The 144,179-nt window shown below is 43.4% G+C and overlaps 4 protein-coding genes across 8 annotated transcripts; 1 reads left to right on the top strand and 3 right to left on the bottom strand.

Annotated features, from left to right (window-relative positions):
* Positions 1-2,026: 2,026 nt before the first annotated feature.
* On the bottom strand, positions 2,027-11,110 carry SELENOT (selenoprotein T). The gene is made up of 6 exons (XM_072143037.1): positions 10,904-11,110; positions 8,931-9,041; positions 8,510-8,636; positions 7,872-7,959; positions 4,225-4,380; positions 2,027-2,735 (listed from the first exon to the last, which is right to left on the bottom strand). Exons 1-5 carry the CDS (start codon positions 11,050-11,052, stop codon positions 4,253-4,255), a joined length of 603 nt encoding a protein of 200 aa, XP_071999138.1. The 5' UTR covers positions 11,053-11,110; the 3' UTR covers positions 2,027-2,735; positions 4,225-4,252.
* Positions 11,111-19,610: 8,500 nt separating this feature from the next.
* On the bottom strand, positions 19,611-55,851 carry EIF2A (eukaryotic translation initiation factor 2A). Of its 2 annotated transcripts, none has more exons than XM_072143038.1 (14): positions 55,698-55,851; positions 50,216-50,285; positions 48,602-48,676; positions 46,199-46,317; positions 31,051-31,150; positions 30,758-30,840; positions 29,583-29,656; positions 28,276-28,420; positions 26,169-26,285; positions 23,279-23,850; positions 22,379-22,489; positions 21,357-21,473; positions 20,270-20,335; positions 19,611-19,830 (listed from the first exon to the last, which is right to left on the bottom strand). In XM_072143038.1, the coding sequence occupies exons 1-14, from the start codon at positions 55,723-55,725 to the stop codon at positions 19,765-19,767; spliced, it is 1,743 nt and encodes a 580-aa protein (XP_071999139.1). In that variant the 5' UTR covers positions 55,726-55,851; the 3' UTR covers positions 19,611-19,764. The 2 variants fall into 2 exon arrangements, with proteins under 2 accessions (XP_071999139.1, XP_071999140.1); XM_072143039.1 differs by having other exon boundaries at positions 55,815-55,836.
* Positions 55,778-58,929, top strand: SERP1 (stress associated endoplasmic reticulum protein 1). The gene is made up of 3 exons (XM_072143040.1): positions 55,778-56,184; positions 56,264-56,339; positions 58,621-58,929. Exons 1-3 carry the CDS (start codon positions 56,101-56,103, stop codon positions 58,659-58,661), a joined length of 201 nt encoding a protein of 66 aa, XP_071999141.1. The 5' UTR covers positions 55,778-56,100; the 3' UTR covers positions 58,662-58,929.
* A 38,371-nt stretch (positions 58,930-97,300) lies between these two features.
* On the bottom strand, positions 97,301-136,221 carry TSC22D2 (TSC22 domain family member 2). 4 transcript variants are annotated; one of them, XM_072143041.1, is made up of 4 exons: positions 134,085-136,216; positions 121,320-121,388; positions 101,251-101,302; positions 97,301-99,717 (listed from the first exon to the last, which is right to left on the bottom strand). In XM_072143041.1, the coding sequence occupies exons 1-4, from the start codon at positions 135,674-135,676 to the stop codon at positions 99,451-99,453; spliced, it is 1,980 nt and encodes a 659-aa protein (XP_071999142.1). In that variant the 5' UTR covers positions 135,677-136,216; the 3' UTR covers positions 97,301-99,450. The 4 variants fall into 4 exon arrangements, with proteins under 4 accessions (XP_071999142.1, XP_071999143.1, XP_071999144.1 ...); XM_072143042.1 differs by lacking the exon at positions 121,320-121,388 and having other exon boundaries at positions 134,085-136,213; XM_072143043.1 differs by lacking the exons at positions 97,301-99,717; positions 101,251-101,302 and adding an exon at positions 119,447-119,636 and having other exon boundaries at positions 134,085-136,221.
* Positions 136,222-144,179: the final 7,958 nt, after the last annotated feature.

The raw sequence follows: 144,179 nt of genomic DNA on the forward strand, positions 1-144,179 counted from the left end.
TGTAGGGCCACTTTTACTATTGGCTACTGTGGTGGCACAATATATATCTCTACAGGAGAACAGTATTATGTCTGCGATAAGAGGTTGGAGGACATGATGATGAAGTAAGGAACCTGATCAATATGAAAAGGTTGACATGGCAGCCAGGGAGAAGAAATGAAATCCAAGACGTCACCTGTCAGTCACCAGATTTTAAGTAAGTGCTGGTATTACCCATGTGCTCTCAATTTTACAGCATCTCCTCTGTGCTGTGACTGGTATCTTCTGAAAGGGACCTACAGTATATTGAAACAGTCTTAGGCCTCATCCATATGGCCCTTATGAGGGTCACACTATTTGCCTAGACATGGCCTCCATAAACCTCTAGGGTGCCCGGTCACAGCGCGGTGAGCATATCATACATCACCACACCGTGACAGAGTCATTTGTCTGCCTATGGGGATTCGGTCTGGGTGAGCACACGCCCATCTGGATGAGGCCTTATACTACATCAGATTTATCATCCAGTAGCAGGGTGGGGGGCCAACAAAATTCGACAGTTGGGGGCCCCCAAATTCATAGTAAAAAATACTAAGTGTTCTTGTTAAACCCCAACAACCAGGCCCTTTTTCATTTTGTTTTCATTTTTCACTCCCCACCTTCAGAAAATATAGAACTTATTTATTTCTCCATGTAGAGATGTGTCAGGGATTTCCTGTGTAACAAATTGCACTTCATAGCGACAGTATTGAATATTCCATGCCGTGTACTGGGAAGCAGGAAAAAATTCTAAATGCAGTGAAATAGGTAAAAAAAAAAAAAAAGCATTTACGCCATTTTCTTATGGGCTTGAATATTACGGCTTTCTCTGTACGCCACAAATGACAATTCTCCTTTATTCTTTGGGTCGGTACAGTTACGGGAATACCAAATTTGTGTAGGTTTTATGTTTGCATACATTTACAAAAATTAAAACCACCTGTATAAAAAATAAAATATTTTTTTTATCTACTGGTGCTAATAACTTTTAGTCATACTATAGGCTATAGAGCTGTGTGTGGTGTTATTTTGACGTTTTCAATGTTACCATTTTGAGGACTGTACAGCCTTTTGATCACTTTTTAGAGAATTGTTTATATGTTGCAAAATGGCGAAAAACGTGGCGTTTGATATTCTGCCTCATTTTCCGTTATGGGGGTTAATCGCCAGGAATAAACGTTATTATATTTTGAACGATCAGAAATTTGGAGACGCAATACCCAACTTTTATGTCTTTTATGTTTATATCAGTTCTAGGGAAAGGTTGTCAGATTAATCCTACCATACAGTATGGCAGTATATGGGGATTGTACTTGGCACATCCTAATGATGACGTCTCGGGGAGTGATTGAAGCCAGGGACCTGGGTTCAAGTCCCAGGTTCAACATCTGCAAAGAGTTTGTATGTTCTCTCCGAGTTTGCGTGGGTTTTCTCCCACATGCCAAAACATACTGGTAGGTTGATTAGATTGTGATCCCCATTGGGGACAGGGGCTGATTCAGCAAGCTCTGTGCAGCTCTGCGTAATCTGTGTGGGCTATATAAAAGAAAGAATGAAGCCAAGAACATTACATCAAAATTTGGACCAGCATGTAGGGTGCTTTTTCACTTTAATTTTGTGTGTGACTAAAATTGGTTAATAAATGTTATTTCCATAGATTTTTTTGCAATTTTGTTAACAGCACATTCAACTTTGTATTCAATGTGAATATTTAATTCAGATTTAGGATGTGTTATTTGAGTGCCTCCTTTATTTTTTTGAGCAATGTGTATGCGTACTATACATTTTTTTAACATCACATTGCATTGCTAAAAAGTTGCACGATTGACTAAGCAATGTCTCAGCAATGAAGTGACTTGCTAAAAATCTTTATTGTGGGCATCTGGAATTTTACTGAACAGGCTGACACATCTTTTAAATTGTGTATAAGCTACTCTTAGACAGCGAGGGCAAATCCAGTGAGCCCCAGTAATCCCGCTCATTGGATAGAATTAAAGTCCACACAAGGTTTGATGTTTTACTGTAATGGTAGGTTTATTTAATTTAATTTGCATCTTCGGTAAAGAGGACTAGTATAAAGGCTCAGTTTAAAAACTCTACATAAACTCGAATACAACAGAACAGCTCAATCTTGCCTAAACAGTCACTGATATCTTTAATGGCGATAAATCTGTCTATAATTTAGAATAACTTAGTGATCTTCAATATAATCTTATCATACAGAACATTGATAGAACTAAACATTTGCTAACCAGCTACGGATCGGTGGAGTCCTTTTTTGTTAGACATCACTTTTTGTTTAACATCACTTTAAACTATAAAAAAAAAAAAAAAAAAAGATTCTTATAAAAATTAGGTATCAAAGACAAAGGAAATTGAGCAGAAAGAAAAATGAGATAACCTATTCCAACACTGTAAATGATGAATAGAAAACAATGTTTAATGCCAGCATTATGTGATGTATGGAAGAATGAATGAATGAATGAATGAATGGCTTTAAAAGGAAAAAAAAACTGTTTAATCTACATAGAATTTAATTGCACGGTGTCTGTAAAACTCCACAAGATGGCAGCACTCAGAAAAACCTCACATGCAGAACTTCAAAAGGTACAACGAGGTGGCAGGGACATCCAGCCGGCACCAACAGCAGCTGTCTTCAGAGCCGGCCTTCATAAACACCAGCCCCGCTGATACCTTCACACAAGCCCAAGTCATACCTGCAAGAAACAGAAACAAAAAAAGCTTCATTATATTATTCTCCCCATTTCCGACCCCAATAGATATACAGCAACTGACCCCATATATGCAAGAAGCAGGGTAGAGAATACGGATTATGTTAATCTGAAAATTCACCCTCAGCTATGATTGACAAGTTTGTCATTACCAAGGATGCTACTACTAGAACCAGAACCAGAACCCTCCTATTATTCGGCATATTTTCACAAAGAAATCTATTATAATCCATACATGATAAACCAGGGACACTTACTCATGGATCCATACGCCGTGACTGTGGTAATCTTATATTTGTAATCCATGACCACCTTCCTTGTAAAATCAACTTTTTAAATGATGTTTTGGGGGCATTATTAGAGCACCTCAATGCTGTAGGTTCACAGGCTGTTAAATAAAGCAGAACATGTCTCCCCCTACTCTGCTCATTCTATAGTTGTAGCGGAGAGGATCTCCATAAACACCCACCAGATCCCCACCCATCATTAGCATCATTTAAAACCGTTAAAGGGGTATTCCCACTGCAGCATTGTTTGTATTATAAAAAGTTCTACAATTTTCCAATATGCTTTCTGTATCAATTGCACAGTTTTCTAGATCTCTGCTTTCTGTCATTCTCCAGAAAGCTTCTTTGTTTACCATCAAATCTGACCATGGTCACACAGGTGCACTGCTCATTAGTATCATACAGAGTAATCAGAGCTGTGGATTATAATGAGCCGTGCACCTGTGTGACCATGGTCAGATTTCTGTCCACTGGAAGTAAACAAAGCGATCTACAGAAGAACAGCAAGCAGAGATCTAGGAAACTGTGAGGAATTGATACATAGTATATTGGAGAATTGTAGAACTTTTTAGATTACAAACAAAAACATTCACTTGCTGAAATGCAAGAATAAAGGAGGCCATGGATAACAAATATGAGATTACCACAGTCGCAGTGCCTGGATCTGGTTTATCAAGATGGATTTTGATGTACAATTTTGCTCAAAAATGGGGTGCCTAAGACCAAAACCTTATGGTGTGATGGTTAGCTGGTTAAAGGGGGTACTCACGTACAGGGATGTTTATTACCTACAGACCACCACAAGATTACTAGAGAACCCACCAGTTTTCAATAGAATGGGGAACACAAACATTCTCGCCCACTGCAATCATTAGGAAGAGTTTAAAGAGATGTATGTACCTTACTACTTTTTGATGGAAATTTGTTTTTTTGTACAATTTTTTAATTTATAAAGAAAAAAAAAAAATAAGGATCTTCTGTAGAGATCATTTAGCCATATTAGTCCTGAGAGAAAAGGACCCTGTTACAAGTGTCATTAGAAAGGTAGGTAGACCTATAATTCTCTGGATAAGACTACAATATGGAGTGGAAAAGAAACAGCAAAGCATCAAGTAGAAACACAGAAAGTTACCAAACCTATTTTTACAAGTTCCTTCTACTACACCCTTCTGTGCCCGTCCACTTACGATATTAATCTGGTGCTGGAAAATGTGGCTATGAACGATGGTGGTTGGGAATCGCATCCATGTGAACATTTAACTTCATTTCATTATCAATAATTTGGACAATCTGCTGCATTGATGGGAGATGACCAGATTCTAGCTTTGACCATACAGGGACGTCTAAGTGGGGAAAAAACAAATACACATATTAAAAAAAAAACATTACAGGATCTTACTAAACAAATGCTTAGGAGAACAATCTGCTATTAAAATTTCCAAATAAATCCAAGTATTAATATAAAGTGGGAAATTTGTTTCATCTAGGGCTGCACTATTACTACACAGGTAAGGGGCACTGGATTTCGGTGATTGCGGCTGTCACTTAGACACTGGAGGTAACACTGAACATTCATTGCGAGCCCGAGCCACTGCTCTCTAGTCATATTACCCAACACTGAGCTACTGAGCTAAAAAGAACATTGAAAAGAGAGGAAGGAATATTGCAATACAATGTAGAGTGGCCACAGCACTTCCTTCCTCCTGCAGTTTCTGGAGCAGCTTCCTCATGTGACTTTCATTTCTGTCTCCGTCTTAAAGGTTACATTTAGCCTTCCGAATATCCAGACCATAATAGGAAACCTGCATTCTCTTCACTTAGCGACGCTCCCTATTACAAGTGTGAGAGCAATTATAGATGCTCCCGTCATTGTCATCGGTACCACTGGGTTTCTAATGTCCACCTGATCGGCTCCGCACAGCCCAGGACCTGAACCTCTGTACATTATAGTTTAACCCACTCAGACCCAGACCTCGCTGGCTTACTGACTGCTAGTAATTACAGTATGACAGAAGGGACCTGTGCTGTGCAGGTTACACTGATCCTGCATTGTTTTATTTAAAGGGGTATTCCAGGAATCAGCATAATCCATATACAAATGGGTCATTCAAATATAAGCTAATATGTAATTAGATGTTTAAGATTTTGTTCCCCTTAGAAAAATGTTGTGGAGATACACTGTAATGGAGAATTAAGAGGGAGGAGTTAATGAGAACCAAAAGGACTGTGGGACTTGTAGCTGGCAGTGACGGCCATCTTGGTGATAACTCCGCCTAACATTTTGTGAATCAAAATCAAACTATTTAAGCTGCATTTAGTGACTAACAACATTGACTTGTTATATTCATTTATTTATAGCATTATGGGTATTTGTATCAGACGTTCATATTCCCAAAATACCCTTTTAAGTGTCCCCAACAGAAGTATCAGTGTACTACTCCAGTTATGGATCGCTGTGATGTGTGACAACACGGATAAAACTAGAATTGCAAGCTGCCCATCATGCCACGCAGGATCAGTACCCACTCAATCCTGGTCCCAGCAGGTGTGTTTTTTTAAAGTGGTTGTCCGGGACAAACTAAAACAAACAAGGTGTCTGGGCTACATAAAAAGAATTAACTAGTATTGCACCATGATCTCTCCGCGTCGCTGTTCATTTACAGGGGGCCCAGCATGGAGAGCACCGAACAAAGCACCAGTTCATTTTTTAATGCAGTTCGACAACCCCTTTAAACCATCCTGCAGTGTTTTATGTAGGAGTCTGAACTGGCAGTGGTCAGGGACAGGCAGAAATGCAAGTCCTCAGTCTGTCACACATCACAGTCTGATCTAGAGGAATCAGTAAAAACAGCTCCTATACAGACTACAGGTGCAGGACCTTGTAATTTAACATGCCCCATGGTCCAGTAGGTTTAAAAAAAAATTACAATAAACAGGATTTTAAAATAAAGTATTTTCCCAAATCCCTACAATAAAGTTAATGCTTGATATTTAATAAGGTGAGGAATGTGGGATGGTGATGCTACTTTGTGCCATAATACACTGTATACATTTGCTCCCACAGAGATCAGGGAAATGCAAAACACTGCCAAGGTTAGAGAGAAAAACTGATGCATTGATAGACAACGAGAAGTATACACTGCTCAAAAAAATAAAGGGGACACAAACACCACAATATAACTGCAAGCAAAACAAACTTATGTGAAATCAAACTGTCCACTTAGGAAGCAACATTAATTGACAATTTCACGGGCAATTAGCAAGACACACTCAAAGGAGTAGTTCTGCAGGTGGGGATCACAGACCACTTCTCTTCTGGATGATGTTTTGGTGAATTTTGATAGTTAGTGGTGCTTTCTCACTCATAGTAGAATGAGAAGGACTCTACAACCCAAAAAATGACTCAGGTAGTGCAGCTCATCCAGGATGGCACATCAATGCGAGCTGTGGCAAGAAGGTTTGCGGTGTCTGTCAGCATAGTGTTCAGAGACTGGAGGCGCTAGCAGTAGACAGGCCAGTACACCAGGAGACATGGAGGGGGTAACAACCCAGCAGCAGGACCACTACCTCCACCTTTGTGCAAGGGAGAACAGGTGGAGCATTGCAAGAGCCCTGCAAAATGACCTCCAGCAGCCACAAACATGCATATGTCTGCAAACCGATGGTATGAAGGCCAATGTCCACATATGGGGGTTGTGCTCACAACTCAATACTGTGCAGGAGGCTTGTCATTTGCCAGAGAACACCAGGTTTGGCAAATTCACCACTGGCGCCCTGTGCTCTTCACAGATGAAAGCAGGTTCACACTGAGCACATGTGACAGACGTGACAGAGTCTGGAGATGCCAAGGAGAGCGATCATCTGCCTGCAACATCCTTCAGCTTGAGCGTTTTGGCAGAGGGTCAGTAATGGTGTGAGGTGGCATTTCTCTGGACCCCTTGCGAGACCATATGCTGGTGTGGTTGGTCTTAGGTTCCTCCTAATGCAGGACAATGATGTGGCTGGTGTTTTGCAAGACGAAGCAATTGAAGCAATGGACTGAGACACTCATTCCTCAGACCTGATTGGGTACCTCTAGGGCATCATGTCTCACTCCATCCACCAACGTCACAATGCACCACAGACTGTCCAGGAGTTGGCAGATGCTTTAGTCCAGGTCTGGGAGGAGATCCCTCAGGAGACCATATGCAACCTCAACAGGAGCATGCCGAGGTGTTATACAGAGGCCACACACACAATACTGAACCTCATTTTGACTTGTTTTTTGGATCAGCATGTATGTATTTTTACTTTGAGGGCAACTACAAACCCAGTCAGCCATTGATTAATAAATTTGTTTTCCATTATATTCTGGCGATTTTGTTGCTAGCACATTCAACTTTGTACAGAACAAAGTATTCAATGAGAATATTTGATTCATTTTTTTGAGCAGTGTGTGTATGAAATGATGTATTACACACAGTCTTGGTGTCATTTCCAATTATCTACTTAGTTAAAACGGACTCTCCAGCTCCAGTTATTATTTATTCAGGTTTATGGAGTACAAAGTGTTAAAGAGTTAATTATTCATCACTTATTCTGTAAACTGTAACTCATCTGTGCAAAGGTTAACCAGCATTCTTAACCTACAAACTAACTTGTACGTTAATTCTCACAGGGGTCACTACAATCTAACAGCAATGCCCCCGTGTGTGGTCCACTGTATGTCACAGGTCAGCTCAAGCGACAGAACTAAGCAAAGTGAAGCAGACAGCCCTCAGCACACACAAGTAGAGAATAGAAATGGCCTGCATGCAAATCACTGGCTAAACTGCAAGCAAAGGAATACATTTACCATTCAAAGTGACCTCAAAGGCTCCGGTGGACATACACTGGTTCTCAATCATGTTGCTCAGAAAGAAAACCATCATGCAGGCGTAGACCTAGCAGGAAACAACGAGAACAGAATGTTCCATTAGTTAACTAAAGAATAGCAGCAAACGATAAAAGAAGAAAAATCATGTTTTTGTAAAAATCAACATTAATAAAGGAAAAACTACTGTGAAGAACAGGCATTTATGTAAAAGTAAGGATTCCCTGACTATTTAGATCTTGTTTGAGTACAGTTACTGCAGTATGTGCACAGACGCTCCATTCATAGTCTACGGGACTGTGGGGCAGCGGTCTCCTCTTATTCCCAGTGGCAGAGCACATAAAGGACCATCTCTCCGAAACAAATGAGGACAGGTTTATTAACTACTTGTATTGGAAACCACTTCCTGGAGTAAGTGTCTCCTTGCCTCATTCTCTGCAGTGTTTGGTCTCAAAGCAGAGACTTGTTTCTTGGATGCACATAACAAGATGATGTAACTGCAAGCAATAGACTTCTCCAACATGTAAAGGAGCAGAACTACCTCTCTGGGCATGTAAAACATACAAAAATACACAGATTATATAGATCCCATTACTCCACCATGAGATGTGTTCACCAACCTTATTTTCTTGCCCCCACTGCCAAAGACCAGGAGGTTGCATGCCAAAAAATACAAAGGGATCCTTTCCAACGATTATTAGGCCGATTAATACCAACTTGAAGACTGACAGGAACGAAGCGATGTGTCTAAGAAGGAAGAAATAGATTTGTTGAATTACGTTGTTAGAAGATAAAAGGAAGAACTGGTCATGGTTCAGGGATACGAGCCAGAATATAAGTGTGCTTGGTGTAATACACTGCATCTATGTGCCACATTTCCTTTAAGACTCAGGGGCGCCATGGAAAAGTGATATCTGTGATCTTATCTGCTGGCACTTTTCTCTTGCACAATGTTTGATCATTCTCCCTGTATGATGAGGAGCCTTGGGGTTTATTTCATAAGTTACATCATACAGTGTGCAGACAGGACACATTACTTACCTATACAAGGGATGGGGAAGGTAATTTTCTCCTTCGATGCGGATGTCTGGGTACCGCTGGCTTATAACCCGCATGTACTCCTCAAACACCCGCCGGTAACCTCAGGAGATGCTGCAGAGAGAATAAAGGTTCAGTAATGCTACATCTATAAGCAATGCAGTATTAAAGGGATATATCATGGGTGGTCCTTCTCACAGGTAACTCTGCTCAGCCAATCAATGGTTAAGACTAAAGGGTGGGGGGTTACCTGGTCAGCATCAGTGCCAAGGACAAGCCCCAAGAGATATTATGAGACCTAGTACGCCAAATAACTATATTCTATTAATATTCACCATTGAGAGGTCCATCAACCAAATGCACATGAGATGGTCAGCTCCTCCAAGTCATTGGGAAAAGGAGGGCTCCAGCTCAGTGCAACATATACAATCCTTCATCTTATGGATTCAGGGTAAACTACTTGTGCACAAACACTTCAGCACCAGATGGGAACTTTGTGAAAATATCAAGTTTGTTGCATATGTGACAAATGTGGCATCCAAAGAGATGAAGGGTAAATATAGAATTGGTCCCATTTCCGCCAAAAAAACGCTGGTCCTTCAGTGAAAGCCACAGATGATATATCAGCAGCAAGGATGCTGACCAGGGTCACACAAGCAGCAGGCCATTCAGATACACGCTAGCTCCCAGCTAACTGCAGAAGACAAGTACAACCGGCCTATAATGCTTGTATGGATATTACTGCAACCTCTGCATATGGATAATATGTCATTTATGGCAAGTTTATGGGAAAGTACATAAGAGAAGCACAGAAGAGACACAAGGTCACACAGGACAGAGATTTACCTGCTACATGTACCCAGGGCAGGTGGGGTCACTCTGAAGCTAGTACGTTCTGGCTTATATATAGCACTACTGTGTATACTCTGGGCTTGTTTTCCCAAAACACATCAAGAACGCAGAATCTCCTTTGTGTGACCCGGACTTCTGCGAGGCTCAGTACTGGGCTATCGGTGCCATATGTACCTGGATATACTCCTCCGGGGAATCCTGGGAGCAAGCTGCGGATCACAGGTTTCTACATACTGAGCTCTGTACAAAGAATAGACACCCACTGTATTCTGAGAATGGGGATTTATCCCAAATATTTTTTGTGGCAGACCTGGATTATTAAAGTGGCACTGGCCTGTGGTTAGAGCCGGGATATTAGCCAGATATTCCCTTTAAATGAAAACAGAAAACTTGGTTTTCTCCAAGAAATAACACGTCAGGTTGTGGAGGTCCTGTATACACCATCCTTACACATCAGCCATATTCAGGAGAAAGACACAAGCTGTGATGCACGCGGCGACCCTACAAGGGGGCAGACGTATGGGGTCTTTATACCGGTAACACTGCACCCCTTGATAATCCCCTTGGTTTGGGGAGGGGGGGGGGGGCAGTTTCCAACCAATTGACATAACAGAAATATCCAGGAAGAGAATTTTTACTACAATCCACCAGTAACCGTATAATATTTTGGATTAATTAGAAGCAGAGGAATGGCAGAACACAGAGGCGAGATCAGACACTATAGAAGGTCATAGGGACGCTCAGGACCAGCCTATGGTGCGCTGCCCTTGTCCCTATACCAGGCGCGTCTGGAGAAGGTTATAAATTGAACCAAAATATAAGTTTATTGATAGATTAAAACTATAAAATCCAATACTAAAGATTGCAGCATGCTTCTCGTCTAAGGTGTAATATGGACACCCCCTTTAAGATGGCAGCCATGCAGCAGGCTGAGGGCTGATGAGACCTGAGCCCGGGGCTGTGCCGAGGATCGCTAGAGCCATCTTGACATAGCAGCCGCTGAACATGGAGTAAATACCGCAGGTGTCCCTATCACCCAGTGCACACACAGAGCACACGGCGCAGCCATTACTCAGCACTTCCCCTGCAGGGTGAGGCCGGGGCCCGGGCGCTCGGGCACTCACCAGATCTGGAACTTGAGCAGCGGGCCGGCCGTGTACTGCATCCTCAGCTTCTTGCTCGGGAGTCCGTCCCCGTCCCCGGAGGCTGCGCTCAGTACCGCCGCCAGGACGCCGCTCACCAGCAGCAACCACGAAACGCTCCGCACAGCCATTCTGGCCTCCGCGACTGAACCGAGAGCCGGGTACAGCCCTTTGTGACGTAATCACGTAAGGACGTAGAAGCGCATGCGCGGCGGGCGATGTGGTTTGCCATGACTACCGAGGGCATCTTGCCAGTACTACGTCACGTACAACACCAACCAATAGGCATTGTTATGTGGCCGCAGCGCTGCTTCCATACTGGAGTCTGCTGTGTAGTGTGTACAGAGACATAAGGGACACACAGGATGCCATTATGTGTATTTTAGTGTCCACTGCTATTTTCTCGCCATGCCAGGCAAGATGAGCCTCCGGCCTCAAACAGCAGCACCTTCAGCAATATGGGAGGCTCAGTAAGGGGACCCGCTACAAAGTAGTATCTTACAACTAAAATAATGGGGCACATTTATTATACACTGACTCTGAGGGCGTGTTCACACGTTGCATTTTGACCTGCGTTTTCATTGCGTTTGAAACGCATATACAACAGCTGAGGAGAGGTGATTTGCCTAATTACATCACTGTTAACGTTTCCGTTTACAAAACGCATTGTAAACGCAATGTTAACGCATGCGTTAACAAAGCATTAACACATGCGTTTTGTTAACGCATGTGTTAACGTTGCGTTTACCAACGTAAACGGTAATGTAATTAGGCAAATTACCTCACATCAGCTGTTGTATATGCGTTTCAAACGCAACCAAAACGCAACGTGTGAACGCGCCCTGAGTGTGCCATATAATAGTGCCAAGTGCGCCAGCAATAGTATCTCTCCCCTCCCCCCCCCCCCCCCCACTAGACAGGTGCTGGACCCCCTGGGGGCAGCATCAGGGCCGCCACTCGGAAGTTTGGGGTTCCTGACTGGCAAATTTTGTGGGCCCACAACTCCCCACAAAATGATAATTTGGCCCTATGTTCACAGTAAGTTCCCTGCACCTGGAAAGGGAGGAGAGTTTTCTGTGACTTGGGGCCCCCTGAACACAGTCACACTAAACCCCCCTGATGGCGGCCCTGGGCAGCAGCCAGGGCCGCATCTGCCATGAGGCGAGATGAAAATCTCGCTTCAGGCGGCAGAATGCGGGTCCCTGTAAAGGGCGGCGAAATTCGCCGCTCTAAAGTGGGCGATTCGGGCGTCCATTAACGCCCGAATCGCCCACCAGCTAAATAAATCGCGCCTGTCTCTTTAAGACACAGGCACGATTTATATGCGGAGCGACGCAGCGCCTTTCCGGCAGCTGCGTCGCTCCGTTCTAAGCAGTGACACAGGCGCCATGACGTCATGGCGCGGCGCCTGTGTCACTGTGCGGAGCCGCGTCTCACAGGAGAGTCGCGTGAACACCGGAGCCGCGCCGAGGGAGCAGCTGCCTGCAGGTGAGTATGATTTTTATTATTTTTCATGTATTTAATTAATTGTGGCTAATAATTAATACTGCGGGGGGGGGGGGCTATATATATCATATGGGGCCAGAATTATTTTAAACTGGGGGGGGGGGGGGGGATCATGGAATGCTATTTTATTTGGGGCTATAATTATTTCTTTTTTACTGGGGGGGATGCAATATATATTTATATTATTTGGGGCTATACTGTAATTATTTTATACTGGGGGGAATGCTATATATATATATTATTTGGGGCTATACTGTAATTATTTTATACTGGGGGGAATGCTATATATATATATTATTTGGGGCTATGATTGTTTAATACTAGGGGGATGCTATAGATATTATATGGGGCCAGCATTATTTTATACTAGGGGCGGGGGGGTTCTGTATATTTTATTTGGGGATTTGGAGCTATAATTATTTTATACTGGGGGGGATGCTATATATATATTATTTGGGGCTATAATTATTTTATACTGGGGGGGGATGCTATAGATATTATTTGGGGCTATAATTATTTTATACTGGGGGGGATGCTATAGATATTATTTGGGGCTATAATTATTTTATACTGGGGGGGAAGCTATATATATATATATATTATTTGGGGCTATACCGTAATTATTTTATACTGGGGGGATGCTATAGATATTATTTGGGGCTATAATTATTTTATACTGGGGGGATGCTATAGATATTATTTGGGGCTATAATTATTTTATACTGGGGGGGATGCTATATATATATTATTTGGGGCTATAATTATTTTATACTGGGGGGGATGCTATAGATATTATTTGGGGCTATAATTATTTTATACTGGGGGGGATGCTATATATATATTATTTGGGGCTATAATTATTTTATACTGGGAGGGTGCTATATATATATTATTTGGGGCTATAATTATTTTATACTGGGGGGATGCTATATATATATTATTTGGGGCTATAATTATTTTATACTGGGGGGGATGCTATAGATATTATTTGGGGCTATAATTATTTTATACTGGGGGGGATTCAGTATATATTATATGGGGCCAGAATCATTTTATACTGGGGGGTGCTGTATATATTATATATCACTATATCACTAAGCTGGGGGGATGTATATGGGATACAGTATATTACTAAGCTGGGGGGATGTATATGGGATACAGTATATTACTATGCTGGGGGGGGGCTGTATATCGGGTACAGTATATTACTTAGCTGCAGGGGCTGTATATGGGATACAGTATATTATATGTATATAGATTTTATCCCTATATAATGAAGGGATGTGTTCTATGTGGGGTAGCGTGCGGTCAGTTGTGTTGTGAGGGGTATATATTATTTAGGAGCGCAGTGTTGTTTTCCAGGAGACTTTATACTGTAAGTGACTGTGGTATTTTTAGGGACGCCGGGTGGAGATGCTGCACGGAGCTGAAGATATCTGCCCGTGAATTCAGCAGTGATATGTAATGGATTGGAGAACCCGGAATAAAGTTCTACTGATGGAAGAGATTGTCATCTATAAGGTACTAGATTCCACTAATGAGTCCCAGATCCTGTAGTCAGTCACACAGTGTCAGGGAGCTGTCTGTAGGGTTGTTAATTGTTAGTAAAGTTTTCAGCATTTACTTAACAGGGAGCGGGGGGGGGGGGGGGGGCAGCATTTTAATATTCGCCTCAGGCAGCAAATATGCTAGAATCGGCCCTGGCAGCAGCACACGGTTGCACCATAACCTGCGCCTCAACAGGCCCAGTGTCTCTTCACACCTTATGTCAGCACGGGTTTGAAACAATGTAGGCAGGACCCATCTACCGAAACAAACATACCCGCTTTATTAACCCCTTAAGGACACAGCCATTTGCTCAGCCCCATTTTTTGGATTCTGACTTGCGTCTCTTTATATGGTTATAACTTTTGAACACTGTTACTTATCAAAGCGATTCTGAGATTCTTTTTTCCCCACATGTTGTTCTTCATTTTAGTGGTAAATGTTGGCTGATAAGTTTTGCGTTTATTTTCCAAAAAAAGAAAAAATGATGAATTTTTTGAAAAATCTCACTTTTTTGAAATTCAAAATCATTACATTTTCAGGTAGATAGATTTACCACCTAAATAAATTGCTGTATAACATTTCCCATATGTCTACTTTACATTTTCAGAATTTTTGAAATGTTTGGATAATATATTTTGATGTCGCTCGGCTTACAAATCGAATAGCGATTTTCCGTATTTTCAGAATTTACTCTTTTGCGGATAAATACAGTTTTGAATGAAATGTTACATATTTAGTATCAAAACCCCCTATATAATCAACCCATTTTCAAATCTGCACCCCTCAAACTATCAGAAACAGCTTTTACGAAGATTGTTAACCCCTTGAGATCTTCATAGTAATTGAATCAAAATGGAGGTGAAATTTAGAATGGTCAAATTGTTCCGGTTATACGCTCATTTAGCCCTAAAATTTACACATTTCCAAAAAATAAAAATAGAAAACCCACCATACAATTTGTTCTGCAATTTCTCCTGAGTGCAGAGACCCCCCACATGTGGACATTATTTGGTTTATGGGGGCACAGCAAGGCGCAGAAGTGAAGGAGGGACCTGCAGCTGCCAGGATTTTTGTTTCCTCTTTGGTCCCTTTTGTAGGCTATAAATTTTCGCTTTTTCGTTATTGGGGCAATGTGCTGGCATTTTTTTTTTTATGCGGGATGAGATGCTTTTTCCATTGTTACCATTTTGGGGTTGGTATCACCTATTGTTGAAAATTTAGGAACTCGTTTTTGAGGGTATGAGTAGAAAAGCATCAATTCTGTACTGGATTTTTGACTTTTTTTTTTTTCGTGTTCACCGTTTAGCCTAATAATCATGTTATCTTTATTCTATGGGACGATACGATAACGGGGATACCAGAATTGAATATATTTTCTTACATTTTACTAAATTTGTCAAATAAAACCGTAATGTGGGAAAAAATCTATCATTTTTGCATTGCCGTCTTCCAAGTGGCATAACATTTTTACTTTTTTGACTTGGGAGCTGGTTGATGGCTTGTTTTTTGCAGGACATGCTGTACTTTGCAGCAGTATCATTATGGAGTACATATGTTTTTTTGATCACTTTTGATGGCATTTTTTGTAAGATTGAATAGGTAAAAATGTTAATTTTTTGTGGGTTTTCAATAGTTTTTTTTAACGGCATTCATCGTACGGGTTCAATAATGATTTACTTGTATTCTACGGGTTGTTACGGACGCGGTGATACTATATATGTGGGGTTTTTGTTATGATTTAGACTTTTTTGGGGTTATATGTCTCTTTATATGTTATGGGGCTTATGGGCATTTTTATTGATTTATTACTTTATTTTTTATTGAATAACATTTTTTTTAACTTTTTCCACCATGGGGAATGACCAAGCAATCATCTGATTGCTTCTTCATGATAATACTCTGCAATAATCATGTATTGCAGGGTATTATCAGTGTTAGCCTATGCGCTTGCATAGGCTGGCACTATGCCAGTAAGATGACGTCACAGACGCCATCTTACTGGCAGTGCCTGCAGGCAGTGCTGGGGACCAGATCGGACCCCAGCACTTCCATAGCAGCGATCGGCGTCCCCCGAAAACGGTTCAGGGGGGCCGATCGTGGGGGAAAGACCCCCAGAGGCATGTTAGATGCCGCGGTCGTGCTGACCGCGGCATTTAACGGGTTACACACCCACGATCGGAGCCCACTCCGACCGCGGGTGTTACACTGGGGTGCCGGCTATTAGTTACAGCCGGCACCCCGTGTTTCCCGATGCCAGTTTGGCTCTGATCTAGAGCCGAGCCAGCATAAGCGCCGTGGCGGATATATCCGCCACTGAGCCCTAAGTCACTGCGCTCCGTGAAGGGGTTAATAGATCGCCTCAGGTAGCAAAATGTTAAGGTTCACCCCTTAATGCTCGAAACACATTTTGACTGTATCAGGAGTTACTGATTCCTGAACGCAAAGCATGAGGTTCAGTTCAAGTGCAACATGTGAATGTACTCCGCATCTAAATGCAGACAAGGATCACTTGTCGGCTTCTCCTGACCAGCCCTTTTTAGGACAGGACGTTCACATTATGCATCAACCTCCTGATGTATGTGGCGGGCAGCTGCACTAAAATACTATTGTGTGGCAGGCCCTGCCTGGCATAGAACTGACCATTACTGGTGACTGCCAAACAGTCGCAGGCTATAGCAAGTGCGCAGGGGTGGAACGCCCCATGCCCGCCCTCTTGCCGTAAAGGTGAAAATAATTACTGGCTCTCGGAAAGGAATTGCGATTATTTCAGAATACTGGCATACAAGCCCTAATACGGTTCCCCTTTGTCCGTTTATATTTGATGTGGACACGAGGTCAGGGAACGTGGTAGATTTGACAATACTCCTGGTACTCCAGGTGGTCTCCCCCTTTTTGTGGGAGCCTCTGACTTTGCAGGAAAGCTGCCAACTGTATGGAGAAAATAGGCTCCTGGAAGAGATGAGTCACATGAGAAGCATAGTCCCTGGCCAGGAGGTGGTGAAAGGGCTACATTTCCACTAGGTTGTGGGTCGTTTGGATGCTACACTTGGCTTTGGAGAGTACTTTAGGGATAGGGCTGGATTCTCAGAGGAGTCCATATATTCCAAACACAACGTTCACAATCTGACAAATGTCGCATGTCCGTTTAGCTTAGGATGACACCTGTCATCAAGTCTCTGTCACTATTTCTGTCACCACTACCTGATGGAGCAGCTCACAAGGATCCCATCCCAGCCTTTATCCAGTCAATTCATACATTAAGCATGATAAAATAATCTTTTCTTTATTATGTAAATGAGGCTGATCACATGGTCAGAGGCAGTGATGTCACCCCTGTTACCCCTCCCCTCTTCTCCTCCTGCTCATGTCTGTGTGTAATGTATAGTAAAGCATTACTGGTGTCTGTGCTTTATCTGCTGACATGTTCTCTCCTCCTATACACATGTGAGAGACACAGACATCAGCTACACAAGTAACTGACATGTTCTGCTATAACATCGCTGCATCCTGGAGCTGTTGTATCTCTCCTATACACACACAGGATGCAGGGGGAGCAAGCACCAGGAGGCACATGGAGGAGCCATTACACCATTATACCTCACATCATTATACAGTCTGTCAGTCATGTGTATAGGAATATCTCATACACACAGGCTGCAGGGGGGCACCAGGAAGCACATCATTATACGGCCTCACATCTTTATACAGGCTGTCAGTCAAGCACTGGGGGTGTGGCTGTGCCTCCCACTCATGAATAGAGTGGACAGCTTGAATATGCTAATGACTCATTGGACATTTCACAGGTCATTTGCATACAGCTTTAGGACCTCATTGCTTAAGTTTACAGGCATGTAGAGGGACAATGAAGGGGTAGAGGCAATGCTTTCTAATGGCAGTTTATGAAAATATATTTAGGTTAGGGGGTTAATTTGCCTGATGGGTTTTCTTTAACCAAGCTGGGTTCCACCCATGTGCAACATACCTTATGTTACTTGCCATTAGAGGGGTTGGTCACTTTCCAAAAATATCTGCAGTTAAGCATGTCTGGGGGGGTGTATGTACCATCTCTTTCCCTCCTTTCAATCCTGTAGGTATTCTGTGTTCTCCTGCTGGCCCCGCCATAAGCAAAATGTATCTTTCCAATATGTGTGGTGTCACTTCCCAGGGGTCTACACCTCCCCACTCTGATGCCAAGGACTAAGATATGCTCTGTAGAAACAAACCCTTTCACCTCCTGATTATGAAGCGTTACACATACACATTCATGCCCAGTAGGCTCCCTCTAGTGGGGGAGTGAAGGGATTTTGATATACTAATTGATACTATTTTTTGTCACGTTTTTCCAAAATGGAAATGAATGCAATCGGACCTTTGTAGCAAGCATGTATTTTCTTCACATTTTAAAAACTTTTTCATTGGCATAGCTGAGTAAGCGATGTTTTTTCAATGCCACCAGTAAGGGCAACATAAAACTTGTTTATTAAGCTCTTACCAGATTAGTAGCCCCCTCTTGTCCTTTCTAGTGTTCCCTCTTTTATATTAAATTTTAGCCATTTACCTATAACAAATAATTTCCGAAATCATATGCAAATGAGCAAAGAAGAGTCACTTTTCACCTGTGAAGAGTCACTTTTAGGCCTCCTGGAGGAAGGAGTTTAACTGACAAAATGTCTCCCGTATACAGAACATGGAGAAAACACAGATTCTTCAGTCTGTGGACAAATACACATGTCAGTGTTCTGGTCACTATTTTCTAAAAACTACAGTGAGGAGTTTTTTTTTTAACTGACAAATACTGAAAGAAAATACTGATCAGGATACTACTGTGTGAATGGAACTTTGTTCAAGAAAAAACTAAATTCCCCATTTGGAAACCAAATGTGTATTTTCACCTAGGTTTTGGCCACAGAAAACATTCATAAATTGACATTTCCACATGGAAATGTGCCCTTAAAAACAAGTTTAAAAAAATCAATTGGTGCTTTTTGATGTACATCTGTACATTTTGAATTATTATTGAGGACTCTTTACATCATAGTAAACAGTGCTGATGTGAATAAAGCACTAAACACAATGGGGCAGATTTATAAAAAGTGTCCTAAGGTTAGACAGTGCAGTTAAAAGAAATATTCTGGACAAGATTTATAAGTGTCTGGTGCTGGATGATAAATCGGTCCTAGCATAAGACTGTCTAGTTGTACTCTGCACCTCCTATTAGTTGGCTTACTTTATGCCAGAAAGTTAGGACACAATTCTGTCGGGTTAGCAGTATTTCCGGCGCAGGGAGGCCATGGCCTTTTGGCGTGAGGCCATGCCCTTTCGTCGTGTTAGTCGTAGAAGAGCCAGAAAACTGTATAAAACCCTTTATAAATGTGGTGCAAACAGTTTTTTAGTGCAAACTAGGACAGAAATTTGTTATGGACAGATTAATAAATCCCCCCCCAGTATTTTCATAGTAGTACTCCCTCCCTACATCTCCGAAAACCTCTACAAATGTGATTACGGTAAGTATTTTAAGTGTCAGGAGGATGCCAAGATGCAATTCAGCAGGGGTTGCAGAGTAAACGTAAACAGGGCGGGAGCTGGCTAAAAGGGGAAAAGGCATGTGTTTGTGGGATAATAAAACCCATAACAGTATGGTTGGTATGTCTGTATTGTAAATCCAACATAAAATAAAGTTATACACAATGTCCATGAATCATCCGCTTTCATGTACAAAACAAGTTTGTATTAGTAAAGCAATTATTCTTTGTTCTTCCACTGTAAGGGACATGATATATCTAAGGATTTCACACTCCAAGCTCCAAGTCTTCCAATTCCTTCAGAAGAGCATCCTCCTTCTGGATCTTCTCAACCTGGCCAAGAAAGCATAGAATTAGATCATCCGAAAAATATCCAGATTACCACTCATGTACCGTAAGAATATTTTTACACTTGAAAAAAAGTGTGAAAGAATGAAAGGTGTTGTCCCGTTGTCACTAATAGGAGCAGCAGTAGGTGGAACACGCGTCCTGCTGCTCCATTCCATAGTATGGAAGTATTAGAAATTGCAGAGCACAGTGGGGCCTATTCTCATGACCAAGGGATGTGTCCTAGCAGTAGGACCCCGACTGATCAGCTTGTAATCCTTTGGATAGAGTGTAACATGGAATCTTGATATCACAGTTATAATGACATACTCCAGGTTGTAAAGATATTGTTATACATTAAAGTTCTTGTGTGGAGTTTCATCAACTACCACAATGACCATATCGATACTGATAGAAGATGATGCATAAAAGAGAACAGAATTACCTGGTTCTTTTCCAATGACTTGCCCGATGCTTGTAACTCTTTGAGTTGTTCAATAGCTTTCAGTTTCTATGAAATAATAACCATGTTATTGATCCATTAGAGTGCTATCCAGGTATAGATATTCACAATGAGGTCTTCTGGGGGTACTCCGTTTTGTGCATCGAGATGTATATACTACATGTAGTTTGTAGACCATAAGTAATACAAGAAATAATAGTTATATTTAGTTATTAGATGTAAATAATCTTTTTTAAATTTTCGCTACTGACCCCTTAATGAATTTTTTGGTTTGGAGTTTCCTTTTTTTTACCCACCTACTTCCAAAAGCCATAACTTTATTCATCTTTCTATTTGCAAAACTGTATGATGGCATGTCATGCCAATTATTCTTTGGGTCAGTACGATCATGGAAATATCAAATTTATTGATTAGGATTTAATTATACTGTTTTGAACAAAATAATACTTCTGTGTCAGGGTCTGGGAAAGGTGTAATTTTTGTGGGATGAGCTGACATTTTAATTGCTACCATTTTGAGGACTTTACGACCTCTTGATCACTTTTTATTAGAAGTTTGGTGTGTTATGAAATGCCGAAAAAGTGGCTGCTGGGAATAATTGGGATACAGTGATAGATGCCTTGTGGTGATAGTAGATGGGTGGGATTTAAACTTTTAGCTTTTTTTTAGGTCCACTTGATTAAATTAACTCTGCAAATACTACTGTAAACTTACTGGATCAGTATATAACCCCAGCCTCTGCCGAAAGCCAATAAGGTGGTGCCCACGTGCCCCAATTCAGTTTGACCGCAGCACTTAAAGGGGTATTCCCACTAAGAGAAGATTCTTAAACATACCGTATATACTCAAGTAATAACCCGAAACCCCTAATTTTAACACAAAAAAACCTGGGAAAACCTATTGCCTCGAGTATAAGCCTAGGTCACCAGTATTTTTAGCCTGGATATCGCATCTTCATTTTTGCTACATGCAGTAATGTGTCTGCAGCAAATTAAGATGGCACAGACTCGAAAACAGCACTTCTTGAAATTCCAGAAAAACGGTGTAATCAATGCTAGTTGATACTCACCTTTTTCAGGTTCTTAATCTTTTTATCAGTCTCAGGGTCTCCGGTTGTTACAGTGGTAGGGGCAGTGTCCTGGTTACCCTGTAAGACTGCCTCTGATGGCTCCTCTGCTTTGACTTCCTAGAAAAACAAATGCAATCCTCACTTAGACTGTGTACACTATGTTTTTACTTACAATTGGTAGTTTAGATCTAAGGGGGGAAAAATCGTAAAGTTAGCCCCCTTCACACAAGCGCGCTCGGTCTGTGTAAGCAGACCAGTTGGTCAGAACCCAAGGACCAAGCACAGTGCAATGGATGGAGTCCTTGCCTCATAGTGATTTAGGAAGCAAGGACCCCCAATCTGCTGGCAGGACAGCAGTGTTGTCACTTTTATAGAATTAGTATTACGTATTCTAAAACATTGGAGAGAGTGCAAAAATGCAGGCACAGATCTCAACCCCTTCATGACTGCTATATCACCGTTTAAAGGCAATAATTAAAGATACTTCTTCAGATGCGACTCCTTTCTACTGTGCCGCCTCAGAATAACATTGCAGGAACTAGCGTCCGGATGCTGCCGGGACCAGGGTGTGTTATTACAGCCAAGCTCCGGCACTAACACCCCAATCGGAAAAGATCCAACTGCAGAGGTTATTAGATCACCTGCTCCTTTAAGAATAAAAATGTAAAATCACACATATTTTGTGCTTCCACACCTGTTCTAAGCCAGGATAAAAATCTATAACCGTTCTTTTGTAAATACATTTCATCCCGAAAAAAAAAAAATACCCCATACAGTTGGGGATGACTATAAAATATAAATGGTATAGTCTGTAGAAGTCACTGACTAAACAAACGGAAAAATAGCCTCAGCATGTATGTGCAAAACAATACAATATAGTAATCCTTTTGGAGGCTACTCTTATTTTCCCCCATTTACTCTGCCTTAATTTACTAAGCATATACTAAGCACCCATCACCATGAAGGTAGAGACTGTGGTCACACACATCTAGAAGATGTCTCACACACACGCCCTGGAATACCTGCTTAGCGGCTTTCTTCGCTTCTCTCTTCTTTTGGTTCTTTAAAGCTGTTTTGGACATGGGCTTTTCAGAGGACTGGGGCTTTGTGCTCTGTGGAGGTTCCTCTTCATGCTGAAAGAAGCATAAAGTATTAAATAGCCATGGACACAAATGTACATCTCATGTTATAGTGATGTACCCATTAAAGTATAAAAGTAATCGGAGATCATTTCTAATATTGTGTATGGGGAAGGGGGGGGGCTGTAGTGTATAAAGGCGGTCCCCTACTTAAGAACACTCGACTTACATACGACCCCTAGTTACAAACGAACCACTGGATATTGGCAATTTACTGTACTTTAGCCTTTGGCTACTAGAAGCGGCTGTAACAGTTATCACTGGTGTCTGTAATGAAGATTTATTGTTAATCCTGGTTCTTATGACAATCCAACATTTTTAAAATTCAATTGTCACAGAGACCAAAATAGTTCTGGCTGGGATTACAATGATAAAATATACAGTTCCGACTTACATACAAATTCAACTTAAGAACAAACCTACAGAATCTTGTATGTAACCCGGGGACTGCCTGTACTTTCTAATATACTTCGTTAACAAATACATACATAGGCAAATATCCATTTTTTTTAATTGCTTAAACATTTGAGTTTGGATGGGGGCTGTGTTTTTAGGTAATAATTTAGACTAACTGAGTTAAGCTGTAGATGAATGAAAGCAAAGTCAGCTTATTTTGGTGGGAAAGGAAAAACCATGTAACATGGTTTCGGAGTTTCCTGTAATGGCAGATGTAAGATTAGGTTGGTGGAATATGTCTGCTGGATATTGTTTTGTTGGCTCTCACACATTTTGAATGTTTGAATGAGAACTGTGATCTGTTAGTACAGTACTTGGCCTACTTACCAGTTTATAACTAGTCACTGGCTTATTCCTTAAGGCAGGTGGCCTGTACGCTTGAGCCGGTTTGCTTTCCTCAGCTGGGACTTCTCCAGGCACCGGTTGGTAAACGATAGGTTTTGCTGGAAAGACTCCATCTACAAATGGTTGCCAGGACACCTGCCACAGTTCAGTGTTGTCTGGCACATCATATTTATATAATATTGAGCCAGTATAGTGCCAAATTTTATATCCATTTCCAACACGTAGTCGTGGGGAACATGTGGCGGTAATAAAATGTTCCCCATTAGGGCACCAGGAGAAAAAGGTGGCATCGGAAGCTGTGGGTTTTGAAATGAGTTTGTAATTTTTCATATCCCACACTTCCATTTGTCCTCTCAAATTACCAAATCCAGCCAGAACCAAAATATGTCCTTGAGGGCTATAAAAAGCAGCATTCCGGGGGCCGGTACCAAAATCAAATACAGGGTCACATTTAAGGTTAAAAATTGTGGCTTTGGCAGGCATGAAACCATAGACAACACAGAACTCTGTCGCATTTTTGTTCCATACCACATCATAGATGGGGCCATTTTTTGCTAGAAGAAACATAAAACAAAATAATTAAATGAAGTACAAAATAATTGTCATGTTTTATGTAGATCAGTCTGACACAGGAAATGTTTAATAGGGTTCATGCAGTCATTAACATAGGACTATTACAGTCACAGGTGTAAGTGTATAAACCGCTGTTTGCTGCCTAGCAAGATATTATATCTGGCTATAAACTTGTGCTGCATTATGATACTGCCCAAAGACGACTTAAAGGCGACTTAAAGGCAAGGGAACATGTCACTGGGGACCTCATTTTTAGGTTGCAGAAACCATGCAAATATGTCTTTCTGTAAGCATTTGTAGTACAATATAATTGTGTGTTATAACACATGTTTTTTGAAATGCAGCCAAACCAAAGCCAACCCCTGGGACTAAACAGAGGATTTTGTCAGGAAGCCAGGTAAGTTATTACACACAATTATATTGTAATTCAAATGCTTAGCGAAGGTAGAAAGGCAGATTTGCACTGCAGGTGTAAGAGCCTTCTGCAACCTGTCTTTAGTGAAAATGAGATCCCTGGTGACAGTTTCCCTTTAATACTATACACAGAGCTATAGATATGATATGATGTAGTCATAGCTGCAGTTTCTGGCTTAAGTATCTGAGAAATTCAGGAAGGACTCTTTGTTTTTTCTTCTTTTTAGGCAGCATGCATCAACCTATGACTCTTTCCAAAAAAATGTTGTTTCATAACTTCCAACTCTTTGTATGCTTTTTGAGGTGCCAGTCCACCAATTCCGGAACCATTGGAATTTTATCTCTAGCCTCCATTCTTCCAATGTAATTATTTCCAGAACTCTACTTTCTAAAGGACGGAGCTAGGTAGTTGGCTTTAGCCCAGGACCACCCACCTGAAACTATGCTAATTCGGCACTGTATTGTCATAAGGGTGGTCCTGGGCTGAACAACCTATCTTAAAAAAAATGACACTGGTTATTTTAGAATGGTGGAAGCTGGAAGGAAAATTCCAAGTACTCCAGAATCATTGGAACAATACACATTAATACAAATAAATGAGGTTGGTCAAGGAGGTGAAGGGTCCTCAATCTAGACTAAAACAAAACATCATAAGACTTTCAATTACAATTATAGGCCAAATTTAGCGACCGTTATTACTAGTCACTAAATGTGATGCACAAATTCAGCTCTGTGCTGGTACAGGTCACTCTGACCTCGTGTAGATAAAAGTTCATGGATCCTCCTGTATTGCCACACATTGCCGACACGTGGAAGGGGAGGGGGTAGACGAAAAATGGCCAAGACAAGGACCCCTATTTTCTTGGTGACCCCACTGCCAGTCTGAGGTAAAGGCCTTTTTGTCAGATGCCTACAGCAGAGCAAGAGCCTCTACTAATTGCAGAGCGGGAACATTTTTTGGTATGAATATGCAGAGGTAAAATATAGAAAATCCTCTGTGGACTAGGGTAACCATCTCCGCATCTTAAGCGCAGCTTATTGGACCCATGATGTAGAGCAGGTGATGTACCAAGATTGGGGAGGGGGGGGGGGGGAGGAGCGGGGGGGTTCTTCGACCAGAAAAAAGCTGCATTGGAACTGGAATGCTTTTAGGGCCCATTTACACAGTGTGTGTTGGGGGGTTGGGGGCGCAATACAGTTTCACAATTTGTGAACCTATCACATCCCCAATTGAAACGGGGCAGTCAGAACACAGACTCATAGCACTGTGACTGACCGGGCCTCTCAGCTTCCTATGGAGAGCGGAGGAGTGCTCACCCTGCCTCCCTCCGGCCGTGTGTCTGCCCAGGCTGCGGTCCGGGAAAGCACACGTTTGTGTGCATGGGCCCTTATTCTTGGTGAGCTCTGTCTCCAGGTGTATTTTCCTGGATTCATGGAAACTCCCTTTAAACTACATATCTCTAGATGACCTCTCCACATATGTAGGAGAGAGCAGAGGATGCAGCAAAAGAAGATAAAGGGCTGGTGTGATGAGCTTCTGCAACCTGTCTTTAGTGAAAATTAGGTCCCTGGCTTTGTCTAATCCAGTGGAAGTGGCGCATGACACCAAAGAAAATTCATGTACAAAATAAAAATGAAATCGCCTAAAACTTTTAAATCTGTTCTTCCAGACACTTTAACATCGCTTGAACTGAACCGATTTATTACCCAACATAAGATTAATTGAATTGACATGACCTAATTCTAGATCAAAGCTGAAAATTGAAAAACAAACCTTTTTTTGAGGACTTTAAAAGTATTTGAAGAAATAAACTAGGAGCATGCTTCTGTGACATGCTTGTTGCACACGTGACGTTTTTAGCAGGGCGTCAGATTTTATACTTACGTAGTTGTACAACGGCGCTTTCACCATTTACTGCAATGTAATGCAGCGTTTGTTCCCCATAGTACGAGGCTCCGGTTTTGTCCACGTCGGTGCTGGCGGTCACTAGGACGGCGGTGGCTGTTATATAACAGGAAATAACGACAGGTTTTAAGGAGAGGACGGGTGAAAGCAATGGAGCCTGAAATCACCTGGCAGAAAAGAAGTGCAGTTCTTTTACTGTCTATCTCTAACCTAAAACATATTGTACGTCAATTGAAAGCAATGACAAATCATCACAAAAGAGATTGTAATCCACAATATGACTTGTGTACAAGTGGTTCCATAAAGAATACTGCAGATATGCAACGGGCAATGCTATGTACAATATCAGTCTAACAGCATCCATATCTTTAGAGAGACCCTTCCTGTCTCAGTGACTTCACATAATGGGGGCTGCATTGGTTGTCTTTCAGCAATCATGTTACTGCAGCAGGCACCCGATTGCCATCAAAACCAATCCACACCCATCTCTCAAATACCATGATCAATACTTGAAAGGAAAACTATCATCCAAGGGATAATTACTCATAGATCCAGGCATCATGACTGTGGTAATCTTATTATATTTGTTATCAATGGCTTCCTTCCTTCCAAAATCAACTTAATGATTGCTCTCGGGGGGAGGGGGGCCCACAGTGCTGTTACTTCACAGGCTGTTTCCTGGGCAGCAGCAGTGGGAAGGGGATGCTTCTCACAGTGTAACAGCCTGTGAAGATGCAGCATGAAGGTGTTCTGGTAACACCACCCAGAGCACTTATCGCTCATTAGCATATTTTTTTAAAGTGTATTTTAGAGGGAAGGGGGCCATGGATAACAAAGAGAAGTAACACAAATCACTGTGCCTAAATAAACATCCCCGTTTAAAATACTTGAATTTCATGGTAGCTGTCATAGTACTGGAGTTATTTTGAATTACATAAATTGCCAGTGGGTGGCAGCTGGCACACACCATAAATGCAGCTACCTCGGGTGCACCGCTTACAACATTCAGTATTCTAGACTCTTCTGACCAATGCAGAGGTCATTGTGCATGGAGGGAAGATGGTAAACTCTGATCATTGTTGTGTTCCAATGTTATCTGATGGGTATTCCCCATCATTCAACAAAGAGATAATGAAAATAACCTTAGAAAACAAACAATAAAATAAATAATAAGACTCTAACCAGTGATGGGCAACCTTTTGAGCTTGGTGTGTCAAAATTCGCCAAAAAACCGAGCATAACTCGGGTGGTGTGTCACCTTGACAAAAAAAACATCATTTTGTGATATTTATAGTTTAAATAACAAATATGTATACTATTTAACTTCTAGGGTACTTTAACCGTAGGTTGTTTGATTGATCCTACCATGTACTGCCATACTACATTATGGCAGTATATGGGGATTTTCCCAATCATCTATTACTATGTGCAAATCGCACATTGTAATAGATCGGTTACAATCAGACAGGTGTGGAAATGCTTAGTAACCTGTGAACTTTCTGTCATGCATCTCCCTCATGCCCTCTTGGCATGGAGAAGGTGTGAGGAGCAAAAGATTCGCAATGTCTGGGCTTGTACATCACAAAACTGACACACAAGCCCTGATGACTGTCTTCTATCATACAGTGCACTGACCTTACTATATGATGAGAGTTGTTGTCCTCCCTTGCCCCTGCTGTGGAAATGGTCAGTGTAGAGGTGGCAGCTGCTGGGACATCACACAAGGCAGCAGCGATGTGACCTCTGACTGTGATGCCATCTTCCCCCCACCACAACTATCAGGAGCTGCAGAGGAGCCTCCTGGGTGTATGGCCGGGTCACCTCTCCTGCTGTGCCCCATGCTGATACCTGTGCTGACGGGAGACACTAGGCAAAGCTCACACATGGGGAGGGGCCGCCCCGGGGGAGGAGGAGGAGGGAGGAGTGCCGGAAGCTCAGTGCAATCTCTCAGCCTGCACCTGGTCATGTAGGTTGAAACTTAACTCTCAGGCAGCCGTGTGTCAGTGAAAATGGCTACGTGTGTCAGCACTGACACGCTTGTCATAGGTTAGCCATCACTGCTCTAAACATTGTCCCGATGAATTACCTTTAGAATTCCACAGCATGGTCACTCTATCCGCTTTGAAGAAACTTTTATTAGCAATGGCAGATTGAGGGCCAGTAAAATTAGGGTACTGGTACAATCTTACAAAAGATGGGGCGCCTTTACTTCCAGGAACATATACCGATACCTAAAATAAAAAAAATTAAAATTGACATTACATGTCAATTGATTCTAGCAAATGACATTTATTCTGAATAAAAGTTAACTGCTTTAGGAAAAAAATTTTGTTCGTTATGGCTTTGAAAAAAAAAAAAAAAACGTGGAGAAAAAAAACCAGAATATACACAATCAAACAAAGGTCATACAGTATCAGAAGCCAAAGTACACATCTGAAATACTCTGGATGTACCAAGATCCCAGTATGGCAGGTGTAGTCTAGTATAGGACCAAGATAGGAATAAACTTCCTTTGTTGCTGGACCTATACACTGACTGGGGCCCCTTCCACTGCCCGCTGTGCCCCTCTATACCCCCTCAACGCCCACATTGTGTGGAGGTGGCGTATTTGTTTCGCAAATTCTTCCCCACTGTTCTATTAATGACTTGCTCCATCCAATAGTGACCTATTAACAGAATAAGGAATCAAAATTTTTATAAAGATGTTTTCCCACAAAGACAAGTTAACTTGCTGATCAGTGGGGATCTCAGTGCCGAGACCCCGCAGATCGCGAAAACGAGGCTTCCGACCGACCTCTCGTCGCTCCATGAGAGTAATGGAGCAGATGGGCGTGCATGGCCGTTCTGCTCCATTAATCTCTATGGAGCTGAAGAAGATCACCAAGCGTGGCACTTGGCAATTTCCGTCAGCTCCATAGATATTAATTAGACCCCCACCCTGGATCCACGGGATAGGGCCGAACTTGTCATCGTGGGAAAACCCCTATAAGGTCTAGTAGATCCCCTTGACCCCTTGAAGCCTGCACCCACTACGAATTTCAATTCGTCTTTCAATGTGCTGCTCTGCCTACTTTCTTTGTTTGTCTGCTTTGCAGGTGTACAGACCCCCAAAGGACATGCAGGCTTTGCTATAAAAAATACATCTGGGAAAAGGAATCTGCCAATGTCTTTTTGGGGATAGGAGAAGGAACACTATGCCAGGTCTGTGCTGCACTTATGAGAAGCAATGACTGCAGTTGTGAGGCTTTTCCTCCAGGATTAATCTTACTGGTTCGACTTTTATCCTAAGTCATATCACATGGTTTCTGGAAAGTCTGACATTTCCATCTCGTGAAACTTATTTCCATTTTCTTTCTTCTAAATTAGCAAATACAGGTGTACAGAATATGATACCTTACAGGGATGTTCTCCAGGTGACAATGCAAAATCACTGACTTTCTGCAAGTGCAATTTATTTGCAATGATATCTGGCAAAAAAAAAAAAGCAAGTTTTTAGAATCAACCCTCAATATAAAATAAAACAGAGGTTATCCCGATGCCAGTTCGGCTCAGATCTTGCCAAGTCACTGCACTCAGCGTCCGATATATCATACTCAGAGCGCTAGGAGGTTAAAAGCAGCAGTAAAGATACAGCTACTGCTCTATTTTTTCCATTATGAATAAAGGAATGTTTAATGAACTTAACCTTAGATACAAATAAAAGGGGTATTCCCACAAAGACAAGTTTCTTATATGTACTCAGGATAACAAAATAACACATCCTCTAATTCACTATTATTAACAAAAATACAGCATTTCACAGATCCAAGTCCAACCTGTCTCTATCAGTCCGATGGGGTCGGACACCATCTTGGATTTCTGTATGAGATTATGCAGATTAGATTTCTATATCTCTCTATGCTGTTTGTCTGTACCCTTTCTCCCTGCATGGAGCTCAGGGACACTCAATCACTTTCTGCCAGGAGATCGTGAGGAGAGAGAGGCTGCAAACTAAAAGGAGATATGTGCCTCCCCCTTCAGCCAGATAACTTATCCGTGAGATGTAGCAGGGATCACAGTGTAAGGGTGCATTCACAAGCATAGCACTGCCGTGCGGGCATGCCGGAGTGAGCAGCGGCGCATTGGCCGCACAAAACGGAGAAGATGCCATTGCCGTCTATGGGGACGATATGCGGCATCTCTCTTTCTATACGACAGTGTGTTAGTACAATGTCAAAAGCCAGATGAAAGTGTATATACACCTACACCTTGATAATCTAACCACATTGTCACCCCACAGAACTAGAGAGGTCATAATGTGACTGATTAGAGAGTCCCCGCCCACACCCTGGGATTTTGCACTGAGCAGCTTAGGGAGTGATAGGTGCTAAAACAGCGATAAAACTGAGTAACATTGTAAAGTAAGGGGTTAAAATTATCTTCATTGTGTTGACATCACTAGGGGATTGATATGTGAGAATTTTCTTTTGTGGGAAAACCCCTTTAAGTAATTTTTGGAAAGGGGCGAGTCTACATTATACAAGGCAGACATCTCACACTGCAAGCGTAATACATGAGCGCCATCATACCAAAATTGTTGTTTTCAAAGAATTGCACTTCATTATTAACATTCCTAGCACAAATCTTCTCATCTCCAGACCAGCGAGGAGACCTGGAGTGGATAGAAGCAATACATCAGTCACTAGCTACCATTCCCTTTCCAGGGAGAAAATGTTAAAAAGCTATTTGATTGGTTGCCTTGGGCTACACAATTTATTACATCATTTGTACTAAATTTGGTAAAGATCTTAAAAAAAAATAAATTTGTGAACCTAAAGTAAAAAAGGTTTTGGTTGATAAATGTTTGGCATCAAATATTTACCAATTTTCCATCTTCTTCTGGATGAACGACTTCACACACTTTCCTGTTTTCAAGTCATATAACTGGAGGTTGGGCACTCCTGCCGTGCCATCTTTTCCACCTGAGAAGAGACAAGGCATAAGTAAACATAGAAAGAAATGCATATTTATGTAAAATATCAAATATAGCCATACATTATTGATGGTCCCACACAGGTGGTTTTATAAACTACACATATATTAACAATGACGACTCAGTTCATCATAATACTGTAGTTCTCTAGGTGGAATGGTGTGGACTGATCAGGTTGATATTTAATGTGGAAAAGATGAAGGAGATGGTTATAGACTTTAGAAGATTGAGAAGTAAAGATCTGGTGCCAGTAACGATAAATAGCAAGGACAAGTAAAAGAATATAAATACGGGTCTATGTGGACAGGCACTAATACTGGCATCATAATATAGAAATGCAGATTACAAAAAGATGCTAGCAGTCTGTAGTTTTTAACCCCGCGGCCGTCTGCTCCGCTCATCCCTGAGAGCAATGGGGGTGTAACGGAGGTACGTCAGACCCCTGTTCTTGTGATTTGTGGCAGTCTCATCACTGAGACCCTCACCGATGATCGAGTTAAGCCCTATCCTCTGAGAGCATGTGTGATGAAAAATTATTTAATTTTGCAATATACTTTGGGTCAATTCTGCACGGTGTTCTAGATCTCTGCTTACTGCATTTCTAAAGGAAGCTTCATCGTTTACTTCCTGTAGATAAACACCAGTCCATGGTCATTTTATGGCCGTGGACTGGCTCCTTAACATCACACAGCTTTGACAACACTGTGGGGGACATTTACTTAACCCCTTAAGGACGGAGGGTTTTTCGGCTAATTTCTCGCTCTCCAACTTCAAAAATCCATAACTTTTTCATTTTTACGTGTACAGACCTGTGTGAGGGCTTATTTTGTGCGTAACAAATTTTACTTTCCCGTAATGTTATTTATTTTAACATGCCGTGTACTGCGAAGCTGAAAAAAAATTCCAAATGTGGAAAAATTGAAAAAAAAACGCACGTGCGTCACGTTCTTGTGGGCTCAGTTTTTACGACTTTCACTCTTCGCTCCAAATAACACGCCTACTTTATTCTTTGGTTCGGTGCGATCGCGGTGATACCAAATTTATATAGGTTTTATTGTGTTTTAATACATTTTCAAAAATTAAACGAATGTGTACAAAAAAGAAAAAAAATTTTTTGCCATCTTCTCACGCTAATAACTTTTTCATACTTTGGCGCACGGAAATGTGTGAGGGGTCATTTTTTGCGAAATGAGGCGACGTTTTCATTGCTACCATGTCTGTGAGACATTTTGATCATTTTTTATTTCATTTTTTATGTTATGTAAAAAGGTGTAAAAGTCGCATTTCGGACATTTGGGCGCCATTTCCCGCCTCGGAGGTCACCGCCGGCCGTAACCGTTTTTATATTTTGATAGATCGGGCATTTTGGGACGCGGCGATACCTAATATGTCTGTGATTTTTACTGTTTGTTATGTTTTATATCCGTTCTAGGGAAAGGGGGGTGATTTGAACTTTTAATATTTTATTAATTTTTTTTATTTTTTAAACTTTTTTTTTTCTTTTTTTTTTCACTATTTTTTAGACCATCTAGGGTACATTAACCCTAGATGATCAGATCGCTCCTACCATATACTGCAATACTACAGTATTGCAATATATGGCATTTTTGCAGGTCATACATTACAATGAGCCACTGGCTCATTGTAACGAACCTGCATAAACCATGTAGCCTCGTGTCAAAAGAAGACCCGAGGCTACCATGGTAACCGATCGCCGCCCCCAGATGACGTTCGGGGGCGTGGCGATCGAAAAAAAGATGGCGGCGCCCGCGCGCCGCCGTCTTTTAAACGCCGCCCGCGACTTTGCAGGCGGCGTTTAGAGGGTTAATAGCCGCGATCGGTGCAAGCACCGACCGCGGTTATTAGCGGTGGGGGTTTTGTGCAAAATGCAAAAACCCCCACCTCTGTATGAAGAGGACTCAGCCCGTGAGCCCTCTTCATACATCCCTTATACCTCTGCGCCGTAGAGCTACGGCGCAGAGCGTTAAGGGGTTAAAGTGTCGGTGTCTGCATTGGCTTTGTTACCGACCTGCTCTCGGAAAGAAGACACACATTTAATATTGTAGAGCTGTGCAGAGACGTTTCTGACGCCGAGACCATTTTCTGTCCCCGAGACCATTTTCTGTCCCTGGGACCAAAATTTGTCCCGAGCACCAGAAATGTGTCCACCAGTCCCTGCTAGACCAGTTTTCTTTTGGTCTACTTTCCGCCAGTTTACAGCGCCCAAAATGGCTGTGACACATATTAATTCTGTCTGAGTTTCCACTCCGCCAAAGCCACGCCCCTTTTCGGAGAAGAGTCGGAGCAGGCGGAAAAAGGCATTTTTTCTGTCCCCGACAGCTAATAAATAGGTCTGAGAGCAGAACATGTGGTGAGAGCGCCACAAAACTGGCGGAAACACCATAGTAAATGTCCCCCTGTGTGTTATAATGAGCCGTGCACCTGTGTGACATCACATGACCATGGACTGCTGTTTATCTACAGGAAGTAAATAATGAAGCTTCCTGTTGCATGACAGCAAGCAGAGATCTAGGAAATGTACAATTGATACAAAAAGTGTATTGTGAAACATTTAAAGGGGTTTTCCCAAGAAGATAAGTCAGGCCCTATCCACAGGATAGGGCCTAACTTGCTGATCAGTGGGGGTCTCGGTGCTGCAATTTCCGGGCAGCTCCATAGAGATTAACGGAGCAGAACGGTCATGTGTGGCCTTCTGCTCCATTACTCCTATGGAGCAACGAGGGGTCGGTCAGACCCCTCGTTCTCTCGATCAGTGAGGTCTCAGCACTGATCAGTAAGTTAGACCCTATTCTGTGGATATGGCATAACTTGTCTTCGTGGGAAAATCCCTTTAACACCTTAGCGCTCCGCGCCGTAGCTGTACTGCGCAGCTTCCGACGATTAGCGCTCAGCGCAGTACAGCTACGGCGCGAGCGCATAGGATTTTAGAATTGTCACCACGTCTCGCGACGTGGTGACATCGGGACGAGAATTGGGTGACAGAGGCAGGAGGAGTTCCTGTCTCCGTCACCCGACCAATCAAATCGGTCCCGCCCGCCGATCGCCGTGATTGGCCAGTCAAACCTGACTGGCCAATTACAGCGATTTTGGGCTGAAAAACGTGGTTTTAGCCCCTTCCTCTTCCTCCAGCGGCACCATTTTGGTTTGGTATCGCTGGAGAGAGGAAAGAGCGTTACTGTGTGCACCAAAATACACTTTTACACTATAAATAGTGTTCTGATCCTTATCTGATCCCTATTGTTCCCTACAAATTCCCATCCTATCTGTTTTTTCCTGTGTCCTGTGTGTTCCCTGTGTGATCGCCTTGTGTGATCCCACGTGTCTTCCGTTTTTCCCTGTCTGTCCCTTCTGAACCCAAACGCACTTTTCAGTGCGCTGTGTTAGCGTTGTTCTGCACTGGACGCACTTTTCAGTGCGCCGTGTGAATAGCGCTGCACAGAATCTTTAGCAGTCTTAGCGGTAGTTAGTTTGTCTTAGGGCAAGCTAGGTGCATTTGTAGCGCCTTTTTGCGCGGTGCACATAGGTTTTTTTTCGGTGCCTGGTAATATTTTTTTCCAGAGCGCCGTAGGTGTACCCGTACGTAGCTACTTTTTGTGTGTGCCATCTGTGCGGCTTGTCCGTGTGGTTTGGTGTGCATTCTCTTTTTTTTTGTGTGCTATCTGTGCGGCTTGTCCGTGTAGTTTAGTGCGCATTATTTTTTTTGTGTGCTATCTGTGCGGCTTGTCCGTGTAGTTTAGTGCGCATTATTTTTTGTGTGCCATCTGTGCGGCTGGTCCGTGTGGTTTGGTGTGCATTCTCTTTTTTTTTGTGTGTGCTATCTGTGCGGCTTGTCCGTGTAGTTTAGTGCGCATTATTTTTTGTGTGTGCTATCTGTGCGGCTTGTCCGTGTAGTTTAGTGCGCATTATTTTTTTTGTGTGCTATCTGTGCGGCTTGTCCGTGTAGTTTAGTGCACATTATTTTTTTTGTGTGCTATCTGTGCGGCTTGTCCGTGTAGTTTAGTGCGCATTATTTTTTGTGTGCCATCTGTGCGGCTTGTCCGTGTGGTTTGGTGTGCATTCTCTTTTTTTTTTTGTGTGCTATCTGTGCGGCTTGTCCGTGTAGTTTAGTGCACATTATTTTTTTTGTGTGCTATCTGTGCGGCTTGTCCGTGTAGTTTAGTGCGCATTATTTTTTGTGTGCCATCTGTGCGGCTTGTCCGTGTGGTTTGGTGTGCATTCTCTTTTTTTTTTTGTGTGCTATCTGTGCGGCTTGTCCGTGTAGTTTAGTGCACATTATTTTTTGTGTGTGCCATCTGTGCGGCTTGTCCGTGTAGTTTGGTGTGCATTATATTTTTTTTTTTTTGTGTGCCTGCTAGACGGTTTATCCGTGTAGTTTGGTGCACATTATCTAATTTTTCTTGTTCTCTATTTTTTTTTGTGTGCAATGTCTCAGAAGACGTACACCGTGTTGGAGGCATATAACATGCTTGCCTCTGACACCGAGTCAGCTAGTGGGGATGATGGTCCCTTTTACCTATCATCATCCTCCTGCTCATCTTCCAGTGACCTGGAAGGACCCCCAAGAAGGCGCCGTAGGGTTCCAGGGACTTCTGCAATTGAAGTGCCTGGGACTTCTGCAGGAGAAGTGCCTGGGACTTCTGCAGGAGAAGTGCCTGGGACTTCTGCAGGAGAAGTGCCTGGGACTTCTGCAGGAGAAGTGCCTGGGACTTCTGCAGGAGAAGTGCCTGGGACTTCTGCAGGAGAAGTGCCTGGGACTTCTGCAGGAGAAGTGCCTGGGACTTCTGCAGGAGAAGCGTCTGGGGCTTCCACTGACCCCACATGGGTAGCCCCAGATAATTATACCCCTCAGGTCCCTGACTTTACGGGCCATCCTGGAATTAACTTTGACACGACAGGGCTCAGAGCTGTGGACTTTTTTAAGTTTTTTTTTGATGAGGCGCTGCTGAATATTATTATATTTCAGACAAATCTCTACGCTGCACAACATATTGCCCAAAACCCCACGTCCTTTTATGCACAACCCTACAGGTGGACCCCTGTCACTGCAGCAGAGATGCACAAGTATTGGGGCATAATACTCCTTATGGGGATAGTAAAGAAGCCTTCAATCAGGGACTACTGGAGCACAGACATACTGTACCACACCCCCATGTTCCGCATGGCAATGAGCAGGATGCGCTTTGAAGCCATCCATAAGTTTTTGCACTACACTGACAACACACAGTGCCCACCCAGAGGTGACCCCAGTTATGATCGGTTATTTAAGGTCAGGCCCATATTAGATCATTTTAGTGCCAAGTTTGCCCAGGCATATACTCCCGCCAAACATGTGAGCATAGACGAGTCCCTGGTACAATTCAAAGGGAGACTTCAATTCCGCCAGTACCTGCCCAATAAGAGGGCAAGATATGGTGTGAAAATGTATAAGCTGTGCGAAAGTTCATCAGGGTACACATACAAGTTCAGGGTATATGAAGGGAAGGACTCCACTATAGTGCCCCCAGAATGCCCCCCCTTCCTGGGTGTTACAGGGAAGATAGTGTGGGATTTAGTGCACCCACTGCTGGACCAGGGCTACCACATCTACCTGGACAATTTCTACACCAGCACCACCCTGTTCAAGTGCCTCACTTCCAGAAATACTGCGGCATGCGGCACTGTACGCAGAAATCAGAGAGGTCTCCCTAAGTCGCTGCTTGGGCAAAAACTTAAAAGGCACGAAAGCAGGGCACTATGCAGCGACTCTGTGCTGTGTGTTAAGTACAAGGACAAGAGAGAGGTCCTTGTATTAACCACAATACATGAGCACACCACCACCCCTGTCCCAGTACGAGGTGCCAGTGCAGAAGCCCCCAAGCCAGACTGTATTTTAGATTATAATAAATACATGGGAGGGGTGGACTTGTCTGACCAGGTGCTTCAGCCGTACAATGCCATGCGGAAGTCGAGGGTGTGGTACAAGAAGCTGGCCGTGCACATCATGCAGATGGCATTGTATAATGCTTATGTGCTGCATCGATATGCCGGCCAGAGGGGAACTTTCCTGGAATTTCAAGAGGTGGTAATAAAGTACTTTCTTTTTGGAGACCAGGAAGGGGAGAGTGCTAGCACATCTGGAAGTGAGGCCACATCACGTATTGTACCAGGGCAGCACTTTCCAGGAGTAGTTCCCCAATCAGCCAGCAAGGGAAGGTCACAAAAGAGGTGCAGGGTGTGCTCCAAAAATGGCATTAGGAAGGACACCATTCATCACTGTGAGACATGCCCAGAAAAACCAGGGTTATGTATGAAAGATTGCTTCCGAATTTATCATACATCCCTGGATTTTTAGAGTACCCTGTTGTTACCCTGACGCACAGCTTATACATCATGCCGCATGCCGCATCTTCCCTTCTAAGCCCTGCCATGTGCCCAGCCTGTAGATTACTGTCCCGTATGCTTTACCCGGGAAAACATGCATCATGATTTTTAGGGTGTTTGTCTCCCGTGGCAGCAGCTGGGCACAAAATGACATAATGGATATTTTTTACTATGCACTATCCATTATGCACTTTTTCAGGGGTCCACCTGTGGGGTTAAAATGCTAACTATACCCCTAGATTAATTCATGGAGGGGTGTAGTTTCCAAAATAGGGTCAGTTCTTAGGGGTTTCTACTGTACTGGCCCCTATTGGCATCTACAAATCTTTCATGATGCCAAAAAGAAAAAAAAAAGTACAATGTCTGTGCTCCAACAAGTTATTCCCTTTTGAGCCCTGTCGTGTCTCCATCCTACAGATTATTGCCTCCTATGGGGTATTGCCCTAACCGGGGTAACCCGCAGAATGATTTTTGGGGTGTTTGTCTAAAGTGGCATGAGTTGGGCAAAATACTTTTGTCACTTCAATGGCATATTTGATAAATTGCAATACAATTGTTTCTCTGCACTACTCACTTTGTATTACATTTGAGCCAGCACCTTAGTGGTTAAAATGCTCATACAAACCTACATACATTCTTTGAGGGGTGCCCTTTCCAAAATGGGTTCACTACTTGGGGGTTTCTATTGTACTGGTACCTCGGGGGTACCCCCCATTACCAATCTAGTGAAAACGAAGCTTGAAAACCTAAATTGTGCTTCTTTATTCCTGACCCCTGCCGTGTGCCCAGCCTGTAAATTATTGGCACATGTGTGGTATTGCTGTACTCGGGACAACCCGCAGAATGATTTTTGGGGTGTTTGTCTAAAGTGGCATGGGTTGGGCACAGTACATGAGGCACTAAAATGACATTTTTGAGATAAAAACACAATTTTTACTCTGCACCATTTACTTTGCACTCAATTTTGGCCAGCGTGTTGGGGGTTAAAATGCTCATACAAGCCTACATACATTCTTTGAGGGGTGCCCTTTCCAAAATAGGTTCACTACTTGGGGGTTTCTATTGTACTGGTACCTCGGGGGTACCCCCCCATTACCAATCTAGTGAAAACGAAGCTTGAAAACCTAAATTGTGCTTCTTTATTCCTGACCCCTGCCGTGTGCCCAGCCTGTAAATTATTGGCACATGTGTGGTATTGCTGTACTCGGGACAACCCGCAGAATGATTTTTGGGGTGTTTGTCTAAAGTGGCATGGGTTGGGCACAGTACATGAGGCACTAAAATGACATTTTTGAGATAAAAACACAATTTTTACTCTGCACCATTTACTTTGCACTCAATTTTGGCCAGCGTGTTGGGGGTTAAAATGCTCATACAAGCCTACATACATTCTTTGAGGGGTGCCCTTTCCAAAATAGGTTCACTACTTGGGGGTTTCTATTGTACTGGTACCTCGGGGGTACCCCCCATTACCAATCTAGTGAAAACGAAGCTTGAAAACCTAAATTGTGCTTCTTTATTCCTGACCCCTGCCGTGTGCCCAGTCTGTAAATTATTGGCACATGTGTGGTATTGCTGTACTCGGGACAACCCACAGAATGATTTTTGGGGTGTTTGTCTAAAGTGGCATGGGTTGGGCACAATATATGACGCACTAAAATGACATTTTTGAGATAAAAACGCAATTTTTACTCTGCACCATTTACTTTGCATTTAATTTTGACCAGCGTGTCGGGGGTTAAAATGCTCACCACAACCACCGATAAATTCTTTGAGGGGTCTAGTTTCCGTAATGGTATCATTTATTGGGGGTTACTATTGCACTGGCACCTCACGGGCCCTGCCAACATGACATGGCACTCCAAATCCAAACATGTGAAAACGGAGCTGGAAAATCAAAATTTCACTCCTTCCGTTTTCATCCCTTCTGTGTGCCCAGTCTGTAAATTATTGGCACATGTGTGGTATTGCTGTACTCAGGACAACCCGCAGAATGATTTTTGGGGTGTTTGTCTAAAGTGGCATGGGTTGGGCACAGTATATGAGGCACTAAAATGACATTTTTGAGATAAAAACGCAATTTTTACTCTGCACCATTTACTTTGCATTTAATTTTGACCAGCGTGTCGGGGGTTAAAATGCTCACCACAACCACCGATAAATTCTTTGAGGGGTCTAGTTTCCGTAATGGTATCATTTATTGGGGGTTTCTATTGCACTGGCACCTCACGGGCCCTGCCAACATGACATGGCACTCCAAATCCAAACATGTGAAAACGGAGCTGGAAAATCAAAATTTCATTCCTTCCGTTCTCATCCCTTTTGTGTGCCCAGTCTGTAAATTATTGGCACATGTGTGGTATTGCTGTACTCAGGACAACCCGCAGAATGATTTTTGCGGTGTTTGTCTAAAGTGGCACGGGTTGGGCACAGTATATGAGGCACTAAAATGACATTTTTGAGATAAAAACGCAATTTTTACTCTGCACCATTTACTTTGCATTTAATTTTGACCAGCGTGTCGGGGGTTAAAATGCTCAGCACAACCACCGATAAATTCTTTGAGGGGTCTAGTTTCCGTAATGGTATCATTTATTGGGGTTTCTATTGCACTGGCACCTCACGGGCCCTGCCAACATGACATGGCACTCCAAATCCAAACATGTGAAAACGGAGCTGGAAAATCAAAATTTCACTCCTTCCGTTTTCATCCCTTCTGTGTGCCCAGTCTGTAAATTATTGGCACATGTGTGGTATTGCTGTACTCAGGACAACCCGCAGAATGATTTTTGGGGTGTTTGTCTAAAGTGGCATGGGTTGGGCACAGTATATGAGGCACTAAAATGACATTTTTGAGATAAAAACGCAATTTTTACTCTGCACCATTTACTTTGCATTTAATTTTGACCAGCGTGTCGGGGGTTAAAATGCTCACCACAACCACCGATAAATTCTTTGAGGGGTCTAGTTTCCGTAATGGTATCATTTATTGGGGTTTCTATTGCACTGGCACCTCACGGGCCCTGCCAACATGACATGGCACTCCAAATCCAAACATGTGAAAACGGAGCTGGAAAATCAAAATTTCACTCCTTCCGTTTTCATCCCTTCTGTGTGCCCAGTCTGTAAATTATTGGCACATGTGTGGTATTGCTGTACTCAGGACAACCCGCAGAATGATTTTTGGGGTGTTTGTCTAAAGTGGCATGGGTTGGGCACAGTATATGAGGCACTAAAATGACATTTTTGAGATAAAAACGCAATTTTTACTCTGCACCATTTACTTTGCATTTAATTTTGACCAGCGTGTCGGGGGTTAAAATGCTCAGCACAACCACCAATAAATTCTTTGAGGGGTCTAGTTTCCGTAATGGTATCATTTATTGGGGTTTCTATTGCACTGGCACCTCACGGGCCCTGCCAACATGACATGGCACTCCAAATCCAAACATGTGAAAACGGAGCTGGAAAATCAAAATTTCACTCCTTCCGTTTTCATCCCTTCTGTGTGCCCAGTCTGTGAATTATTGGCACATGTGTGGTATTGCTGTACTCGGGACAACCTGCAGAATGATTTTTGGGGTGTTTGTCTAAAGTGGCATGGGTTGGGCACAGTATATGAGGCACTAAAATGAAATTTTTGAGATAAAAACGCAATTTTTACTCTGCACCATTTACTTTGCATTTAATTTTGACCAGCGTGTCGGGGGTTAAAATGCTCACCACAACCACCGATATATTCTTTGAGGGGTCTAGTTTCCGTAATGGTATCATTTATTGGGGGTTTCTATTGCACTGGCACCTCACGGGCCCTGCCAACATGACATGGCACTCCAAATCCAAACATGTGAAAACGGAGCTGGAAAATCAAAATTTCACTCCTTCCGTTCTCATCCCTTCTGTGCGCCCAGTCTGTAAATTATTGGCACATGTGTGGTATTGCTGTACTCGGGACAACCCGCAGAATGATTTTTGGGGTGTTTGTCTAAAGTGGCATGGGTTGGGCACAGTATATGAGGCACTAAAATGACATTTTTGAGATAAAAACACAATTTTTACTCTGCACCATTTACTTTGCATTCAATTTTGACCAGCGTGTCGGGGGTTAAAATGCTCACCACAACCACCGATAAATTCTTTGAGGGGTCTAGTTTCCGAAATGGTGACATTTTGGGGGGTTTTCTATTGTACTTTTACTTCAGGGGCTCTTCAATTACACTGTGGCACCACAAAATATTTGCAGCCAAATTGGCCTTCCAAATTCCCGGTATCGCTAACTCTGTTCTGGACATCGATGTGCGGGGAAACAGCTGCTGACATCCACATGTCTGGTATTGCCGTACTCGGAAGAAGCAGGGCAAGAAATTAGGAATATATATTTACCTCAAATTCCTTCTGAATGTATCCGTTTTAGGGCTAAATTGGAAAGATTGAAATCAAAAATTGAAATTTCAAAATTTCCACTCCATTTTCATATGCTTCCGGAAAAATAATTAAAGGGTTAACAGACTTCTTAAATGCTGATTTGAATAGGTTGAGATGTTAGGTTCATAAAATGGTGTTACTTGTGGGGGTATATAGTACATAAGCCTTTATAGAGCACTTCCAAACTGAATTGATCACCAAAAAGTTCGCATTTTTCAAATTTCAAGAAAATCTGAGAAGTTGCTACTAAAACTTCAAACCTTCTCACATCCATAAAAATAATGGAAACGTAAAACAAATTATGGATATAAAAAGAAGACCAATGGCAAAAGGTTTCTATCAAAAAAAATTTGTGGTATCACTTTTTGTCTAAAAATTATAACATTTGAAACTTTGAAAATAGTCATTTTTTTCAAATTTTTCCTAAATTTTTGAATTTTTACCCCCCAAAAAAGGAACGGATCACTGAAATGACACTACTAACATAAACTACAATGTCTCACGAGAAAACAATCTCAAAATCACAGAGATATCTTAAAGCGTTGAAAAGTTATTACCACAGGAAGAGACACTGGTCAAATTTCCAAAAAAAGTTGCGAGCCTTAACCTGCAAACAGGCTGCGTCCTTAAGGGGTTAAATACTTAAACAATATCCATTATTTGCTGGAATGTGTTTTAAGTGGACAACCCGTTTAACATATTGAAATGGTGACTTATTCCAAACCATAGGGATAAATGAATGTATACTACAGGGAATGCCTCCCACCATGCTGTCATGGGCATCACATCCAGGCCATTTCACAGGTTATAGAGGTTTATAATCCAGGTTTATAGATCTTCATTCAGTTATGAGGCCTTGTTCACACATGGCATACCACATACACAGTAATAATACTGTATTTTTCCCCATTGGTCCAGGTAATCACAGGAGTTGCCTTCTTAGAACGACAGCTTTTCCTGCAGCTTAATTTATGATCGGAAACATCTTCTAAATTTCTTAACTGTTCCTACTGGAGAATAGTTACAAAGAGCATGCCTCACTTTGGAGGGCTTGTCCTGTATAACATGCACTGACCGCCCTGTAACTGAACAGGAACCGTGTAACGTTTCATTTCACCCGTGGAACTGCTGAACAGTCCCTTACAAATAGCACGCGATCACTGGTGAAGGAGGAGGTCAGGACTGAATCCTAACCCATTCCTTATATTTACACAAGTCTTACAACAAACAGATAATACTTCCAAGTTCCGCTATGCAATGTTTTACAGACTCACTACCAATCTAACTTGTTATACCTGTTTTTATTTTATGAACAAAGTCAATAAGAAACCCTACAAAAAATCTTGGTACCTGACTAATCCTGAAAAAGTCAAGTAGATGTACCATATAGGAATTAACAGTAAACTGATCAAACAAGACTCAGCTAATCCATTACTGAAAAAAATAGCGCAAGGAACGCTATGGCTGCCCTCTTGGGTATGCATGCAAAATTTAAACAAACAGAAAAAGAGGATACGGCATGCCAAATATAATAGTAAAAAGTAATTTTTATTAATTGCAAAATTAATAAATACACAGCGCCGCGATCTTCGTGCGGGGGGCGTGTCTGTGTAGTCATGCGAGGCGAAACTTGGGCTCCGCCCCTCTGACGTCACGGGCCCGTCCCCGCCGATGACGTGGGGCCGATAGGCGGACCATGCGCCATACACACAGGTGAACGTGGACCCTTAATTTGAATCTGGCGGCTGATTGGCCCCCAGCTACATATAATCCTGGAGCGTGTGCATTAACACCACCCCTTGAAAAAGACCAGGCGGGTTGAAACGCGCGTTGGGGGCTAGAGGCACGCCAGGTAGTATGTCCAATCATTACAGGTCATGCAATGCTTAACTTTGTAACCATTTACTAAGGCACGATGCTGCATCATGGAATTTAATTACAGGCCGATATAGGCAATATGCTGTCAATGGTATACATGTTGCATTGCAGTTCATCATTGTTTACACTGGTTGTTTACACTTTTTGTTAATATACTATTGTATGGACAGTATATTTGGTTGTGCCTCATATTTTACGTCTCTTCTGAGATGCTATTTTATGCGACATTTTAATGAATTTTGCAATTAATAAAAATTACTTTTTACTATTATATTTGGCATGTCGTATCCTCTTTTTTTCTGTTTGTTTAAATTTTGTAATCCTGAAAAAGACACGACTGTCCCAAAAACAAGCAATAAAAAAAATACAATAAAATGCAAAAAGTTAAAGAGTATTTCCCAAGTGAAAATCTCCTGTTAGGAGAGATGTATGTGACATAGGCCTCAGTCAGAAGAACTTTGGTGCTCCTGTAATGCAGTTTATGCTTGGTGGTTAGCCACCTCAGCTGTTACATAATCTAATTTTCTAATTAAAGGAAATTGGGACCTGAGGGTGCGGTCACACGTCGCGTTTACTGCATGCGTTTAAAAACGCATTGCTACAACTGAAGGGAGATTTGCCTTATTAAACAGCTGTTAACACCCGCGCTTACAAAATGCATGCGTTAACCGAGATGTTAACGCATGTGTTAACACTTGCGTTTTGTAAACGCAAGCGTTAACAGCTGTTTAATTAGGCAAATCTCCCTTCAGCTGTAGCAATGCGTTCTTAAACGCATGCGGTAAATGTGACGTGTGACCGCACCCTAACTGTTCTTAGGACATTTATATCATCCTGCTAACGTCCTGGACTCGGCCCAAGTGAAAGTCTAAATAGCCTGGTGCCGCAATGGCAAAACGTCACACGTTTAAAAGCCTCATGCAGGATTTAGCTTGAGCCATTTACCACTGACCAACGGAGAAGGGGCTGGCGACCAATTTTCCACTATTGGGTGAAAGTGTGGTACAATCTTAGGGACAGAGGATGAGCTCATTCTGGGAATAAGCCATACAGAATAAAATCTCTACACTGCTAGATGTGAAAAGGCCAGTTACAAAGGCCAAAAGAGGACATTTTTGTGTCCAGAGAGAGTGGCTTATTGCTTTAGAGAAAGATGTACAGGCTGTAGTGGTAGCCGTGCAGGCGTAAGCAGACGATCTGGAAATCCAACTGCATCATAATGAATGAATATTTTGAAAAGCAAACATAGCAGAAATTGGTGGTCACCAATAATCTTGAGAAGTGGCAGATATTTATGGCCAGGAGCAACCAAAACCATCAAAACATCTGACACACACCTAGAGCTGCCAGTTCGTCAAAGCCATTCGATGCTGCTTACATTTTTGCACTACAAGGATTGAGATAGGACCCTGCAGCAGGCGTGCGAGCAACAGGATATTACCATCCACGGGGAAACAGTTGCATTCTTTCAAGGTTTTTCTACAGTGGTGCAAAATTCTATTATCTACCCAGCCAAACCGAGTGCCGTGGCTAATGGCATGACACAATACTTCGATACTCCATGTGCTGCTATCGGGTGACTGTATGCTTGTTGCCCATAATGTCTGAAGGAGAGGGCAGTTGTCATACACATGTTCTGGACCTACGAGTATACAACTTACATCTGCTTAGGGAAATGAAAATGCGGTAGTTGAATAGTGTGAGAGGGTTGAGAATGTTGGAGAACTATGAGCAGATGGTCCTGGCGAAGATGTCAAAAAGTGTATTGCTAGACATTGGTTCCATGGGTAGCCACCAAGGATGGGTGTTGTGGTAAAGCAGTCAACCGTATGATCTGGTTGGAGCAAAAGCGCCTTTAGGAAGAGAAGGGGTGTTGAGAAATTTGGTAATTCCCAGAAAGGACTAAGTGGATTAACTAATCAGGATTGTTGTTAGAGTAAACTGCAGATTGGGGATGAAAGATTGGAGTTTCGGGTGGGTAGATGGTTGGTTGGTTGGTTGGTTGGTTGGGGGGGGGTTGCAGAGCAGTGAGGGCGTTCAATTGTTTATGTGCATTCTTGATGTGAGTGTTTTGAGACTGATATATCCTGTTTGGCTCTGCTTTACTTGATGGATGGGTGTTTTCCATAAAGATGTTGTTCTGCATAATACACATTGCAACTAATATGATCCCCAGGCTCTGACCGCAGGATGTGACATTTAGAAATATATACAGAAATATATAGACATGGAAATTGTATATTTGTCACTGGTTGTTCATTGCTGATAGCATATACAAGCAACAAAGAGGAGACTGCTGAGAGACGCTGGAACCTTCTCCCCATGTGCGATGGTAATGCTGACATTTACTTACTGATATACGTTTGCCATGTTGCCAGGATCGTGTTCTTTGGAGAGATTTCAAGGCCAACCACTTTTGGCAGATCAAAGGTGTGCAGCAACTTGCAATCAGTCGTGCTCACTACATTTGTCCTAAAAACACAAGGGTTATTTTTAAAGGCAATGGTGATTTAAGGAATTAATGATTAAACTATACAGCAGTTCTAGCAGCAATGGATAAGAACAGCACTGATCTGCGGACTTTATGCATATACATTACTATGCTGACAGTAGTGAATCAGATCTAGGGGCACTATAATCAGTTATAGCGTTTACATATTATGACATATAGTTAAAAGGAAATCTACCATCAAATTCACACATGAGAAACCAGGGACACTTACTCCAGGCACCTTGAAGGCCTCTGCGTGGTGCTACCGGAGCCACTCCATGCTGCAGCTTCACCCCAACTTCCCCCTACAAGTGTGTGAAATTACAGCAGAAGGAAGGAGATACCATGGGAGAAAAGGGAAATGGAAACATTCTCTTGTACAGTGTAACAGTCTGTGAAGCTACAGCACAGAGGGGTTCTGGTAATGCCCCCCAGAGTTCTTCTGTCCCAAAAGCATAATTCTAAAAGGAAGGAGGCCATAGGTAACAAATCTAAAAAGATTTCCGCAGTCACGGTGCCTGGATCTATGAGTAAGTATCCATTGTTTTTCATGATGGATTTTGATAGTAGCGTTGCTTTAATAAGACCTTGGCGTGTAAAAAATAAGTTCACACCTGTGTCCGGCAGGTTCCATTTCACTTTACATTGATAACAGCGTATAAAACAGCACAGTACCCCGAGACTTTTTTCCACTTTAAAGGAAGCTACATTAAAGTCTATGGAGAATGAAAAGTGAATGGAAAACCTGCTGTTCACCTTCCACTTTATGTGTCCATTACACCATCCTCAAAAAAGTGAAAGAGCTCCAACACATTTGTTAACTGGGCCCAAGTCTAGCCCTTGTAATGATGGGACATGGGGAGGAGTATCATAGTATATAAGGCTGGAAAAAGACACAAGAGCATCAAGTCCAACCTTTAAGTATTAAACAAATGCGGTTTCCCCATAACCCCTGACCCCATCCAGGCCTCTCTTGAACATGTACATAGAGTCCGCTATAACAACCTCCTGCGGCAGAGAGTTGCATAGTCTCACTGCTCGTACAGTAAAGAACCTTTGTCTATGTTGATGGTAGAACTGCCTCTCCTCTAGGCGTAGAGGATGCCCCCTTGTCCTGGTCACAGGCCTAGGTATAAAAAGATCTTTGGAGAGATCCTTGTACTATCCGTTCAGGTATTTGTACATTGTAATGAGGTCTCCCCTCAGCCATCTAGTTTCTAAACTGAATGACCCCAAATTTTGTAATCTGTCATTGTATTCCAGTGCCCGCATTCCCCTAATAATCTTGGTTGCTCTCCTTTGCACCCGTTCCAGTTCTACTATGTCCTTTTTATACACTGGTGCCCAAAACTGTACACAATATTCCATGTGTGGTCTGACCAGGGATTTGTACAAGGGCAAAACTATGTCTTTATCATGAGAATCTATTGCTCTCTTGATGCATCCCATAATTTTAGCAGCAGCAGCCGCCTGGCTCTGGTCAATAAAATTAAGTTAACCATCCACCAATAACCCCCCCCCCTCACCCAAACAAGCAGCAAGTTAGGCCTGTGGATAGGGAATAACTTGTTTTGTGGGAAAACCCCATTAAACCTCATAAGCCCATTCCTCCAGCTTCCACAAGATGGGAGGGGCCAGCCAATCAAGACACGCCCCTTCCAATGACAGGTAATTACCTCCGATGTAAGGGTAACAATTTTAGCTAAAAGAAGGGTGTCAGGAATTCCTCACAAAAGCGGATGGGCTGTTGCTGAACGAAAGTGCGGTATTCCAAAAAAATGGAGAAATTTGAGAAATTGTGGAGTGAGTGGTTGGATACACCGGGACTGGCATCACAAGCATTGCTGAGAGGAGGATTAGCATGGGGGGTACGAATGTCAGGGTATGAATGATTCTGTGGGTCTGGTAATGTGCGGAAGGGCTGGGGCATGGCCTAAGTTATTCTAAGTGATAGGAGTGGGCAGACAAGGCTCATAGCAGAAGGTGAAGCTGTCAGGGGCTGGAACCGGGGGGCGGGAAGGATGGGGGTGGGAGGGGCTGTTTTATCCCCCCAACTGGGGCACTGTTGGTGTTGTATTGTTTTCTATAAAATGTAAAAATCAATAAAGATCAATCTGATTGAAAAAAAAAAGGATGTCAGTTAATATGGCTCTATGGAAACCTGTCACTAGATGTATTTGTGAAAATGTGGCGACAGGTTCCCTTTAGGATACAAATAATAATCAAAACCATAAATTACTGGCCCAAGTCTGTAATAACACTTACACTTCTCCATTGCACCATACAAACAGCTTCCCATCCTTGCTAAAAGTGCTTACTTTGCAATTTTTGCTGCAGTCCCTAGAGTAAAAGGAAATAAAAAACCAAGGTACATTATAAATTATCACTCAGAGTATTTATTAATGCAACCAAGTGAAGACAAACAATGTAGACTTTATAATAAATTTCAAGTATAGACAACAGAGGCTGGAAATGTTCTCTCCAAAACAGAGCAGATACGCCACCATACCAAAAGTCAAGTATAGGGGACTTATCGAATGTGTATGGTTTAAGACTGTCTAGTCTAACTTAAAGGGATTTTACTATAAGTTTGGTAAAGGCCTAACATCCAGTACCATCACAGATCAGCAGCTGGTGAATATAGAATGGAATATGAAGCATACAGGTTTTGTATAGTGGTAAGAATCCGGAAAAAGAATCTGAGCTGCAGTGCCTCGGTTCAGCCACCTCACTGGTGACCGGTTCTCTTTAAATGAAAGCTAAACTGCAGTGACGCAGTTCAGCCACTACACATAGAATGGAGCTGTCCGCTTCATGTTGCATTCTCGGCTAATCAGCTGCTGATGGGTGGTGATGTGTGGTGATGTTGGGTGATGGACCCCTACCAAACTGAAATTCAAGATTTTGGCTCAGAAAGCCGCTGTAATACTTTCTGCCTATTGGCTTCATTTTCAAAAATGTTATGCCCCCACTTTTAGTGCACTGGAAACATTTTTGGGCGCACTTCTTAGCCCAAAAAGAAACAAAGCTCAAACAGCAAAGTGTTAACTGAGTTTTATAAAAAATGAAGATGATCATGTGGATATACTAATCCCTTCATGGAAAGACTTTACTAGTTTTATCACAGTGGCAGACACATCTTGATGAATTTGGTGCATCTTTGACTTTCTAGTCTGAACAGCCCTAACTTTTGGGTTAGCTTGTGAAAAATTTATCAAAACATTGACAGAATAAAGCAGACTTGGGGTCCTTTCACACAAAAGCGTGTGCGCCGGCCCGGACTTAGGCACACATCAGTGCGCTGGAGGGAAAGAGGGATGAGCGCTGCTAAACCTTCCTCTCTCCATGGAGCAGTGAAGTGCAGCCACAGTAACAAAGCAAAATATAGGACACGTCACAGGGACCGGGCGCCTTAGACGTCAATGGGGACCTATATTCGGCCGCAAATGCTGCGGACGCATACCGGTCCCCATACATTATTGTGAATGAGACTCATACTGCTTATCCTCTGAAACCACCCTCTCCCCCCCTCATTAAAAACATAACATACTGGCGTGTGCCCCCTCTGGCAGGATAAGCTCTTCTTTTACAAAAAAAAAGGCTTTTAAAACTTTGCAAACGAGGCTAACACCTTTTTTTTCTTAAAAACCAGGGAATAAGACGATAAAAAAAAGAACATATCCTGCAAGAATGGGCACACACCTGCATGTCAGTTTGCTTGGTTTACAATCCTTCATCCTGGTGGTAAATGTCCTTTAAGGTTTTTGAATTCTGATGGATTTATCCCATCAGAGATCACTTGTTGTGTATTAATTAGGAATAACAAACACCACTGAAATTACATCTTTACAAAAGCATGAAAACATAAGAAGTGTTTACCGTTGAAATACATCAAAATTTGCAATCTTTGGGGGACCCTGAATCATATGAAGTCCATCAGATCCTCTGACTAAAAAGAAAATGGAAGACATTAAAATATTAAGCCGTCAAGTAAAAGGTTAGATAAAAGCTAAAAGACAATGCAGCTTTAGGGCTCATTCAGACGGGCACAACCGCTGCGTATCCACAAAAAAAATACAGCTGTATGATGTGCAAATTCAGTCCGTATTGCATCCGCATTTTTTTTTTAAACCTCCGTATGTCATCCACTTTTTTCTCCCGATCCACAAAAAAAAAAAAACAAAAAAAAAAAACAGGGTTCCTAATCTACTTTTTGCCCTGCTAGGTTGGTTGCAACATTTGAGAAGAAGAACGGACCACATATGGATATCATCATGTGCACATCTGTGAAAAAATCGGATGTATGAACAGACCCATTGGAATACATGGGCCAGTATGCCATTCGTTAAAAAAAAAAAAAAAAGGGGGGGGGGGGATAGCACACAGACATCAAAAATTAGAATTTGCAATTCAGGAGGAGGAAAGAAAGTTCAGAGGCATAAGAGTACATAAATGAACACCTTCTGCAGACCAAAGGCAGGAGACTGGGCATTAGGGAAAACAAAGCAGTCCAGGGTGCACGTCCAATATATGCAGACAGAGAAGGCAAAACAAAAGAGGGAAATGCGGCACTCACCGGAATGATGAAAAAATGCTTTCTTTATTATTATTGTAGAAGTGCAAAGCGGTAATTCGGTTTGCGCAAGTCCACCATAACAGCCCCACCCAGGAGGTTGCTCCTAATACCTCCAGGGACAGGAAGTCGAGAGTTTAAATTCCCCTCCCTAGCAACCCCTCACCAGTGCCTACCAAATAACAAAAGGAAAGGTTGGCAATTTTCTATCCCATCACCATATAAGAAGAAATTGAGGAAGGAATAATAGGGGGTGTCATGGAGGACTTGCGTAAACCTAATTACCGATGAGACCAATTCTCATTTTCTGTTGCATCACCCATGACAGCCCCACCTGGAGCTTAGCCAGATTATTACTTAGGGGGGACCTTGTGCCCCCATGATGTTGAAGGGAGGCAACAAATGTCCTATTGTCTGACATTATCCGGATGTGTTAATTCCCAATGCTATCCATAGACTAACACTGCTTTCAACTCTTTGAAATTTCATTTGTCCCTGGTATTCCAATCCCATTGTCACTGCTGGATTGCTCCCTGTAGGATTGCTCCCCAACCTCAGAGGCTGAAATCTGTGCGTATAACTACTACTACTGGATTGGGATCCCAAAATACCCCTGAGATTTTCTTTCTGTACCCACCAGGACAGATCTAATTTTACTCTGGAAGGGATGGATATTTTTACATTTGAATGTAAATGGTTCTTGTCCCAAATGGACAGGATCCAAACCTGAAGAGACCTGGTAGGATTCTGACACTATCTTACGCTCTGGATGCAAGTAGACCCTAGTAGACTCACTGCTGAACGAATGGTACAGATCATCTTCCTGTAAATGGATTTTATCTGAAGACAGGATCTATTGTCACTGGATTTTATAGGTTCAAGATGGAATCTGTAAACTTGCGGAAACCGAATTACCGGCAAGTCAAATTCTAATTTTTGATGCCTGCGTGCTATCTCTCCCCCCCCCCCTCCTTTTTTTTTAATGAATGACATACCGGCCCATGTATTCCAATGGGTCTGCTCATACATTTGTTTTTTTCACAGATGTGCACATGATGATATCCATATGTGGTCCGTTCTTCTTCTCAAATGTTGCAATCAACCTAGCATGGAAAAAGTAGATTAGGAACCCTGTTTATGTTGGTCCATAAAGGGTTTTTCACAAACTATTTTGTAGCCTGATCTTAACTACAAAACCCATAGATTTTGAGTGATTTTCTCCCAACTGGCTACAGACTTCCCGTGTCTGCCCCCCACCTTGGCATCACTTTTGGTTGTCCTTACGTTTTTGGCCGAAAAGGAGGCCTCTTCCTCAACCTCCCCTGGAAGCGTTCCATCTGCCCGACTTACCCCTGGACCTAGGCATTTCCTTATCTCTGAAAGGGCATTTAAAGGATTTATTTTCAGGGAACCCTTTCTTTTTATCCGAAGCTTTCTCGAAGACAGAGTCTAGGTCAGGGGCAAACAGTCATTTTCCTTGCAAAGGATTTATTTAAAATCTCCACCCCACTGCTTCAACCAAAGGGCACTGGGCGCCGAGTTTGTGAGTAGCGCGCGTAGATTCTTTGGTGGAGAATCTAATGCCGTCAGCATCATCATCTGCTAGGAAGGCTGTAGCAGATTTGGAAAGGGGAACGGATTGAAGTGTCATTTCTCTAGAAATGTTTTCTTTTATGTGTGTCTCCAGTTCCCCCAGCTAATAATTAAGTGTCCGGGCTACTGAAGTGGCCGTTACATTAGATTTAAAATTTATCATGGAGGACTCCCATGATTTTTTCAGAAGTGCATCCATTTACTATCTATAGGATCAGTTAACTGTGCTGATCCATGAAAGGGAGAGGAGTTTTTTTCTAACAACCTTGGTTACTGATCCTTATTTATCTATTAGTAACCGGATACGGAACTGATAAACGTTTCTCAGGGTCTTTTCACTACTCTAGAACTATACCTTTAAGTATCTCATTTAACGCTTTTCTTTTTGGGTCTTGGCCCCACAAAGAATTCCTCCTCGATTGCGTTGGGTTCAAACACTTCTATATTTCTCTTACTGCTTTTAATAGTTTTTGTAACTCTTCAGACAAACATATCTAGTACAGGTACGGTCATCAAAAGTGTCATACGAGGTCTCATCATCCCACAACTCTTTAGTATTACTATAGGAAATTTCAGAATCCGAACATACAACACATGATTTTCACTTTTTTTCCCCATGTGATTCAGAGTAAAGAGATAACGACTGCTATACTGATTTTTGTACTGCTGAATCATGGATTTTAAGTCTTTCAGTAAGGCAGGTTTTTCTCCCTGGACTACTTCTGCCGTGCATGATAGACACAATCATTTCGTATATAGGTGTCCGGTAATTTAGGATTTCACACAATTCAGCGTTTAGACTTTTTTTTTTACAACTTTTGAAAGACTTCCCTCCTTTTCCTTTTTCTCCTTCACCTTTTCTCTCTCTTTCTCTTTGGGAAGTATTTCCTAAAGTAGGAAGAGCTATACCCTACTAGACTGTATTCCACCGGACTTCTACCGGTCTCCTGACTGCGCATCTCTTTTTGACTGTTTGCGTGGATGGGGATGTGATAATTGCGCATCCTTGAGATCGATCGTACACATGAAAGATCCCATTCCTATCAGGGGAGTTGCTGTCTTTACAGATTCCAACTTAAACCTATAAAATCCAGTGACAATAGATCCTGGATGTTGGTCCATAAAGGGTTTTTTCACAAACTATTTTGTAGTCTGATCTTATTTTCTAAAGTTGGAAGAGCTATACCGTACTAGACCATATATTCACGTTTATAGCCAAATGAAAGTACTCATTGACCAGGACCTGGATTTCCTCAACCTCATCTGCCATTGTAGCTCAAAGCCCCGGAGCTACTTGGATGAATTGGCAGGGGAACCTGCCACATAACCCCTCTGCCACCCTATGTCCCTCTGCATTGGCCCCTGAGGACCGCTAGGAGGGGACCGTATCCGGACGGTTGCCAAGACCCGGAGATAGCGGGAGCCAGTGAGTGTACCACCCTCCCCACATCTGGAGGAGAGGATTACTTTCTCAACCTATCCCCTGTAGGGACAGGAAGCACAGGTGAGGGGTTGCTAGGGAAGGGAATTTAAACTCTCTCGACTTCCTGTTCCTACTGGTAATACAAGCAAACCTTCTTTTTCCCCGAAACCTCACAGATGGGGCTGTCATGGGGGACGCAGCGGAAAACACCCGTCTGAATGAGCCGTAATATGTAAGCCCTGCAGACGTCACAATGAAAAGCATTAGAGAGCAGCAGGTTGGGTGAGACACATTCTGCTTATTGAAACAGCCTGCACATCTTTTTAAAAGATGGCCATGGCTCTTATTAACCTCAGAGTAAGTAGAGGTCACAGTGCTCTAAACCACAGCCTTATGATAATTGCACATTTCTAATTAACAACAGAATAAGAGCCATTATTTGGCCAAATATTACTGTCCCTATAACATCTGACCATGGTATAATGATCCAAATTAGCAGAATCACAATAACAAGTCCAGGCATGAGAACCAATATGCTGATCCAAAACCAAGAGGACATGGTAGCTGCCAGTCCTGGCCTGACTGTAGGTAATAAGACATCTAAGGGTGAAGACACACGTGGCGTTTTTAGGCCGTTTTTAATAGAGTGTTTTTCAGATTGGAAAAAACGCATGCGTTTTTTACGATCTGAAACCACACTAACTAAAAACGGCCCAAAAACGCCACGTGTGTCTTCACCCTAACAGTATGGGAGCTAAAAATCTCAGCTGATCCTAGATCGAACAAATCCTCTGGATGCAATGCAGCCACATTGCGACCTCCTGAATATGCCCCGAGTGATAACACTGCTCAATTACGGATCAGTAGTGGATAGAGGGAGAATGGGCCACCCACAGTCTGCTGTTTTCTTTTACACAAGGCTTCTTCTTCCCGAAACTATGTAAACTCATAGTATGTCTCATCACACACAGATGACATGCACGGATGTGATCACATGACATTGTCAGTTTGTATATATTGCACTCTGTGTTGGTTCTCTTTTGAAGGCGAGCCATTTATTCCCATCCACAGCATAGGGGACAAGCATCCGATCACTGGGACTCCCTGGAACCATAACAACAAGGACTAGTCTTATCAAGCACACAGACTAGAGCCCCTCTTTCCCTGTTTGTATGTGTGTAGTGTTTGGATGACTTGGTCACCATCTGTGAAAAATAGAAGTTTATTTTGTGAAAATGGAAATAAAAACATGTTACATATGAAGTTCCTCATATGAATAAAGTGCTGGACCTACACAGCATTTACATGGATCCTCTGGGCCGCTATCCTAGAAGCCTCAGGGAAGCAAATGGAGCGCAGGACCAGAGATTTCTTTATATATGACACATCAGTAACATTCATGCCCCCCTTCTCATCAGCCCTGAGGGTCACAGTATGCTCTGCAGACAGGCACTGTAGACAAGATGTACCTCCCATTAATGGGTAACCGGTGTCCTACTGCTGGGGCCCCAGGTACTCAGAGCAGTAGTGCACACTCCTAAAGAAGGGGGCACCAGTGCAATAATAAATGGGGGTGTAATGACACACTCCCTGCAGAGGGCAGGAAGCCGCAGTATAATGTGAATGGAGGCGAATGTCCAGCTATGAGCTGCCGCTGTGCAGTACATGTGACAAGGGCTGGAGAGACTACACTGCTATCCTAAGCCCGCAGCAGCCAGCGCCACACACTACACCGGCAGAGAGAAGCGACTACTCCACGTAACGAGACAAACCTGCCAGCAGCGGCGTGGGAGGCGCCATCTTGAGCCGGAAAGAGACAGATGACGTAACGAGAGCGTGGGAGGAGCCTCCGCGTGATACACGTAACCCTTACTAGCCGAATCACACACCTCAGCAGAGCGGAACAAGACGTCTGACGGAGTGCACAGTATCCTACCGCCGCCGCTTAATACAAACACACGTGTAACCTCCGCGGACTATTTAACAAGATATGATGACGTGTGCGCAGTAGTACGAAGACGTAGTTCCGTTGTGGGCGGGGCCGGAGGAATTGCCTACGCTGGCAGCTCGGCGCCTCGGTATTACACAGCTCACACACCCAGCAGTGCAGGGGCCGGTGACCGCTCTTCTTGTGGCCGTTATCCCTCCGCTCACACGTCAGCAGCTGCTGCAGCCATGGTGGCCAAACAGAGGATCAGGATGGCGAATGAGAAACACAGCAAGAACATCACACAGAGAGGCAACGTGGCCAAGACCTCGGTACGTGTGCGGGCAGGACGCGGGCAGAGCCGCACAGTGTGTACACGGGCACATAGTAACTGTCTCTTCTTCTCCACAGAGGAACGCGACGGATGAGAAGTCCTCGGTAGGTCCCTGGTTATTGGCGCTCTTCATATTCGTGGTGTGCGGCTCCGGTGAGTAGCCCTGTCCTGCTGTCATTGGAGGTGCTGGGGAACTACTACTCCCAGCGTGCCTTTCTGTGGAGAACTACTACTCCCAGCCTGCTCCCTCATAGTGCTACTCATTTTAGAGATCAACTACCTCATCATGCTTCCCTTACTCCCTGTAAGCTACTTGCTTTTTTTTATAGGACTACTACCCCCAGCATGCTTCCCTTATTCCCTCTAAGCTGCTTCTTGCAGAGGACTACTACCCTCAGCATGCTTCCCTGGAACTACCACTCCCTGTTAGGTTCTTGTAGAGGACTACTACTCCCAGTCTGTAGCTCCTACTAGTCAGTCATCAGTGGGTTCGAAATGACTACTCCCAGTGTGGACCTGCTGGGAGTCGTAGTTATACACCAGACTGGTTGCCAGTATGACTGTAGTACACGTCTGGTAGAGTCCATCTGACTCAGATCCACACCTGAGGCTTTGGTGTACTGCCCATCACGCTGTCAGTAATCTGTGCAGTTTGGGGGAGTGATCGGACCCTTCCTTTACCAGAAAGCTGTGTCCAGTATTTGGGGCGATGCCTTTCAATGTTTGTTGCCATATGGTGCCACCCAACAATATAGCAGTGTAGTCTTGTCTTTAAGACTGAGGTGACTTGTTGAATGACATCACTAGACAGGTTTGCCTGGTAACGCTATGGACACCAGTTCGATCCTTCGCTTAGTTTGTGCAACCCAGCGATAAGTGGATGGCGACATCTGACTAATGATGGAGACAGTCAGCAAGTTGTGATATCAGGCTGTAGGAGATTCCAGTTGATAACACTGATCCCTTCAATCTGCTGCTCCGTTCCCAAATCGCCACACACAAACCCATAGAGGTGACCCAAACCCAGTAACAGGTGACAACTAGACAATCCCAGAATCCCTGATGTCACAGTTGTGATGTGTAGACAGCGCGTGTGACATGTCGGCACATCCTTCCTCTGCAGCGGAGGTTGCTGCTCTGCCTCGGGGAGCAGTCTAGCATTCCTGTGCTACTCTCTAATCTGCCCTGTGATTTAATACCGTATTGTTTACTGAGATTAAATAAAAGCGCAGCAGTCATATATTGTATGTCTGGGAGGAAGGGATTAGCTACTTAGCTGAAGGAGGTGACTGATCTCTGTACAGGTTGTGCTCAGGTGATGGGGAGACTTGCCAGAAGTAGTGATGTGGCTGCCATGTGTCACACAGCAGTATATACATTCAGCGTAGCTATATGGAAGAATAGTAGTCATGTAGTACATAATACATGAGCATGTTTAGTCCTCTGTATAACCACTGGCTTCTCTTACCTGGTATGTTCTGATGTGCCATATGGGCATGCGGCTCCTCCAGTATGGCATATCTACAAATTACAGGTGTACTGATCCAGGTACCGTTTGGTGAATAATTGACATTCATATTTCGGGCTTTAAGGGGTTGTCCAGAGGTTGTTCTTTTTTCCTTAAAAAATACCGTGCCACACGTCCATGGTTTGTGCTGCTCTATACAGCTCAGTTACAATACCAGCACAAGCCATGGTCAGGTGTGGTGTAGCATTTGGAAGAAAGCAGTCATGTTTTCCAAACCTCAGACAACCCCTTGTAGTGCATACACCTGTAGTGCAAATATCTGAATGTTCTCTCCTAGAAAAGTAGATGACCGCTCACCTTATGCTGAAGTGGCCAACGTATTGCAGAAAGTTGATGGATTGTTTCCATGTCCAGGGATAACAGGACATGTTGCTAGGACCAAGTAGGCAGCAAATCACTGCAGTCTATAGTAACTTCTCAGCTCTCCACCTAGCTTACAGCACAGATTTTCTCCAAATAGCTTTGACCCTTTTAAAATGTATTGTTACCAGGATATGCTCCAACTATTGTAAGAGACACTGAAGAGGGTGGGAAGGGTAGTGACTACCACCTGGGGAGACCACAATATAATGGACCTGTGTACAAAATATGTTCAGATTTTCTATATTTCTTGAGATGCAGATGCTTTATGTGTAGGGGGGAGGGGTGAGAATTGGTAAATAATAGCTACTAAACAATGCAGTTCCTTGGATATCTGGCTTGATGATGTGTTTTCTGATTTTCACCTGCTACCATATGGTAACTGATTCGACTAGTGTACCATTATCATATAGCCATATTGCTAACTCTTAGAAGTGTCTACCATATGGTGTCTAAAGCTGGCACTCAATTTCAGAATTAATTACATAGTTATTAAAGAAAATCCTGTAAATACAATGTATAATAAACAATTTTTTTCCTTTCCAGCAATTTTCCAGATCATCCAGAGCATTAGGTTGGGCATGTAAAACGTTGTCTGCAGATGTTACAATTCTCCTGTGAAGTACACCATGGACTCTGATTTATTATTTTTCTGTTAATTGGGACAAACTAAGAAAAAAAAAACGGATTTCACAAAACTGCCTGTTCCAGAATGACGTAAACGATGATCATCCGAATCATTCCAAACGGTTCCACCAAAGTCATTCCAAGTTTTCTATCCATGCCACAGTGCCTTCAGAGAGCACCATATGCATAAGAGCAATAAAAGCAGATCTGCGGTTGTGGAGCTACTTATTCAGTGACGCGTCAATCTGTGTGGAACTAATTTGTATGCAATGTAGATACCTGTAGTCTGAATAGGTTTTGTGTTGGAATCTATTTGTTTGTTAAATATTCTACCTTTTTAATGTATAAAATTGGTTAATTCTTCTTAATTTAAGAATCAAAAGCTGGAAAACCGAGTAATTTTGAATATTCTCTATATGCTGCAAGAAAAATGTGTGTGCGCTCACTCTTCTTCAGCCGCTCGCTTTGCGCATAGAGGCTTCTTAGTTCTCTTGAAAGTCTTTTATTCTCTTGCCAAAAAGCACCTGCAATGTGCCACTCCCCAGTTCAGCCCACTAGAGGGTGATCAGGAGAAAAGCTGCGCCGTGGACGACTATGGTTGCATGGGATGGGAAAGAGTGGGTGCAGATTGGAGACCCCCTAATCATAGAGCTGTCTGTTCAAGCCATTTTGGCCTTTATGAAATACTGTGGACAACTTGTCAAATTTTTTTTTTTCTATTCTTGTCTGACCTGTTTTTGCATGCACAAGAACCCACTCTCTGTTTTACCGGTGGTTAAATATCTACACAACCATAGGTATTGTAACAAAATGTGACCTACCCTAAAAGCAGTGTACATTTGGTGCGTTTTGTAAGTAAAAAGAAAATAAAACCTTACAAAAACTGTTCAAGGAGTTTTCACTGCATATTGAGGATTGGATGGAAAAGTGAAATATCACACAATGTACCAGCACTACTTTGTGCTGAGTCTTTTATGTATATAATTAGGACAATGCAAAAAATTATAATGTATAATATCTTTTTTCAATTTTTTCACGCACCAGTCCCTGTGTACTTGGGCTGGTTTTAGGGTTTGTGCCAAGACTAGGAGGTTTTGGAAGCTTTATCTGACCTTCTGGAGCCCTTTCCACCAAGCCCTGGTGCCTTGTCCTGTATACAGAAGTATTTTGCCAAGACCCGGATGTTCTCTAAAAGTAGGCAGGCCAAGGATGATGCCCTTGCTGGAAGCAGGAGAACTTTTAGCTGGTGACAGGTTCCAATAGCCTAATCTATGCTGATTAAAAAAAAAATGCATTTGTCAGCATTGTGGATCATTTTAGTAGTTATAAAAGTTTAATTCACATTCCCTGGCTCTCTGCCAGCAGCATTTGGTAAGTCCCAGGGGTGGGGCAGCTGCAGCCTGTGTCTCCTCCACACCATCCTCCTCTCCTGTGTGCTCAATACACATGACAGGGAGTAGTGAGGGAGATGCAGAAGTGTGGAAGAGAGGAGACTATCCCTTCCCTGTGACTCGTCTTTTGCTGCTGGAGCCAGATAATGCATAAGCTTCTGAAATTATTAATAATATCATAGGTTATTGGAACTTGTCCCCAGCTAAAAATGACATTCCTGCTGACATGTTCCCTTTAAATGCCACGGTGCCGCTGACCATGGCATTTAACAGGTTAACACCCACGATCGGGACCTACTCCGACTGTGGTTGTTATGTGGGGATGTCAGCTGGAGGTTACAGCTAACACCCTGTGTTTTTAGGTCACGGTTTAGCTCCAGTAAGGAACTGAACTGGCATCTTCGTGGTGTGCTAATACTGCATGGAGCACTGTAACTCAGTATCTAAGTTACAGGATTTCAGCAGTAATAGTCATGGGGGCACATATATCATATATCAGTTTTTTGGCTGCCACTTTTTCGAAGTGTCCTGTAGTTGGCCTACTTAATCATTGCAGTGTATCTTATGTTTTTTCCTTTTGTGGTACATGTGATGATTTGCCTGGTTTGTCTCACTTTTGCCGCCTTGTTTCGGTGTGCAACTTTTTAGTCCCACAGAGTTGCTACAAAAGTAAGTCTGGGTCTAGCATGATCTGTTATGTGACTTATAAGGCGCTAGAATGGGACATTCTCAGAGCCCAAAAGTTAAACAAACATCTGGGCCACAAAGAGAAATCCGGCCACTGCATTAAATCCTGGAGGCAGCTAACTTTGGTGCACTGCTTGGTTCTGTATAATGAATCCATAGGGTGTGAGGGGGGCTTATGTAAAATGACCATTAGGGGGCTGTTTGGGATGATAAAACTAAGGAATTTTTTAGGGAACAGGACATGTTTGTTTTAATTTTCTAAACTTTAAATGCCGCCACACGGGTTTACTGCAAAGGGGCCAACTGCAACCTGGAGCCGACCCGGATAGGAGTGATACATGTCCCCTATGGAGCAGGAAGAGGTTAAGTGGCAGGTTCTCTTTCAAATCCCATGCAATGTAATGGGAAGAAAATTTTAGAAAACATTTGCACCATTTTCTTGTGGGCCCCGTCTTTATGGCTTCCACTGTTCACTTCATATGACACCTCCTCTTTATTCTTTTGGGTTTGTTTGTTCATTGTGATAAAATATATTTTTTTTACTTTAAAAAACATTGCCATAACCTGATACCAGTAACATAAATCCCATACTTTGGTGTGCAGCGCTGTGTAACGTGGGGCGACCTGTCGTTACTACCATTTCAGGGACTGTATGACCTTTTGACCACTTTTTATTTAAAATTTGTATGTTTTGCCAAATGGCAAGTAAAGGGACGCCACATCTTTTAGCCCTCTTTCACCCCAGCAAAAGTTGGTAGGTATGAAAGTAACTGTGACTGTAACTCTGGAATACATGCCTAAAATCCAACTATTTCATGAACAGTCACAGTCAGTAAGAGGCTCCTTTAGCCCTGCACAATAATAACACTTTGTAGTTACATACAGTAGTAGGTAAGTATCTGTAATATGGGACTGCAGGAGAATGCTATAGACAGAGGATAGGTAGAGGGATGATAGAAGATAAGTATGAAAGAAGATATAGATTTATAGATAAATAAAAATTTTAAAAAGTTTTTGACAAAATGGTGTCTACATTTCTAACACGGGTACTTATTGAACTGCCCTCGTATAGACAGGAGATAAATGATAAGCATCTTCACACGGAGCAATGCATCCTCTTCCCACAAAAGTCCACATGCAGAGGGTCTATTTTGGACAGGGGGCCCATGGCAACTGGCCAGTTTGCATCCCTATAATGTTGGCCCTGTGCCCATCTTAATAATAATAATAATAATTCTTTATTTATATAGCGCACACAGATTACGCAGCGCTGCACAAGCACGTCAAATTGGTCCCTGTCCCCATGGGGCTCACAATCTAAACAACCTAACAGTTATCAGCTTTATCTCCTGATGTCCGGAATATTAGATATGGAAATGTGATGGGTCTTGGTTGTATTGAATCTGTCCAACTTATTCATACATTTTTCATAAGAATAACAATCCCACTATCTAAATTTTCAGATTTTACTGGTTAAGGCTGGGGACACAAGTTTACATGGCAACAGTGATGGCGAGGACCTGACTTAAACAAAATAGATTCTATCACTATATACATATATATGTGCGTCTATACATAGATATATACTTGGCCCTGGATGTAACCATAGCAACCATTACAACATATGCAGTTATAAGATGCATCAAAGGCTACATGCCCACGAAGTTGCGCATTTTACGACTCATTGTTTGCTGCCCATGTGACATCGACTTCCGCATTGATGACTGCAATAATGTCTGTCCAAGCTACAAACGTGGATAGGAACAGAACCTCCGGTTAGGACAGTAAGCTTAGACGTCGAATCCGGGTGTAAGCCAATACAAATGTCTTTGTCTGTTTCATATGCATTGAATCGTTTGGCTCTAAGAATGAAATTAAAAACAGAAATTGGGGCAAATTTACTTACCCGGTCCATTCGCGTTCCAGCGGCGGCTTCTCCGCTCTGGATTCGGGTCCGGCCGGGATTTAATAAGGTAGTTCTTCCGCCGTCCACCAGGTGGCGCTGCTGCGCTGAAAGTAAACTCATCGCGCCGGAATGCACCGAGCTGGACCAGGTGAAGGTAAGCGGTCCTTATGCGACACATTTTCGGTTTTTAAATGCGGCGGTTTTTCCGAATACGTCGGGTTTTCGTTCGGCCACGCCCCCCGATTTCCGTCGCGCGCATGCCAGCGCCGATGCGCCACAATCCGATCGCGTGCGCCAAAATCCCGGGGCAATTTAAGTACACGCGGCGCAAAACGGAAATATTCGGGTAACACGTCGGGAAAACGCGAATCGGGCCCTTAATAAATGACCCCCAATGTCTGTCTTTCCCCTTACCCATATGCATTCAGGTGAGCTGAGTGTCTGTGACGTTCTCCGGAACCCGAGGGGTGCGCAAGGCCAATTAATTACTGTTTTCACAGACACTCCCTGAGCACACAGGTTCTGGGGGGCGCAGGGAGTGAGTGGAAGTTGTCCACACAACCTTTGGCACAACACCAGCTGCACTTCATCCCGCCTCATAGCAGATGTGGCCCTGAGCGCTGGTTATATGCTTGAAGCAGAAGGCTGGCTGGCTATACACTGAGGGCAAGGGCTGACAAGCTATATGCTAGGGGGCTGGCTGTCTATATACTATAGAGCTGGCATCATGCTGTGATTTTTTTTAGGCATGGAGTGCAGAGATGTTAGCCAAAAGCTACAGTCACCCAGGTGGCAATTTCTACAGAGATAAGTCATGAACTAGAGAAGTTGCATGACGTACTCTGCCGGATGGAGAACGATTGCCAACAATGAGGAGACTACAGGAAAAAGATCGGGATGGACGAGACCAAGGCAGACATAGAAAGAAACACCGCCAGCCTAAAGTAAGTGATGCCTGTGCCCGAGTGCAGCCCAGATGTGCAGTATATTTAATGTTGGTTTATATTTATGTGTGTAGTAAATTAATTTTTGGTCTATATTTATAAGTGCAGGATATTACGGAGGACATTTGCTAACCAAAATCTCCATTTCCTTTAGTCCGTGAGGCAGCACACATATAGGATTCTTCCCCTAGATACAACTCAGAAGAGAACAGGTTAACAAGCAGTAGTAGACAATTTAACAATTAGTGTCTTGACTCACTCCACCTATATAAGGCAGGAGCAAACACACAACCCTTGTATGGTATATTATAGCAATACCGTTTCATCATGTAAGGGCGGGAAAGTTGTGCTGCCTCACGGACTAAAGGAAATGGAAATTTCAGTAAGAAAATTTCTTCCTTCCTTTTCGTTCGTTCGGCCGCACACATATGGGACTTAGCAAGCCGTACTTATGGGGAGGGATCTTAGTCGCCTGTTGCAGAACCACCTTGTTGAAGGCTGAAGCCTTTGGAGGCAAAGATGTCCATCCTGCAGAGATTTATTGATGAGGATGGAGAGAACCACATGGCTGCTCTGTAGAACTGATAGACGTGACAGAGCTCAGTTAGAGATGCTGATGTAGAGTTGGCTCCCAGCTGGTCTGGAGCTTCATGACCGGGGAGACTCAACAGCATCTCATGGAGTCCATGATCCATGTGGACAATTTGCCCCCTTTTTAAAGTTCTTTGAAATTGTATTGTTTGAAAGAGTTGTTCTGAAGACTGTAGAAATTGTAGGATGAAGGTTGGGCAAGTAAGTAACTTGATGCTTTCTGGCAGAATATTAAGGTAGTTAATCCTTGAAGGACAGTGCTTGGAGTTCTGCAGTCCTCCTGGACTATATCTCGGCCATCAAGCATGAACAAATTAGGATGGCTTGAGGATTCTCCTGGCCTTAGAGCTTTAGTGCAGGCAGAAGATGTATCCTCCTTGAGTAGGTGCCCTGGACCTCCACTCCGCGTCAGTCAGGATGTGTCATGTGACGTCACATAAAGGATTCCTGCTGCACACTGGTTAAGTAGAATGTCACAGGAAAGAGCTTTCCTCCAAAACAGCGGCTAGGACTGATATTCCTATATTATTGCACCATCCTGCTATATTCAGACCACATTCCTATACCCTTGTGCCAACTGAGTCTGATGAAGGTCCATTGTCTGACCAAACGTCACAACGTTTGAAAGTTTGTGTAATAAAAAAATCACAATTTGCAACAAAACAGTGTGACTGTAGTATACACATTTTCTATGTGAAGTCACATGACTTCATGCAGGAAGAAGATAGGATGGCCCCCTATCCGGACACACAGGTGGATTTGCCAGGTGAGGCTGGGACTTAGAGGGACTCGACCATGCCTCCTGAGCTGAGGGCCCTCTTAGCAATGCGGCTGTGGCGGCTATGGTCAGTAGGGACAAGACTGTCTGGGTACATGGCGTGCATAATTTATGATTCGGCTGTGGGTCCTGGGCGGGCCCGTTAGCATCACTGCTACGGTAGTAGCCCCACTGAAATCCAGAAGATCAAAGATGTCAATGGCTGAAGATTCTCCTCTGCTTAGGGCAAGGTTTTGCATTGTCTTGAAAGTTGGGAACTTCAGGAACCTCTTTACAATAAATTACTTATGTAAGCAGCAGCACATTGTGATTGCTGCTGATAAGATAGAAGTATTAGAATAATAACATAAAAAAAGATAAGATAGAAGTATTAGAGCGCTAGTCAGATAGCTCCCGATGAATAGAGGACAATATTGTGAGTGCTCCATGACTTATGAACCTAGTAGAAAGAGGTATCCCTCTGGTTAGTGTGTGAGGATGAAGAATCTGGCATTTCATTACTATGAATCCTTGGGGCTGGTTCCTTCACTTCAGATATGGGCTTTGCAAATTGAACCACATCTATGGTAACAGGCATTTGGCCAGTGCTCTTGTCACTCACTAACTTTTGTTAGCTGAAGTCAGGGGAAATATTTCCAAAAATACATTATAGTCTTTTATTATTCTTCTTCAATGTGTCTGGAATAAGTTGAAGATTCAGAAGTTCCATGGAAATAACCAGTCCTCCAGGTGTCTGAACCTTTAATGACGTGACTGGCAATGCAGTGCGCTGGAGTCTGATCCATTCTCCCGATGGGGAGGCAGGATGGTGATATGAAGTTCTGATAGGACAGTTGATGCTGATATACAACTAGCAGATTGCTGGTCAGGATCTGTCTGGTGGGAAGGTTACAGAAGTGTATACTCAATGGGGCACATTTACTTACCCGGTCCTGTCGCGATCCCCGATCCAGACTGTCCGACGAAGATGAAGTCCGGCGCGATTCACCAAGATCGTGCCCGAGATACTGCATGTGTCGCTTCCCCACTGAGGTCCGCTGGAGTTCACCTTCTTCTTCCCAGTGTATGTAAGTGCATTGTCTTGCGACACAGTTTAAATGTTAAATCCCATGCTCAGTCCAAAGCCGTCGGATCGCCCGACGCCCCTCCCCCCGATTCCTGTTGCATGAAAGCCGGCGCCAATGCGCCAAAATCTGATCGCGTGCGCCACAATCCCCTTTTAAATACCACTCAAAATGGTAATCGTCGGAATATCCAACATTTGTACGGTCCGCGCACCCTTAGTAAATGAGCCCCAATGTATTGTTGAGGAGACCATGCGTCTGATAAAGACTTTGGCCAATCTGAAGAGAAGTACCTCCGTCTTCTTATTGTTGATATTACACCAGTCCACATGCACTAATTCCCCCAGTTTTGAGTTAAGTGGCGTTTTACCCACTCATGAAATGTGTTGCCCGTGTCTGAACCGACCCAGTGTACTAAGTCGATGTGAGTGAACGACAAACTTCCTGTTCCTCCTGGATTTTTTAGTTTATTTCTTGAAAATGACAGGGCCTGCAGCCAGGATCTTGCCTACCTGTGGTATTAATACTTTACACTGGAAAAAAAATTTTTTGAAAATTCTAATAATCCTTTTGCTGAGCGTCCTTATTCCAGAGCTTTGTCCATACAAGAATTTTTGCCACAACCAAAGCAACCAGAGGAATCCTTAATGACGGTAATAGAAGCATCAAATAGGTATTGTGACAGATTACATGGCCAGTAGTGCCAAAGACTGTAGGATCTCATCCCTTGTTCACTGGACCCCTAATGCCGTAATCAGGTCTCGTCCATCCACGCTGAAAATATATAGACAAGACTGGGTGAGTAGGGAAGACGTCATCATCAGTGACAGGAAAGTAGAAACATCCTTTCCCTGTAGTTTCCCTTCTGTATCTTCAGTGGATTCCACTGGTGGTTACATTCTCCTTCCTCAGTAGGAATATCTGGTCTGGGTCATGAGATATAATCCTCTTATAAGTGAGTAGAGGATGTCTGTGGAGATCTAGAAGAAAAGGAGACATCTCCTGTGAGATGATCCATGATAGGAAGGCTTCGGTCTGGGATCTGTGTGGATCTCTGGATCTGTATTCTGGGGTAAACACACAGATAGAATAGATATTAGACTCATTCTCAATAGGAAATGGGTTCAGACATAACCTCTCCTCTGCCTAGTTTTCCTCCTCTTTCCACTTCTCATTGGGGTTTGTGACATCCGCTCAGGAGAGGACGTCTAGTGAAAACACAAAGGACACATTAGTATGAGGTAAAGAAGTGTACAGACAAGGCATATGCAGCCACCATCACTGTATGAGGAGTTCTGCTGCCTGGATATGAGAGGATCGTTTTCCAATGCCATTTATCTAGAGCAGACTATGGAGAACATCAGTCTTCTCTGTATCATTATTGCATTATTTCATTATGTATAAAGATCATAGGTACCTGCACATTTCACCTGATAGACAGCATGGGTGCAGTGCATAACACACAGGCCATGCTCATTACTTACCAGGGGCTGAGTGCACGCTCATTACTTACCAGAGGCTGAGTACATGCTCATTACTTACCAGAGGCTGAGTGCACACTCATTACATACCAGAGAGAAATGGTCAGTAAATTCACGGATTATACACATGAAATACCGATAAAATAATTCTCAGTCAAGCAGAGCTCACAGACTCTGCATATAAACCCTGGGGACTAGAAATACATATATACAGCAGCAATGAAGATCTATGCATTCAACAAGGTAGACAATACACCTGAGCATTCAGCAGGGATAGATATGAGACCTGAGGATTCAGCTGACATTGTCTTGCAGAGTGCAGAGGTTATCTGGCAGCTGAGACTTGCTGTGAGGTTGCATGATATTATGACTGCAAAGGGTGAATGCAAATTTAAAATGCACCAATACATAGCAATGGCTGACACATGTGCACAAGAAACACCAGAATGTCCAAGACAGGAGCGCAGGATGGGGCCAACCAGGGGCTCACAATCATCTATATCTCAGGAGCTGCAATGTAGCGCTCTCTGTACTCCAAGTGATAGCAGAGTCAGGTGATATCAGGGTATGACATGCAGAAATCTCTGTACAGCAGGACAAAAACTGTTAAAAAGAAGTATAACATATCACAGGTGTATTATGGGTCTCCAGTATGCGAGACCAGCGGCCTGGTATACAGTCTGGAATGTACTCACTGCTAGGATGTGCTGCCTCCATCCAGATGAACAAATAGTTAATACCAGTAGCAGCGCTGCAGGAGCGATCTCATGTGCCAGGTACATGGTGGCCGATACACACCACAGCATCAGCTATTACCCCTGTAAGCAGAGTCGAACTGACCCACCGGGGTGCCAGGGAAAGCACCGGTGGGCCCCAACACCTGCAGGCTCTGCCTCCTCATCGTGTCGACTCCACTCCCTCGCCGTGCCATCTCTACCCCCTTTTTTCTATTCGGGACTTCAACTGTGCCAGATGGAATCTATAGCAATGATGATGCAGAGAGCTAGGAGCTCTCCACATCATCATTGTGCCTCTCTACTGCTATGTACAACAAGTCGTCAGGCGCAATATGATGATGTCATCTCCTACCGGCCTGTTGTACACAGTATCAAAGAAGACGGGGAGCTGCTGTTGAACATGGAAAGGTGAGGTATGTGGTGTTTGTTTTTTTTAACTATGTTACAAAGAGGAGAGGGGACCACACTAAGAGTGGGGGGATTAGGGGGTCCACAAAAAGATGGGGAGATAAGAGGGGGCCACGTGCAAAAGAAGGAAATGAGAGGGGGTCTCAAAAAAGGGTGGGAAATAAAAGGGTTTACAAAAAAGGCTTTTTACAGCCTCACTGAAACCCATTGGTCAATTAAAACTTCACTTTTATTTCTTATTTATAAAAAATCTCAATAGTTAGCCTACTAGAAGGGTAATTTTGTGAGGACAATTCCCTGTAATTATTAAAAGTTATGCAGTACCAACGTGGCAATTATCTTGTGTGAAATTATGATATTTATCGTGTTTTGGCGACTTGAGGGGGAAGGCACACTAAGGTATAGGTATTATAAGGATTTGTCCCCAATAATACCACTAGATGTCAGTCTTGTACACTGTACCACTTGACTCAATAAACCTGAGGTTGCAACATTGTTGTATTCATTAATAGGATCGTTTCGAATAGTTAATTTGTGTCCTATTGACAGTTATTGCCACTGTCATCGAACTGAATATATATTACTCAATGTTTGCTTTCTCTGGAATAAAACTATGTCTCAATTCCTAGACTTCTACCTTCCCAGTCATCATTCATTCACTCATTTTTAAATTTGACCACACACATGCCACTTTGCCTGCTGGCTAAAAACTAAATTCACACTAACGCCCCCCCGACATGTTTCGCCACATGCGTGGCGTCCTCAGGGGTACCGGGGCTAGAGTGCACTCCCAGCAGCAGGCTCCTGCGACTCCTCCTGTTGCTTATGTCCCCCAGCCATGTTTTTTGGCAGCGAACTCTGGATCAGCTTTTTGATGCCAAACAAATTTGATGGCAACCCCAATTTTTGCAGGAGTTTTGTTGTCCAATGCTCATTGTACATCAAACTGACGTCCCACCAGTCCACAAGTTGGCATGTGTTTTTTCTTTGCTCACTGGAGAGGCGCTGGACTGGGCTACTCCTCTATGGGATAGTGGTGACCCTGACATGGTTACCCATACCAAGTTCCTGGCTAAAATCCAGTCCAGGTTTTAACCACCTCAAGTTCGGCTACCTCGCCTGTCCCGCCTGTCTCTTCCGCAGCTTCCCAGAGCTGCTCCAGCGGTGCTTCAGCCTCCGCAGCTTCCCAGAGCTGCACCAGTGGCGCCCAAGTCTCCGCAGCTTCCCAGAGCTGCTCCAGCTGCGCCCAAGCACCCGCAGCTTTCCAGAGCTGCTCCAGCGGCGCCCAAGCCTCCGCAGCTTCCCAGAGCTGCTCCAGCGGCGCCCAAGCCTCCACAGCTTCCCAGAGCTGCTCCAGCGGTGCCCAAGCCTCGGCAGCTTCCCAGGGCTGCTCCAGCGGCGCCCAAGCCTCCACATCTTCCCAGGGCTGCTCCAGCAGCGCCCAAGCCTCCACAGCTTCCCAGGACTGCTCCAGCGGCCCCCAAGCCTCCGCAGCTTCCCGCAGCTGCTCCAGCAGCGCCCAAGCCTCCGCAACTTCCCGGAGCTGCTCGAGTGGCTCTGCAGCTTCCCGCAGCTGCTCCGGTGGCTCCGCAGCTTCACGCAGCTGCTCTAGTGGCTCCGCAGCTTCCCAGAGCTGCTCCGGAGACTCTGCAGCTTCCCAGAGCTGCTCCAAAGACTCTGCAGCTTCCCAGAGCTGCTCCAAAGACTCTGCAGCTTCCCAGTGCTGCTCCAGAGACTCTGCAGCTTCCCAGAGCTGTACCTGTGACTCCGCAGCTCCCCTTAGGCCGCTCCAGAGTCTCCACCGGCCTCCCCTGAGGCCGCTCCAGAGTCTCCACAGGCCTCCCCTGAGGCCGCTCCAGAGTCTCCACCGGCCTCCCCTGAGGCCGCTCCAGAGTCTCCACCGGCCTTCCCTGAGGCTGATCCAGAGTCTCCACCGGCCTCCCCTGAGGCCGCTCCAGAATCTCCACAGGCCTCCCCTGAGGCCACTCCGGAGTCTCCACCGGCCTCCCCTGAGGCCGACTATGGTGCGCCTTGAGCCGACCCAGCCTGCGGCTTCCCAAGTCTTCAGCGGGCTGAAGAAGAAGAGAAGAGGGGCCCTAAGGGGGTTACTGTTACTGTCACGGTTACCGAGGATCACAGTACCGAGGATCGCAGGTGCACCCGTGCCTGCTGCCGCGATCCCCGCTCCCCCTGCCCTCACTTACCTCTCCTGGCTCCGGTCTGTACTCTGGCTCCCGGCGTGTAGGACGCACGCTTCTTCCCTGCAGTCGCGCGCTCCCGCCACTAGGGGGCGCACGCGGAATTGTCCCAGCCTTAAAGGGCCAGCATCCTCCTTATTGGCTCTGGCATTCCTGGCTCGGCTATATAGCCTGGCGACGCCCAGCATCCCCTACCAGATCTTCAGGTCATTCTGCTGGAGTGAAAGCCTTCCTGAGTGTTTCCAGACGCCTCCGTGTTCCTGTGGTGTTCCCGTGTTCCTGTAGTGTTCCGGTGTTCCTGTGGTGTTCTCGTGTTCCTGTGGTGTTCCCGTGTTCCTGTGGCGGTCCTGCAATCCTGTGGCGGTACTGTAATCCTGTGGTGGTCCGGTTTTCCTGTGGCGGTCCGGAATCCTAGTGGTCTTCCGAGGTCCTGCCAGCCGTCCTTCCGAGGTCCAGCCAGCCGTCCTTCCGAGGTCCAGCCAGCCGTCCTTCTGAGGTCCAGCCAGCCGTCCTTCTGAGGTCCTGCCATCCCGAGGTCCTGCATTTCCGAGGTCCTGTAATCCCGTGGTCTTGCCTTCCCGTAGTCCTGCCTTCCCCGTTTCCCCCGACTTGGCTGCCACCGCGCGCCTAGTCGCATCTGTGGAGCGACCTGGTGGCTCCCCGCCGCAGCAAGACCATCCCACTTTGCGGCGGGCTCTGGCGAAGACCAGGAGTCCACTTAGACTCCGCTCCCGGGTTGCGACTGGCATCTTTATCCCCCGCGGTGGTCCAGGGTGTCCACAAGACTTTAGTCCTAAGGGACTATTCCCCGAGATTGTGACAAGTGCAATCATATTATGAGTAACAAAAGCTTTTATTGACAGTTAGAATGAACTAATGCAGCAAGTCAGTATTTGCAGTGTTGACCCTTCTTCTTCAGGACCTCTGCAATTCCCCCTGGCAGCTCTCAATCAACTTCTGGGCCAAATCCTGACTGATAGCCGTCCATTCTTGCACAATCAATGCTTTCATTTTGTCACAATTTGTTGGTTTTTGTTTGTCCACCCGTCTCTTGATGATTGACCACAAGTTCTCAATGGGATTAAAATCTCTATGTTTTGTTCCCTGAGCCATTAAGTTATCACTAGAGATGAGCGAGCACTAAAATGCTCGGGTGCTCGTTATTCGATACAAGCTTTTCCCGATGCTCGGGTGCTCGTATCGAATAACGAACCCCATTAAAGTCAATGGGAGACCCGAGCATTTTTTTAGTAAAAGAGAACATTAAAAGAACAGTGCATAATAAAATATCCCAGATGTTTACTGATGTTTTACTTGTAAGAAAAAATTGAAATAACACTATTCTTCACTTTCCAGGTGTTCGCGCGTGTCTCCCGCTAGGTTCGGAGATGTTCAGAACATCTGGAATGTGAAGAATAGTGTTCTTTCAATGTGTTCTGCACTTAAATGGTCCTGTATTCACAGTTTTTAATGTTTTAATTCTATTCTTCACTTTGCAGATGTTAGCGCGTGTCTTCCGATAATGTCGGAGATGTGCGCGCACATCAGCAATGTGAAGAATTTTTTGTTTTTTAAATGTGTTCTGCACTTAAATGTTTGTGTTTTCACTGTTTTTAATGTTTTAATTCTATTCTTCACATTGCAGGTGTGCGCGCGTGTCTCCCGATAGGTTCGGAGATACGCGATCAGAGCTGCAAAGTGAAGAATAGTGTTATTTAAATGTGTTCTGCCCTTAAATGTTCGTGTTTTCACTGTTTTTAATGTTTTAATTCTATTCTTCACATTGCAGGTGTGCGCGCGTATCTCCCGATAGGTTCGGAGATACGCGCGCACAGCTGCAAAGTGAAGAATAGAATTAAAACATTAAAAACAGTGAAAACACAAACATTTAAGTGCAGGACACATTGAAAGAACGCTATTCTTCACATTCCAGATGTTCCGAACATCTCCTAACTTAGCGGGAGACACGCGCGAACACCTGGAAAGTGAAGAATAGTGTTATTTCAATGTGTTGTTACAAGCAAAACATCAGTAAACATCTGGGTTATTTTATTATGTAATAAAAATACTGTTCTTCACTTAATTTAATGCTCGATCTCGAGCCGGCGAGATACTCGTCCGAGTAACGAGCCGGTCCGAGTATGCTAATACTCGACCGAGCAGTATACTCGGACCTTTGCTTTATGGCAAGGTGCTCCATCATGCTGGAAAAGGCATTGATCACCAAACTACTCTTGGACGGTTGGAAGAAGTTGCTCTTGGAGGACATTCTGGTACCATTCTTTATACATGGATGAGTTTTTTGGCAAGACTGAGAGAGCTGATTCCCTTGGCTGAGAATCAACCCCACACATGAATGGTTGCAGGAGGCTTTACAGTTGGCATGAGACAAGACTGGTGGTATCGCTCACCTTGTCTTCTCCCAACAAGCTGTTTCCAGACGTTCCAAACAATCGGAAAGGGGATTCATCAGAGAAAATGACTTTACCCCAGTCCTCAGCAGTCCACTCCCTGTACCTTTTGCAGAATATCAGTCTGTCCCTGATGTTTTTTCTGGAGAGAAGTGGCTTCTTTGCTGCCCTCCTTGACACCAGGCCTTGGTCCAAGAGTCTCCGCAGTCTCACACCTGCCTGCTGCCTCCTCCCTCACACCTGCCTGCTGCCATTCCTGAGCAAGCTCTGCACTGCTGGTAGCCCGAAGCTGAAACACTTTTAAGAGACGGTCCTGGCACTTGCTGGGCCTTTTTGGGGGCGCCCTGGAGCCTTTTTGGCAACAATGGAACCTCTCTCCTTGAATTCCTTGATGATGCGATAGAGGTCCAATCTTTCTAGCTGCGATACTCTTCCCTGTTAGGCCAGTTTTGTGCAGTGCAATGATGACTGCACATTAGAGATGAGCGAGCACTAAAATGCTCGGGTACTCGTTATTCGAGACAAACTTTTCCCGATGACCAAGGGGACCAAGGCTCTGCACAGGGAAGCTTGGCCAAACACCTGGGAACCTCAGAAAAGGATGGAAACACCACGGAAATGGACAGGAAACAGCAGGGGCAGCATGCATGGATGCCTCTGAGGCTGCTTAATCGCACCATTATGCCAAAATTATGGGCAACAGCATGGCCATGACAGAGTGACCGAATGAGGCTAGATAGCATCTAAAACATCAAATAATTGACCCTGACACTATAGGGGACGGCATGCAGGGGCAGCGGCAGCGGCAGCAGCGGCAGGCTAGAGAGTGTCATGGCAACATACCCTAAATGGACTCAGGCTTCAAACCAATGGGTGGCAGAGAGGAACCAAAGGAGGTGAGCAAGAAGCGCTCAAATAATATCGGTACATGATAAAAGTTTGCCAGTATATTTTGTGGATTACACAGCAGGGTGGCGACAAAGTTAACATGGAAGCCATGAAAACAATCCAAAATTCTGCCTGACACAGCTCGTTTGATAAGGGGACCATGTATGGAGGCAGTGAACTAGTAGTAGATTAAAGGTGCTGCAGTTAAAACTATGTTAGTTGGATCTTGGCATGGAGCTGGCGCTCCGCTGCCAGGCGAGCTTTCGCCAATCCAAGCCCCTGTCTCTAGGCTACTCCCCAAACAGCACTTCTAAGAACCTTTTGTATAAGATCAAGTGTAGTAGCGTTCTTATAAGTTTGGGATATGGCGGGTGAGGGGAATGTAAACATCTGCGCAAGAAGCGCTGAAATAATATCCGTAAATGAAAAAAGTTTTCCAGTATATTTTGTGGCTTACACAGCACGGTGGCGACAAAGTTAACAAGTTTGATGTGGAATGCCCTGTAATAGCTCTTGGGCGGTGTGCCTTTTATCACCTAGGCTCAGCAGTTTGAGCACCGCCTGCTGTCGCTTAGCGACGGCACTGCTGCTGTGCCTAGAGCTACCGACTGATGGCGCCATGCCCACGGATGGTCGTTCGGAGGAGGAGGTGGAGGAGGGGTGGGAGGAGGAGGAGGCATAGTAGGCCTGAAACACCTGGACCGAGGTAGGCCCCGCAATCCTCGGCGTCGGCAGTATATGACCAGCCCCAGGGTCAGACTCGGTCCCAGCCTGCACCAAGTTAAGTGTAGTAGCGTTCTTATAAGTTTGGAATATGGCGGGTGAGGGGAATGTAAACAGATGCGCAAGAAGCGCTGAAATAATATCCGTAAATGGTAAAAGTTTGCCAGTATATTTTGAGGATTACACAGCAGGGTGGCGACAAAGTTAACAAGTTTGTTGTGGAAGCCATGAAAACAACCCAAAATTCTGCCTGACACAGCACGTTTGATAAGGCGGCCATGTATGGAGGCAGTGAACTAGTAGTAGATTAAAGGTGCTGCAGTTAAAACTATGTTAGTTGGTTCTTGGCATGGAGCTGGCGCTCCGCTGCCAGGCGAGCTTTCGCCAATCCAAGCCCCTGTCTCTAGGCTACTCCCCAAACAGCACTTCTAAGAACCTTTTGTATAAGATCAAGTGTAGTAGCGTTCTTATAAGTTTAGGATATGGCGGGTGAGGGGAATGTAAACAGATGCGCAAGAAGCGCTGAAATAATATCCGTAAATGGTAAAAGTTTGCCAGTGTATTTTGTGGATAACACAGCAGGGTGGCGACAAAGTTAACAACTTTGATGTGGAATCCATGAAAACAACCCAAATTTCGGCCTGACACACCTCGTTTGATAAAGGGACGATGTATGGAGGCAGCTATATGGACGACTTTTGGATGTAGCAATGGAGACAACGTGTGGAGGCTGCTATGGAGACAATTCAATTTGGATAGTGCCTGTATGTGGCAGTCCAAAAAAGTTTTCAAACCAGAGGAGCAGGTAGGTGGCCCTCAAGAAAAATTGAATAGATTGAGTGCCTGTATGTGGCAGTCCAAAAAAGTTTTCAAACCAGAGGAGCAGGTAGGTGGCCCTCCAGAAAAATGGAATAGATTGAGTGCCTGTATGTGGCAGTCCAAAAAAGTTTTCAAACCAGAGGAGCAGGTAGGTGGCCCTCCAGAAAAATTTAATAGATTGAGTGCCTGTATGTGGCAGTCCAAAAAAGTTTTCAAACCAGAGGAGCAGGTAGGTGGCCCTCCAGAAAAATGGAATAGATTGAGTGCCTGTATGTGGCAGTCCAAAAAAGTTTTCAAACCAGAGGAGCAGGTAGGTGGCCCTCCAGAAAAATGGAATAGATTGAGTGCCTGTATGTGGCAGTCCAAAAAAGTTTTCAAACCAGAGGAGCAGGTAGGTGGCCCTCCAGAAAAATTTAATAGATTGAGTGCCTGTATGTGGCAGTCCAAAAAAGTTTTCAAACCAGAGGAGCAGGTAGGTGGCCCTCCAGAAAAATTGAATAGATTGAGTGCCTGTATGTGGCACTCCCAAAAATTGTTTAAAACAGAGGACCGGGTCGGTGGCCCTCCATAAAAATTAAATGCATAAAGTACTATAGCTAGAGCCAGTGGGCCCTGTCAAAAAATAGCCAGTTTCCTCTGCTTTACTGTACAAAGAGGAGGAGAAGGAGGAAAATGAGGAGGAGGAGGAGTGGATAAATTATTCAGGTTGAGCTTCCTTCACCTGGTGGAGATTGGAAATTAGGAGAAATCCAGGCTTTATTCATCTTGATAAGCGTCAGCCTGTCAGCGCTGTCAGTCGACAGGCGTGTACGCTTATCGGTGATGATGCCACCAGCTGCACTGAAAACCCGCTCGGACAAGACACTAGCGGCAGGGCAGGCAAGAACCTCCAAGGCGTACAGCGCCAGTTCGTGCCACATATCCAGCTTTGAAACCCAGTAGTTGTAGGGAGCTGTGTGATCATTTAGGACGATGGTATGGTCAGCTACGTACTCCCTCACCATCTTTCTGTAAAGATCAGCCCTACTCTGCCGAGACTGGGGACAGGTGACAGTGTCTTGCTGGGGTGACATAAAGCTGGCAAAAGCCTTGTAAAGCGTACCCTTGCCAGTGCTGGACAAGCTGCCTGCTCGCCTACTCTCCCTCGCTACTTGTCCCGCAGAACTACGCACTCTGCCGCTAGCGCTGTCAGAAGGGAAATACTGTTTCAGCTTGTGCACCAGGGCCTGCTGGTATTCATGCATTCTCACACTCCTTTCCTCTCCAGGGATGAGAGTGGAAAGATTTTGCTTGTACCGTGGGTCCAGGAGAGTGAACACCCAGTAATCGGTGCTGGAATAAATTCTTTGAACGCGAGGGTCACGGGATAGGCAGCCTAGCATGAAATCTGCCATATGCGCCAGAGTACCAATGTGTAAGAATTCACTCCCCTCACTGGCCTGACTGTCCATTTCCTCCTCCTCCAACTCCTCCAACTCCTCTTCTTCTGCCCATACACGCTCAACAGTGAAGGACTCAACAATGGTCCCCTCTTGTGTCTCGCCAACATTCTCCTCCTCTTCCTCCTCATCCTCCTCCACCTCCACCTCCTCCGATATGCGCTGAGAAACAGACCTAAGGGTGCTTTGGCTATCAACAAGGGAATCTTCTTCCCCCGTCTCTTGTGAGGAGCGCAAAGCTTCCGACTTCATGCTGACCAGAGAGTTTTTCAACAGGCCAAGCAGCGGGATGGTGAGGCTGATGATGGCGGCATCGCCACTGACCATCTGTGTTGACTCCTCAAAGTTACTCAGCACCTGACAGATATCAGACATCCACGTCCACTCCTCATTGTAGACTTGAGGAAGCTGACTGACCTGACTACCAGTTCTGGTGGAAGTTGACATCTGGCAGTCTACAATCGCTCGGCGCTGCTGGTAAACTCTGGATAACATGGTCAGTGTTGAATTCCACCTCGTGGGCACGTCGCACAACAGTCGGTGAGCGGGCAGTTGGAGGCGGCGCTGCGCTGCCCTGAGAGTGGCAGCATCTGTGCTGGACTTCCTGAAATGCGCACAGATGCGGCGCACCTTCGTGAGCAAATCAGACAGATTGGGGTATGTCTTGAGGAAACGCTGAACTATCAGATTTAACACATGGGCCAGGCATAGCACATGTGTCAGTCTGCCGAGTTGCAGAGCCGCCACCAGGTTACGGCCGTTGTCACACACAACCATGCCTGGCTTCAGGTTCAGCGGTGCCAGCCACAGATCAGTCTGCGCCGTGATGCCCTGTAATAGTTCTTGGGCGGTGTGCCTTTTATCGCCTAGGCTCAGCAGTTTGAGCACCGCCTGCTGTCGCTTAGCGACGGCACTGCTGCTCTGCCTAGAGCTACCGACTGATGGCGCCATGCCCAAGGATGGTCGTTCGGAGGAGGAGGTGGAGGAGGGGTGGGAGGAGGAGGAGGCATAGTAGGCCTGAAACACCTGGACCGAGGTAGGCCCCGCAATCCTCGGCGTCGGCAGTATATGACCAGCCGCAGGGTCAGACTCGGTCCCAGCCTCCACCAAGTTAACCCAATGTGCCGTCAGCGATATATAGTGGCCCTGCCCGGCAGCACTCGTCCACGTGTCCGTGGTCAGGTGGACCTTGTCAGAAACGGCGTTGGTCAGGGCACGGATTATGTTGTATGACACGTGCTGGTGCAGGGCTGGGACGGCACATAGGGAAAAGTAGTGGCGGCTGGGGACCGAATACCGAGGGGCGGCCGCCGCCATGAGGCTGCGAAAGGCCTCGGTCTCTACTAGCCTATAGGGCAGCATCTCCAGGCTTAGCAATCTGGAGATGTGCACATTAAGGGCTTGGGCGTGCGGGTGGGTTGCACTATATTTGCGTTTCCGCTCCAGCGTCTGGGGTATGGAGAGCTGAACGCTGGTGGATGCTGTGGAGGATCGTGGAGGCGACGATGGGGTTTTTGTGGCAGGGTCCTGGGCAGGGGGCTGACTATCAGCTGACACAGGGGAAGGAGCAGTGGTGTGCACGGCCGGAGGTGAACGCGCTTGTTGCCACTGAGTGGGGTGTTTAGCATTCATATGCCTGCGCATACTGGTGGTAGTTAAGCTATTAGTGGTGGAACCCCTGCTGATCCTGGTTTGGCAAATGTGGCACACCACAGTCCGTCGGTCATCCGGTGTTTCCTTAAAGAACCTCCAGACTTCTGAAAATCTAGCCCTCGCCGCAGGAGCCCTCGCCACGGGAGCTTCACTAGTTGACACATTTGGCGCTGATGCACCAGCTCTGGCCCTGCCTCTCCGTCTGGCCCCACCACTGCCTCTTCCAACCTGTTCTGGTCGAGGACTGTCCTCCGTCTCAGAAGCACTGTGTTCACCCGGCCTCTCAACCCAGCTTGGGTCTGTCACCTCATCATCCTCCGATCCCTCAGTCTGCTCCCCCCTCGGACTTCCTGCCCTGACAACAACTTCCCCACTGTCTGACAACCGTGTCTCCTCATCGTCGGACACCTCTTTACACACTTCTTCCAGTACGTCAACAAGGTCATCATCACCCACAGACTGCGACTGGTGGAAAACCTGGGCATCGGAAAATTGCTCATCAGCAACCGGACAAGTGGTTTGTGACTGTGGGAAGGGTCCAGAAAAAAGTTCCTCAGAGTATGCCGGTTCAAATGGCAAATTTTGCTGGGAGGGGGCAGACTGGGGGGGAGGAGGCTGAGGTGCAGGAGCTAGAGGAGTGCCGATTTCGGTGACATGGGTGGACTGCGTGGAAGACTGACTGGTGGACAAATTGCTCGAAGCATTGTCGGCAATCCACGACATCACCTGTTCGCACTGTTCTGGCCTCAACAGTGCTCTACCACGAGTCCCAGTAACTTCAGACATGAACCTAGGGAGTGTAGCTCTGCGGCGTTCCCCTGCTCCCTCATAAGCAGGTGGTGTCTCACCCCGCCCAGGACCACGGCCTCTGACCCCTGCAGTAGTTGGACGCCCACGTCCCCGCCCTCGTCCTCTACCCCTAGCCCTCGGGTTAAACATTTTGAAAATGAGAGTTATAACTTTAATTTTTTTTTTAACTTTTTTTTGTGTTTTTTTTTTTTGTGTGTTTTTTAGTTTTTAAAACCAAACGATGCTATCCTATTGCTATGGCTATTTTCTAGCCAAGTATTAAAGCACACTACTATGCCAGATGAGATGACGCTGAGTTATGAAAAAAATAAACGTAAAATAAAAAAGGAAATGGCAGACTGTGCCTAATTGAAATCCAACCCCGGGCCCTAATAAATTTTCCCACTTCGGTCTTTGCGATGGATATGTGCGTCACTAAGCGCAAAACACAGTGGTCGCAAGTCTCACTCCAAATTGCTCACAATTTGCTAGTAGATGCACTGCAGCAACTACAGCCACCAGCAGATCAACCAGAAATCAAATATATATAACGCTACTGTAGGCGTAAGTAAGCCGTTTGGATTCTCCTATGGCTATTTTCTAGCCAAGTATTAAAGCACACTACTATGCCAGATGAGATGACGCTGAGTTATGAAAAAAATAAACGTAAAATAAAAAAGGAAATGGCAGACTGTGCCTAATTGAAATCCAACCCCGGGCCCTAATAAATTTTCCCACTTCGGTCTTTGCGATGGATATGTGCGTCACTAAGCGCAAAACACAGTGGTCGCAAGTCTCACTCCAAATTGCTCACAATTTGCTAGTAGATGCACTGCAGCAACTACAGCCACCAGCAGATCAACCAGAAATCAAATATATATTATTATACTGTAGGCGTAAGTAAGCCGTTTGGATTCTCCTATGGCTATTTTCTAGCCAAGTATTAAAGCACACTACTATGCAAGATGAGATGACGCTGAGTTATTAAAAAAATAAACGTAAAATAAAAAGAAACTGGCAGACTGTGCCTAATTGAAATCAAACCCCTAATAAATTTTCCCACTTTGGTGTTTGAGGTGGATATGTGTGTCACTAAGAGCTAAACACAACGGTAGCAAGTCCCCCTGCTAATTCCTCACAATATGGTACTAGCTGCACTACTAGTGCCAGCAAGCCCAGCCACAAGCAAATAAAAAAAAATTGTATAACGTTATTGTAGCCCTAAGAAGGGTTGTTGGGTTGTTGTAGAATCACTCCTGCCTAACACTATTCTAATAGAACACCCTAACGCTTTCCCTGACCAGCAGCAGCTCTCTCCCTAGCGGCATCCAGAGAATGATCCGAGCAGCGCGGGCAGCGGCTAGTCTATCCCAGGGTCACCTGATCTGGCCAGCCAACCATTGCTATCGACGTGTAAGGGTACCACGTCATGCTGGGTGGAGTGCAGAGTCTCCTGGCTTGTGATTGGCTCTGTTTCTGGCCGCCAAAAAGCAAAACGGCGGGAGCTGCCATTTTCTCGAGCGGGCGAAATACTCGTCCGAGCAACGAGCAGTTACGAGTACGCTAATGCTCGATCGAGCATCAAGCTCGGACGAGTATGTTCGCTCATCTCTACTGCACATGTTTCTTTAGAGATAACCATGGTTAATGGAAGAGAAACAATGATGCCAAGCACCAGCCTCCTTTTAAAGTGTCCAGTGGTGTGATTCTTACTTAATCATGACAGATTGATCTCCAGCCCTGTCCTCAGCAACACCCACACCTGTGTTACTGGAGCAATCACTGAAACGATGTTAGCTTCTCCTTTTCAGTCAGGCCTGCAATGAAGTTGAAATGTGTTTTGGGGAAAAAAGTTCATTTTCTAGGCAAATAATGACTTTGCAATTAATTGCTGTTAAGCTGATCACTCTTTATAACATTCTGGAGTATATGCGAATTGCCATTATAAAACCTGATGCATTTGTATCATTCTCAAAACTTATTGCCATGACTGTATAGAGGTCTTCAGGTTATCTTATTTATTGGATGTTTTAATGTTATTTTACTTCTCTATTGGTTACCAAGTAGAGAGTCTTGGTGAAAGTATTAGAATCCCAGAAAAGAACAATCTCCTATTTCTATTATACATAACGAAACTTTTAAGTAGTTCTAGAAATCATTATAGTTTTACAAAACTTTTAGCAAACCCCAGCTGTGACAGGAAACACCTCTGTGTAACATGTTAGAAGAGCCTGAGGTCATTCAGGTAACTGATTTCTAAGGGTGGGTTCACATTGGCGCCAATAATGCACATCTGTTGCGTGTTGCCTCCATCTTCTCTCTATGATGCTCCCATTTTTTCTCCGCGTCCACAGAAAAAACTGAAGGTTTAACATTGTTTTGCAAACCCATAGGCCCACATTTATAAGAGCTAGTAGAGTCTGTACTATGTGCAGTTTGCCTGTGTAGTGTGCAGGGGGCACCTGATGTGTGGTGCACGTTCTTCATGAATCTGGTGCCCTCTGCACTGCTCGGGCAATATGCACCTTTTTTTTTTTTTTTGTGCACTTTGTTCATGCAGCAGAATTGTGGAGCAGACAGAATTGTGGCACACGTCAGTAATAAATGTGCCGCATACTCTGACTAAGCACTGACACGACCCTTCAGGTGCACATTTTTAGCACAAAACTGGGCAGACACTTTCTAACCACATGTGCAAGCATAGAAACAGCCATAGAAAGCAATGGCTCAGTGAGGCATCCGTGAATATCACTGAACCACAGATGTGAAAAACAACTCCAATGTGAACGAGCCCTAAAAGTTCTGCATTTCATAGAAAACCTGTGACAACAGCGCCCTGCTGTGGATATGAGTAGAACAAACAAAATGTTCCCAAACATTACCAGTAGTCACCACCTGGTGGCAGTGCTGCGTGCTTGAGGGAATGGAGAATACATTATCACTACAGCTGTAAGAAGGTCTGTAAAACTTATGTGACAGATTTGTCTAAATGTTTCCCACAAACTACATAGAATAATTTGTTATTAGAGCTTTTAGAACTAGTAGATTAAATTAATGATTCTACATTCCCATCATTGATATATTATTGTCCGCACAGACCATATCTTCAGCAAAATGTAAAAGGCCACATAGATGAAATAAACCCCAAACCACAAGGTACCTGCTATTTTTGTCCAATATACAATGCCTCAAGCAACTGGTTATTATGTAGTGAAACATTAAGGCAATGGCTACTTGTATAGTGGAATAACTTGCCATTTCATGACACTTATGATAACTTCACATGTTATGTATTCCCTGTGGATTGGACAATCAGTAATACGGTATCAGTCTAGTGTATAGGATTGATCCCATATATACACCGCTGTCCTAATGTATACAGGACCCCACTAGAAGTGAATAGTGGGGGCTGCACCTGAACATAGAGCCAACCCAGCCAACCAAGTATATAGATGTCTATTCTCATGTCTGCGGTCCACCTCAGGCTATGTTCTCACCTGTAACATCTCTGTGGTTTCCTGTGCCAGTTTATAACATAAGGGGGAATAGTGAATGGTAAAAAAAAACTTTTTGACAAATAACAAAAATAAGTGAAACGCTCCTTTGGCTACAAAGTTGTCCCCAACTTTCTTGCTATGTTTTAGACACAAAGCAAAGGGGACAGTTAGGTCAGGACTTTAATATAATCATCCCCTTCCCCCAACACTATAATGTTGGGAATCTATAGGACAAGTCCTTGCTCTGATAATCCCAGGGAATGTCTAAACTGCAGAACAGCAAGGTATTGAACACAATGGCCACAATCCCCTCTTGTACCTATTCATTTACACTGAGTAAACAAAGAGTCCTGGTAAGTGTCCTGTAAACATTAGCTACTTCCCCCATTAGGCTCATCCTGCACGTACACAGCCTGCACCTAGACAGAGCTGTCTAATGCTCACACATTACCCATATACATAACATATAGGCCATTAGCTCTGCTGTAAAACTTTTACTATAACTGATACTGTCAGCACTTACCTGTATAGGCAACACATAATGTCCAGTATCTCCTCCGTAAAACTGCTATAAATAAGAAGAAAAGTAAATAGTCTTCCAAAACTATAAAAAAAAAACAAGAAATGAGACAAGGTCTTTCAGTAAATGAGAAAACACAATCCTTAAAGGTGATTTCCAGCTTTTCGATATTGATGATATTTTCATAGGATGGATCATCAATATCAGATTTGTGGGGTTCATATAGCTAGCACCCCACAAATCGAAGGTTCATAGGAGCAGATAAGCAGAACAGACAGCTCTGCTATGTAGTGGCTGAACTGCAACTTAGCTCTCATTGCAATGAAAAGAAGCTGAGGTGCAATTACCAGATCTGACCACTACACAGAGTGTGGTTATGGACTTATCCAATTCTACATTTCTGTTTTCAGCTTCCAACTTTCACAAATCCATAACTTTTTATTTTTCTGTGTATAGAGCTGTACGTGGACTTATTGTATGCGGAACAAATTGTACTTCCTAGTATTTTATACACAATGGGGGTCATTTACTAAGGGCCCGATTTGCGTTTTCCCGACGTGTTACCCGAATATTTCCGATTTGCGCAATTTTCCCTGAATTGCCCCGGGATTTTGGCGTACGCGATCGGATTGTGGCGCATCGGCGCTGGCATGCGCGCAACGGAAATCGGGGGGCGTGGCTGAGCAAAAACCCGACGGATTCGGAAAAACCGCCGCATTTAAAAGAATAAAAGTGTCTCTTCGGACGCGCTTACCTTCACTTGGTCCGGCCCGGTGAACTCCAGCGCTTTCAGATGCTTTTCAGCGCAGCAGTGCCACCTGGTGGACGGCGGAGGAACTACCTTGATGAATCCCGTCCGGACCCGAATCCAGCGCAGAGAACGCGCCGCTGGATCGCGAACGGACCGGGTAAGTAAATCTGCCCCAATGCTGTGCAGTGAGAAGCAGAAAAACAGTTCCAATGCAGTGAAATTAACAAAAAAAAAAACCATTTGCGCCATTGTCTTGTAGGCTTTGCTTTGAAGGCTTTCACTCTACGCCCAAAATGACTCCATTCCTTCATACTTTGGGTCAGTGCGATCACAAAGATACCAAATTTAAACAGGTTTTAGAAGGATTTAATAGATTTTAAAAAATGTATACATTTTGTATGGAAGATAAGTCTTCATTTCTCCCTATTCTGTCGGCAATGACTTTTTCATGCTTCACTGTACAGACATGAGTAAGGTGTCTTTTTTGTAGGATAAACTGGTGTTTTAATTTCTACAATTTTTCGTAAAAAATTATATTTGTTGTGAAATGGTAAAAAAAAAGTGGTGCTTTGGACATTTGGCCATTATTTTCCATTACGGGGTTCACCTTCGGGAATAACCGTGTGGTCTTCTTTATTCCATAGCAAGGGACAATAGCAACTTTCGGCTCAAGTAGAGCGCTCTTCAAACCCTGGGCTTGGGCTTGAAAAAGTCTCTACTTGAGCCAAAACATTGCTTGCTATAGAATACAGAAGACCACATCTTGGTTTACCACTACAATTAGAGTCCTGCACATTCTCTTACACTTATTATTGGAGGACTTGAGGGCTGGTCCTGTGACGCCTGCACCAACTTTACATAACCTTATAACCCAGCGTCAGCACGGGTTTATAAGAGATCAGTCCTGTCAGACTAATCTGATTGGCTTCTACAAGGATCTACTGGATCTGGGGGACGCTTTTCAAAGGCATTTGACTCCGTGCCACATAAAAGATGGGTATATAAAATGAGACTGCGGGGAATAGGGGAGAATCTGTGTATTTGGGTAAGTAATTGGCTTAGTGATAGAAAACAGAGGGTCGTTATTAATGGCACATTCTCAGATTGGGTTGATGTTATCAGTGTAGAGCCACAGGGGTCAGTATTGGGGCCACTTCTTTTTAATATTTTTATTAATGACCTTGTAGTGGGTTTACACAGCCAAGTTTCAATATTTGCAGATGATACTAAGCTGTGTAAAGTAATAAATACTGAGGTTGATAGTTTAGCATTACAGAGGGATTTGTGGAAGCTTCAGGAGTGGGCAGAGAAATGGGTGATGACATTTAATGAAGATAAATGTAAAGTTATGCACTTGGGCCATGGAAACAAAAAGTATAATTATGTTCTAAACAGTCAATTACTTAGTAAAACTGGAGCTGAAAAGGACTTGGGGGTATTGGTGGATGGTAAATTTAATTTTAGTGACCAGAGCCAGGCGGCTGTTGCTAAAGCAAATAAAATTATGGGATGTATCAAGAGAGGAATAGATTCTCATGATAAAGGGGGGACTAGAATACAATGACAGATTACAAAATTTGGGATTATTCAGTTTAGAAAAAAGATGAGGGGAGACCTCATTACAATGTACAAATACCTGAACGGACAGTACAAGGATCTCTCCAAAGATCTTTTTATACCTCGGCCTGTGACCAGGACAAGGGGGCATCCTCTACGCCTAGAGGAGAGGCGATTCTACCATCATCATAGACAAAGGTTCTTTACTGTAAGAGCAGTGAGACTATGGAACTCTCTGCCGCCGGAGGTTGTTATGGCGGACTCTATGTACATGTTCAAGAGAGGCCTGGATGACTTTCTGGAGAGAAAAAATATCATGAGGTAGGGGGAAAAACATCTATTCAATTCTTAGAGGTTGGACTTGATGGACTTTTTCCGGCCTTATAAACTATGATACTATGATTTTCTTGAGTGCGCTGCTTGGACTTTCCTATCGCGTTTTTATACAGTATTTTGATAGATTGGATATTTAGGAACGCCGCAATACCTAGTTTACTAAGTTTATGTCTGCTTTCTAGGGAAAGCAAGGCAAATTGAATTTTTTTTTACTATATTTCTAGACACCCTGGTCTGATCACTTATATAGTACACATTAAAACTACTGCATTACAGTGTATTGTAGAATTACTGGATCGTAATAGATCCTGCTAACAGGCACGGGACCTTTGCTGAGGGTCCTTGCTGTCATAGCAACTGGTGTCCTCCGGTTACATCACTTAAAGAGGACCCGTCACCCATTAAAAAAGGCACTAGGAGCTGCTTACTAGAGCAAGCAGCTCCTAGCGCTACCCCATTTTTAGCAGTGATAAAGCTACAAGACACTGCAGCGTAGTACAATAGGAACACCATACTGCGCTCAAAACGCTCTGGGGTATTCATAATGGGGGCAGGACTAAGAGGGGGTGACTGACGGGCTTCGTACCTATGGAGTGGGAGGGGCGGTCCGGGGAAGAAGCAGTGCCTCAGACCGCCCCCTCATAAATGAGCCGGACGGCTTTGAGCGCTGTGCCATTTTTATGGGTGACAGGTCCTCTTTAACTCATTTCACTTTGTCCCCAAAAACAAGTTAAAAAAAATTATAACGACCTAAAGGTTTAAATCATGTCCTTTCCCTAGGACTGATATAAAAATAAAAAATAAGAAATTAGGGCCTAAATGTCCGAACCTCCACTTTTTCCCCATTTCACTAAGGTCATACAGTCCCCAAATTGGTAGCAATGAAACTGTCAGCTCGTACCTGCAAAAAAATACCATACCTAGCTCTATACACTGTAGTGAAGAAGTTATTGGTGTCTGAAAATGACAAAATGAAAAAATCAGTTATGTACAGAAGGTTTTAATTTTTTTTAAATCTATTCAAACATATTAATACCTATAGCAATTTAGTATCCGAGTGAATGTGGTCGTACCAACCCGAAGGAATAAAGGGATAGCGTCATTTGGAAAGAAAAGTCCCAGTAAATGGCATGAAATATTTCATACTGTCACTTGTAAGTACAATTGGTTATGCAAAAAAACTGTTCTCCCAACTCTGGTACCAACACTTATCATGGGAATGGTGGACAATTGGCTCCATGCCCGCAGTTTGGTTAAGTGGTGAGCGTGCCACTCTCCGCTCATCTCTATGGGAGTGCCGAGTGTATAGTCTCATCTATTTTCTTCACTCTCCATTCAGCCGCCTGGCTATGGGAATGGGGTCATTAGACCTCGGTTCCAGATATAATTGTCCTATCTCAGGGCCGGTTCTAGACAAAAAGGGGCCCTGGGCAAAACTAAAAGTGGGGCCCCAAAATAAAACTATTTTATGACCAGTCACAGTCAGGAAGTGGCTCCTTTAGTATGGTAAAACAAACTGTAATATGGGAGAACTTTATAGGAGATAGATAGATGATAGGGAGATTTATGGGCAGCATGGTGGCTCCGTGATTAGCACTACAGCCTTGCTGCGCTGGTCAACATCTGCAAAGATTTTGTATGTTCTCTCTGTGTCTGCGTGGGTTTCCTCCGGGTCCTCCGGTTTCCTCCCACACTCCAAAAAATTACTGGTAGGTTGATTAGACTGTGAGGCCTATTGGGGAAAGGGACCAATATTTTCTGAAAGCAGACACTTGCCCGATTTTTAAAATTGCATCAAAGAGTTTATAGACATAGGCGTCTTCATGCAATTTTGATTCAAACTGAAACATTTTATAAAAAATACTTAAAATTTGACTTTGATGGCAAAAAATGTGCTCCAAACAGAAAATGTTTACCTTCACATCTCCTAAATGTAATACATGGACATGACTAGATATCTGCTTTTCAGCTAGACATTTTTAGACAGTCACAACCTGCAAAATATATTAATAAAACAGAATAAAAAGTAAAGGCATAAAACCTATAGAATTTTGAAAGCAGACAACCAGGCGATGCATTTGGCAATTAACATTTAAAATTTCCTCTAAAATATGTACAAATCCAGATACTTATATAAAGAAAATCTACTTTCCTAAAACAGTAAGATGTGAGGAGAGCATACATACCCCACACCAATGTACAGTATTCACTAAAATATGCAGCAAAGGGAACTGCAGAAAATTCACACAGATGTATCATTGTCTGTTCCTTACACAATGGTAACCCAAATAAATAACTACACATCCATAAACCTCTCTAATGAGATAATAAAAGTCACGTTTAGATGTCGCCATTGTATTAGCTGCACAATAACAGAACCCTCCGCGCTTCATAAGAATGAGAGTGAGAACATCCTAACATAGGTGTAAATAATGGAGGATGATGGGAAATAAAAACTTTATTCCAGGACATGTGTGTGTTTTTGGTGTTACATATAACTTTATGGACATGTTCTGGTCACGGTGTAGTCACATTAGGCGAAGAGGATTGAATGTTCATCGTATCAGTCAATTTTCCCAACACTAAAAGACTATCACAAAATAAAAGGCGAATAAGAGAGAAAGGGCCACATTTATCACTTTTGTGCGCCTAAGTGTAGTAGTGTAGTGTTTTCCAGAATTATCACAAGCTACAACCATCTGTGATAAGTTAATTTCCTGCCTCTTGTTAATTACTTTACTTTAACACAGTTTAGGCACAATTTTTGCGCAGTTTAGGCGCATTGTTAGATTCAGGCACTTACATGTGATCCTGCTACAAGCTCCTCACTGCTTCTCCCACAGCCCAGAATGAAGATAACCCTCACAGCAGCACCCAGGTGTGTGACACCCTGCACCCAGTGACCTCCTCAGCAGGGGCTTCTCCTGGGGGGATCCCCCAGTGCTGGTCTCCTGCTGCACCCCTGTAATTCTGCACAGTGTCTGAGGGGGATACTGTGCAGAATTACACGGGGGACACTTGTCTGTGATATCTGCAACATTCTGCAAAGTTCTGAGGTCTTGCTTTGAGCTCAGGAGTCTGCAGAATGTTTTGTAAATAGAAGGTGATGAACTGTAAATAGAGTCTGCAGCTCCTGTCTGCAGAGTATCTCATGTCTGTATTATATGTTCTAGTGTCTGCAGTGTCTGGCTGAGCTCTGTTGCTAGAAATGAGCTGTTCTGCAAAGGGGCTCAGTGCTTTCTTCTCAGATAAAGCCACCTTCGGGTTGGAGTGTTTTTGCGGCCGTTTTTGCGCCTAAATGAAAAGTTGCAAGTGATGAATATCATTAGGCGCTGGATTGCTAGGATAAATGAGGGAAAGCTGGTTATTTTTGCTGCGCAGCTAGTTTGCCGTTTAATCGCAAAAATGGCGCAAAAATGGTGCGCCTGAATGAAAAGGCGCAAAAACAACAGAAAAAAACGAAAACAATTGATACATGTGGCCCAAAGTGTGTTCTTAGATAGTTCTGCATAGAGAAGGGTTAAAAACATGAATATTAGTTGATATTATCCTTTCTCATAATGTAGTAACATATAAAGTGAATATTTCCATTATCTGTGAGGTGCAGCAGCTCCTGTGTGCAGCAAATGTTCCCTGCAGCCTGATGGCTAAGAATCTGGATTGGGGGGGGGGAGGGTTAATTTCAGGGGGCTGTATCTCTGGCTCTGTGACACATAGAACCTCACTTCTTTTTTCCTACGAAAGAAGAGAGTCTCTTCTTTTATATGAATCTAAATTTGTGTTTCTAAGTTTTAGGAAAACGGAGATATTAACTGTTAAACTGCCGTTGGGAGTGACTTTTATATAGAAAAATGCCACCTTATATTCTCACTTTAAACCTGAATATCTCTGGATCCATAGCACTTAGAAACAAAATTCAAGATTCATTTGAAAGAAGAGATTCTCCCCTTTCAGGGGCCCTGGGCAATTGCCACCTTTGCCTACCCATAGCGCCGGCCCTGTCCTATCTTTCCCCATGTGCTCGGCCTGTACGCAATGCATTTCTATGGGGAGTGGAGGGGTCCCAGCGGGCATACGTTTCTGTAAATTCAGGGTAGGCTGGCCTTTTTTTTTTTTACATAATTGATTTTTCACTAAACCCATTTTGAATTATGGACACATAAAGATTTGTTTTCTCTTCGTGGCTTCAGTGATTTTTCATATAACTTACTGACTTAGGCTACATTCACACTACAGTATGGGGGACGTATATATACGGCCGACGTATATGCGGCCGATATACGTCCCCCATACACTTCTATGGGCTCGCGGCCCTATACGGGAGCGGTACGGTGCAGCACACGTGCGGCACCGTACTGCTCCGTAGCCCGGGGAAAGATAGGACGTGTCCTATCTTTCCCCGTATTACGGCGCCGTGCACCATTACTTCCTATGGAGAGGGGCGGGGGTGAGCTGCGCTCACCTCCTCCTCCTCTCCCCGCGCTGCCGTGTGCCCGCCGTGCTACGGTGCGGCGGGCTCACGGCAGTGTGAATTTGCCCTTATTCTTTTCAATGGGCTTTTTCACACTTCTTCACACATTGAGGCACATTTACTTACCCGTCCCGTCGTGATCCCCGAGGTGCTTTGTCCGATGAGGATTCGGAAATGCCGCGATTCACTAAGATTGTGCGACCAATTTCCTTTATGTGTCGCTTCCCCGCTGAGGTCGGCCGGAGTTCTCCATCTTCTTCCCGGGGGATGTAAGTGCATGGCTTGTGACACAATTTTGAATGTTAAATCCTGCGCTTAGTCCGAATCAGTCGGGTTGTCGGATGGCCACGTCCCCGATTTGTCTCGAATGAAAGTCGACGCGATTGTGTCAAGATCCGATCGCATGTGCCAAAAACCCCAGTTAAATGCGCCACAAAACGGAAAAAGTTGGGGAACTCGACGAAAATGCGGTAAATGTGCCCCGATGTGTCTATAGCCCAAAATGGGTTCAGTGAAAAATCACTGATGATAATAAAAAACAGCAATGTGAAACCACTCTAAGTGATCCCCAACGGCCTGCAATCTCTAGCTGGGAAGTCATATGTTCGAATCAACAAAGAAAGGAAAAAATACAGCTCACCGTGACTCTTTGGTTGCGCACGTGCTGGAGATCCACACCTGTGTTGGTGCTACACATAATACATAAAACATACGTGTTTTCCTTGAAGTCATTTGTTGTCAATTGTAAAGTCAGAACAGCCAGCAACAGATCCTGATGATCCGTGTTTCCATGTGCATTCAGCACATTCCTCAGAAAGCCATTATTACCCTTCTTTCCAGGCGTGGGAGGGCATGGCGTTTATCCATTTTTCACTATTCACATGATATAAACATAAGGATCCGGTGATTTCTATTATTCCACTACGTTTCCTTCTTGGGGTTCCCATTTCGATATTGAGCAGTATATGTAGGCAGAGTTAGAACTTGTTTACTTTCTTGGACAATGTTCAATGAAGGGTCATATTTGCATGACAGGCAATACTTTAGCATCAATACTAATTGAAAGGAGTTCCAACTTGGTGTAGATATGGTAGGAATGTGAAACTAGTCCTTACTGTACACATAATCTGTGCCCTGCCATTTATCTATGCAATACTTATGTAAACGTGAAACGGGCACAGATTCTTAAAGTTCAACTTTTTTAAACACAAATAACAGTAACGCAATTTATAGGGCAGCACGATGGCTCAGTCCTTAGCATTAAAGCCTTGCAGTGCTGGGGTCCTGGGTTCATGTCCCAAGATCAACATCTGCAAAGAGTTTGTCTGTTCTCTCTGTGTTTGCGTGGGTTTCCTCCGTGTCCTCCGGTTTCCTCCCACACTCCAAAGCATGCTGGTAGGTGGATTAGATTGTGAGCCCCATGGGGACAGGGACTGATCTGGCAAGCTCTGTGTGCACTACATAAATAAAGAAATTATTATATGTAATTTTGTGTAACAGTCCAGTTTAAAAAAAAATCTAAATGTATAGACATCGGTCAGGGGTTGATGTTTATATGGTTTCATCTTTCATTTAGTTCCAACTTACTCTTTATCTGATGAAGTTCTTGTGATGTTGCTGTGGAGGGAGAAAATCTGCATATAGTACCATAGGCTGCGTTTTAAATGCAATTCAAGTGCATCGGGAAGGACCAATGGCGTACACGTTTCCACTGAGGGGCGTGAAAGGGGCGCTGTGGGGGGCGGGGCGTTCTTGTCCCATGCCTGTGAACAAGCTTCAGGAACAGGCTGTAGCGCAATTCTATGCTAGGTCCTGCAGGTTTTTTAGGAGGGGCGGAGGAACATGATACGCAGGAGAACGATGAATGTGCATTAATGTGTTTTCCATGGTTTACATGTTCATTCCTGATCACATGCGTGTAAGTGGATACATGTTTTCTATCAGGCCAAGTCACTCAACATTTCAAAACGTATTTAAAATATAACGTGTGAATACAACCTTATAGGACCGTGAACGAGAATATAAGTTTACAGAGACAAAAGCAGACTAAATGGACATGTGTCAGGGTGATGCCACACGTGGCGTTTTTGGTCTGTTTAAAAACGCATTTGTTTTTTTACCATTTTCCAATGCGTTTGGCTGCTTTGAACCTGTTTATCTTTAAAGATAAATGCATTGAAAACGGTAAAAAACAGGATGCGTTTTTAAATGGACTGAAAATGCATGCTTAAAAACGTACCAAAAACGCCACGTGTGGCATCACCCTCAGCAGAATTTGGCCTATACCAATCCATTGATAATAGGTAATTGGGATACCTCACCTGCTCCCCCTTTCTGCAAAAGAGAATAATTATTTATTTTTTATGCCCCTTCTGTGCTGAACACTTACACCCCTTTTCTAACCCTTACATTTTTTTGTGTAAACTTGAGCCTGAAAAGTCACCTGACCTTACTTTGTACATTTTTGAATTCCAGATAGTGAAGTACAGGACATGTTAAATTCTGTCACTGAATTTACAATAACTTGTGATTTCTCAATCATTTCCTATATGCATTGGATGTGTGCTGATGCATAACAAACAGGATGTGGTACTAAGAGATCCTGTTCTGTCCAGTCATCATGTGGACTGTCATATGATCTCCATGGCACGGCTGCTGCGCAGTCCTTTTGTGTTTCAGACCAAAGGACCCAAATCCGTTTCCTAATATAGGACAATATTGGTTTCTTCTAGAGAAGTAGTATTATACAGAATGCTAGAAACACAACCGTCTAATCACTACTGTGTTATCTAGTACCATACATATGAAAATATATACATTTATGTTTTCATAAATCAACAGTGCAGGTAATAATAGCAAACTTTACAATTTATTACACTTGTGTCCATTTTTTGTTCTCCTTTCTTCTCCTGCAGTGAGCAGTGTTTATGAAATCCCTTTCACAGCACATAGATAAGGGAGGGAGGCTTTAGATGTCCACTTTCCATACCTAGAGAATAGTTTACTTGATGATTCAGTTCTGTATATAGATAAAGCTTCACTGCTGAACATATACAGTACATATAAAAACAGTTCTTGAATAGTGTATATTAGAAACTGTTATCTGCACTTTTGGTTTATGCGCCATGGCTGAAATGTTTAGTTATGCTTTTAAGTATAACTTAACTTTTGAATTAAATTAAAAAAAAAAAAAAAAAAAAATCAATAGTGTATGGGATAATGGAAAACTGTAACATAGGAAAGAAACATGTTTCTTTATACTATTTTCTCCTTCCCCCTCCCAGCAGTGAAGCTGACAGCTGTTCTAAAGTCCATACACAGTAGATAGATCAGAATAGGAGGAAGCCTAAAAGGGTTTGCCCATGAAAGAAAGTTCTCACATTTTAATCCCCTAGTGATGTTTACACAGTAAAGATAATTTTTAACTCCCTTATTTACAATTTTACTCAGTTTTATTGCTATTTTAGCTCATATCACTCAGTGATCATTGTAAGATACCAGGGTGTGGGTGGGAACTCTCTAAGCAGACACTTCATGATTCCTGTGTGCAATGAGATGCTGTGTGCTGACAATGTGCTTAGATCATCAGGGTACAAGGTACAAAGAAAACTGCAGTGTGCAGACAGGAGAAGCTATTCATGAGAAGAATCAAACCATAGTCATGTTTACAGTCGTATCCAGGGGCAATCAAAATTGTATACACCAGGACTAATAGAGACAGGTTGGACTTATATCTGTTTAATGCTATATTTTTGTTCATGACAGTTAATGAGAGAATGTGTTATTTTGTTATCCTGAGTATATTTAAAAATCTTGTCTTCATGGGAATACCCCTTTAACGTAACAATTCAGGTCAGTAAAAACAAGCTATGAATTCCTAAAAAGCAATTTGTAATTACCAAGTAAGAGTAGATATTAAAGGAAATCTACCATCAAAATCAAGCATGTTAAAACTACTTACACATATAACCAGGTGATGTGACTGTTGTAATCTTCTTATATTTGTTATGCATGGCTTCCTTCTAAAATCAACTTTTAAAATTATGCCAATGAGTCTGAAGGGCTTCTGAGCTGTTACCAGATCCCCTCCATGCTGTTACGTATCCCCCAACTCCCTCTGCCTGCTATAATTTCACAAAATGGAAAATGGCAAGTGCTCCAGCACAGTGTAACATCCATTGAAGCTACAGCACGTAGGGGCTCTGGTATACTTTTTATGAATAACTATGGATTGAGATTGTATTTCTTTCCTCCTTTATACTAATAAATATCTCATGGTGTTAATTGCCGCAAAATGCCATGGCCAATGGCTTCTTCAGCCTTTCAGAAACTTTAGCTAAAACGCTGTCAGTCCTGTACAATGGGAATTAAAGCTTAAAGGAAATCTACCATTTGATTTAATGATGAACCAAACATACATTGAGACTGCTGTAGTTTCACTGATGCAGAAACAGATCTTGGTTAATCCCTGTGCGGAGTGGTTATGCTGAAAAAACAATTATGACATTCAGGACCTTGGGAAAGCTGGGTTGCATGCTTCTTGCAGTATATAAACACATTACACCAGCTGTCTGCAGAGTTTAGACAGGACTAATCAAACCTGAGCTGGATCACTCATACTAACCAGCTGGGGGATGGTGCAGCGATTGATTACTTCTACCTTGTAGCCAAAGTCATTGATTACACCCTTCCCCTGAAAAGTGCAAAAAGAGAAGCGCTGAGCCAGCCATAGGAGAGACAGAGACTAATTATCCTGAATAAACCAGTCAGCTCAGGGATTAAACATATGATCCTGCATCAGTGTAGCTACAGCATTCTCAAGGTATGCTTGCTTCATAATGCATGGTAAGTTTCAAATGGTAGGTTTCCTTTAAAGCCAACTGCTCACAATATGTATTAATGGAGGAAATTTGGCTGTGTAATACAGTAGCGAGTACAGCGTTAGACTCCATTCACATGTTGTAATGATATGTTAGGAAGGCTGCCAGCGGTGGCTCAGTTGTTAGCACTACAGCCTTGTAGTGCTGGGGTCCTGGGTTCATGTCCCAGGGTCAACATATGCAAAGAGTTTGCATGTTCTCTGTGTTTGCGTGGGTTTCCTCCGGGTCCTCTGGTTTCCTCCCACACTCCAAAACATACGATTTGTCAAGCTCTGTGCAGCGCTGCGTAATCTGTGTGTGCTATAGAAAGAATTATTATCATCATCTTCTGACTAATGCTTATACAGTCAGACATATTCAGTCCCTCACCCCTGGAAGGGGGAACAAACATCGCCAGCAATTTGCTGCTGCCGATATGCCCATTGTCTCCATATATGCAGTGTTACATCAGCAATAAAGACCCTCCATGCCACAAACGTGGGCTGGCATAGGAGCGGTGCTGAGTTTTCAGGCTCAGGCAGTCAGCTCATTCACAGGGCCACAGTGTGAGGCCATAGAAATGAATTTGTGAAAAAGATCTGCCAAACTTGTAAAGAGCCTAGTGAAGATAGAATCTGGCTTTAATTTTGCTGCCTACCTCAAATTATGGCGATTCCGTCATCCCTTTAGCAACGTGTGAGATATAAAGGGGGGGGGGGGGGGAATGAGAACTAAATAACTGTGCATGTGAACACAACCATAAATGGGGCTTCCCAAGATTGACAATTAATTGACCATTTTTAGGATAGTAAAAGGAGGAGAAGTAAACAGTGCAGGGCATGACCACTCCATAGAGTAAAGCAGTGGTCCCCAACCTTTTTATATCCTGGGAGTGGCTGCACCCAAAATTCTTTTTTCCAGGGACCGGGTCAGGTGACTCCCTTATTATGGTCCCTGGAGAAAACAAATCTAAGCCCAACCCATGTAATATGCCATTTCCAGCAGACCCCAGTCTCAAGTGCCCCCTTTCCTGCAGCCCCTCCGGAAAGACAACAGAAAAGCAGCAATATCTATACAGCAAGGTGGCTACAAAAGAGGGGACACACTAACATACCCCCTTTTCTATAGCACCCACCTATAAGTGTCCCCTTGTCTTTTCCTTTGTGGCATGAGAGGAAACTAATATACATAATGTACATGCGCTTGTATAAGCAAAAAAAAAAACTGGGTAAAGTTAGAGACTGCGTATAAACCAATGAAACCTCCCCTCACTAATTAAATGCCAGCTCCCCATTAATATATCCACAGCAGAGGCACCCCCCCTTCTTTCCATGTAATGACCTATTCTAAGGCTGCAGAGTAATGAGCCAACTCTCGGTCTTGCTGATGTAAATCAGTCTGCCATCCGTGTTTTTTTTTTTTTTTTTACCCCGATCCTCATGACCTACAGTCTACGACCGATCCAGGAAAAACGTCTCAGACCTCACCATTTACCATTTTAGTGGATCCGTCACACTATCCATTACATTGGTGGGCGCTGACCAATTAGAAAATATTGCATTCAGAGCAGCTGCGTACCATCAATCTGCCCCAAGGGACAATGACTTGTCAATCCTGTAAAGCACACACATGCTGAAAAGAATGGATCTAGTGATGGTAAAATAATAATCAGATGCTTGGAACATATTCTAGAGTCACATGTTTCAACAAAACTGCAATTTAATCATTTCATAAAAGGGTGTTAAAATAGATATCTTTACAATCGGACAGATGTGTCTGACTAGAAACAAACAGATGTGCTCGCAGATTCATGAAATGTACATTTGTATTTCCTTTTAAATACTCCTTATACACTGCACGCAATCTGCATGTAGAATTTATTAAATACATTAAAATCTGCAATGTAACAAAACTTGTCTTCTGCATACGAAATTTATAACACCATTTTAAAAGAACAAAAGATGGCTCACTTTCATATATATAGATTTTTTTTTTTGTAGTTTTCAGTTTGACAACTAGTGTACGTCTTACACTAGCTCCATCTCCACCAACAGCTGTTTGCTCTGTTTATTGGACGCAGTTCACAGATTACATATACAATAAGAGTGCTGGACAAAAAAAAAAAAAAACAAAAACATGAGGTACGGAAGTGGTTCAGAGATAATAGGTCATGCAGATCATGCTAAACAGCAAAAAAGGAAAAATAAATGTGAATGATAGAACACTGAATAAAAATACAGAGAATGTGCATAACAAAATAAAAAAAATATTACACAGCTTTGCTTCTTTGGTTACAAAGTAGGTTGAACAATTTCACAGTTTTTTTCTGTTTTTTTTTTGTTAATCCCACCCTTAAAAAAATTATAATTCACATAAATTTTCTAAAAAGCATAGGAATCATGGCAATTTGTATTTTTTTTTTTATTCCTCCCACATTCGGAAAGAAGAGAAATGAACAAAGTTTTTTTTTTTTTCTTCATCAAAATAGCTAAATCTATCATTTATTTTAGTATCACAACTGTCGCTCTCCTGTACAGGTGCAATAGGTTCTCCATACTTACTCTTTACAAAAATTTACATTCAGACTGGATCTTTTCTATATCGGAAAATAAATACCAAAAAAAAAAAAAAAAAGAAAAGAAAGAAAAAAAATAACGTAAAGACTGCGGTTAGTGTTAGATATACATATATATATGCCTGGATACGTATGCTCAGTTTTATTGCCCTATTGTATGCAATCCTGTTATCTCTACTATATGATAGATTTACATATTTATTCTCTATAAAAGGAAAAAAAAAATAAAATAAAGAGAGTGTCTGTGACATTGTTCATACATATTAAGAAAATAGCAGCCCTGTAATAAATAAAAACACAAAAAAACACATTTAAATTTAACTAAACAGAGGCAAACAAAAGTGTTACTTAATAATAAGTACGGTGGCTCTCGCTAGGAATACAATGATTAGTTTTGCTTACATAGAACTGACAAAACATGGCTCAGAGTATATTCTTAAAATAATTAAACAAAAAAAAAATAAAATAAAATAAACGCCCCCTGGGAGAGCCACCAAACGCTCCATTAGTAAGACCCATTGCTGGATATCAGACCTTAACATCTCCGGCAGCAGTTTATGTTACAGAAAAGCATCATGGGACGTGGCAAAATGGCTAAAGGTGGCAGAACTATTTATATAGTTGCTGTTAATCGATACCGAATGTGGGAGCAGTAAATGATGCACCGCCCCTTTAAGCCGACAAGCTGCTCTATATAGGACATATTATATCTGTAACACATGCAGAGCAGTCTAGGATATAATTCTCTGGTTACCAAGTAAATAAACGCTGCGGGAAGCAGATGGAGAGAAGCCCGGATTACACAGCCCCCGAATGACTTACCATACAGAATGGCTACCGCTAAGGAGTATGATGTCATCTGATGGACAGGGATGACATCATCTTTCATGCATTTCCATACACCTACTAAAAGCTGTAGCTTCATTTATAAGACGACATGCATTTTCCATGTTTTCCACAACATAAAGTGCTGCTCTTGACCCCTAACAGAGAGGCTTGTGACACATACAAGGTACATCTAGAATTATATTCCTTACAATCCAATTGTGTTAAAAACCTGATACGCAAAGCAATAGGTATCACCCGTCTCACAGCCAGAGATCAGGGAGTACGATTGTCTAATACTGAAAAGGCCAAACACACAAATGAAGCATGGCTACTTGCTCTTTTTTTGTTTCATTTTTAAAGTGGAAAGAACAGCAGTGGCACACAAGGACAGATTGTTTTCAGATTTCTGGACGAGGCGAGAAAGCAGGTTTTCTTCTTTTGTACACTTTTACGCCGAAGAAACATTCGGTTGCTGCGGGGGGTGTGGGGTCTGTGGAGCGGTGTGAGGAGCTGTAGTCACTGGAGGAGGCTGCTGACACGTGCCATGACCCACTGGGGTCGTAATTTGGGACAGCTGATCGCTGTTAGAAAGGGATTTTAACAGTGCATTTTCACGTTCAAGTGTAGAGTTTTTCTCTATTAATTCCTTTATTTGTTCCTTTAGGACTTCCACCTCTTCCCGTACTGCGTACATCAAATGGCTTTTCACCAGGTCCTAAAGAACACAAAATACTATTAGAGACACAGAGAAACGTTATCTATATGGGCAACAACAAAGCAGGTCAAAGAAGCTCTCATTAAAAGAATAAGAAAAAAACATCCAGCCACTTGTCACCCTGGCACCAAGACCTTATGTTTTATAATAGACAACTCAACTATTAGGATTCTAGATTACAATCACATCCCCAAAACAGCAGACTTAGGTCTTTTTTAATTGCAAAATTTATGCCATTCTAAGCAGTTTCCTCACGCTATAAACAACCAACCAACAGGAGGCAAAAGAAGAAACCAGAAATCTACCATCAAAATCCATCATGATAAACCACGGGCACTTACTCATAGACCCAGGTACAGCGACTGTGGTTATCTTCCTATATTTGACGCCTTCTTTCTAAAAACAACTTAAAACCATCCTAATGGGAGCGAAGCTGCAGCTTCACAGGCTGTTACACTGACTCCCTTCCCCCCCCTTCAGGTTCATTAGTATAGTGATAAAAGTTGATTTTAGAATGAAGGAGGCCATGGATAATAAATATAAGAAGATGACCACAGTCACAGTGTCTGGTTCTATGAGCAAGTGCCTCTGGTTTATACCTTCTTGATTTTGATGGTAGATATCCTTTAGTTGTATTGTAGGAAACATTTTCCTACAGAAATTGCACCACCTTGTGCACGTGCCTTGTGGGGTCTTGCAACTCCGGCCTATTGAATTGCATAAAGCCCAGCAAGAATACAATAGATAGCCTATAGATGAGTATAAGGCGTCAGCCCCCATAGACTGCAGAGTTGGGAGATAAAGGCAATAATAATAGTAATTATAATAATGCAAACCTTATCTACAATTCACCGAATATAAATATAACATTAAAGGGAGAAAAATTATGCCCTCACTACTGCAGAATACGACTTCTAAACACACAATAGGACACTAAGCAGCAGATGGGAATGGAAATGTTATAAATGAACCTTCCATTTGTTTTCAGAATTATTTCTGCAGTTTGGCCCATCCAGATCCATTCCTTTATTTTATTTACATAGAAACTTGTAAGCCCCTTGCAAAGAGACCACCAATTGCCAGTGATTGGCATGTCCCTGATACAGCTGAGAACAGGCGGGCGCTGCGGGAACTGGCGCTGGTCTGGAAAGGACGGGTAACTTTGTGTCCCAACAAGCTGCAGTAAAGCAGAACTGTGCTCCACACAACCCCATGGATCAAGAGCTCAAGAATGGAAAACGGCTTCCATCTGCCAGTATTGTGATTGCCAGGTTGGAAAATTTTAGTTCTGGTAAGAAGACATGGGATGACTGGGTGTCATTTGCCTCTTAAAAGTATTTATTGGGAGAGCACATTGTTATCAGGTAGACTCTTGATACCAACCATCCCACAGATATATCTAAAGCCATTACACACCCGAGATAATGATCAATCATACTGAACCCCTAGACAGATCGGGGAGATACATTAGTGGGTTTGGCAATCCCGAGTTAAGTTAAATGAGGACTTTGTGCCGTCCATGAATGGACTTACCATTGCCTGCTCAATCTTGTTGTCGATGGCTACAACATTCGCACTCGTTGTGCTGAGGAGACAAAAAGAAGAAAACAATAGAATTACAATGTGCTGCATAGTAACAATGCAAACTTATAGTATTGAATTCCATACCAACATAAAAACGAACAACTGAAAAATGATTTAAAAAACAAAATGATAAATAGGTTTTCACAATGACCAGTGTGAGGATAGCGGCAAATCATTCTTCCAAATTGTCACGAAAGAGTACTGAAAACATCCAATTATTTGCCTTTAGTGGGAGCTCATACAAGAAAAAGCTTAAAAATGTAGTTAAAAAAATAAAAGTTGTCCACGCAGCTAAATAGGATGGGCGTAATCTATAGCAACACCCCTGGAGCACATCCACCAGGCTCCTGGAAGGTGCTCACTTTGTGTATATTATTATTAGCGCCATTTCTATTCTCAGGTGGTGTAACCTGCTGTAACAGCCTCCGCTTCTGGTGACACAGATTCTTACCCTACATATATCACCATCCCAGGGAGCACAGGGCAGAGGTATATCCAGTTTTTCAACCTCCTGTCCTACTTCTGTGCAGAATTACTCAGCAGTGACATTTCATAACGTTATATAACCCTACAGCCATCACCACATCATAAAAATGGTTACACATAGATTCTAGAGGAGTCAGGGCTCATGCTGGAGAACAGGGATGGAATTGGATCCTAAGAGGGGCTCTACCAAATCTGAATTCCTAACATGGGATACAATTCCATCCTTGGCTGGAGGCATGATACAGCCATTCGTGCTGGCCGGTGATTGCCGCCATCTAGGCAGACTTTTCATTGATATGTTGACATTTTCCTGTTTTAAGGTTTTTTTTCCACCAGTTTCCGTTGGTCAGCAATGACTTTTTATAGTTGGGTCATGTGAATGCAGTCAGTTGTGATAACATTTCACTGCATTTTAAGTACAGAGCGGTAAATAAAATTATGGAGATGCGATCATCCAGACACTGGATGTTCTGTTACTTGTTATGTAACAGCCCCGGACCTCAAGAGACACCATGACGCAGGCCTGTATACACCGTGTATAGTTACCATTAAGATAACCAATCACAACCAGGAAGAAGTAGCCAGAGAAATCTCAACAAGACCCACAGGGGTTCCCTCCTTCTTACACCTTACATTACCAATTCAAATTTGTCACCATGCCCCCCACTCTCCCCGCCCTGGACTTCACCCCTCCCCCTCAGACCGCCTACCTGGCCTAGACTTCACCCCTCTCCCAACAGACCGCCTGCCTGGCCTAGACTCCGCCCCTCCCCCCCAGAGACAGCTTGCCTGGCCTAGACTCCACCCCCTCATCTAGATTCCAGCCCCCAAGTGTCTGTCTGGCCTAGAAACACCCCCTCACCCCAATGGCATCTTCCCCATGTGAGCATCACGGAAAATTCCACTGCTATGTGTTCTACCTTGTATATATGAAACGCAGTTGTACAAAGATGGAAAGGTGAAATAGATCTATAGGACCTGGTTACTCATTAACCAGAGAATACTACAACATTCAGCAAGTCTAATATCTTCTCCATCAGGGCACCAGATTATTATTATTATTTGTGATCTTCTAAGATTAGAATCTCTGCTGGGTTCTTACAATATTCTTTCTAACCACAGCCACATTCATTGTATGGCACCCTGAGGCCAGTGGCATGCGATGAGAGCTTCTATCACTGTAGTGATGTCCAGTTTCTGGCGTGCAAATGTCTCACCCGCTGATTTGTGCAAAAATTGTGCAACTTTTCCTCAAAAAGTCTGTCACTTTCCATCCTGATTTTTCTTACACTGTATATACTGTGCAGATGTCAATGTATACGGCAATTTTATACAAAAGGCAAGATGTGAACTTAGCCGGTCTAACAATCTGACGCAAGAAGCCTCCTACTGCCAATAGTTTATGAGGATCTGAGAGAAGCGAACGCATATCACTGAAGAAAGGTAGAAGCAGTGCTATTTTATCATGGTAGATACAATAGTCATAAAGTTGGCATAGGGGTCTCTATATCTCGTGTGTGCCAGGAGGACCAGCGGTCAGACCCTCACCAACCAGAACACAACATATACTCTGCACAGCTGGGGGTCCTACAGGTACAATCCTCTGTGGGCTCACATCTCAACCTATGCCCAGAGTCCACCACAAGGCATCAACATATGTAAAGCTTATCAGCGGGGAATCTATACTATCTAACCAAGACTGAGTCACAGTGTACCAAACCCTCAGCTGTGTAAACAAGACTTGGACAGGGTTTGTTTATAGTCATTTAAGAATTAAAAAAAAAAAAAGAAGGTCTTGGGGTCTATTTGTATGTGTGCACATCAGAGGTATATACTGGAGGGGGGTGGGGGGATTTCATGATGAGGTTTCCCTCACCCCACTGATCAACATTCTCTGGTCCTGACCAACAATCTGCTAAAATCCTCCACATGGGCTCCTAACAGTTTCACACCCAGATGTGCACAACTTTACAAAGTGCCCTATATTTTCTTTACTCGCCAATCTACGCTTTAAAAGACAAAAAGTTCTGCACAGGAGCCAACGTTCTTCTACTTGCATTCAGAGGTGTTAAAACCTGTAATTACTATTGCTCCCCAAGGTCAATAATACCGACCATAACCAAAGGGTTAACCTGAGGAGTCCACATTAGTATGCGCTCCCCCTCATAACAAAAGGAAAGAATGACAACAGGCCTGGGAGACAATAGATAAGAGACATACTGGACATACTGCAGCCTCCTGTGAAACTACTCATCCCCATATTACAAGGTTCCCCTTTTACACTTTCTAGATCTAATAGAAGGGTTAGAGAGATTTTACTTTCCTTTGCATGTATCCGCTGCAGTGTTATTACTGTGCACTCCACATCTGCCCATTGTACTAGTAACACCCAGAGTTATCCAGCCCCTGCTATATTAGGCGTAAAGGGCATTTTTCTGGATTATTATTAGATATATAACACTACACACACATATATACACATACAACACGCACATACACACCTATAACAAGTTGGAAACAATTGGTAAACTCACCAATAGCTGCGCACACGAGAGTGTGGGAAGGCAGAGCCCATGTATGAACGTCTACAAGCCATTTTGTCTTCCACATTTAATGCTTCAAATAAAATAAATCAGGAAGCCACCAGAGCAATGTGACGCTTGGTAACCCTCTCCTCGGCACGTACAGAGCAGCGAGGACTTGTGTAAGAAACCCGTGTGTCACCAGGACTGAGGCTTTATCAGGACTGGGTGTGGAGTTACCTGCCATCCCTCCCCACACATGATCCCTACACATGCAGGGGAGGGGAGAGGAGAGTTTACGAACCCTGCACAGGCAGCAGGAGGGGTCTGGTCATCCTAATTTCATAAGGGTAATTTGATCAAACAACACAGCAGACACGGGTTAAGCCGCTGAAAAAGCAACACAAACATTTTAAAAAAAAATCTGATTTCCAATTTGATACGTTTCTAGTGTTTTGTATCATTAATGGCTGTGATGTCAGCCACATGGCAGCATGACTGGCATGGGAGGATGGTGGGCACAATAACCTATGCTACATGCACACACCAATCTGCATGGGCAGGAATAGCTCTCTGTCGCGCAGGGCTGTGCAAGCCAAGGTTTTACGTATGAGCCCAGAATGTAAATGAAGACGTGCGCCAGACAGACATACAGCTAGCACACACCCATATTTATATATATAAAAAAAATCTACCATCAAAATCCATCGTGATAAATCAGGGACACTTACTCATAGATCCAGGTACAGTGATTGTGGATATCTTCTAACATTTGTTATCTATGGCTTCCTTCTAAAATCAACTTAAAATTATGCTAAATGAGTCTGAAGTCTCAGGAGGGCGTTACCAGAGCCCATCTGTGCTGCAGCTTCACAGGCTATTACAGTGAGAAGGAGTACTTACCCCTCCAACTGTATACAGAAACTGCCTATGCTGCAGTTAGAGGGAATAACTGAGAAATCAAACAGACAGTGTAACAGCCTGTGAAGCTACAGCACAGAAGGGCTCTGGTAACCCCCCCCCCCCCTCACCACCACCACAACCCCGAGCCCTCCAGTAGCCTTTCAGGCTCATTGGCATAACAAAAAAATATAAAAGATTACCACAGTCACAGTGCCGGGATCAAGCAACGCTAGCAACAGGGGGCAGGACTCGCTCCCATTGCATGCGCTATTCCACATAAGCCCTGTAAAAAAACACCCAAAAATTTGCACAACACAGAGTGCTTATAACTGACCAAATGCATTTCAAGTCAAAAAGCATATGGAATGGGGCTCAATCCTGCCCTCGGGTGTTCACATTGCATTTCTAAACGTAATATAAGCGCCCTGTGCGGGATGATGGTACATTTCCATCAATGTTTGTTGCCATAAAACAGACAGTATCTTTACAAGATCCGTCCATTTGTTCCCCAAAAGATACTGAGGGAGACTTGAGCTAAGTACATTTAAGGTTCCCCAATTCTCTGTAAGGGAACATGAAACACGCACACAATGATGGTGGAAATATAACTTGTACAAGGATGCCATTACCCAGGGTCACACAGGGCAGATATGACACAAGCTGCACACCTTACACTGCTGCGGGTGCCACACTCCGCTCATCACCATTGTATTACAAATCACGTGATCCACAGAAGCCGAGTAGCAGGCTTGTAGTCCTGATCAGAGCATCAGAGTGCAGTCTCTCCAAAATCAGATGGGATTTCAAAAGGAATGTGAAATCTATAGGAAGGAAAACTTCTTCCTGCTGGATCCAGGTCTTAGCTTAAACAAACAAACAGCCGAGATTCTCTTTTCAGGTTGACCACAGACATTTAAGCCCTTCCAGGCCCCCTGCCCCCATCCATACACATCCATACTTGGCCACACTTGAGAACAAAGGGATTGTGCAGGTTGAGATTCAGCAGACCTGACCCTCCTGTGCCCAGATCTCTCATTTCAGGAGGAAAGTATTGAGTTTATTTTTTCACATAACATATATGTGACAGGGGCAAAGGAGGGACGGGGGCAGGGAGCGGGGTGCTCCCCGCCCCTCCTTTGCCCCTGTCACATATATGTTATGTGAAAAAAAACTCAATATTTGCCTCCTGAAATGAGAGATCTGGGCACAGGAGGGTCAGGTTTGTGGCAGCGAGATTTTAGGTATATGGAGGCCACGATCCAAGATTTGCATTAGGGCCCATTGATTCTTGTTACACCACTGGTTAGAAAGATATAAGGCTACAAACCACTACTCACCTGTGCAGAAAAAAAAAATCCTCCAGACAATTGACCTGAGAGGAGTCACAGGGACTGAGAAGAGTCATGCCGACCTCTCCCATCCTGAGTAATTGCCCTCCAGCAGCTGGTGATGTACCTACCCCACAGCCAGGAGAGATACAATCAGCATGGTTACTCTTTGCCACATGGCTTTTACATATCAATACGGTTCAAAGAAATTTTTCAGAGTATAGAAGGACATCACTGTGAACCGATAACTCTTCTGATTAATAGATTGATGGTGCTTTGTAAGCCCGAGGGTGCTCCTTGAACAATGTAACAGCCTGTGAAGCTACAGCATAGAGCCGCGGTGGCGAACCTACGGCACGGGTGCTAGAGGTGGCACTTAGACCATCACCCCAGGACAGAGTTCACCAAATAGGACCAAATCCACCAAGTCCCAGGCAACTTAAGAGATGCTGCTCTCAGCGCTATTTTAAAGCAACATTTCATTGACTGTTAGGAACTGCGGGAAAAGTTAGAATGTTTTGACAGAACTGCAATATATTTGGAGGTCCTCCTGCTGGACCCACCATTCTTCCTCTACAGAGAGACCCTGGAGAGAAGCTACAACATGAGTCTGAATTTGCCCTCCTTCTTTCAACTGTATTAGGTGCCTCAGGGGGGGCGATACAATTGAAAGATGTAGATTAACAGCTAGCAGTAAGTTACTGCTTAAAATGCCATGTTGGCACTTCCCGGTAAATAAGTGGATTTTGGTTGTTGTTTGGGCACTCTGCCTCTAAAAGGTTCCCCATCACTGGCATTGAGGGTTCTGGTAACAACCCCCCCAGAGCCCTTCCGGCACATTTGCATAATTTTCAAAGTTGATTTTAGAAGGAAGCCGGCCTAACCATAGTAGAGGAAATATTGGAGAGGGTTGGAAGCCAGTGATGGGAAAGATTACCAGCCTCCCTCAGGTAGGGTATGAAATGTACTCTCTTATGTGAAATCTCACTCATTTACCAAAATAAAAAAAAAATCTCCGTCAAAGTCTTGATGAGCAGAGAAGAGTAATATTTGTCCGAGATAAGTCAGGTTTAGAGGCTGCAGGTAGGTCCAAAACGACCTTCAGGACACGGGCCTTTTGTTGTTGTCCCTGCTCAATTTCTTTTATTATTTGTCCCTGCTGTTTTTTTTTTATTATTTATACAACTTAGGCGTATGAGGGCTTGTCTTTTGTGGCAAGATTTGTATTTTCCCATGGGTTAATTTTTGTGGTAAAAATATCAATGATTCAAACAGCGGTTTAGCCACTTGTTTTTTTAATGAAAACTTTTTTAGCACTTCTGCCTTGCAGCGCTGGGGTACTGGCTTTGAATCCCACCCAGGTCAACATTTGCAAAGTGTTTGTATGTTATCTCTGTGTTTGTGTGGGTTTCCCTCCGGTTTCCTCCCACACTCCAAAACATACTGTTAGGTTGTTTAGATTTTGAGCCCTATGGGGACAGGGAGAAATTTGACTTGCTTTGTGCAGCGCTGCAGAATATGTGTGCACTACATAAAGAATTATTACTACAGAGTTCACGAAACAGTATATAAACATGAAGTTATTCTCTAGTTTCAATTAAGGAGACACCAAACATGTACAGGTTCTTTGTTAGAATGGTCAGTGTAAGCTGTAAGTACCGAGCACCAGCTCAGGTATCGCGGTTTTAACACTTTTTAAACTTTAGAGCAGAAGGGGCTTCGGCGCTGCGCGTGACCGTGTGCGCTCAACATCTCCGCTATTTCCTATGTAGGCGCGCACACGATCATGCGCACGCAGCGCCGAAGTGCCTTCTGCTCTAAAGTTTATAAAGTGTTAAAACCGCAATACCACAATGGTTTATAACAATGGTTTATAACACTAACGAAAGGAAGTACCGGCACCAGCTCACCCCGAGCTGGTGCTCGGTACTTACAGCTTACCCCTGCCATTCTAAATGGTAGGTTTCCTTTAAAAAGTAAAACCTCTTTTTGGAGAGTGATCACGGGCTGAGTCCTCTCAATATAAGGTGGGTGTTTGCTGCTTAATGCATTAAACACCCACCAGGGTAACACCTGTGATCAGTGCTAGCATTAGAAAGCCAGCAGTGCGTGGGTGCTGCCATATCGGCTTAGATAGTCACTCCCTGTGACATCAGCGAGAGGCGATCTGTTGACAGCAAATTTGCCCTTTGTAAAAAATTTGGTAAATCCTCATATACTGCCATACTGAGGTATGGCAGTATTTGGTAGAATCAGACAACCTAGGGATAAAGTACCCTAGGGGGTCTGAAAAATAGTAAAAAAAAAAAAAAAAAAATTTAAAAACCCTAAAACCCTTCAAATCTCCCCCCTTTTGCTAGAACTGAATAAATATAAACCCTAAAAAATTGATTATACAGCATCCCAAAATGTCTGATCTTTCAAAATATAATAACGGTTATTCCTGGCGTTTAACCCCATAAAGGAAAATAGCGCCCAAAGCTGAAAATGCTACTTTGCGATTTTGAAAAATATATATTAAAAAAATTCAATAAAAAGTGATCCAAAGGTCGAACAATTCTCCAAATGGCAGCATTGGGAAAAAAAAAAAAACAAACATCAAAAAGTCGCAATAAATGACACCACACAAGCTCCATACACTGAAGCATAAAAAAGTTAATGCCAAAAGATGGCATAATGAATTTTTTTTTTTGGACAGAAGGTTTTAATTTTTGTAAATGTATGAAGACATTATAAAACCTATACAAATTTGGTATCCCCATGATTGCACCGAACCAAAGAATAAGAGAGACATGTCCTTTGGGGTGCACAGTAAAAGCCGTAAAATCCAAGCCGCAAGAAAATGGCTCAAATGCAGTTTTTCACCAATTTCACTACATTTAGAAATTTTTTCCAGCTTCCCAGTACATGGAATAGAATATTGTAATCATCGGACCGCTTGCTAGCCCCGCCCCGCCCCCTCATGAATACGTCGGACAGCTTTCCGGTAATACTATGACTAACACTGCGGCGTTTGATTAAGCACTAGGATATGCTTACCTTAGTAAGCAGCTCCTAGTGCCGTTAAATTGGGTGGCAGGTCCTCTTTAAGGAAAATGAAATGCTGCCTATGTATCACCATGGTCTGAGAGCTATAACATTTTTATTCCACAATCATGAGAGGGTTATACGACCTTGTTTATTGCGGGAAAAGTTAATGGTTAGATTTTATATTACACTTTTTTGGTAGGTGGGAAGCATTAAATTGTCATTTTAAAACGGTCATAATGCCGGTATGGCGTAGGGCATAAACTAATACTTGTTTAGCCAAGGTAGTTATGCACATGATTTTTTTTCTTTTCTTATTCTATATTTTTAACCCTCTATGTACTTCCAGGAACAAGGAAATTTATTGTTTTTTTTTTTTTTTTACTAGTAGACCAACACTAGGGATACCTTATTGTATGATGGATCAAGGTATCAGTACTTTATTGAACCCCTGGGGAAGAAATCTGTCAGTGTTTGCCTATTAGACCCCACACTGACAGGGTCATCCCCATCACAGGACGAAAAGGCTCGTTCTCATGCAGTAAAGACCCACTAAGGAGGAGTTCTCTTTATATATGAAACTGCAACATGTAAGGCCACATGCACATTGATGTATGCCTGAGACCATTTTTTTAAAAATTGTTTAAAAAATGGTAAAGAGGCAAAGATGTACACGAAAGTGGCAGACGGGAGATTCCTAACCCAAAGCAAGGATGCTTTTCCTTTAATAGGGCAAATACTGGATTTTAATCCCTTTAAAATGAACAACGCACAGCTCTACAATAACCCTTTACCCCCAATGTAAATCTGGAGCGGAGATAGATGTACTGAATAGGCAGCTCTCCTCTCCCTATCCATTTCTGAGAAATACTTTTCTGACTAAAGGCACTTGCACAGATTTTCATTTGCAGGCTGGATCTAATCTTTTGTCCCCTATTATCAGCCATTGCAGGGTGGGGATCATCTGGCTACGCAAGTAGACGATTGTATCACCATTACTTTATCTCACCAAGTAATAGATAGTTTTTCCTGTATGAGTATGTACTTAGGGGGAGCTGTCAATCTTAGTGTGTGGGTGGAGGAAGTAGGTCTCAAAGACACTCAATGGTTCTAGCATCAATAATTAGCTTTTGCTATATCACTGCCTCTTATTTATTACAGTTTTGCTCAAATGTTTACATACCCCTGCAGAATATGAACACAAACTATCCCCCCCCCCCGCACTCCTGGTAAGTGGTTGGGTGAAGCCATTTATTGTCAAACTACTGTGTTTTCTCATGAGTGGAAAAAAAGATTCTGTGATCATTCATAGTCACTGAAAAAAGGCCAAGAAAGCCAACATTCTGCAGGGGGTATACGTAAACCTTTAACCGACATCTACCACCAGGATGAAGGATTGTAAACCAAACACACTGAGAACCTGTTGTGTTCCCTTCTGGCAGGATGTGTTCTTCTTTTAGCTTCTTATGTCTTTTATTTCATTTTTTTAAAAGACCTTTTAAATTATGCAAATGTTCCCGAGGGGCTCCAGGATCCATAGGTGTTAACCCCTTCACGCTCCGTGACGGATATATCCGCCATGGAGCTGTGAAGGTTGTATGAAGAAGGCTCACGGGCTGAGCCTTCTTCATACAGAGATGGGCTTTGCTGCATATCGCAGCAAAGACCAATCGCTATCACCCGCGGTCGGTGTTTGCACCGATCGTGGGTGTTAACCTTTTCTTTGCCGCCGGCGGCACTTTAAATTTGGCGGCGCATGGGCGCCACCATCTTACCTCCGATCGCTGCTCCCCCGAACGTCATCGGGGGGCGGCGATCGGTTGCCATGGTAGCCTCGGGTCTTCGTTTGACCCGAGGATACATGGCTTCTGCATATCCATTACAATGAGCCTGTGGCTCATTGTAATGTATAGTGAGCAGAAATGCCATATACTGCGATACGGTAGTATTGCAGTATATGGCAGGAGCGATCAGACCATCTAGGGTTAATGTACACTAGATGGTCTAAGAAATAGTGGGGAAAAAAAAGAAAAAAAAAGTTTAAAAAATGTAAAAAAAATAATAAAATATTTAAAGTTCAAATCACTTTCCCTAGAACTGATATAAAATATAATAAATAGTAAAAATCACAGACACATTAGGTATCGCCGCGTCCCAAAATGCCCGATCAAAATATAAAAACGGTTATTGACGGTGGTGACCTCGGGAACGGCAAATGGCGCCCAAATGTCCAAAACGTGACTTTTACACCTTTTTAGATGACATAAAAAATGTAATAAAAAAATTATCAAAATGTCGCACAGTCCTCAAAATGGTAGCAATGAAAACGTCGGCTCATTTAGCAAAAAATTACACCTCACACAGCTCCATGCGCCAAAGTATGAAAAAGTTATTCGCGTCAGAAGATGGCAAATTTTTTTTTCCTTTTTTGTACACATTCGTTTAATTTTTAAAAATGTATTAAAACGCAATAAAACCTATATAAATTTGGTATCACCGCGATCGCACCGAACCAAAGAATAAAGTAGAGGTGTTATTTGGAGCGCAGAGTGAAAGTCGTAAAAACTGAGCCCACAAGAACATGACGCACATGCAGTTTTTTTCAATTTTTCCACATTTGGAATTTTTTTGCGGCTTCCCACTACATGGCATGGAATAATAAATAACATCATGGGAAAGTAAAATTTGTTACGCACAAAATAAGCCCTCACACAGCTCTATACACGGAAAAATGAAAAAGTTATGGATTTTTTAAGATGGAGAGCGAGAAATTAGCGAAAATACCCTGCGTCCTTAAAGGGTTAATGGAACATGAAGCCCCTCAGGCTCATATGCATAAATGTTTTAGTCTGGTTTTTCTTAAAACCTATATAAAATTGGTATCGCCATGATTGTAGCAAGTCAAAGAACATCATTTGAAGGGAAAGTCATAAAAATTGAGCCCACAAGAAAGTGATGCAAAAGCTTTTTTCTTTTTGCCTATTTCACCACACTTGGAATTTATTTCCAGCTTCCCAGTACACGCCATGGAATAAAAAATAACATCACTGAGAAGTAAAATTTGTTACGGAGAAAATAGGCCCTCACACAGCTCTGTACAAAAATGAAAAAGTTAGATTTTTAACGGGGGTAAGCAAAAAAATTAAACAAAAAAACCCTGCTGTGATGTGAAGGGGTTAAATGCCAAACGGCAAAGGTACAATATGGCAGGTAGAAAACAAGCTCTTATACAGCTTTGCACCAACAAAAAGGTATGGATTTTTGAGGGTGGGAAGCAAAAAATGGAAACTGAATAATGAAAAAAAGCAGCAGCGTTAAGGGGTTAAAGCAAAGTTCATATCCGTTAGGTCTTCCATTATTTCCTTATGTTATTAAGATCCAAAAGCAAAAGTAGCTGAAACACAGAACAGTTCGAGTCTTTCCATTATACCCGACAATAACTGATGCGAATAACTGAAGACATAACAGATGTGGACTGGGCCTTTAAGGGCTCTTCTCAACTTGTTTCAGTAAGAGTGGAGAGGAAGCAGAGCAGACAGGTGTAGGACTACCCTAATGCAGTCATGTAATCCAGGTCCAGATATTTAACACTTTGCCATGGATACAGACTGCCAATATCCTGTAGAACCAGGATAACCCCCCCCCCCCCCCAGAGTCCTAAACAAGTCATCACCTACCACAAGTAATAGGGCTGGGGTCCGTTCAGATAATTACTAATTTAGTGACAATATAGCTACAGAGGATCTAAACGAGAGCTTCGTTTTCTCAAGGCTTCTATTCTAATCTGAGATTGAGGCAATATTTACAAGTGTGTGTCACAAGATGGAGAACAATTGTCTGAGTCACTTCTTTCTCTACACAATGGTTCTGACCTAGAAAACCTCACTCCACTTACCCTCGACATGTACATTTTTGTTGACTCATCCAATCACATCGCCATCCACGAGTTTACACAGTTTAGCAAGATAGATGACCTCATCAAGCCAGTCGCCTGGTCCGAGTCCAGACTAGTTCTCAGGTTATAAAAGGATCACAAACTAATGGAAATATATGTACCGCATTTTTGGATTATAAGGCGCACCATCAATAAATGCCTGCTAAAACGTCAAAGCTCATATATAAGGCGCACCTGATTATAAGGATGAATGACCAGCAGGTGGCAGACCTGTGCACAGTTCTAGGCAGCTGTTGTCTAAGTATGGTTCATATATAAGGCGCACTGGACTATAAAGCGCACTTCGATTTCTGGGAAAATCAAAGTATTTTTTGTGCGCCTTATAGTCCGAAAAATACGGTAATATGCAATGGTGATACCAACTCTTTGCATTCTTTCATAGGAACTTTCCCATTTTTTTTTTTTTTTTAGACAAAAATATATGTCGAACAGTACCGTATTTTTTGCCCTATAGGGCGCACCGGACTATAAGGCGCATTAGTCCGATGCGCCTTATATATGTAATAATTACATATATAAGGCGCATCGGACTATAAGGCGCGGGGTCCGGGGGCGTGGCGGGGGCTTGGCGGAGGCGTGGCGGAGAGCCGACATGACGTGACGCGGCGACGGGACGCAGCGACGGGACGCGACGCCGAGACGCGACGGGGAACGCGGGGAAGGTGAGCGGGGAGGTGGAGGAGGGCAGCGGATCATACTTACATAGGTCCCCGCTCCAGGTCCCGCTGGAGATCTGCTGTCTCCGGTAGCGGGGACCTATGTAAGTATGGTCCGCTGCCCTGTGCCCAGCGCCATACATAGGGCGCACCGGACTATAAGGCGCACTTTGGATTTCCACGGAAATCCAATGCTTTTAAGTGCGCCTTATAGTCCGGAAAATACGGTAAACTACGTCTTTCCATCCTGCCTTCTCCCGCTCAAGTATTGCATCCATCCCTGGCCTCTGCTGAGTGTACTCTTTAGGAGGTTCTGATGATGTAACTGTCTTTATAAGGATAGGGAAATCACCAGGCATAACATCCTTAAGATCAGCAGCCTAGTCCTTCGTCCATTTACCAAACAGCCAAGCACATAAAAAGTAGGGTTTCTGGGGAAACCGATTACACTATTTTTTTCTTGGTAAAATTTTATTTTTAAGTCTCTGATATATTGTACACCCAAAACTGTAGGCACACGTCCTTTTATTCTGCAAACAGCAGGTGTTGGCAGAGATGCATTTTCAGTACCGTCTGATATTATATAGTTAAAAAATCCCATGTAATATTTTAAGACCTCATCTATAACCCTTATGTTTGTACATAAGAGATCTTATCCGAAGGTTAACAAGCACAAACAGCATCTAATGTTATTTTGGAAGCGATTTTTACAAGTTCTCAGAAAATGAAATAAGAGAAAACTACAGAACCTTACAGAGATTCATTATTATTATTGATATACAATATCATTCTAAAACCATTTGTACCATGCAGCTTTTGAGATATCCTATAGTAAGACAGGACTTTTTATACGAAGAATTATAGATCCGACAGGAATTTTCTGCCAGAGAATAATCTGTCAAAACTCCAATTCATTTCAATGGGAGGTCACTGCTTTTTCTTCAGCGAGTAGATTCTCCGACTTGCTACACAAAGAATTTAATCTCATAGATTGTAAGCTCTTGGGAGCAGGGTCCTCACTTATCGTTTTGTTGCTCGGTTAGGTCTTTTATTTACATACCTACCCCATTAACTGTAAAGTTCTGTGGAACATGAGGACCTCTCTATATAAACATTTGTTATCCCTACAACTGAAGGAAACATGAAAATCAGATGTGTAAAACGGATTGAGAATTGAAAAAAGCGTGTCATTCTGCATTGCACGTGCTCTGTGCTGCAGTCTGGTATAGACAAATTGGAGATCCAGCACTCGTATACTTCCAGTTAAAAGTCCATTTTCTTTATTATAAATCCAATAAAAATAGAAAAATGTGTAGTACAAAAAGAAGTAGTAGTAGTAAGCTTGTCATGGACCATCTGGTCCATCTGTGTTTTTTATCCTGTATGTAAGCTTACTACTACTACTTCTTTTTGTACTACACATTTTTCTATTTTTAATGGAGTTGTAATACAGGCAGTCCCCGGGTTACATACAAGATAGGGTCTGTAGGTTTGTTCTTAAGTTGAATTTGTATGCAAGTCGGAACTGTATATTTTATCATTGTAATCCCAGCCAGAACTTTTTTGGTCTCTGTGACAATTGGATTTTAAAAATGTTGGGTTGTCATAAGAATCAGGATTAACAATGAAGCTTCATTACAGACACCTGTGATAACTGTTATAGCTGTTTATTGTAGCCTAGGACTAAAGCACAATAAATTACCAATATCCAGAGGCCCATTTGTAACTAGGGGTTGTATGTAAGTCGAGTGTTCTTAAGTAGGGGACCGCCTGTAAAGAAAATGGACTTTTAACTTGAAGTATACGAGTGCTGGATCTCCAGTTTACCTGAACCGACACAGGATTCCTGCATCATGCATCCTGGGCACCGTTCACACTGAACGTAGTAGAGTTTATCCTTAATGGATGGGTGAGCCCAGTATAGCTGCGGTCTGGTGCCAGAAATCACTCTGCTACCATTGGAGACTATTGGTGGTGATGCTGAACTGCCTCCTTGTTGTTCAGCTGGCAGTATAGGACTTGTGTCTGCCAAGTGTAACTGAACCTTTGAAGAAATTTTTCTTTCACAAATAAATAGGGAAGGGGATATGAGTAAACGTTGTAATGTTACTTCATTTAGTAAAGCAGCTTCTCATGTTGTTTTCCTGCTCTCTCCTGTAGTGAGCAGTGGATCCGAATGCCTTCAGAGGTCCCTCCACTTCAGACAGATAAGTATGGAAAGAGTTAATCATTAGCTTCTAAACAAATGTTTCCCTTTATGATTTAGCTCTGTGAGGAGATTACACTATCCAGGGACTGTCTGTAAGGAGTTAAGTTATTAGACACTTTATCAGGTCCCTTTATCTCTCCACTGTCAGATACAGAACAGAAAGTGGATTTACACAAACTGCTTAAATAAAGAAGAAGGGCAAAGGATAGGGAAGGACCCAGCAACAGATAACTATAATAAATTATATTACAAAGTTTACTTTTATTATCTGCACTATTGAGTTATGCTATTTTGCTCAAAGTTTAATAATGCTTCAAATAATCTTAGTCAGAACAAAACAAACGTGAAATATTCTGTACCTTTTACCTTTATGACAATGCACCCTTATAATCTACAGGTTTACTGAAATACTTCGCAACAAATATTTACAGTGACAACTGTAAAAGGATAATTAAAAGTAATAATAATAGTAATTAAACATATAAAGTTTGATTACATCTTAACGAGATCTTGGTGATTGCATACCAATTAATAATAGATTTACAAAGTCTTATTATCAGCACAATCTATTCTAAATCTAATAAAATATGCAGATAAATAATTTTTTTTGTAAAAGCAGTTGCCTTTCTGCCTTGTGTCCACTAGATGGCAATATCAGACACAAAACCCTAAGTATAGTCAGTTATAAAACCTGGAAGAGGGGGGGATAGAGAAGGTGCACTGCACATTGCAAATTTGGCAGCAGTTCTCTCTGAAAGTAAATCCTCCTAGGCAGCAGATGGCGCTAAAAGCCACCTCTGTGGATACAATCATTACAGATTCCTGTGACACAGCGGGCCTCCCAGGAAAGAAAGCTTAATGCATTACCCCACTCCAAGGTTTATGGGACATGGCTGCTGTAAATAGTCTCATCATAAATTATGTTTAATCACTACCTTCTGGTTTTACTTGGCATTAGTAGATTGTATAAAATGTGCCATACAGGAAATTCCACTGGAGTGAATTGGGCGCAGATGGATCACATACTGCCCAATCACGAGTTGGTGCAATAGATTTCGGCCAGATACGCTGAGTATTTCCCATAGTATAAAATCTGTAGTGTGAACATGCCCTTACAATAAGTGTGAAAGGAAGCGCACAAGCTTCCAGCTCTCACCCAGGTCTAACACTGAGCTCAACAATTACATTGGACAGAATGGATTATCTACTCCATTCCTAAAAGACAAGCAGCAGCAGCCGTGTACTGGGGAGGAGACATGCTCCTAACCCTGGGTTTAGAAAACAAAAAGCAAACTAAAAAAGTACCCTTGAGGATATCATTTTCTTTACATGTCATTTTGGAAGCCAAAACCTCTTTTTTCCCTTTATAGGCACTTATGTGACGCTTTTTACATTGGCATAAACCCTCAATGTACGGAGCACAATTCGCAGAAATCTAAGGGAGGATGATCTCTGCTTTTGGTTGTTTTGCAGAGGGGAATTTTGCATGGTTTCCCCTGTGTGGACTTAGGACCTTCATAAATGCATTGTATGTAGTGAATGCAGTGTATGTGTGTAGCGACCTCTGATCCAGCAACAATTGGCATAGCTTATGCCAGAAAATTGTGCCAAAATTATTTTTGGCGTACTGACTTTTTGGCACTCAGCCGAACCCCTTTTGCCATACTAGTTGTAAAAGTCCCTAACAAAAAAAACCAAAAAAAAAAAAAAAACCCTAACACAGTCTAAAGTCCTTTAAAAATATGGCACAGACAGATTTTTGGCACACATTAGGTTGTAAACATCGTTCCCAACAAGGCAACTGTATTAAAGGAAATCTACCATCAAGATCCATCATAATAAACCAGGGACAATTACTCATAGATCCAGACACTGACTGTGGTAATCTTCGTATATTTGTTACCCATGGTCTCCTGAAGGGCTTCAAGGGGTGCTGCCAGAGCCCCACCATAGTGCAGGTTCACAAGCTGTTACACTGTCTTTCCATCCATCTCAACCCTGAGAACTCCACCACCCCTCCCTCTGCCTCCATTTCAGCACACAGTGGCAGAGGGAGGGTGCTCCAGCACAGTCTAACAGCTTGTGAAGCTACAGCACCGAGGAACTCTGGTAAGATGCCCCCAGAGACCTTCAGTCTCATAAGCACAATTTTAAAAGTTGAAATGCAAGCCCATGAAAAGTTGAAATACAATGCTTTTTTTCCTTCTTAGAGAGTGATATAAAGGCAGCTGTAAATACAGGAAATTGGTAGGTCCTTTATATTGGTAACCCTCCCCACAGCATCAAAACAAATGGACTCTACAGACCTGTACATGATGCACTCAATGTTACCATTCTTTTTTAGCATGAGGATGGTATAAAATAAAATAAAAATTTAACTGCATGAACCCGAGTGCTTCTTCTTTAGATGTGAGTGTATACGGCTTTAATGAACAAGACATCCATGTTTCAGACTGGATCATGATCAAGTGTTCTGTATAGGGGACACACCTCAGTTGGGATACGATTGGGTTTTCTCACACTGTAATATTTGTTATACACCCGCTAAATAAATAGGGCCTGAATTGTTAATTCCTGTTGATGAACTGGTTTTTCTTTCACCAAACTCTAGGGATAAGTCACATAGCAACCTTAACGGCGAGGCTCAAAATACCACTTCCCAGAGGATAGTATCAAACAAATAGCCAATGTGTCTCGCTGCCAGCATTCAGCACCGTAACACTTTACATGGTTCATGTCAATAGATTTGTAAACCGCTTATGATCTGGATTCTACATTAAAAATGAAATCATGCAGCACAAAAAACAAACCGTATACAAAAACTGCAAATGCAACAAATCAAAGCAAACACACAGATGACACAATGCAGGATACAAGCGAGCACCGGGATTACAAGCCCACCACAGATTAGTAGGATGCAAATCACATAGAGTGTATTCACATATCACACAACTAGGGGGTGTTCAGGGCCTAGAAGTATAGCTGCCCCCCAATATCCCCTTCCCCCACAACTTGTTATATCCGGTGTTCAGTAGTGGTCTCAGTGCCCCCTTCTCAATAAGGGAAAGAAAACTTACCTTTTCCATTTTTTTTCTGTTTGGGACTTAGTAAAAGTTGCTAAATCAGCCGGAGTTCACACTGTTAATCCCACTTATTTCTCTTTATACGGTATTCCCTGCTCCCTTTTCTGCTCTAATCCAGTTCCAAGGTCCTCCAAAGCAAAATAGAAATACTGTAGATCTAAAAAGACTAAAGAAAAAAAGTTGTACACAATTAGATGGTATATCTCCCTCCACATGTAACCAAGGACTTGGAAACCGAGGTTTCTTCAGCAAAAAAAGATGCTTGGGGGGGGGGGGGGGGAGGTGTAAGGGGTACAAAAGATTGATCCTCCAGAGGAGAGATGGTCATGAATAGGTGTAGCAGATAATGAATGATGGTAACAGATGCATTGTCCAATCTGTGTATAATGTAACATTATAGAAATACCCTGTGCTGTACAAGTATATCTCCTAGACATGACAGGGGACACATATCTCCTATGCTATGGAACCGCACAAACAAATTCTACATCAGTGCAATCTACTGGTCATTACCAGGGATGAAGGTCTTGGTTATTGAGTTACAGATCTACTGAACGGAACTAGGAAAGGCCAGAAGTATTAGAGGGCCAATGGAGGTCAAGGTGGGAACACAAGTCCAAGCATGAGTAGCCTACAGGAGCAGGCCATTTGGCTGTCCATGTCTAGCACCTATAGTAATATATGAACACTCTGTGGCACGCTGGAACAAGCTCTACACATAGTACAGAGGCCATGAATAGTACTGCAGCCCTCTCCTACTTATGTGCCTCACATGTCCCCTTAGACCCCACTGATCAGTGACCTACCACAAAGAATAGTCAACAATATTAAAGCAAATCTACCATCAAAATCCATCCTGACTTACTCATAGATCCAGGCACAGAGACTCTGGTAATTTGCTTATATTTGTCATCCATGGCCTCCTTCCTTCTAACATCAGCTTTTAGAACTGTTGCAATGAGCCTGAAGGGCCCTGGGGGTGTTAGCAGACCACATACATGCTGCAGCTTCACAGGCTGTTACACTGTCTCACAATCCCCGCTGCTCCCTCAGAATTTCCCGCCTCTTCTGCCTGATGTAACCCCACAGTGGCAAAGGAATTTTCAGCACAAGGTGGGAGGAGTGATGTGCTCCTGCAGTACAACAACCTATGAGGTTACAGCATGAGGAGGCTCCACTAACACACCCACAGAGCCCTTCAGGCTAATTAGCAAAATTTTAAGTGTCGATTTTAGAAGGAAAGAGGCAATGAATAACAAATATAAGAAGATTACTAAAGTCACGGTGCTTGGATCTATGAGTAAGTGTTCCTGGTTTATCCTGCTTGTTTAGGTTAGATTTCCTTTAAATTTTGACCATCTTTTACTATAACATATACCTAATTTTAGGTATCAAGGCAGGCTTAAGGGGTCAGAGAAAAAGGAGATCACAACGGTGGGAAGAAAGGAAAAATAAATCCCTATTTTGAACCATTGTTGGACAGCATGGTTTACAAAAAAAAAAAAAAAACCAACAAGGTTCATTTGCTTATACTGAGGACCTGAGTCTAGAGAGGGGATGGAAACCTGGGACTAAGCATATGCCACGATTCTTACAGATGACACAACTTAGAGGGCGGAAGGGAGATAAATAATAACTGGAAGACAAGAACTGGATTCGAGCAATGAAGGGAGCAGGTAAAACCTATAGAATAGAACAATTATTTTACAGACATTGGATTACATTGCGCAGACACCAGAATCACTCCACCATTTTCAGATCACCGTTCCCATGGGTTAATTCAGGAATGAAGCTTTATGGCTTTAAGCTGTGCATGCAGACTGCTGCAGAGGCCTTACAGTGCTCATACCTATCACCCAGTCTCTTTGACCCACGGAACTTCACTTGAAACGCTTCATAGAAAGCAGAGGAAGGATTCCTGCGAGACCCAAGAATCAAATGAAAACAAGTTGAAAACTTTTGCACTATAGGAGATGAAGAAAGATTACTGCACAGCATTGTAACATCAAATGCCCATAGAGAGACGACACAGAGCCACCAACCCCCATTACAGCAGCTTCTCATACTGCCCTGTGCCCACACTGCTTTATAGTATCCACTGTCTGGTAGTCTGCCATTCCCTCTACTCTATTGGATCAAAGCACAAGATTAAAAAAAAGGAGGGGACAGTATTTGAAGGTAAATCTTTGAATAGTTCATGGATTTCAATGGGAGGTCAGAGTTCCTGTAAGAAGCAACATGTTCTTTTTCTGTGTAATATCTTCCAATATACACATGATCGTCCAGCATAACAGGTTGGAGGCGGCTTGTAGACCTAAATCCCCTGGACAGGGAAGGGCAGAGCAATATGGGACCTGCTCCATCATTTGGGGAGTCACTACAAAGGTGCCCAAAAGAAGGCGAAGAAGAACACAGTCAGGTGGAAGGGGCCTTAGTTTTGTTACACTGTGTGCAGTTCTTTTCAGACTGTTAAAATAAAGTTAGTTAGTTTTTTTTAAATAAAATACACTTATGCCAAAGACTTCACTGGTATTTTTGTAACCAAAACCCAGACTGAAAATAGTAAATTGAAGTGCTAATTGTGTCAGTGAGAAAGCTGCGGCATCACTTTCCTGTAAGTGCTTATGGCTTTGCACTTTGCTAGTTCCTCTTCCTCTTTTGCAGTGGTGAATTGTATTTTGTACAGTCACTAAATGCTCACAAAAGGTTTGCTCTGAACACCATTAACAAGTCATACAAGTCGCATGCTTATTAGGTCCAAAATCTGAAAAAAGCCCCTGCTTTCAAAATTAACCACCAGGGCTGGATTTGAGGGAAGACTAAACTGGCAATGGCCATTGGGCTCTACTCCTTGCCCATATAATACATTAGTTATAATAAGTAAAGAGCTTCCATACATATGATTTAACCTCAATCTTCCTGTGTGCATTACAGTCAGAGGTTATGTGAATAAGGACACCTAATGCCCTTCTCCTCCTGGGTTACATTCAACATTAAAAGAAATCCACCTTCAAAATCCATCATGATAAACCAGAGACACTTACTCATTGATGCAGGCACCGTGACTGTGGTAATCTTATATTTGTTATCCATGGCATATAAACATGCATTTTTAGGACTATGCTAATGAGCCAGTGGGGCTCTGGAGGGGTGTTTTCAGAGCCCCTCAGTGATGCCTTTTGACCAGTTCTTGCAATGAGCAGAGCAGATCTCATTGTCATACATGTGCTGCTCCGGTAACACTGCAGCATTGAGGGGAGTTTCAGTAACACCCACCAAAATCTCTCAAAATCATTAACATAAATTTTAAAAGTGGATTTTAGAAGGAAAGAGGACATGGAAAACCAATATAAGAAGACCACCACAATCATTGTGTCTGGATCTATGAGAAAGTGTCCCTGGATTTTGATGGTCGATTTCCTATAAAGGAAAACTTTCATAGAATATTAGACTAATAGAATATAGACCAAAACTATTCACCTCCGCTCCTCTTGATGTCGATTCCCAGCACTCGTCTACCCTAAGCTTGACACGTTGGGATCACCTAGAAGGGAAACTTCTAATTAGCAGGCCACAGCATGGGGACGAGATGTCTGGCGCTTCGTGCTGCTAATTAGAAGTTTTTTTTTTTTAGGCGATTCCGATGTGTCAATTAAAAAAGACCAGCGGCGAGATCAAGATTAAGAGGAGACTAGTGGAGTATTTTTTGTCTATTTTGCCTGAAAGCGAATGCTTATTTTTTCAATTAAAAGTAAAATTAATAGAAAATTGTTAAAACCAAGCAACAACTTCCCAGTGCAAGAGAAGAATGTGAGTCCACCTACATATACCCAGAAACAACTATTTTAGAGAAAGCACAACAAGCTGTCAGGAACCAGTTTAGGGAACCAAAATCTGCCCATACCAACAAATATTGACTGCTCAGACTAATGCCATAATACATGGTCCACAAGAGAGCACGTGGGAGTACAGGCACACAACACAAAGGATCCATACACAGACTTGACATTGCTAAACTGGTTGTACAAGTTATCCCCTACCAATAGAAATCACACCCATCACGAGAATGGACCACTCGGCGATACAAATGGATGAAGCAGAAAGTTGAGTATGCGTCCTAGAACTCCATTCAAGTAGGAGAGTGTAGGACATAGTACAGCACGGTCCTGGTCTCCTGCACTCCCATACAGTCTACAAGATCTTCCGGAGATAGTCAGGCACCTGCACAGTAATCCGTTCTCCAGGTTGATGAGAGTGTTCTCTTGCACAATGTGGGTCCCAGCAGTCAGACCTGTGGATAATGGATAACTTGCAAAGTTGGTATAACCCCATTAAATCCTGAGGGGGCTGAGCTTCAGTAGGCACAGCAAGCAGCTAAATAGTATATGGACCATTTTAAGCCGGTTGCTCATGAGCGAGTTCGGTCAGAGAAGCTTCCTTGTGTGCTTACCAGATTTCCTGAACTAAACCTACAATCTCTAAGCGGACCTGCCAAGTTCAGTTCAGCACTTCTTGGTCCGGTCCAGGAATTCCTGAAAGCGCAGGGAGCGAGTCATTAACCAAAAATAAAGTAAAAACACAAAATCACTACCAATAGGAGAGCAAGAAATAAAGCCTCAGAAAGGTGCGCGGTCTATGTCTCACAAACTGCAATTAAGAAAAGAGATTGAGGTTCTCAAACGACATTCTTTGGCAATTTTGTAAGCTGCAGGATTGACAGTTTCCACATCTCTATTGAGAACAGGCAATGTATAACTTGTGTGTATATGGTGCAGGGCAGTACAACACGCCCATTACCTGTACCAGGAGCAATCGTGGTGGGTTTACCAGTCCACCACGATTATGATGTGCACTGCGCAGGCTCTTATAAGATCAGCTAATAGTGCCTGCAGGTAGCCGGCTCCTGTCACACAAGGACCTCTCAGATCTCCTTGGCAGTAAATTACAGTGAGATAACCTTCACATTTCTCTTTCAGTGCTTGACACACATGATTTTTATCTATACTTGTAAACTATGGTCTCATTTTTTCCTTTACAATATTTAGTGGGAAAACCATTTCTGCAGCCAGGAATAGGAAAGAGGACAAAAAACTGAAAAACAAAACGACTTGCAAGCGTGTGCCAGTAATTCACTGCCTATGAGCGTCCACAGCCAGTGACCTGGGATTTGTAAAGGAGTTGTACAGAAGTAGAAAAACCTGGCAGCTTTCTTCCAAAATCTCGCTATTCACAACCTGCCTCGTATACATTAATGGAGTTGTAATATACACCTTTCGAAAGGAGTGGTGCAATCTAAGGCGGAGGGGAGGAAGATGTTACTTACTAGGTAATGGCCATGTAGTGGTTATATGCAGCATGCAATAATCTTTAAAATGAACCCACCAGAATAATTTCTTATATTCAAGTTATAATCCAGTTTTGCATCCAAGTGCTGCTAATCCATACATCTCATGTCAGATTCCCAGATGAAATAAGTCTCTATACCCACGGCTACTATGCCATATTACAGTCTTCCGGAGAGTCTAGGGATGCAGAGGGAGCTGGTTATATAAAGTAGCACTGGAGGAAATGTTTTCCTTTTTCCACCCCGAATATGCATTACCTTCCATTCCCAAAGTGATCTGACAGCATAGGCCACCCTTCCTTCCCACCATGTTACCTGGCAGAAATCTGCTGCATTCCTGACAAGCAGGGCAGAAAGGAAAATTTTACTGGCTACCCTGTTGGAAGCATTACTGACCCTGTGTCCACCATATCTGCTGTATAGGGGGGCATAGGTGGCAGCACAGTGGCTCAGCACTACAGCCTTGCAGAACTGGGGTCCTGGGTGCAGGTCCCATCCAGGTTAACATCTGCTAACAGTTTTTATGTTCTCTCTGTGTTTGGGTGGGTTTCCTCCAGGTCCACTGGTTTCCTCCCCCACATACTGGTAGGTTGATTAGATTCTTAGCCCCATTGGGGACAGGGACTGATTTGGCATGCTCTGTGCAGCGCTGCGTAATCTGTGTGCATTATACAGTATAAATAAAGGAATTTTAAGCATTCTAAAAAAAAAGTAAGGGCTGCTATTTGTATCACCTTCATCAACTACAACCTGTTAAAAGAGTTGTTTGAAGTTATCAAGCAGATCTGTGATGATCCATCTATTTAGGCCCCACGAGAACAAGATCACATGCAAACCACAGAAAGGAGACCCTCTCTAATGCAGTGGAAGGTCAAGTATGAGTCCTGCTGCTGCATTCAATAGTGAGAGTGCCCGAAATCTCAGCCATTCCCATTTACTGTCTGAGTACAGTACAGGAAATAGCACTGTGTGTGGCACGCTCCTACACTCCCATATTGAATGAAGTGATAGGAAGCATGATCGCCCAGCCTCTCCTCCTATTAGCAAGAATCAGATACAAGATCCCTGAATTGCTGGAGTCCCTGTTCTAATGGTCAATCGGTGTCCTTGCAGTCGGAGCGTCTCCAATTACCTGTGGATAGCTGATCACTTGCAAACCGTACAACCCCTTTAACGGGTGCCACTCCACAGATTCTGGCATAGTTAGAATCTACTCTCTAGAATGCACCGTACCCAAGTAATCAAATATATCAATTATGGACTTTACTGATTTTACCAACATCTTTCATTGAAATATACACATTACAAAAAAGTCACAGCTGTGATTTAAACTTGTGTGAAATGCAGGAACTAAGAACAGTGCCAAAAAGAACAGGGGACAACCCCTTTAAATTTCATTAGGGTAGTTTCTAAATGACAAGTATTTTGGGGGGGTGGTGTTTACAATGATGGTTTGATTTATCAGCTTTACTTAACACTACACAAGACAGCATTTAAGCAAATGAAGCAAAAGGCACCCAAAAAGCGCAGAGCTCATAATCAAGTTTTTTAGCTACCTAGCTGCTGGAGCGGACACTCCACAATCCATCCATTCATTGGAGTTCCTGGAATGCCGCCGGAGCAGTTCATACTGGTCATCTATCTATGGAAAATGATCTGTACTCTGTTCTTATTCCAACACAGTCATATTTTACTTGTGTTCCAAATGTGGAGGATTTTTTAAGGAATGTGCTCCTTTCCGTGCAACCGCTATGTCCAGATGCAGCTTCACAAAAACATCTCCTGGATAGTTCATATAGGAACATATAAACCATAAATTCTAACTAGAATATCTAAATATGTATAACACAACATGTGGTTTGTGGTGACAATCCAGCATAAATTTAGAAGCTGCATGATCTCTCAGATACTCCACCAGCTATGTCCACTGCACACAGCCAGGGCCCATGGCAGGGCACATACATGAACATAAGTACAAGCCATCTCATTCATATGACCTGCTTTATGTTGTGATCACATTTGGTGGTGGAGCCTTTGATCTAGGTACACCTACTGCACGCGCTGAAGATCAAAAGATAAAATGGCAGATTAGTCCTGAATGGAGAAAGGAAAATCCTAACCAACTGCAATTGTCATCTGCTCTGAGGATATCCCTACAACGTATGCCGTAGAGAGGGCGATTATGGCACGCATGACCAGCCAATGCTCCATCCAAACAGGACTCTGCTCAAACTACACCGGTAGGTGCCCAACTGTTATGTGGTCTAACATTCACATACAGTGACCCTCAATTACAAGAGCTTGATGAGTACAAGGTGATTCAGTCTTTCAGGGAACTAACCTGCATGTGAACAGTACATGCAAGAAAAAAAAAATTAAATTTCAAGGTATTGACATGAAGGGATTTTACAAAGAGGGGGGGGGGGGAGAAATCAATAACATACCCACTATGTGCTGGCCTCTACTTCCAAATCCCAAATAGAGACCCATTTAAACAAGTTTCCTGATCAGCATTTTTGTTCACTATTTAAAGGCAAAACAATCAATGGAACCCAAAAGAAATAGTCCAATAGAAACATCTGCAGCTATTTAAAAGTTATGAAGAACACAAGTTCATCACTGTAGGCACACAGAATTGTCCCAAAGAGGTATAAAATTAACACTGAACCTGTGTTACTCAAACACTAACAGGAAATCAACCACTCGAAAAACACACAAAAAAAATAACCTAGAAATACTAATCTCCACTCCTCTTCATCTTGACCCGGTCACTGTCCGTCGCTAGTCTTGCCACTATGGCATCACCTTGAAAACAAACTTCTAATTAGCAGCCCGGAGCACAGGGGTAAGATGTCCGGCACGCCGGGCTGCTAATTATGCACGCCCCTGCACCTCCCTCTCCAAGCATGAGACGTTCCAGCACGAGGGAGGTGCAGGGGAGTGCATAATTAATAGCCCAGAGCAAAGGACATCTTGTCCATGCGCTGCCAATTATAAGTTTCTTTTCTGGGTGATACTGAATGTCAAGACTAGCGACGGACAGCGCTAGGAACAAGATGAAGAAGAGCAGAGGTGAGCATTTCTAGGTTGTGGTTTGAGTGGTTGATTTCCTTTAAAAAGGACCTTTATTCGTTTTTCATACATGAAATTGTGCAAAAATAAGAGCCTGTCCACATTTGCATCATACAACACAGTGCTAGATTTGGCATGGACAAATATCAACTACACCCAATAGATCCTACTGAAAAAACACTTTGTTGAGTTTCACTTAGGCACTAAGGAACCCACTGTTGCTTATAGACTGGTGGCTTTATGTCTCAGGATAGCTTCCACAACACTGAGGTCGCCATTATATATACACATGCACTTATACTTGCCTAGAAGTTAGGCTTCTTTCACAAACATTTGGCTGGAGAGGCGGAGGGATGAAAGCTGCTCACTCCACCCCTATCCATAGGGACATCCTGGTTCCCTGCCAAACTTACGGGAAAACATGAAGCACGCTCTTTTTCCCTGCATTGCATACTGCGGCTGGGCGTCTATGAAGATAGATATGAAGATGGCTGCAAATTGTGCGGGTAGACATACATCCCCATTCCCTCATTGACTTAACATACTGTGGGCACATATATCCGTCCACAAATACGTCCCCCATCGGCGGCAATGGCGGCTCAGCAATGGTACGGTAGACTGATGAATCTTACAGAACTTATTCCTGGTACTCTTTTGCCTGTGTAGATCCACACTGATGGTAAAGTACAGCCCGGCTTCACTACACATGTCACAGTTTACTACTCCTGCAAGATCTGTGCAGACAGGAGGAGTGGAGTGGAAGTAATTTTCTGTTATGCTCTCCAAAAAGAGTATTTGTCACCTTCTGGTCCTGAATGGAGGAACAGAAGGGTGCCACTGTGGTGTGAACTGAAGTGAAAAATCTTATTCCCCCCCAATTTCACTAGATTTTTCACACTCTCCCTATCCATCCCATTCTCTTCCGGTGTAATTTTAAAACAGAAAATGACCTAGCCAAAGCTGAATGATGGATTAATGATAGTTTACACAAGTTTTTCCCCCATGAAAATCTCTAAAGGGGAAAAAAAAGCAGCTTCATAATCCTGTTTTTACAGTGGCAGCGAGAGCATTGTAAAATTTGTCATGCAACAGTACGTCCACATACACAGCAACCACAACTCTGAAAACACATTGAATGTGTTACTTCCATGCAGTATTCAGGCTGCAGAAACCAAAATAAATACAAAATTTAGTCACAAGTTTATCTGAAAATGCCCTTAAATGGTCCCTAAGTTTTTGACAAAGCTTTACATAAATCAATAGTACAAGTGGCTACATGTAACTTAGTAATATTTCTGATCAGAGAAAAACCTTGACTCCCTTCTTCACACCTCAAAATTTCTAGCAAGACTAGCAGCATGTCACTATACAGAAGGGGTATGGAGAGGGGAGCAGAGTCACAGCAGCTATGTCTTCACCCAGCAGACGCAATCTTATGTAAAAACCTTAGCAATATCTACAAGGATGTTGAAAGGTGAGGTACGCTTTAAGGGCAATTCCCAGGTAGTTGTATAGAATTTCTCCCTGTACAGATCTTCCTTTAGTGATTTACTTCTTGGAAAGCAATGACACACCATGAATTTCATGCAGGCTGAAACGAGACCTTCTGGAATGCAATACAGCAGGGCATTACATCATAGGAGTCACCTGGTCACCTGTCACAGTACATTGTCTTTTGTAGCATTTTTCAGGAAACTGTGGTAAACTTGGTAAACTTAAAGAAGTTTCACATGAAAAGCATTTATGCCTAGATAATGGTGTGGAGCTTAGCTCCTGTCCATCTGTACACTACATGGATGGCACCTAACAAAAAATCACCACAATGACAGCTATAGCTTATTACTGCAGCGCCACCACAGGCAAAGTTAACTATTACACAGCACAAACTAGAAGAGAATACATTTTCTCGCTGATGGGCAACATATGAAATACGTTTTATAAACCAGAGGACCCCTTTAAAATCTGGACCGCCACAAGGACTGCCTACAGCCATTTAAACTAAGAAAAATTACTGCAAAATATAAGTGATGTAAGTGCACAGGATACAACCCGAATTCATAATTGTTCTTTTCAGAGAAAAAGATCTAATCCAAACGCCATTTTTCTCATATCCTTACTGCAATAATACAACATCCCTTGAAAGACCAAACAGCAGTAAGTTGTGCTAGGGCACCATACACATTGGGAGCCCTCACTGGCTGCTCCCTCACCTTCAATATAAAACACCAAAACCTGCTGAGTTTGCTCTGACAAAATTGCTCTATGCACTTGCAGGATTTAGCGGAATGAACCTAGAAGCACTGAAGTGATCCAACCATGTCCATTCAGGGATTCTAGGTTTGTCCTAGTAAATCCTGCCTGTGCGTGGAACAAGTTTGTTGGACCAAGCTCGCTTGTGGGCAACTGGCATCATCCCACAAGTCAATTGGGTTTGTAGGCCACCTTCAGGTTCTTCCATGTGTCATATTGCCATATCTTCTATCATAAAGTAACCAAAATTAAAGTGATGCCAGTACGAACAAAGCCTCACACTACAACCATCACTTCATATGGCATAAACAGAGTATCCAGATCCTTAGGGAAAAAACCCAAAACATAAAGAAGGAAATGTGGTCAATATCAGCCTTTTTTCACTTTTTGCAACAACTTCTCTTACACATTTATATATTTTAGAAGTGTCAGAGCAGAACTGTTCTATCTGCCCACGGCAACCAATGAGAGCTCAGCTTTAATATTATAAACCTATAAAAGTGGGAAAATAAAAGCTGAGCTCTAATAGGCCGGCATGGACAATCAGACAACTGTCTGCTCTAAAGACACCTCTGATAAGTATTCCCTTATGATTTACATGACATTTTTCCTGGACTACCTTCTTCACAGTGGTTTCAGCTTTCTGCCTTGACTTATAGTGCATCTGTGGTCTTATTCTTTGCAGGGCAGAACAGCACAGTGTAGCGTACAACACTGAGAATTAGCAGAAATCGGGCAGAAGCCATGATGTCAGTGTGAGCAGAGTCGTAAGCATCCATATTGGTGGGTAACAGAGTCGTGCACAGGTTTTGCTCAGTAAGCTGAAATAGAATACAAGGCCAAGGTATTCATAATACAATTTATATAGAAAGTTTTCCCTCATTTTACATTTTTTACCTTGGTGCAACAGTTGTGTTCTATTTAACAGATTTGGACAGATCACAATACAGTCTGAAGGTTATCATAGCTGAGCACAGGCTTTTACTAAGAGGTTGTAAATCAGGTGCCCTGTATTCAGAGTCACCTCAGTCTTGTCACATAAGGGGCAACAGCAGCAAGTGTCCCAAATCAATCTGTATAGACAAGAATCACTGCCGAGCGTTGGTTACTCCATGGCCTCTCTAACTATATGGAGAAGACAATAGCCATATTTACAAAAGGTCCTTGTGTCGGAATTCTGGCCTGTGTCTAGATTAGAGAAGACAAAAACAATCTTTATGGTCACTTTTAAAGGGGTTTTGAAATCGTAGCTACTAATGTACAAAAACATAACATATATTTAGATGATTGAATTAAGTTGCAGTCTTATGTCTTGAGAAAAGCACTTTTCTGTCATGGAGAAGTTTATCGGGCACCAAGGTATACTATTCGCAAAAATAAGCACATTTCAGGCATGGAGAATAAGTTTTTCTTAAAGGGTTTTCCCTATGGCACTGACAGAGACAGACTGACGGAGATCATGGAGCGCAGCGCTCAACAATTTCCGTCGGCTCCATTGAGATGAATGGAGCAGAAGGGTCATGCGCGGCTGTCTGCTCCATTACTCTCCAATAGCGACAAGACGTCCGACTGAGGAAACTGGGACCAAATTGGACCCCTCATTTTCGTGATATGTTTGAGTCTCATCACTGAGACTCCCATCAATCAGCATGTTAGGTCTTGTCCACAGAATAGGGCCTAACTTGAATTTGTTGGAAAACCCCTTTAAGACATAAGGCTGTGCAACTTCCTTCAGTCAAAAATCTACCACACAATGTGCACCACTTGTGACTGGGGCCCAAATAACTAAGAATTAGGAAGTGTGGGGACCAATATATGGTGGCTACTATGATGCAATATCTGGTTATCATGGTGATACTGGAAATGGTGTCTACATATCATCAGTAGAAAACCAGGCAAAGCCTGTGCACAGCTCTACATCACTATCCAAGACAGAGGGCGGGAAAAATAAGGAGAGGTGAGGAAGAAAAGACTGACAGTAACGTGTTGAGGTAACGTCCCCATGTACATGAATCTACTATTCAGGCCACATATAGGTATCATATGCAGCAGGTCAAAAACTTTATGTATAGGCAGCACAGTACCACACTCATTGAGATCACTGCCTGCCCCAGCAGAGCTTACAATCTAGTTACCAGATAAGACAAGAATGACCCATTGAAGCAGTCACTGTCCCCACACATCAGCAATTGTGTCACACAGCTTAGATTTCACCAGATTAAAAGTGTATACAGCCGACTGCTTACATGACTCGAGTCATGTATCTCAGGAACATAAGGTACTGATAAAGCGATAGATATAACGCCGAGGTCACTTGTGCCGGACATTGTAGACCCAACACATCTGAATACACACCCGGCTTTGCTACTATTAGCAATTGTAAGAAATGTTTCGTAGGAGGATTTTGGTTTTAACCAATTTTTCTGCATATACATTTAATACTGCACTGAAACAATATAAAAGATGCAGAAAATGCGACAGTAACAAGGGTTTTCTTACTGTAGTATATGAGAAGGCACAATAACTTACAGAAAAGAACAAAACTAAAACAAACCAAGATAATAAGTCATAGAAAGCTGCTTTGCCCAAAACAAATTACAACACTCACAAAAGTTACATCTGTGTACCACATGTAGCCCTACTCTCTTCGGGATGGACCATAATGTGACTTCTGGGGTAAAACACATCATAAACCTGTCTGGTGGTGGCCAAAGCACTCAGCTGTCACTGTCAAAGACAGCCCAGAGTCCAGTGCTCAACCAGCTGACCCTCAACCTTTAGGATCCTGTCCTATTAGGAACACCCTAGCAAAAGACATGAAACCTGACAAGACTTTGCTAGAAGACTTGTAACACCATTTCATCCTCTCCAGGTTGTGTTTAAACTTTCAAATGTTTATTCTGTGTTAACACTGTGTTTACATCACATTTACATGAACGCAGTTCAACCACTGTGTGTGAACAGTCTTAAGCTAGGACAAGTTAACGTGAAGTAATGAGTACTGCAGAATTTCTAGCAACCACACCTCTCACTACCAACCCTACAAAAAGAGATATTAGAATATAAACACTGAAGCCGCCAAGTAAGATTTACCAAATTCAGCATGGAATTAGAGCTGTAAAGGTCATAGACTGATGATCTGTACCACTCTACGCCAGCAGTAGCATCCACGGCCATGCAGCCAGTGCCAGGCCCCAGATTACCCACAGAGCCAACAACTTACTGTAGAATATCACTGCTATACAGTACTTCAGATAACAGCTCAGACACCATCCATCTGCTCAGCTACCAGACCTCTAGCTGTACCACCAGCATAGACGGGGATGGCTAGGGCCTTAAAGATATCGGAATCCTTCTACACAATACTGACACATTAAGGCCTCACTCATTCTCAGTCTGTTTGTAGTATTAAGTATGATGAACGTTAAGACTCATATACAGAGCTGGAATACAGTTGTTGGCATGAACCCTTATACTGTAAAGTACACAAGGATCAAATAGATACAAGCGGGTCCATGACAAATCCCATGGTCAATGTGGATGGTGGGCATGAAAGAAAGCTGCACATGGTGAATTTTGTTTCAGCAAGCAGTCCATGACATAGCCGAGTTATATAACCACGAGCCGGCCATTTCTCCTCTATGGTCAGCCATTGTGGTACCTGTGTGTGATCTACGGCACTGACTTTGTGTTACACTCCTGAGGGGCTATGAACTACAAGGACTACCTGCGTGCATAGTACAAGGCATAACCTGTAGCCTCTACGAATCACATCAGATACTATGGACAGGGTTTGCCCCGGAGCTGAAAGGGTAAAGGCATTTTTCGTCACTTTAGAAACCTGTTGGTTAAGAGTGTGACTCAGTGGTACACAAGACAACGTATGCGAGCGAGTTCCTGGAAAGAAATGCATGTATAGCAGTAAGACAAACGTGAAATGCTCCATACCTGTCATCCTCACCATCAACAGGGATAGGTAAACCAAATACGGGTAAATGAAGAGGGTTTGTTAGAGGGTCCGTGATGGGAACTTTCACAAAAGACTTCTCAGAAATCAAAGGGATTGGCGGCTGAGGTAGGGGTTCCGACTTTCTCCGGTCATCGATTTGACCTGCCGATGGCTGGCTCTGAAACTGACTAATGGTGGACTGTGGCAGACTTGTACCTAGCACAGATGGAAGCCCAGCGGTTGGGATCAAGCTGTTACTCCTACTGACATTAGTATGGCTACTCAACGGAGACTGTACAAAAGTCGAAGGAGCAATTGGCATGGTAACAGGGGTAGCCGACACACTAGGCACACTACTTGTTATTCCAGAAACCCCAGAAGTGGGCACACTGTGCAGGCCAGGGGTCATGGCGTGGTGTCCACCAGGAATGTTTGGGAGCTGACTGCTTCCAGTCACTTGTTGCTGACTCATGGGTTTCTGTTGTACCCCACCAATAGTCGCCACACCTCCAGTCTGGGGCAAATGAGCTGGATGGTTCTGAGGAGCTGGCGCCCCCTGCACAAGTCCGGATCCTGGACTCACTGAGTCGCCTGGTTTGGGATGAAGGCCCAGAACTTGCGCTCCACCTGCTTGAAGATGCTGGCCTGGAAGACTGGTTGGAGCCCCAGTACCTGCTGCCATTTGATTGGATCCTTGTGACTGTAGAGCGGACAAGTGCTGCGCATAGTCCGCCTGGTGGTTGGAGACCTGGGTGCCCATCATATGCCCGCCTGGCATCTGGGCCTGCGAGTAGGTGAACTGCTGGGCTTGACTTGCAGAAGCAGTGGTCTGCTGCTGGCTGATGGACACATTGTGGGGGGCCTTGCCATTGTGCCCGCTCTGGGCATGGATGTAGGACTGGCCAGGCTGAGCCATCATGTGCTGAGCAGCAGGATACAAGGGCTGAGCTGCTCCACCTATGGGCTGCTGCCCAATGACAAAGTGCTGCTGCTGCAGCTGTGACACAGCACTGAGGGAAGTGTCAGCGATAGAGTCCGGCCCAGGCCCTACGTGCACGGAGCCCCCGGTGGCGCCCAGGCCGCTGTCCCGCTCGGCCGTGCGGATGGGCTCGGCAGTCCTGGTGATCACGGTGCTGCCGCCGCCGCTGTCAGAGTCGCGGTCATAGAACTCGGTGCACGTCCAGCGGCCGCGCCTGTACGGCTCTCCGGAGCCGTGGTCCAGCTTGATGACTCGGAAGCGGGAGCTGCAGGCGGCCGTGCTGGGGGTGCTGCTGCCGGCGGCGGCCTGCCCGCTGCTCCTGCCGGCCATGAGCGGGGCCTCCTGCGGCACATTGGGGGAAAGGGTGCCCGGGGTCTCGGCGTCTCCCACCTGGTTGAGCGTCTCCTCGGAAGAGCTGCGCTCCACCACATCCTCAGGCCCGTAGTCCGTGGCCCGGGACACATCGAAGATCTCGGAGGAGACGTCCTCGGTGCGGGACTCGTCAGGGTCGTCCAGGCTCTCCGTGTCCTCGGTGATGCTGCTGGCCGCCTGCGCCGTGGTCACACTGGTGATCTGGAAGCAGCTCTTCTTCTTAGCCGGCATCTTGGACATGATGAGGGGCAGAGCCGACACACGTCCCCCGGGGAGACAGCGGAGGAAGCGGCGGTCCCGGGGGCGGGAGGACGATTCCCGGGCTCAGCGTCTAGCGCAGCGTACACATCTCTGCGCCGGGAACGATGAAGGCTGGGGAAGGGGGTGCAGGCCCCGGGTAGGCCCGGCCTCCTCTGTCACCACAGTCCGGGGATGATACAGGCCCTTCCAGATAGCGCTGCCGGCTTCAGCCTGAAGAGGGGGAGGAGGAGGTGGGGGACAGGTCGCGGGCCCCCGCTCGCCCCTACCTACAGTCCAGTGCGCCAGACATGACAGGATTAGGATGTGGCGCTGTCCTGTCCCCCGAATCACTGAGAGGAAGTGAGACAACCCGAGGAGGCTGCGAACTAGCAGCCAGCACAAATGTCTGTTAGTGACGGCGGCTCCGGCGGCCCCGCCCACGTGACGTGACCTCACCTCCAGCCCCGCCCCCGACACCTCCTGACTGCTGCCTCACACACTCAAATTCAAAACTCTGTCATCACTGTACACAAGATGGCCGCCAGGGGCACTGTGCAGGGAAGAACAAGACCTGGGCGGGGCTGCAGTCATTCATAAATCTGCTCCATTGGCTGGGCTGTAGTGCGTCACAAAAAAGGGGCGAGGATTAAGAAGAAGTGAGGATGAGAGGCAGGAGAAACCATTCCCCTCGGGCATTGCTGGGGGAGGCGGTGGAGGGGGCGGTGTACATGGTACGTCCCGCTTTGTCTATCAGCCGCCTGCGCTGCAGCTCGGGTTGGTATTTAACTCTTTCAGTGCGGCAGTTCTCCAGACCAGAGACTGCTAAGCAGTGAATTAGTGTCCATAGCAAACCCTCCTCCCCTGTACACGATACACTGAGGAGATGCCATCAAAAGAAACCATATTACTACATAAACGTGAAGATAGAGCACAACCACCACTTTCTATCAGGAAGAATCCCTTAATACCTAGTAAAGTGAATGAAATGTGCGCTTACACAGCCACCACTAGGGGGTGCACTGCAGACAGATTTATACAATTACTTCTCTCTAGTCGTGACATAAATATCTTATTAAAAGCTTTTGTTTTGCATTATTTTAGCAATATTGACCCCTTGTGGCAATATATATAGAACTGATTAGTCCCCCATTGATGCTGTGAGCTCAGTAGTGTTCACCCCAGCTCTGAATAGACATGTGCCGTGTACCCACAGCTCCGTCATCCTTTGTGAAGTATCTTGTGATCATGTTGTCTGCCTTGGGGAGGATTATTTCTCTGCACTTGTAAACAAGAGTGTGAACAGACCTGCAATGGATTACCTCAAATGCCTAATACCTCAACACTTGCATTGACTTTTAGATGGTCCTTTAGGACGTGTTCACACATTGCACATGAATTGTATTTTTAAACACATTTCAAGTTTTCCCGCCCAAACTCAGATACGTTTGATCCTAAAAGCTTGCCTTCTGAGCACTAGTAACACCCGTACTGCTTTGTTTACTGGCACAGCACGCGTTTCTAGTTCTCAAATGCAAGTGTTTATGTCTATAGGCTATATAGGTTACACACCATTGGTGCCTGCAGGTATGGCTCTATGCCATTCTATTTGTTGTAAACGGAGGCAACAATCCAGATTACCTTAACCTTTACAAATGTTCTAGAAATAGCACTATGATAACTTGCTAATATACTGCCCCTAACAAAGCTAGTGTCCTATGTGGAGGAGGACCATGCCCTTGTTATTTTCGATACATCTTCCATAAACATGCAACTGTCACACCCATCCTGGAGAAGCTATCTCTGGATCACCCGATCTCACTATTTCCATTTGCTTCAAAACTTATGGAACACGTCCATCTAAAACCAACCTTCTACCTTTCCTCCAACTCCCTCTTTAACAAACTACATTCTGGTTTCAGACCCAATCACTCCACCGAGACTGTCCCCCACCCATATGGTTATTATGGGCAGACGCACGGGGCCTTCGGGCTGCCCACAGCCGGGCTCTATATGAAGATCCATGAAACAGAGCAGCAAAACAACCAGTTTACACATTCACATAGCAGCGGCTGATACCACTGATATGATCCATCTAACTGATCCCCGAACTTTTACTGCAGTGGCAGTACTGCGGCATTGAGCCGGCGAACCGCGTGACCACATGTGTCACACACTGCCTGGAAGAGGAGGAGACCAAGTTGCGCGCTCGGGAGCGGGGAAAGGTAAGTACAGTTTTATTTTTTACTAATGCAGCACTAAAGCCCTACTAAAGCTATACACAGTTGGTCTGTAGCCATAGACTGGGGTGCTGGTGGTCTATACTAGGTGCCTGGAGCTATACACTAGGTATCTGGAGTTATGTACTGGGGTCTGAAGCTATATACTGGGGGTTTGAAGCTATATACTGCGGAGCAGGTTTTTTTTTATCCTTTCAAGCCAGTAGGAAGAAGCTGATTCTGTAAGTATGGAGTACTTCCAGGGCCTATTAGCTGGGTATAATACCACCCACTGGCTGAGCGTTATTATTGCATCTAATAGAAGACTAATCCTTTTTAACTCTCTCTCTTTGTAAAGCCTTGATTGACAATTTTCCAGCTTATTGATGATCTGACCTTTTCGTTTGGCAAAAGTAAACTGCAACTTAACGAGAGAAAGGTCATTGACCCCAGTGACAGTCTTTTGTCTGCCAGCACTGACTGTAGTTCGAGCTCGTCAGCTAATGTATGAGAAAAAGCTACTGCTGTCAGTGTAAGCCAGGCTGGTTCCTGTGGATCAAGGATTAGTGATACCTGTATACTCAGATTTTTGTATCCTTAGCAATTTTTTTTTATTGTTTTTCAAACCCTAGGTTTAAAAATGTCAATTAAATCCAACAACCTATATGTCATGCAGGGTATGCACTGTTAAATGTGCATGTGCAGTCGGTGCTTGGGGCTACAATCAGGGGTGGAATTAGTGGGACCTAGGTCACAGGTACCCTGTAGGGGGCCTAGCCCCTTGAGCCCCATTATTTCCTTGCCCTTGTTTAAATTTGTAAGGGAACTTTCAACTCCATGCTCTGATGTTTTCAATCTCATGGGCCACACAATAGGGGCCTGTGAAATGGAGGAGAGGTGTCAGCTCCGGTTTCAGCTCAGGCCATAGATTGTGACCCGGAACAGGTAATGCGGGATTATGTGTCCCCCCAGCACTGGAGTCATCATATGGCGTCTGTGCAGAGTCATGGCCCATGGCCAGAGCTGAACCTGGCGAATGCATTATCATGCGCCGCCTGTGTTACAGCTGCTGCTGTTGCATTGGGAACGTGGTGCGAAGAGGAGAGAGAAGGTAGGTTATTTTTGAACCTATGTGGCAATGTTACTATTAGTGAGTGAATAAGGGGCACTATGTCTTGGGGGCTACTGTGTGGGACACTATGACTTGGGGCTACCTCGTGGGTGACACAGTGACTTGGGACTCACTCTGGAGTCTGAAGTCTGACTCACTCACTGTGCTTGGTTCTTGTCCTGTATCTATGTAGTAGACTTGGTTCTTTTCCTGTATTTATTGAAAGTTATGGTTCTGGCAACGTTTCTATTGAGTAACTATGATTCAGGTAACATATCTATGCAGCAATCTTGGTTCTGCTCCTGTTTCTATGTAGTTATCTTGGTTCTGCTGCTGTATCTATATAGTATATATGGTCCTTTTCCCAGGTAATAGGTTTAGTTATGTTATAGTTTCTTTATTGTTGTGGAGGTCAAAATTTCATTACAGCGCAGGCCCATGATAGTCTTAAAGGGGTGGCTGGGAGGGGGCTGCTTAAAAAAATAAAGATGTACTTACCTTCCGGCGCCCTCCGGTGTCCCGCACTGCTGTCGCTTCGGTCCGGAAGCCATGTAAACAAACATGGCCGTGGGAGCAGTGCTGGATTCAGCTTCCGGTCGGACCCGACAACCATCCGTCTCGCAGTGCTGTGAATATGGACAGGTGGGCGTGGCTGGCCACGGCCGGCCGGAAGCTGAATCCAGTACTGCTCCTGCGGCCATATTTGTTTACATAGCGCGGGAACCGGAGCGAAAACAGCGCCGGACACCCGGAGGGCGCTGGAAAGTAAGTACATCTTTTTTTTTTTTAAGCAGTCCCCTCCCTGCCACCTCTCGTTTTTAATGAATCTCGGACAACCCCTTTAAAGTTTTACAATTTTCTAATATACCTTCTCTATAAATTCTTCACTGTTTTGGCAAATATGTTGGACCGCAGTACTATTGCAGAATATTGGGTTAGAAATACCTTCCCTAGGGTTCAAGTTTAAAAAAAATTAAGAATTAAAAAAAAAATTCCAAATCACCACCCTTTTACTAAAGCAGGAATAAAAAGAAATAATGTTAGGTATCCCTTTGTCCGAAAATGCCCAATCTATCAAAATAGAAAAATTATATTTGTTTCTGGAGGGTAGTTTTCTCGGATATCGTCAGATGAATCCAGGAAATATGAAAAGGGATAAGAGAAACAGGAGGCGCTGACCTCGTGAAATATGTAAAATGCACGTGGGGAATATATAAATTGGCAAATTAGCCGCTCACCTTGTAACATGAGTGCTAGCTCATGTATAATGTAATCGCCGCAGCCGGAGGTCTCCTGAAGTAGACAATTCCGGGTCCAGCGGTAGGGGGATTGCAGGAGTTCAAGCAGAAGTGAAACCCAAAGGATTGAAGAGCGGAGACCAATTCGGTGCTGGACGGTTCTTTGAGGAGCCCACAGTTTGAGTTCCAAAGTTAAAGTTTTATTTGAATAAAATGATATAAAACGAAACTGCTACGCGTTTCGGCCCACGTACAAGGCCCTGTTTCGGCTCTTGTACAGGGCCGAAACGCGTAGCTGTTTCGTTTTATATCATTTTATTCAAATAAAACTTTAACTTCGGAACCCAAACTGTGGGCTCCTCAAAGAACCGTCCTCACCGAATTGGTCTCCGCTCTCCAATCGTTTGGGTTTCACTTCGGCTTAAAATAGAAAAATGATTATTCCTGATAGCCCCGTTCGCTGACTTTTTCACTATTTCGACACATGTAAAAATTTTAAAAGAAACTGATCAAAAGGTTGTACAGTTCCCAATATGGTAGCAATGAAAAGGTCAGCTCCTCACTCGACATAGCTCCATACAACCAAAGAATGAAAAAAAGTTATTGGTATCAAAATATGGCTTTGTGTGAAAAAAACATTTTTCTGGATATGAACATAAAAACATATACTGACCCAAAGAACACACTTGGACGACACACTGAAAATCATAAATACAGCCTCCCAGTACATTGCATGGAATATTAAATACTGACACTTGGAAATACAGTTTGTCTTGTACATAACAAGCCAGAGACAGATAAATAAAGTTAGTTTTTTTGAAGGTGGGGAGTGAAAAATGAAAACACAAAAACTAAAAAAGGAAAAAGAGTCACGAAGTAGTAAAAAAATAAGAATGCAAGTCTGACATTGTTTTTACTATTAAAATTTAGCTGCATCTCCTGTGCAACATTAATAATATAAAAACTTTTTCTTTGGGTCAATACAAATGCAGCAGTACCAAATTAATTATATCAATTAATTAAAATAATTTACTGGTACTGTTGATATTTAAAATAAAAGGTCCATCGTTTGCACAATGAAAAACCTTTTGAGGAAACATTTCGCATTATTGTCTTTAAAAGCCATTAGTATTTATTTGTCAGTTCAGCTTGTATTTTGCATAAAGCCATGTACGATTTGTACAACTTTGGGTTCTTAAAGTGCTCTGTTTTGATGAATGATGGATGATTAAAAAATATCAATTTGGCATTATCAGTTTGACATTGACAATTAGTGTTTTTTTAAGGGGTAAACTTATTTATATGGAGAGGTGTGCCTTAAGTACTTAAGGGTGCAGTCACACGTCGCGTTTAACGTCGTGAAACAGCTATTAACATTTGCGTTTACAAAATGCAACCGTTAACACATATGTTAACATTACGTTAACCACGCGTTTGTTAACATACTGTTAACACAAAGAATAACATTAGCGTTTTGTAAACACAAATGTTAACAGCTGTTTAATTAGGCAAATCTCTCTTCAGCTGTTACAATGCGTTTTTAAACGCATGCGTTAAACTCAACGTGTGACTGCACCCTAAGGCCGCGGTCACACGTACAGCTAGGCATCCGTCATAACGTGATGCTAGCTCACAGGGGGAGGTCCTCAGGCCGAACGCACATGCGTTTCCAGGGAAACGCATGCGATTGTTAAGCCGATCGCATGCGTTTCTCTGGAAACGCATGTGCGTTTGGGCCGAGGACCTCCCCCTGTGCGCTAGCGTCGCGTTATGAACGGACGCCTAGCGGTACGTGTGACCGTGGCCTTAGTGTGCCTTTCCTAATGAAGTGCAGTCAGTTTAATTAGATACAGCTGGATTCCCATGAAGGAGTAGAATCATTACAAGGTTCAGAAAGAAATCGATAGCATGTGGGTTATATATGAGTGTCACAGCAAAGGGTCTAAATACTTATGACCATGAATAAATTAGTAAAATTAGTGTCATAAGTGTCCGCATTTATTTCTTCATTTATTCATGGGCTTGTTTTTTGAGATACATACTTCATCGTTACTTTTATAGAGTACATAGAACGTTTTAATGACTTTTTTTCATTTATTTCATTAGGAAATAAACAGAAAATGTCTCTACAGACTGAATGGGGGTCATTTACTAAGGGCCCGATTCGCGTTTTCCCGACGTGTTCCGATTTGCGCCGATTTTTCCTGAATTGCCCCGGGTTTTTGGCGCATGCGATCGGATTGTGGCGCATTGGTGTCGGCATGCACGCGGCGGAAATCGGGGGCCGTGGCCGAACGAAAACCCGACGGATTCGGAGAAACCACCGCATTTAAAAAAAAAAAGTGTAGCTGGACACGCGCTTACCTTCACCAGGAATAGGATTGTGAACTCCGGCGGAGCTCGGCGGACTTCAGCGCAGCAGCGACACCTGGTGGACGTCGGAGGAACTGCCTTAGTGAATCGCCGGAAGACCCGAATCCACCGCAGAGAACGCGCCGTTGGATCGCGAATGGACCGGGTAAGTAAATCTGCCCCAATGTGTCCGACCACACTCACTCATGGAAAACTGACCTTAGTGTCCAAAATCATAACCCTTTGAAGACTTGACCATTTTTCTCATTGAGAGCCAAAATACTAGACATTCTAGTAATTTTGAGACATCTGCATTCATATATATTCATCTTAAAATATAACCTTTTTATTCTATTGTTTTCATTTGAACTTGCATTGAAAGTTGGATAACTCTTGTAACTTATTTTCCTGACTGACATTGGATGCCAATTCCCATAAAACATTTAATTATATCAGAAGTATTTGATGTGATAGTATATCACTGCATAATTACAACATCATATTTAATTAGAAGAGTTAATAACTGTGTAGTAAAAAACTCTCAAATGAATTTGGCACAGTGTAATGACTTCAGTTAATATACGGTACTTTATTTCTAACATGAAATAATCCATTATAATTACAGATAACAAGTATGTTACCACCCTAGTAACTTTCATTCATATTTTTCGGCACTTGGCGCTAGCTGTCAGACTGGGTAAATGGTGGTGAACTAACCCTGCATTGTCCCTGTGGGCTATGGCCCTGTCTACAGCAGATAAAACCACCTTGATATGGGTGAACCCGCTTTTAGGAACCTAACTAACGGACCCTGACGTCTGGCAGCCGCTGGATGGGGAAGCTGACAGAGAACAAGAAATCAGAACTAGACCAGTGTTCACACTAATACACAGAAAAGCGTAACGCCAAAACCAAACAATTCTGGGACAGGGAAAGCAGAGTAACACCGGGAGATACAGAACACAGATGGGGATCTGTATAATGCTACTTTGTGTCTTTGATTATAAGCAAACGATTTATTTTCCAAGTTAGTAGCTGGACTTACTGCTCTTACTCAGAGTAGAGGGTAAGAGCTGTGCTTTTTCATTGAAGAGATCACTGAAGTTTTTTTTCTAGGATTTCAGGCCTCAGATCTTACCAGGCGGGTTTTGGACCTTATCTTCATTATGGGTTCTAATTGGGATGGTGAGGGGGATCGACCAGGATTACTGTTTAGCTATACACAAAGCTTTTGACTTGGTTTCCTGGGTATATTTGTTATTTTCTCTAGAGAAATGTGGATGTGGACGTAATTTCCTCTCTTTCGTGAAGGGATTGCATTCATGCCCTGTGGGTTCTGTACAGGTTAAGGGCTTTTTTACCCTCCCCATCCCCATTCCATTCCCCAAACAAGTACTGGAATCGTTCCCATCCACGTTTTGACTCCTAGGAGATGGGGGGGGGGGGGGGCTTGAGGGTTACTTGTTTAAATAGGTATTACAGAACATCTCAATTAGCCTTTTTAGTCCCTCTGCATGCGGTGACACAGGCACCGTTGTGGGTCCGGATTGAGCAACGGGCTTGCCCCTTGCTCCCTCTGCGTTCTA

This window comes from Engystomops pustulosus, chromosome 3 (assembly GCF_040894005.1).
Source record: "Engystomops pustulosus chromosome 3, aEngPut4.maternal, whole genome shotgun sequence".
Taxonomy (NCBI): domain Eukaryota; kingdom Metazoa; phylum Chordata; class Amphibia; order Anura; family Leptodactylidae; genus Engystomops; species Engystomops pustulosus.

Bases quoted from the DNA above. Each gene is read 5' to 3' on its own strand.
- EIF2A (XM_072143038.1), bottom strand. From the start codon at position 55,725: ATGGCGCCTCCCACGCCGCTGCTGGCAG. The intron at 46,318-48,601 runs GTAAGTGTTATT...TTGTGTTTTTAG, and splicing joins GTATGGTGCAATGGAGAAGT to GACAAATGTAGTGAGCACGA. The intron at 22,490-23,278 runs GTAAGTAGGCCA...TGCTTCTTTCAG, and splicing joins CAGTGACTAGTTATAAACTG to CATGAAGAGGAACCTCCACA.
- SERP1 (XM_072143040.1), top strand. From the start codon at position 56,101: ATGGTGGCCAAACAGAGGATCAGGATGGCGAATGAGAAACACAGCAAG. The intron at 56,185-56,263 runs GTACGTGTGCGG...TCTTCTCCACAG, and splicing joins GCAACGTGGCCAAGACCTCG to AGGAACGCGACGGATGAGAA. The intron at 56,340-58,620 runs GTGAGTAGCCCT...TTTCCTTTCCAG, and splicing joins ATTCGTGGTGTGCGGCTCCG to CAATTTTCCAGATCATCCAG.
- TSC22D2 (XM_072143041.1), bottom strand. From the start codon at position 135,676: ATGTCCAAGATGCCGGCTAAGAAGAAGAGCTGCTTCCAGATCACCAGT. The intron at 121,389-134,084 runs GTATGGAGCATT...TGGGTCTCGCAG, and splicing joins GTTGATGGTGAGGATGACAG to GAATCCTTCCTCTGCTTTCT. The intron at 99,718-101,250 runs GTAAGTCCATTC...TGTGTTCTTTAG, and splicing joins ACAAGATTGAGCAGGCAATG to GACCTGGTGAAAAGCCATTT.